The sequence below is a fragment of the Delphinus delphis genome, chromosome 3 (assembly GCF_949987515.2).
Source record: "Delphinus delphis chromosome 3, mDelDel1.2, whole genome shotgun sequence".
NCBI lineage: Eukaryota > Metazoa > Chordata > Mammalia > Artiodactyla > Delphinidae > Delphinus > Delphinus delphis.
In genome coordinates, this window is record NC_082685.1 from 3030992 (window position 1) to 3152887 (window position 121896).

Genomic DNA, 121896 nt, shown 5'->3' on the forward strand with positions numbered 1-121896 from the left:
CTGCCCAGCACTAAGTGTCGCCCTATCCAGCCCTGCGCCAGGTTCTACTTCCCACTTCTAAGTCCAGCGCTTCAGCTTCCCCTTTTCCACTTTGCAGTCTCCAGCAGACCTGAACCTCTAACAGCTTTTTCTTAGGAGTCCAGCAAAACCGTCCTTCCACTGAAGCAGCCCCTGCTGCGGCTCTTTCGTTGTCGGCACCCGCCGGGAGGCGCGGGACCCGTTCGGTGTCCCCGCAGGCGCAGAGAGACGGGCCCGCGCAGACGCCCTCCCGCGCGCACCCCGAGGCCTCCGCTTGCGTCATCTCGGCAGAGCGGCCCTCGGCCCCGGGGGAGGTTTTCACAATCGCGCAGCCGGCAGCGCCAGCAGCCATTTGCTGCGCAGTGTCAACAGGCCCCGCGGTCGCCTCCATTTTGCTCGGCTCCCATCCGGGGCGCCCGACCCGCGGGCGGCGGCATCTTGGCTCAGGGCCCGCGCGAGAGCACCCCCGGGGCCGTGGTCTAAGACCTCACGATCCGTGGCGAGCGCGGCTCACCTGGACCCCCGGCCCCGGCCACCCTCGAACCAGCCGTCCTATAGGGGAGAGGCGGGCCGGCAGCCACGCCGAGAAGGGCCCCGGGCGCCGTCTACGTGGCGCGGCCCGGCTCCGCGCATCCTCGGGGCTGAAAAGTGACCGCGAGGGCGGCCGCGTCCCGGGGCCACGTCGGGGTGCGGGATAGGGGGAAGGGCCGCTCCGCTGAGCGCTCACAACCTCCGCGCCCGCAAAGCGCAGATTCCCGCGACCCGCCGGCCCGACCACCCCCCAAACCCGATCCCGGAACCTGGCACCCCCAGACCGGACTGTGGACTCCTGTGCCCCCAAACCCAACCAGGTTCCCTGGCGACCCCCAATCCAACCGGAAATCCTCGTGTCTCTCCCCCAATCCGACCAAGTAGCCTGCGGGCCCCTCAATCCAATCAGAGACCCCCTTTGCCCCCACCCGCCCCGCCCCCACCCCGCCGAGAACCCGCCCCCGGCGCGACTGTTGCCTCGACAAAGGGGCGGACCTCGCGCTCCCGGGACTTCCGTGGCGCCCCGCGGCCAGGCCCCTGCGGGCCTGCGCGGCGGCGCTTCTGGAAGCTTCGGGCGGGGGCGGGGCGCTCACCTCTCGCTGCTGCGGCCTCCGCGGCTGTGCAGGCTAAGGAGCGGCATGGTGCGGGTGGCGTGGACGGTGGCGCTGGGTTTATCCCCCTCCTTCTCTCTGGCGAAGCAGTGGCTGTTCAGGATCCGCTGCAGGGAGGATTTCACCATCCGGCCGCTGGGGTCCGAAACCAGGAAAACCTCCGCTGCGCCTCTCCGCGCCCCCGCCGCTGCTCGCCGTTCGCAAAATGGCGCCTCCGCCTCCGCCCGCCTTTATACGCACAGCGCCCAGGCCACGCCCCCCCACGCCGCGGGAACGCGGCCGCACGAGGGAGTGGGGCCATCAGGAAGCCGAGGCGCGCCCGCCCCTCTCGGCGTCTGATTGGCAGACGGCGAGGGACATGGGGTGGGGCCGCGCCTCGGACTGAGCAGGACGCGTCGGGTCCCGCCCCCTCCGGCTCCCCGTCGTAGCTCTGCGGGCGCGCGGGAGGGGGCGGGGCCGGCGTGGCGTCGGGAACGCGCGCCGCGGGCCGCGCCGCGCCTCGCCCCGCTCCGCCCCGCCCCTCCCCGCAGCCGGGCCTGGGGGCCGAGGCGTGTCGCTGTGCCCGCTTTTGGGGGACTCGCGGTGGCTACGTCTACGCGGTGATCCCTGTCGCCCTCCCCAAGGTCCCCTCCCTCTAAAGGACTCCCTATCCTGGGCGGCTCTGGGCGACAAAGGTCCCGGGTATTTGGAGAGAAGGGTCCAAGCTCCCACACCGCCCCATCGAACACAACTATTTTCAGTAATAACTTCATAATGATCGATCCTAATAATGGTTTTTCTGGATTCGGTCTTTCACGTGTTAAAACAATTTGCAGTTTACTTTCGATGTCAAAGATATTATTCAAATTCAGTAAAATATTTCGCATCACATTTGGACTTAAGCAAAAATGCTTTTCCTTGGAGATAAACTCACAAAGATATTTCACGTGTGAACTAAAATTTGCCCCAAGCAAAATATTGTTCTCGCAGGTCCCACTTTGTTTCATGTTTTTACGTTTTAAGCACAGAGTCTCTGAAGAGTTACATGGAATGAAGTAACTCCTACTTGTTTCTTTGTCTTTACAATCCTTGCCTGTCCTTTTTATCTCATTTTTATTTCCAAGCTACTGTGTCCATTGGGGTTAGAGGCACAAACTTTCTGCAAAAGGACCTTGAATTATTACAAAACTGATAGAAATTTACTCTCCAAAGCATGTGGCGAAGTCCCTGTGTGTCTCCAAATACCCTTCCACGTGGAATGCAGAATTTATTGTTTACGTATACAGCATTTATAAGTAATACAAACATCTAATTTACAGCTTCCGTATGTACATTATTAAAACTCAACAGAGACTGTAAGAATTGCAAATGTTAGGCCGACCAAAGAAATTTCCCAGAGAAAGAATAGTTAATGAATGACATTGCTTAGAATTGCCGCTCATGGTGAAAACCAAAAGCAGATGAATTTGTGGTTAACTTTCTAATTGTTTTCAATGTTTCTTTTACTGCCAGGGCTCACTCCCACCGACCCACTTAGGGTGCCACTTAAGTGTCCTCACTATTTGTGGGGCTAGTATGCTTTTTTTTTTTTAACTTTTTGGCCACACCGCATGGCATGTGGGGTCTTAGTTCCCCAACCAGGGATGGAAACTGCACCCCCTGCAGTGGAAGCGCAGAGTCTTAACCACTGGACCACCAGGGAAGTCCCTGGTGTACCATTATTTAGGCTCTGTTTTCTTGAGGCTGGAAGAGCCTATGGGTTTCGAAATCTGGGTCTTTGCCTCATGGTAACTCTCCGGTGTGTTACAGACGGGCAATTCTGGGCTAAGAGTCCAGGATCTGGAACAGCCCATGGCTGGCCACTGGTCACCGGGTCGAGCCATGTTTACCCCCCATGACTGAGGCCAGGGAGTGACAGGGCTCCCAGGTGACTGTCAGCACAGTGGGCTCAAGCAGCCACGCAGACCCTGGTCCAGGGAGATGTCTCCAAGAATGCCTCGCATGCCAGGTCGGTCTCTGGGGGATGACATTTAGGCCACGTCCAGGTCTCTGCAGTCCACGAGAGCCAGCAGGAAACTCCAGACCCAGGACTTGGGGTGGGAGGTTCCTTCTTCATCAGCAGGCCGTGCGCCCTTGCTGGCCAAAGCACACTTTAATTTGGAATCACTGTGGGTGGAAAGGGGAAAAGTATGTAACCTCTTGGTAAAAAAACAAACTGCAGCAGCTGGGGGAAAAAAATGGGTGGAGAAGAAAATGGGTGCCCATGAGGTCGGGGTGAGACGTGTCTGGAAAAGTCACCGTGGGGTCTCTAGGTGTTGGAGGGCCCCCAGCTCTGGGCGGGGATGTGGGGAGCAGTGTCACGTCTTCCTCGTGGGGAGGGTGGGCTCCGGTTCTAGGGACAGCTCCCTCTGCCTGCTGTTGGGGAGGTGAGAGTGACCTGGTACAGGATGACACACGATGGGGACCGTGTTCCTCTGCTCTATCCCTGTGTGTGCATGTTGGGGGCACCAAAGCACCTGCCACTAAGATTGTAAACTCTGAACAAGACCAAACTCTCCTTCCAGGTTTCATCTGGCACCAAAAACCTTGTTCGCTGTCAGATCTCGGTTGTGAGCCTGCAGTCAGGGTTGGTTGTTTTTGTGGGGTTTTTCTGTGTTTGTTTTTTTTTTGCCATGCCACGTGGCGTGCAGGATCGAACCCGTGCCGCCTGCTTTGGAAGCGCAGAGTCTTAACCACTGGACCGCCAGGGAAGTCCTAGGGTTGGGTTCTCGAGGCAGAAATGAATGCCCACTCTCCACATTCGGGGCCATCCCGGGTGCCGTGGGGTGTGGAACAGCCTCCCTGGCCCCCACCCCCTCGATGCCAGGAGCCCCCTCCCAGTGTAACAACCACAGAAGTCCCCAGACATCATCCAGTCTCCCCCCTCAGTGTCACCTTCTCCTACTTTCTCCCACTGATCTGGGGGCACCTGCACATGCTGGGAAGGGGGAACCTACACACTGAGCAGAACACAGTGGGGAAGGCTCAGGGTGGGCATGGGTGCCCAAGGCAGCCACCCTGGCTGGGCTTGCTGGGGACGGAGAGAGAAATCAGATGAGGTGACAGGGGTGATGTGGTAGGGAAGGATTGGGAGTTTGGGATTAGCAGATGTAAACTATTATATAGAGAATGGGTGAACAACAAGGTCCTACTGTATAGCACAGGGAACTATATTCAATATCCTGTGATAAACCTTAATGGAAAAGAATATGAAAAAGAATGTATATATGTGTAACTGAATTGCTTTGCTGTAAGCAGAAATTGACACTACATTGTAAATCAGCTATACTTCAATAAAAAATAAATATATAAATAAAAAATAAAAGGCCAAAAAAAAAAAAAAAGAAAGCAATCAGACAAAGGGGCGGTGCCTCACTGGGAGCAGGGAGTCTGTGAGAGGCGAGGGCCCCAGACTGCAGGGAGGGAGAGGGGGACATCAGGGAGGGCTTCCTGGAGGAGGTGAGAGCTGAGCTGCTGGAAAGGGATAACAGAAGACATGGGACAGGCACGTCAAGGATGGAGGGCCCATGCCCGGTGTCCTGCTAAAATCAGTATGGCGAGGCGGGAGGATGCCACGGATCTCACTCTGATTTTTAGAAAGATTCATGGAGTGTAGTCGGCTGAGTAACAGCCCCCAAACACCTCCCCATCCTAGTCCTGGGAACTGTGAATGTGCCACCTCACCTGGCAAAGGGACTTTGCAGATGGGGTTAAGTTAAGGCCCCTGAGATGGGGGTGACCCTGGATTCCCTGGGAGGGCCCAGCATCATCACAAGGTCCCCATAACGGGGAGGCGAGAGGGTCAGAGGCTGAGACAGAGACTGGAGATGCTGCACTGCTGGCTGTGAGGATGCAGGAGGGGCCGGGAGCCAGGGATGCAGCGCCTCTAGAAGCTGGAAAAGGCGGGAACCGCTGCTGCCCTGGAGGCTCCGGAAGGACCAGCCCGGCCCACGCCTGGATTTAGCCCCATGAGGCCCGAGTTGGACTTCCAACCTCCAGGACTGTGAGTGGATAAATCTGTGTTGTTTAAGTCACTACACTGATGATGATTTGTTACAGCCGCCCCAGGGAGCTCATACACGGAGTGAGGGCAACATTCAGCATCTTCATGGGCCGTTGGTGACATTCGGCACATTTGACAAAACCCACCTTACAGTGCAGTTGGGACGTGTACATTTCCCTCGAGTGAATTTCATCCAAACATTAAAGACACATTAAAGACACAAACATTTGTCAAATGATTTTTTTTTTTTTTTTGGCCACGCAGCTTATGGGGTCTTAGTTCCCCACCAGAGACTGAACCCACGCCCCCTGCAGTGGAAGCGTGGAACCCTAACCACTGGAGTGCCAGGAAAGTCCCTATTAAAGACACAAACATTTATGGATCCCCAGTAAACGGTGCGCCCGCTAAAGGGGTTTGATGCCTGCAGTAGACTTTGAAATGAAATTTTAAAAGTAAGGTGGGTAAACAAAGACAGGACAAAGCGAGCACAGCAAAAGATGACTTGTAGAATCTAGGCGGCGGCAATGTGGGCCTTCACTGTAGATTTCCCTCGACCTTTCTGTCCGTTTGAAAATTTTCGTCATCAATTGCTAAAAAGTAAACATAAAAGGGGCTAAAGTCCTTTCACCGCCTTCAGCATCCTTTTCAAGCCTGGCCCTCTCTCCTAACCTTATTCTCCAAACAGAAAGTCAAGAGGCCGGAGGCAGCCAGAAGAGGGAAGTAAACAAAAAACGACCACTTTTCCTACAGTGAGAACCGGGCCAAAGGACAACAGCCTCAAATGGCCGGATTTGGCCACAAATCCGCACACACGTCTGTTGCCGAGTGATAAAGTACAGGACACCCTAACATGCTCCTGGCGTTTTGACAGCCCCGTAAAAACACCATGACCAAGGACTAGAGGGGGTGACGGGAGAAAGGAGCAGGCTTATCTCAAACTCTGGGCTACTTTTTATGTTGTTCATGTATATATTTTTTGAAGTATAATTAATTTATAATGTGTTAGTTTCAAGTATATAGCAAAGTGATTCAGTTATACATATGTATTTATATTCTTTTTCAGATTCTTTTCCATTATAGGTAATTACAAGGTACTGAGTAGAGTTCCCTATGCTGTACAGTAGGTCCTTGCTGTGTACTTTGGAGTTTCTGCTTTTGTGGTCATTACACAAAGGCTGTGTTGACTCTCTTGGTGTATACATATTTGTGGCATTCTAGATAACTTTCTTAGGATCAATTCCTAGAAGTGAAATCTCTAGGTCAAAGAAATAGCTATTACCTAAGAGCTTCTAGAAATGTTACAAGAATTTACTTTCCCACAGGCAGCAGAGGTGAAGGCCTGTTTTGCCATGGTCTCACCAAAAGGAAGTATTATCATAAAAAAAATGTTTTGGAACTCTTTTTGCCTTAATGTGCGTGTTAATGGTCACTTGTGGGGTTGGAGAGTTTCCACGTGGTGAGATTTTTTTCTGCTGTGTTTCTGTTAGTCAGGAAGGCTGGGTACTGGGGTCTGCTGCAGGAACAAAAGCCCCCAGCTCACTGGCTTAAAGCACGAGGGGCTCGCCACAGTGAGACGCCACCTCACACCCAGTAAGGTGGCTATTATCAAAAAGATGGAAAACGACAAGTGTTGGCAAGGATGTGGAGAAATTGGAACCCTTGTGCATGGCTGCTCCGAAGGATATAAAATGGTGCAACTGCTGTGTAAAAGTCTGGAGGGTCCTCGAAAGGTTAAACATAGAATCACCATATGACCCAGCAATTCCACTCCTGCGTGCATCCCCAAAAGAACTGAAAGCAGGGTCTTTTTTTTTTTGTCCATACTGCAGCATGTGTGATCTTAGTTCCTCAACCAGGAATCGAACCCATGCCCCCTGCAGTAGAAGCATGGAGTCTTAACCACTGGACCACCCTTGAAGACCCAGCAGGGTCTTGAAGAGATATTTTCACACCCGTGTTCAGAACAGCTTGAGTCACACCAGCCAAAAAGGTGCAAACACCCCAAATGTCCATTTGACAGATGATGGATAAACACGATGTGGTCCATCCACAGGCTGGAATATTACGCAACCTTAGAAAGGAAGGACACCTGCTACATCATGGATGAACCTCAAGGACATGATGCTCGGTGAGAGAACCAGACACAGAAGGACAAATACCGTCTGATTCCACTCACAGGGGGTCCCCAGAGGAGTCACATTCACAGAGACAGGAAGTAGATGGTGGGGGCCAGGGGCTGGGGGAGGGGTGGGGAGTCAGGGTTTCATGGGAACAGAATTTCAGTTTGGGAAGATGAGAAAATTCTAGATATGGATGGTGGGGATGGTTGCCCGACAGTGTGAATGTGCTCAATGTCACTGAGCTGTGCGCTTAAAGATGGTTCAGATGGGGCTTCCCTGGTGGCGCAGTGGTTGGGAGTCTGCCTGCCGATACAGGGGACGCGGGTTTGTGCCCTGGTCCGGGAGGATCCCACATGCCGCGGAGCGGCTGGGCCCGTGAGCCATGGCCGCTGAGCCTGCGCGTCCGGAGCTTGTGCTCCGCAATGGGAGAGGCCACAACAGTGAGAGGCCTGCGTATAGCAAAAAAAAAAAAAAAAAAAAAAAGATGGTTCAGATGGTGAATTTGTTATGTGTTATTTTACCACAATAAAAAAAAAAAAGCACCCCACACTCACAATCCAGGGGTATTTCTTCCTCTTGCCCGGTGGCCTTCTGGGGCCCACATGGGGTGCTGCTTCCCAGAGTGGCCCGGGCACCCTACCCTCTTGGACTTCACTGTGGCCCTGGAAGGAATCACGCCAGCAGCTCAATACCCCAGCCTGGACGTGATCCCACCAATGGGTACAATGGTAAATTTCTTCTGCGAGCCTAAAATTATTTCAAAATAAGAAGTTAAAAACGAAGCCACTCTCTATGTCTGTGGATCTGCCTATTCTGGACGTTTCCCATCAATGGAATCACACACTGTGCGTCCTTCTGCGTCTGGCTTCTCTCACTGAGCATCGTGTTCTCAGGGTCCGTCCACGTTGGAGCGAGGGTCAGGGCTTCTCTCCTGTTCATGGCTGAGTGATGCTCCCATGTGTGGAGGGACACGTGTGTTTATCCACTCATGAATCTGTCAAAGAACATTTGACTCATTCGCACCTTTTTGCTTTTGTGAAACATGCTGCCATGGACGTGCGTGTAGAAATATCAATTCCAGTCCCCACTTTCTCCTCCTTTGGGTGTATACGTAGGAGTGGAATTGCTGTCATATGGTGATTCTATGTTTAGCTTTTTGAGGAACTGCCAAACCGTAATATACTCTTAAGAGGAAAAGAAAAAATGTAGGTTCCAAAACAAGATGTTCAGACCTTCACTAATGATGCCAGTCTTGTAAAAATAAATATGTAAATAATATTGAAACACAAGGTTACAAAAACATCTGAGGAGAGAACCCTCGATTATTAAACAGCGTCTGTTTTTGGATGGGAGCAGGCTGGTGTTTTAAAAACTGTCCTCTTTGAACTTGGGTACATTTCTAATGTTCAGGTTTTGCCTGCGTCATAAGGCAGAGAGTAAGAGCTGTTTCTGAGCGAGGTGGGAGGGGGCAGGAAGCCTTCGGCCTCGGCCCCGAAGGTGGGCAGGTGCGTCTGGCCTCCGGGTGTCTCCGGGGGTGGGGAGGGCAGTGAGGTTATGTGTTCAGGATTTTTACTGGTGGAGACTCATTGAAGAAATCCACTTCCCTTTCTTCTCAGGGGTCCCAAAGTGGCCCACGCTTTCCAGCTGCAAACACCTGGCTGCAGGTCTTAGGACCCCTTAGGATGCCCCTTTGAAGGCTGAGGTCCCCCCAGAGGAGGGGAGCTGGGTTTCTCTGCCCCACCAAACGGGGGTGCGTGTGTGAATATTCAGGGTGTTTGAGTTTCCTGCAGCTGCTGTAACAGGTGACTGCATACTGGCGGGCTTCAGTCAACAATCATTTGTTCTCGAATGTTCAGGAGGCCAGAGTCTGAACCCAGGTGTGGCAGGGCCTAGCTCCCTCCAGAGGCTCCAGGGGAGGGTCCTTCCTGCCCCCTCCAGCTTCTGGGGCTCCAGGTGTCCTTTGGATTCTGGACACATCACCCCAATCTGTCTCCGTCTTCGCATGGATATTCTGTTTCTAAATCTCCCTCTTCTGATGAGGACACAGTCATACTGGATTAGGGCCCCCAACATTCCAGTATGACCTCATTTAACTAATTACCTCTACAATGACTCTATCTTGGTCCATTCGAGCTGCTGCAACAGAATTCCTGGGACTTCTCTGGTGGTCCAGTGGGTAAGACTCTGCACTGCCAATGCAGGGAGCTCGAGTTCAAGCCCTGGTGGGGGAACTACATCCCGCATGCATGCTGCAGCTAAGAGCCGGCACAGCCAAAATATAAAGAAATAATAAAATAAATTAAACAAACAAAAAAAGAGAATTCCTCAGACGGAGTGGCTTATAAGCAGAAGTGTGCTTCTCACAGTTCTGGAGGCTGGAAGCCCAAGATCAAGACACCGGCAGATTTTGTGTCCCGGTTCAAAGCTGACACCTCCTCTTCGCTGTGTCCTCACATGGCGTAAGGGGCAAGGGTGTTCTCTGGGGTCCCTTTCATAAGGGCACTGATCCCATTCACGAGGGCTCTGCCCTCCTGACCTAGCGTCCTCCTGAAGGCCCCACCTCCTCATATCATCACAAGTAGAGGGCGTTAGGATTCAACATATGAATCTGGAGGCGGGGGAACACAAACATTCACCCTATAGCAGACCCCGTTCCCAAATGGGTTTGGGGTTAGGACTTGAACGTATCTTTTGGAAGGAGTGTAACTAGTCCATAACTGGGGCGGGGGAACACCAGGGAGCTGGGGACCAGGTGATGTGGGGTGAGAGCACTCCCAGTCTGAATGAAGGCGGGTTTCCCACAGCAACGCAAAGAGACAGGCATGACAGGTACCTTTCTCCCGGCAAACGACATGGATCTGGACGTGGGACAGTTGGTTGGGACTCAAACTGGGGCCTCGGAATCCAGAGGCAGCCCTCTCAGCCCCTCCTGCAGACCTGTTTTCATGGGTAACTACCCTGACGGCCCATGTGTGCTAAAAGTGTTTGGACTAACTAACAAGGCTTTGTCCTGATGGTATTTTATATTGTATCATGCTTTGTTTGTTTTTTTTTCGGTACGCGGGCCTCTCACTGTTGTGGCCTCTCCCGTTGCAGAGCACAGGCTCCGGACGCGCAGGCTCAGCGGCCATGGCTCACGGGCCCAGCCGCTCCGCGGTACGTGGGATCTTCCCGGACCGGGGCACGAACCCGCATCCCCTGCATCGGCAGGCGGACTCTCAACCACTGGACCAACAGGGAAGCCCCTATCATGTTTTCTGACAGTTTAAATTAAACTGGGTCTCCCCCAGCACTGCTGACATTGCGGCCGGGTCGCCCTCTGTCGGGGTCCATCCTGAGCGCCGTGGGGTGTGGAGCGGCCTCCCTAGTCCTGCCCGTTTGATGCCAGGAGCCCCCACTAAGTGATGACAACCAAAGATGTGGCCCGGTGTCCCCTGCAGGCAGCATCGCCGCCAGTTGAGAACCACAGACCTACCATCACAGACATCACGTCGTTTTACAAATTTCAAAATATATAGCTCAGGGGCTTCCCTGGTGGTGCAGTGGTTGAGAGTCCGCCTGCCGATGCAGGGGACACGGGTTCGTGCTCCGGTCCGGGAAGATCCCACATGCCGCAGAGTGGCTGGGCCCGTGAGCCATGGCCACTGAGCCTGTGCGTCCGGAGCCTGTGCTCCGCAACGGGAGGGGCCACAATAGTGAGAGGCCCGCGTACCGAAAAAAAAAAAAAAAATATATATATATATATATATATACACATACATATAGCTCAGGGAGAGTATTCCAAAGTTCCTCGGTGCTTTCGAGATAAGCCTGTGACTTGTAACTCTGCCAGTGCACGTTAGCTACTTCGTCAGGGTGAGGTTTGTACAGGCAGCCCTTGTGGAAGGGGGTTAAATTATTTTCGGTCACTTTGTATGCCATTTTGGTAACGACCAATGGATGTTTTAGTAATGATCAGGTGAAGTGGTATTTTAAGATTCTACAGAAGCTCACAGGGCCGGTACTGTTCATTTGACCATAGGAAATGGAATCCATCGATAAGTAACTCTTGGGTTGTCTTCACACATTTCAATATTACTAACTGTATGCTTTTTAAGGGTGAAGAGTACAGTATGTAAATTATATCTCATAAAGTGGGTATAAAAAAAGAAAGCAGGGTTTCACCCATGTTCACAGCAGTGTATTCACAATGGACAAAGGTAGAATGAACCCAAGTGTCCATTGATGGATGATGGATAAACACAATGCGGTCCATCCCTATCGTGGAATATTACTCAGCCTTAAAAAGGAAGGAGATTCTGACACCTGCTACAACAGGGATGCACCTTGAGGACATCATGCTCAGTGAGAGAAGCCAGACACAAAAGGCCCCGTACAGTGTGAACCCACTCACAGGAGATCCCTAGGGAGTCAGATCCACAGAGACAGGAAGTAGATGGTGGGGGCCGGGGGCTGGGGGAGGGGGAAGGGGAATCAGTGTTTCATGGGGACAGAGTTTCAGTTTGGGAAGATGAGAAAGTTCTGGAGATGATGGTGGGGACGGTTGCCCGACAATGTGAGGGTACTTAATGCCACCGAGCTGTGCGCTTACAAATGGTTGAAATGAGCGATTTGGTGTTACGTGTATCTTACCGCAATAAAAAACTGGATATGGTGGCGAGTGACTGCTGTGTTGCAGAGCAGAAATTTAGAGAAACGTTGAATGGGGGCGGGGTGAGGTGGAGTGAGGAGTGGCCTGCACACCGTGGTTATGCCCGTGACTCTGTCGGGGACTCAGGCAGCTCAGTATTGGAGCCTCAGTTTTCTCATCTGTTTTGAGACGAAAACTAAACAAAAGTCCTTGATTCATGGGGTTGAACTAGGATTAATATAGAATCTCTCACCTGGGGGCGATCCCCCTCCCCAGGGGACACTGGGCCACGTCTGGGACATCTGTGGTTGTCACGACTGGGGGGAGGGCTAAGAAGCTGTAGGAGTGATCATCTCTTTCCCGGAATCCAGCTTCTTAAGTCGGATTCACCTTTGCAGGCCCAATGTCAGCCGTGATGAAATAGAGAAACTGTGCCCTAGAAAATGCAAGGTAACCTATAGTGACGCAAAGCAGATCAGGGGTTGCTTGGGGACAAGGGGTGAGGAGGGAAGGAAGGAGGGATCACAGAAGGGCATGAGGAAACTTTTGAGGATAGTGGGGTGTTCACTACCTTGACTGTGCTGATAGTTTCACAGGGTATACTAATGTCAAAGGTTACCGGATTCTGTAATGTACGTATGTGCCTTTTACTGTGTCAGTTATACCTCAAGAAAGCTGTTATTTTTTTTTTTAATGAAGCCCCCCCAGACTTCCCTCGTGGAGCAGTGGTTAAGACTCCGAGCTCCCAATGCAGGGGGCCTGGGTTCGATCCCTGGTCAGGGAACTAGATCTCACATGCACGCCGCAACTAAGAGTTCATATGCCATAACTAAGGAGCCCACCTGTCGCAGCTAAGGCCCGGCTCAACCAAATAAATAAATAAATATTTTTAAAAATAAATAAATTAAAAAAATGAAATGAAACCTTGTGATATCTGCTCCCTTTCCTGCTGAATTTTTCTCCATAAACTTTAGTATCTTCTAACACCATATTTTTTAAAAATAAATTTATTTATTTATCTTTTTATTTTTGGCTCTGTTGGGTCTTTGTTGCTGTGCATGGGCTCCCTCTAGTTGCGGCGAGAGGGGGCTACTCTTCGTTGTGGTGGCTTCTCGTTGTGGAGCACGGCTCTAGGCACAGGGACTTCAGTAGTTGTGGCATGCCGGCTCAGTAGTTGTGGCTCGCAGGCTCAGTAGCTGTGGTGCACTGGCTTAATTGCTCCGCGGCATGTAGGATCTTCCCGGACCAGGGATCAGATCCGTGTCCCCTGCATTGGCAGGCAGATTCCTAACCCCTGCGCCATGAGGGAAGTCCCTAGCACCATATTTTTGACCACTAGGCTTATAATCAGTGTCCACCACTTCTCCCACCCTGAACTCAAATTCTATGATCTATGGATCTTTGTCTTTTTGTTTGCTGTATGGATAGGTGCTTAATAAATGTTTATTAAGATGATGAAGACTGGGGACTTCCCTGGTGGTCCAGTGGTTAAGACTCCGTGTTCCCAGTGCAGGGGGCCTGGGTTTGATCCCTGTTCAGGGAACTAGATCTTTTATGCCACAGCTAAAAAATACCCCGCATGTCGGAAAAAAAAGAAAAAAGAAGAATATGAAGACTAAAGCAGGATTTTGACAAGAGCCTATTTTTACATTACTGAGAACTGGTGGGCTGCATGCAAACTACAGGACAGCCAGCAGAGGGCAGCGGTAGTCAGGCTCAGAGAAGGGATGGCTCTTCTCTGAAATGATCTAGGCCTGGAGCCCTGAGCATGGGGATCTGGCCAGAAGTTTGGACATGTATGATCAGTCCCTTTTCTAGCCCTGAATCAGTTCCCTCATCCCAAAATGACCCATCCATCCATCTATCCACCCACCCACCAATTTGTCTATCCATCAATCCATCCATCCATCCATCCATCCACCCATCCACCCACCCACCCACCCATTTATTCATTCATTCAGTAACAGTATACTGAGTGTCTATTGTGTGCTGACTTTGGCAGTGAGCAGAGGTGGAAAACAAAGTCATAGCCGAGAGAAGTTTTTGGGGAAATGGTCCAGAGAGATGTCAGGACCAAGTGAAGGGTTAGAATGAACTTGTGGTTCTTGGTATGATGTGGGGACAGAGAGGAGGCGAGTGTGGTTGGAACAGAGTGAGCAAGGAAGGGAGTGAAGGAGGGTGAGTTTGGCAAGGTCATCAAGGCCCAGATCAGGCATCACCTTATGGGAGAATTTATTGAGTGCCTATGGTATACTGCACACATGTTCTTCTATTTTGATCCTCGAGACAATGGGTGGGGGTTATCGCCATTTGCTCTTTTTTTTTTTTTTAATTGAAGTATAGTTGATTTACAATGTTGTGCCAGTCTCTGCTGTACAGCAAAGGGACTCAGTGATACACATATATGTGTGTGAGTATATATATACATCCTCCTTTTCATATTCCTTTCCATTATGGTTTATCCCAGGAGATTGGATATAGTTCCCTGTGCTCTACAGTAGGACCTTGTTGTTTATCCATTCTAAATGTAATGGTTTGCATCTGCTAATCCCAAACTCCTAATTCATCCCTCCCCCACCCCCTTCCCTCTTGGCAACCACAAGTCTGCTCTCTATGTCTGTGAGTCTGTTTCTGTGTTGTAGATAGGTTCATTTGAGCCATATTTTAGATTCCACATATAAGCGATATCATATGATATTTGTCTTCGTCTTTCTGACTTACTTTACTTAGTATGATAGTCTCTAGTTGCATCCACGTTGCTGCAAGTGTCATTATTTCGTTCTTTTTCATGACTGAGTAGTATTTCATTGTATATATGTACCACATCTTCTTTATCCATTCATCTGTCCATGGACATTTAGGTTGTTTCCACGTTTTGGCTATTGTAAATAGTGTTGCTATGAACATAGGAGTACATGTATCTTTTTAATTATAGTGATGTCAGGATACATGCCCAGGAATGGGATTGCTGGATCATACAGTAATTCTCTTTTTAGTTTTCTGAGGAATCCATTTGCTCTTGACAGCCAGAGGCTCAGAGAATTGAGGTCAGTTAACCAAAACCCCACAGCTATTATTAAGTTGCCGGATTTGAAGCGAGGTCTCGTGTTCGCCTGTGCTCCCAGCTACCTTTGGACCCCACCCATCACCCTTAACAGACTCTCTCATCTGCACTTGGCTTCACTGCTCTGACGCTCTCTTGGTCCAACATGGTGGACACCTGGTGTATCAGTCAGCAAGTGTTGTGATAATGTCATGTAACAAACTACACCAAAGCTCAGTGGCTTAGATCATGGTCACCCATGGTCAGCCAGGCTTCAGTAGGTCTAACCTTGGCTCAGCTGGTCTTGATTCCAAAGTTTAAATTGACCCAAGTATGTTCCATGCAAGGTGAGCTGGCAAATGTTTAACCACGGGCTCCTTAGCAGGGGTGGGGTGGTGGGGGCATTGATTTGTCACCTTTGCCAATTTCTGCTGTGTAAATACTCTCACTGATTTCAAGCTACCATTGTGACATCACCGAGTGCAGAATTAGGAAGAAAGATGGAGGGGTGGGCCGTTACACACTGTCTCAGTCTGTTTGAGCTGCTGTCACAGAACATCACAGCAGACTTTTATTTCTCATAGTTCTGGAGGCTGGAAGTCCAAGATCAGGGTGTCGGCAGATTTGGCATCTGGTGAGAGCCCGATTCCTGGCTCCTAGGTGGCCATCTCCTGGCTGTGTCCTCACATGGTGGAAGGGGTGTGGGAGCTCATTGGGGTCTCTTTTACAAGGCACTCATCCCATTCATAGGGGCTCCACCTTTATGACCTCCTCCCAATAGCCCACCTCCTAATATCACCTCCTGAGTCCTCTGTCCTCTTGTGTTTCTCTTTTACTTGCACACTGCTGCCCACTCACATTTCTGACACCAGATACATGGTTTTATTTCCCCCAGAGCAAGCAATTCTCTGTGACATCAGCTGGGAGTCCTACCATTCAACTAAATTCTGACACGCTCTACCTGAAGATGGCATCAGACCCCACAGGTTAAAGGCTCGGTCCCACAAGACTGCCCCTCCCCACAGATGCCAACCTCAAGTCCAGGTTGTCACCTGTGCTTCTGACCAACTGGCTAGAGATCGGAGGTCCCATGACCCCCTCCTTGGGTTCGATTAATTTGTTAGAGCAGCTCACAGAACTCAGGGAAACTGTTTCCTTACTGCTTATTGATTTATTATAAAGGGTGTGATAAAGGATACAGATGAGACTCCAAATGAAAAGATGCATAGGGCAAGGTAGGTGGGAAGGGGCACAGCGCTTCCATGCTCTCTCTCCAAGCCTCTCCCCATGTTCACCGACCAAGAATCTCCCTGAGCCCCATAGTTTAGAGATTTTTATGGAGGCTTCATCATATAGGCATGATCTCCATCATTAACTCCATCTCTGGCCCTTCTCCCCTCCCTGGAGGGTGGCAGTGAAGCTGAAAGTTCCAAGTTTCTAATCATGGCCTGGTCTTTCTGGTGACCCGTCCTGGCCAGGAACCCACCCAGAGCTATCTCATTACACCAAAAAACATTCCAATCAACCAGAAAATTAAAAGAGATTTAGGAGCTTTGGCCACCAGAAACCAGGGGCCAGAGACCTATATATATATTTTTATTGTTTCACAAATATTATTATTATTATTATTATTATTATCTTGGCTGCATTGGGTCTTTGTTGCTGCGCGTGGGCTTTCTCTAGTTGTGAGAGTGGGGGCTACTCTCTGTTGCGGTGCACAGGCCTCTCATCGCGGTGGCTTCTCTTATTGTGGCATGCAGGCCCTAGAGCGCACGGGCTTCAGTAGCTGTGGCACATGGGCTCAGTAGTTGTGGCTCGCGGGCTCTAGAGCACAGGCTCAGTAGCTGTGGCTCGTGGGCTCTAAAGAGCAGGCTCAGTAGTTGCGGCGCACGGGCTCAGTTGCTCCATGGCATGTGGGATTTTCCCGGAACAGGGATGGAACCCGTGTTCCCTGCATTGGCAGGTGAATTCTTCACCCCTGCGCCACCAGGGAAATCCCATAAATATTATTTATATACCATGAAATTTACACTTCTAAATGTACAAATCAGTGGTTTTTAGTACATTCACAAAGTTGTGCAACCACCACTCCATCTAATTCTAGAATAGTTTCATCACCGAAAAACAAAAACAAAATCTGTGTCCATCGTCGCTCCCCACCCCCTTCTCCAGCCTCTGCAATCAGGAATCCATTTTCTGTCTCGGTAGATTTGCATGCTCTGGACACTTCCCATCAATGGAATCACACCCTGTGTGTCCTTCTGTGTCTGGCTTCTCTCACTGAGCATCATGGTCTCAGGGTCCATCCACGCTGTAGCGAGTGTCAGGGCTTCACCCATTTTCATGGCTGAGTGATGTTCCCGTGTATGGAGGGACCACATTTTGTTTATCCATTTATCCGTTGATGAATATTTGGGTTGTTTCCACTTTTTGGCAATTTGGAATAACGCTGCTGTGAACATTCATATACAGGTTTTTGTGTAGACACATATTTTATTTCCCTTGGGCATATACACAGGAGTGGAATTGGTGAGTCATATGATAACTCTGTTCAACCTTTTAAGGAATTTCCAGACTGTTTTCCAAAGCAGCTGCACCATTTTACATCCTCATCAGCAATGTATAAGTGTTCCAATTTCTGCACCTCCTCTACAACACTTGATATTATCTGTCTTTTTGATTCTAGCCATCCTAGTGGATATGAAGTGATACCTCATTGTGATTTTGATTTGCATTTCCCTGGTGGCTAATGACATTAAGCAACTTCTAGGAGCACATTGACTATTTGTATATCTGCTTTAGAGAAATGTCTATTCAGCTACTTTGCCTTTTTTTTTTTTTTTTTTTTTGCGGTACGTGGGCCTCTCACTGTTGTGGCCTCTCCCGTTGCGGAGCACAGGCTCCGGACACGCAGGCTCAGCGGCCATGGCTCACGGGCCCAGCCGCTCAGCGGCATGTGGGATCTTCCCGGACCGGGGCACGAACCCGTGTCCCCTGCATCGGCAGGCGGACTCTCAACCACTGCGCCACCAGGGAAGCCCCAAGTTTGCCTATTTTTTTTTACTGAGTTTTGAAAATTTTTTGAATTGTAAGAGTTCTTTACGTAGTCTAGATAGAAGTCCCTTTTCAGATATCTAGATGCAAATATTTTCTCCTATTCTGTGGGTTGTCCTTTCATTTTCTCAGTGGTGTGCCAGGAAGCACAAAAGGCTTTCCTTCTGATGATGTGACATTTATCTAAATGGTGTACATTCTTGGAAGTTCGCTGGTGGCCTAGTGGTTACAAGTTGGAGTTTTCACTGCTGTGGCCCAGGTTCAATCGCTGGCCAGGGAACTGAGATCCCACAAGCTTCATGGAGCAGGCAAAAAAAAAAAAAAAGATGTACATTCTTGTGCATGTTTTTTGGTGGACAAGTGCTCTCATTTCTCTTAGCTGTGTATGCGGGAATGGAATCACTGGGTCATGGGGTAAGTGATTGCTAGATTTAGTCATTGATACCAAACAGTTTTCCAAAGCATTGTACAAATTTACAATCCCAGCAGCAATGGGTGGGAGTTCTGGTGCTATCTATTCTCGCCAACTCCTGGTTTTGTCAAAAAGTTTGTTCAATTAATACATGCCCATAAGGCGATAGTTCTGGTGCCCATATGGCAGGTGAGGAAGCTTGCCCGGGTCACTGAGAAGGTCAATGGCAGAGGAACAGCCACCTGGCTCAGAGACAGAAGACACCTCTGCTTCTGCCTGTGAAAGGTGGAGTCCCAAGGGTTGCGTCTGGCTGGTGTCTGGGTGAGCGATTAGGCACCTCCAGCCCCCAGACACACCAGTTAGGCTGCCTCAGGCCCCTGGTGGCCAGGGAGGAGATCCCAGCAAAGTGCCCATCGTCTTGCATCACCTGCGGTACCAGGCACCAGTTCCGCCGGGAGGGCTGGTAACTCCTGTCACGGCTTCGGTGTGAGCTGGGCTGCCAGGGAGTTGGTTCAGGAGCCTCGAGGGGTCATAGCCAAGGCTCCACCAGGAGCTCAACTCAACAATGTGATCCCGGGCCTTGGTTTCATCAACTGTAAAGTGGGGTTATTGTATTCCCTGCTTGCCTAATTTCATGGGAAGAAGGAAAGGCAGCGCTGACAGGAAAATGAAAAGAAGGAAGGGTAAAGCTGTTAATTATATGGACGCTAATAATGACAACAGGACTCTCCTAGTGGTCCAGTGGTTAAGACTCTGCATTTCCACTGCAGGGGGCAGGGGTCTGAACCTTGGTCGGGGAACTAAGATTCCGCAAGCCGTATGGTGCGGCCAAATAATAATAATAATAATAACAATGGGCAGATTTATTGAGCACTTAGTATAAGCTTTGCCTATGGTGCCTCAATTAATTCCCTTTATGAAGTTCATATAAAAATCTGAGGCTTAAAAATAGATAACTAGGGCTTCCCTGGTGGCGCAGTGGTTGAGAGTCCGCCTGCCGATGCAGGGGACACGGGTTCGTGCCCCGGTCTGGGAAGATCCCACATGCCACGGAGCGGCTAGGCCTGTGAGCCATGGTCGCTGAAGCCTGCGCGTCCGGAGCCTGTGCTCCGCAACGGGAGAGGCCACAACAGTGAGAGGCCCGCGTACCGCAAAAAAAAAAAAAAAAAAAAAAAGTAACTAGGGCTTCCCTAGTGGTGCAGTGGCTGGGAGTCCGCCTGCCAATGCAGGGGACAAGAGTTCGAGCCCTGGGCTGGGAGGATCCCGTGTGCCGCGGAGCTGCTGAGCCCGTGCGCCACAACTACTGAGGCCTTCGCGCCTAGAGCCCGTGCTCCACAATGAGAGAGGCCACCGCAATGAGAAGCCCGCGCACCGCAATGAAGACCCAATACAGCCAAAAATAAAAACAAATAAATTTATTTAAAAAAATAGATAACTAACGAGAAACTGCTGTATAACACAGGGAACTCTACTTCACTTTGCTGTACAGTAGAAACTAACACAACATTGTAAAATAACTATACCCCAATTAAAAAAAAAATCTGAGGCTGAGGACCCTCCAAAACACAGCCACCAGGGATCAGAAGCAGGATTTGAACCCACTTCTATTTCTCCCTTCACTGTTCCTACAGAGGAAGGCTCTCATTGGTCCAGTATGTCACCGCCCAATGCCCCTATTGGCTAGAGCTCCAGGCTACCTGATAGGCTGCTTCTCCAAACATATGGCTGGAAGCTTTGGGAGATCCAATCCCTGTCAAGGAACTATGGTCACGTGACAGGGTCATGTGATAACAAATAACAAACCCAGGCCTCAGGAATTGCCCGGGACCATTTTTCCAAAAAGGCTGCCCGTATATTTCTGGGTTGGAATGCCACCTAAAATACAGAACTGCCCAGTTAAATTTGAATTTCAGATAAATAGTGAATTTTGTTTAGTATAACCATGTCCCATTCAATATTTGGGCCATATACTACAAAAATTATGGTTTATCTGAAATTCAACTCTAACTGGAAATCCTGTATATTTATTTGCTAAATCTGGCAATCCTGGTTCTGGAAACTCTCTACTGCAGGCGGTTCAGAGGGAGGGAAGGGGAAAGGGACTAAGTATCTGGATTGTTGATCCTGTCTCTCCCTCCTCCCACCCACATTGCAGCCTCACCTTTCCCCAAGACCCTTCCTTTCTTTCCTCCCGCGAAGAGGACAGTTGAAATATGTCTCATTTCTCTCTCCTTTTCCATTCTCACAACATCCACGGAAGTTCACTGGAACAAATTTACTGACCCCATTATGCTAATGAAACAACTGTGTCTCAGAACGATTGAATGTCTTGTGGAACATTACACAGAAAAAAAATGAGTCTGAAGACCTGGACTTAGCAAGGGCTAATCCCCACTTCCTTCTCTGTGTTGCAGAAATGGCCCTTCGCCACCCCCATCCCCTTCACTGGTAAAGCCCATCTGATAAAGACCTCCCGGGACACAATTTTGGTCTCTGAAAGTTAGGCTTAATAACTCGATGCAGCAAGAGTAGAAAAAGTACGGGTTATCTCCCCAAACAAAAAAGCAAAAAGACAGAGACATATTATAGGATTTGGGGGAGATATAGAGTTTAGGTAATATTTACATAAAGTGGAGTTTGTTAGGCTCAAATCTAGGCAGAGCTATGAGTAAAGAGTTTGGCATTAAGCTTGGGCTGATGGGAATTCCCTGACAGTCCAGTGGTTAGGACTCTGAAATTTCACTGCCAATGGCCCGGGTTCAATCCCCAGTCAGTGAACTAAGATCCCACAAGCTGCACAGTGTGGCCAGAAAAAAAATATATATATATATACATATATAGATAGATAGATAGATAGATAGATATAGATATGGCTGAGATGAGGATGCAGGGTCCTGTTTCCTTGGAAACTACCAAATCGAATGTTTTGTCTAGACAACCTTTACTTGAAGCTCCACACCTGGGCTGGAAAACCAGGCTGCTTCTCTGGGTCAAAGTGACCTACAGGGTTCACACCCTCCAGGCAAGAGCAAGATGTTGGATTCTCACTAACGGGACTCAAAACAGCAATGGCAGTCTATAATTTTAGAGTACAGTGTGGTCCAGCACTATATCCTCAATGTGATTAACAAAAGCCATTTATACAGACTCACATCACATATCCCTGCCCCATCACATGGAACACTGAAAAGTTCATGACACCCAGCACCCAGATCTTGGTTTCTAATACCATTCTCCAATAAAAGGAACCAGAGCTTTGTGGAGAAATGGCTGATTCTAAGCTGGGGCAGGAAATATAGAAGATGAGCCTGGAGCATCTTGTGCTACAGAAAATGTTAAGAAATCTACCGCAGTTGGGACTTCCCTGGTGGCATAGTGGTTAAGACTCCAAGCTCCCAATGCAGGGGGACCAGTTTCATCCCTGGTCAGGGAACTAGATCCCACATGCTACAACTAAGAGTTTGCATGCCACAACGAAGGACCCTGCCTGCCACAACTAAGACCCAGTGCAACCAAATAAATAAATAAAATCAATATGAATATATAAATAAATAAGACTCTGTGCTCCCAATGCAGGGGGCCGGGGTTCAGTCCCTGGTCAGGGAACTAGATCCTGCATGCCGCAACTAAGAGCCCACATGCCAAAGCTAAGACCCGGTGCAGCCAAAAAAACACAAAAAACAAAAAAACACTACCACAGTGATGGGAGTACATTGTAGAAACACAGAAACCAAATGAAGGAGTTCCCAATGCCCAAAGCTAGAACAACTTTTGCTGCAAGATAAAGCAATGCTGGATTATAACCCCCAAATTAACATAAATATCCATGACTCCATACTGTTATAAGTAAATGATTAAATGAATAGGAGATTAGACAGACCTCCCAGGCAGCAGAATTCAAAATAATTTACGTAAATAGTCATCGAGGAAAGGGAGCATAATTCCCCACTTCTTAGGTATGGGCTGTGCTCTATTTACAATAGCCAAGACATGGAGACAACCTAAACGTCCACTGACAGATGAATGGATAAAGAAGATGTGGTGTATATGCAATGGAATACTACTCAGCCATCAAAAAGAGTGAAATAATGCCATTTGCAGCTACATGGGTGGACCTAGAGATTATCACACGAAGTGAAGTAAGTCAGAAAGAGAAAGACAAATACCATATGATATCACTTATATGTGGAATCTAAAGTATGGCACAAATGAACCTATCTATGAAACAGAAACAGGCTCACAGACATAGAGAACAGACTTGTGGTTACCAAGGCGGGGGTGGGGGTGAGGAAGGGAAGGATCGGAAGTTTGGGGTTAGCAGATGTAAACTATTATATAGAGAATGGATAAACAGCAAGAATGGATAAACTGAATTCCCATCAGAATGGATAAACTGAATCACTTTGTTGTACAGTAGAAGTTAACACAACATTGTAAATCGACTATACTTCAATAAAATAAACTTCTAAAATTTATTTATTTAATTAATTAATTTTTTTTTTTTTGGCTGCATTGGGTCTTCGTTACTGCGCGAGGGCTTTCTCTCGTTGCAGCGAGCAGGGGCTACTCTTTCATTGTGATGTACATGCTTCCCTTTGTGGTGGCTTCCCTTGTTGCGGAGCATAGGCTCTAGGCATGTAGGCTTCAGTAGTTGTGGCACACGGGCTTAGCTGCTCCGCGGCATGTGGGATCCTCCCAGACCAGGGATCAAACCCATGTCCCCCGCACTGACGGGAGGATTCTTTACCACTGCACCACTAGGAAAGTCCCAATAAAATAAATTTTTTTTAAAAAGTCTGTGCTGTGCGTTTTGACTTCTTTCAAAAGAGTGTGGGCTGGAAAGACTGTAGGGAAGAGTAAATTTACGGTGGAGAAAACTGACAAACACACCTCAGCCAGGTGATCAAGACCAGCACCCACAGGGATAAGTCATGTGGATGGCACAGACCCTTGATACGACATGATGAGAAGTGCCCTTCACCTCTGCAGTGTCTTCCTTCCTGAAAACCCATCACCACAGCCTAATCATCAGAAAAACACCAGACAAGCTGCATTTGAGGGATATTCCAGAAAATTTCCAACTAGCACTCCTCAAAACTGTCAAGGTCATCAAAAGCAAGAATTTCTGAGAAACTGTGTTAGCCAAGAGGCACTTAAGAGAATGGACGTGACATCTAAGTGTCATGTGGTACCCTGGATGGGATCCTGGAACAGAAAAAGGACACAGAATTGGCAAATCCATAGAGACAGAGAATAGAACATGGAATGGTGGGGGCCAGGGGCTGGGGGAAGGCTGGGGAATCAGTGTTTCATGGGGGCAGAGTTTCAGTTTTGGAAGATGAGAAAGTTCTGGAGATGATGGTGGGGATGGTTGCACAACAATGTGAGTGTGCTTAATGCAATTGAATTGTCACTTTAAAATGATTAAAATGGTAAATTTTATGTTATGTGTATTTTACCAAATTTAAAATTTTTAAATTTTATTTAATTAATTTATTTTTGGCTGTACCATGTGGCAAACGGGATCTTAGTTCCCTGACCAGGCGTCGAACCCGTGCCCCCTACAGTGGAAGCCCAGAGTCTTAACCACTGGACCGCCAGGGAAGTCCCTACCATAATTTTTTTTAAAAATCACATCTGGAGATTCCAGGGGTCCTATGTGGCTGACCAGATGGCTTCTGGAGGCTGCCATGAGGTCAAAATAGCAGAACAGAATTTGTTTTTTGTTTATTTTCCCTTTGTTTTTAATCAGCATGCTGAAACCAACTGGTATAATTTAAAGCCCAAACCTGGACACTTGACCTTGCCTAATTCCTAAGAGACATGTCAGTAAAGGGAGCGCTTCCTTCAGTTACAGACCTCCCTTACTGCACATCCATTGAGAGTCTCTAAGTGCAAAAATATTTAGAGGTTCCAGGAAAGATCCAAGATATGGGCTGCCCTAGAACTTGAGGATGACCCCCAGCTTGAGACCAAGTAAGGATCTGGAAATAAGAAGGCCTGGGGTGTAGTTAGCCAGACAAAGCAGGAGCTAGAACTTCAGAGACCCTCAACTCCCTCTAGAGACAAACTAGGGGTGGGGGGGCATTTCAGTACCACGGAGAGCGCCAAGCTGCCCAGAAAGAGACAAGAGCCCAGATCCTGCTGAAGTGGGGAGGACGCAGCAGCCTGGACTAAGGGGGCAGAGGAGATGCAACCTCAGACCCCAGGGACTTTATGGGGAACGTGGAGTGCCCTAAAATAGCTCCGCCTACTTCACTTAGTGAAAGACCGGGTTTCCACTTTTCTAAACCCTGCATTCAGCCCTCCACTGCCTTCCTCCTGTCCACAGGCACTTGGGGCCCTGACAATCACAGCTCTGGTGAATAGCCTGGGCTCTGGAGTTAGACCACCCAGACCAACCACTGACTAGTCCCTTGTGACCCAAGCAAGTCACTGAACCCATGGGATGTTTTATAAAATATGGTAGGCAGGGCTTCCCTGGTGGCGCAGTGGTTGGGAGTCTGCCTGCCGATGCAGGGGACACGGGTTCGTGCCCCGGTCCGGGAAGATCCCACATGCCGCGGAGCGGTTAGGCCCGTGAGCCATGGCCGCTGAGCCTGTGCGCCCGGAGCCTGTGCTCCGCAACGGGAGAGGCCACAACAGTGAGAGGCCCAGTTACCGCAAAAAAAAAAAAAAAAAAAAAAAAAATATGGTAAGCAGGTAAAAGGGTCTCCCCACAAAAGAGGTCCACATCCTAGTCCCCAGAAGCTGTGAATATGTTAGGATACAAAGGAATTACATAAACAACAAGGTCCTACTGTATAGCACAGGGAACTATATTCAATATCCTGTGTCAAATCATAACAGAAAAGAATATGAAAAAGAATGTATATACTTTACTGTACAAGAGAAATTTTTTTTTTCTTTTTTTTTTTGCGGTACATGGGCCTCTCACTGTTGCAGCCTCTTCCGTTGCGGAGCACAGGCTCCAGATGCGCGGGCTCAGCGGCCATGGCTCACGGGCCCAGCCGCTTCGGGGCATGTGGAATCTTCCCGGACCGGAGCACGAACCCGTGTCCCCTGCATCGGCAGGCAGACTCTCAACCACTGCGCCACCAGGGAAGCCCTAGGAGAAATTTTTAAAAATATTTATGTATATATATATGTATGTATGTATGTGTTCATTTGTTTGCTTTGGCTGTGCCGTGTCCTAACTGTGGCATGTGGGATCTTCAGTGCAACACGCGAGATCTCTTAGTTGCAGCATGTTGGAGCTAGTTCCCTGACCAGGGATTGAACCTGGCCCCCTGCATTGGGAGCACGGAGTTTTACCACCGGACCACCAGGGAAGTCCCTGTACAGCAGAAATTAACCCAACATTGTAAATCAACTATGCTTCAGGGACTTCCCTGGTGGCACAGTGGTTAAGAATCCACCTGCCAATGCAGGGGACATGGGTTCGAGCCCTGGTCCGGGAAGATCCCACATACCGCGGAGCAACTAAGCCCGTGTGCCACAACTACTGAGCCTGCACTCTAGAGCCCGCGAGCCCCAACTACTGAAGCCCGCGTGCCTAGAGCCCGTGGTTCACAACAAGAGAAGCCACCGCAATGAGAAGCCCACGCACCGCAACGAAGAGTAGCCCCCTCTCGCTGTAACTAGAGAAAGCCCGCGTGCAGCAATGAAGACCCAACGCAGCCAAAAATAAATTAAAAATAAAAATCAACTATACTTCAATAAAATTTAAAAAAAAAGAATTAAGGTTATAGGTGGAATTCACATTGTGATTTAGCTGACCTTGTTGAGAGACCAACTGGGGATTTTATCTTAAACGGGGAGTTTATCCTGGTTTATGCTGGTAGACACAAGGTAATCCCAAGCATCTTGAAAAATGGGAAAAGGCCAGAGGGATGACAGCATAAGGACTCAGCCTGATGTTTCTGACCTTGAACATGGAGGAAAGGGCCACGAGCCAAGGGTTGCAGGCAGTTCCCAATAGCTGAAAAGAGGAAGGGAACGGATCCCCCCCAGACCCTTTAGAGAGGAATGCAGCCCTGATGACACCTCGATTTTAGCTCAGTGTACTAGTCAATGTTCTCCAGGGAAACAATATATGTATGATAATGAATTTGTGTTGTTTTAAGCCACTAACTTTGTGGTCCTTTGTTACAGCAGCTGTAGGAAACAGATATGAAAAGAATGTCTCCCACGGGGGTCCTTGAAGGATCGAGTGAGGATTGTGTGTAAAGTGCGTGGTGCAGCCCAGGCACGCAGTAGTCGCTCAGTAATTGGAGGTGTTTTCGTTGCCTAAGTCCCCAGTAGCAGGGAACTCAGAGACTCTGGGCTCCGGAGAGGTCGGCAGGCTGGACTTTGGCCCAGCAGAGCCAATGTGATTCTTCTGTTCTCTGCAGCCCTTGCTGTCCCTCTGTTGCAGGAAGGGGGACCCCTTCCGGGCCCCAAGAGTGGGCTCTTGCCTAAGACTCAGCAGTGAATTGTCCGAGGAGACACGTGTGCTGGCAAAGCAAGAGACCTTATTGGGAAGGGGTGCCCAGGCAGAGAGCAGCAGGGTAAGGGAGGCCAGGAGAACTGCTCTGCTACAGGGCTCACAGTCTCGGGTTTTATGATAATGGGGTTAATTTCCGGGTTATCTCTGGCCAATCATTCTTTTTTTAAAAAAAATATTTATTTATTTATTTTGACTGCTGGGGGTCTTAGTTGCAGCGTGCGGGATCTTTAGTTTTGGCGTGCGGGATCTAGTTCCCTGAATAGGGATCAAACCCGGGCCCCCTGCATTGGGATCAGAGAGTCTTAACCACCAGTCCAGTCGGGAAGTCCCTCTGGGCAATCATTATGACTCAGGGTCCTTCCTGGTGGCGCGTGCATCACTCAGAGGAGATGGATTCCAGCGGGAAGGATTCTGGGAGTTGGTAGGACATGGACTGGTGTCTCCTCTCTCCTTTCGATCTTTCCCAAGTTCTTCCAGTTGGTGGTAGCCTGTTAGTTCCACGTCCCTACCAGGACCTCCTGTTGTAAGATAACTCATGCAAGTGGTTACTATCGTGTCTGGCCGGGACGGGTGGTTTTGGTCCATGGTTCCCTTAACGCCTCCAGAGACTTTATTTATTTGTTTGTTTGTTTGTTTTGGCTGCACCGCATGGTATGTGTGATCTTAGCTCCCTGACCAGGGATCGAAACCGCGCCCGCTTGCAGTGGAAGTGCGGAGTCTTAACCGCTGGACTGCCAGGGAAGTCCACCTCTGGAGACTTTAAAGTAGGCCTGGAAGAGCTGGCAGCTCCGTCATTTCACTTCGGAGGGACATTTGGCAGTTCGGCAGCTGACCCCAAGGGGAGGGTGCTCTGATGCATGACGTCAGGGGCTGGCAAACTTCCTGTAAAGGACCAGGGAGTAAATGTTGTTGGCTTTGCAGACCAGGTGGTCTCTGTCTGATGGTGCAACTGTGCTGTTGCAGCAGAAAAGTGGTCACAGACAGTGTGTAAACAAATGGGTGTTCTGATAAAACTTTATTTACAAAAACCAGAGGTGGTCAGGATGAAGACGCTGTCTTTAATCAATCCTCCTTAGGGGAGAAAGCATGGGCCCTTAAAGCCTCTCCAAATGGCCTCAAGAGGTCTGGAAACTTCCATCCTTGTTGTCCTCCAGGAACGTCAGGATATACTGCACTGAAGTCTGGTTTGCCTCCTGGAGAACCAAGATCAGAGATGAGCCAGCCCAGCTGAAGCCCTCTAGAGCAACCAGCCTGCCGCCCACCGGCTAAATGAGCACATATATATGAGTGACCCCTGGCAAGACCAGCAGGGGAACGGCTCAGCTAGGCCCAGTCCAAATTGCTGATTTACACACTAATTATTAGGACAATTTTTTACAATAGCCAGTACCATGGGGTTTTTTTAGAGTCCATATATATGCGTTAGCACATGGCATTTGTTTTTCTCTTTCTGACTTACTTCACTCTGCATGACCGACTCTAGGTCCATCCACCTCACTACAAATGACTCAATTTCATTTCTTTTTATGGCTGAGTAATATTCCATTGTATATATGAGCCGCATCTTCTTTATCCATTCCTCTGTCGATGGACACTTAGGTTGCTTCCATCTCCTTGCTATTGTAAATAGTGCTGCAATGAACATTGTGGTACATGACTCTTTTTGAATTATGGTTTTCTCAGGGTATATGCCTGGGCTGGCTCATCTCTGATCTTGGTCCTCCAGGAGGCAAACCAGACTTCAGTGCAGTATATCCTGACGTTCCTGTAAGAGGACAAGGATGGCTGTTTCTCTGCAGTTTTCCCCAGCTTTGGGTGGTGGCTACTGCTGGGCTCCGGCTTTCCATCGGCGGAGGGCAAGGCGGCGTGGACAGCGGCCCCGGCACCCCGCGCCCCGCCACCCGCAGCCGCGCGCCCGCCCGCCCGCCACGCCCCGAGCTCTCCGCTCTTCGCCTCAGTGCCCGGCCGCCGCCACCGCGGCCCAGAGAGCGGCCCAGATGCAGGCCATCAAGTGTGTGGTGGTGGGAGACGGAGCTGTAGGTAAAACTTGCCTCCTGATCAGTTATACGACCAATGCCTTTCCTGGAGAGTATATCCCCACTGTCTTTGACAACTATTCTGCCAATGTTATGGTGGATGGAAAACCGGTGAATCTGGGCTTGTGGGATACATCTGGACAAGAAGATTATGACCGATTACGTCCCCTATCCTATCCGCAAACGGATGTATTCTTGATTTGCTTTTCTCTTGTGAGTCCTGCATCATTTGAAAATGTTCGTGCAGAGTGGTACCCTGAAGTGCGACACCACTGTCCCAACACTCCTATCATCCTGGTGGGGACGAAACTTGATCTGAGGGATGATAAAGACACGATTGAGAAACTGAAGGAGAAGAAGCTGACACCCATCACCTACCCGCGGGGCTTGGCCATGGCCAAGGAGATCGGTGCCGTCAAATACCTGGAGTGCTCCGGCGCTCACGCAGCGAGGTCTTAAGACGGTGTTTGATGAAGCTATCCAGGCGGTTCTCTGCCCGCCCCCCCGTCAAGAAGAGGAAGAGAAAATGCCTGCTGTTGTGAATGTCCGGGCCCCTCCCGCCTGTCCCAGTCCCCCAGGACCCTTTGTACGCTTTGCTCAAACGGTGGAGCCTTCGCACTCAATGCCAAGTTTTTGTTACAGATTAGTTTTTCCATAAAACCGTTTTGAACCAATCAGTAATTTCTAGGTTTTGTTTGTTTAAAGTGTAAGAGTTCAAACTTTCACATCCTATTAAAGTTTAGCCCTAAGATGACGAGCTTCCTTAAAGCCTTATTTCTCAAAGCCCCTATTCTTGCTCAGATTAAGAGTTGCCAAAATACCTTGTGAACTAAGTTGCATTGTTGGGCTAAGAACACTAAGCACTAAACTGTTCAAAGACCTTTGTCTGGAAGAGACTAGCTTCTGAGGCAGGAGATGCAGACGCTCGCTAATGAGTTTCAGACGCGAAGAGCAGTACAGCCTCCTTCCTGAAACGTTGCCATTTAACGCATCCTGATTTACCAGCCCACGTTCACTACCTAACACTGTACTGTACGTCATAATGAACGAGTGTAACAGCTCAGCTCTTTGGATCCATCTTTTTGATTTCGTAGTGAGATTTTTAAAACAAATTAGTGTATTAGCTTTGGTGAGATTTTGAACAGAGTTTTTACTCCCGTGTTCCCTCCGATGAAGCATTCTGCTCTGGCCGCGGGTGCACTGGGTGGAGTGTGTGGAACACTTGTGATCAGAGGATGAAGACAGTATTTTAACAAAATATGGAGATTAATTTACACTACATTGTATACGTAATAATTAAACTATTAAAAGTGTCACGGGTACACGTTTTAAAAGGTTAATTTCTGTCAAATGCAGTAGATGATGAAGAAAGGCCGGTATTATCAGTGTTTTCTTAAGCTTTTCCTTTTCCTTAAACGTGCCCATCCCTCCTGAAATTGGGCATTTAATCCATCTTTGACCTCATCATTCTCATAGTTGCTAACTTAGTAAGTGCTTTTCTTATAGAACCCCTTCTTAATGAGCAATATGCCTCCTTGTATTATAAAATCGTTCTGAATATGCATTAGAAATTTTTTTTTGTAGATTAGTAAAAGTGCATTCCTGTTTTCATGTTACCTTATCCAAAGCTATAAGTGCTTTCCTTGGTTTTCTAGTAACTAGGTGTAAAAATTCTATGTTGCAGCTTTACAGTTTTTAAAATACTTAGATATTCTTAAACTGTAAACCCTGGCAGATCACCGACACTGCACCTGGACTAATAACACTGACCGCCTCTTGCCTCACAGCGTGCACACGCTTCCTGTCCTTGCCCTAACGATGTTCCTTGGGGTCTGTGAGGTTCTGTCAACCCCGTGCTCGTGCTAACGAAGTTCTGTACAACTTACCCGCTGGCAAGAATATGAGCTTGGACCTTTCAACCACTAGAACAAAATTTTTTAAAGTGACAGTTGCAGAATTGTGGAGTGTTTTTACATTGATCTTTTGCTAATGCGATTAGCAGTATGTTTTGCATGTATGACTTAATAAATCCTTGAATCATGATTGGCAAAAAAAAAAAGAGGACAAGGATGGAAGTTTCCAGACCTCTTGAGGCCATTTGGAGAGGCTTTGAGGGCCCATGCTTTCTCCCCTAAGGAAGATTGATTAAAGACAGGGTCTAGAGTTCTCAAAACATACACCCCTGCCCACTGACCCCAGGCTTGATGTTAAAAAAAAATTTTATTGGAGTAGAGTTGCTTTACAATGTTGTGTTAGTTTCTGCTACAGAGAACAGAAAACCATGGCAGAAAACCACAAAAAAAGATGAGAAGACAACTCTCAGAATGGGAGAAAATATTTGCAAAGGAAGCAACTGACAAAGGATTAATCTCCAAAATATGCAAGCAGCTCATGCAGCTCAATATCAAAAAAACAAACAAACCAATCCAAAAATGGGCAGAAGACCTAAATAGACGTTTCTCCAAAGAAGATACACAGATGGCCAACAAACACATGAAAAGATGCTCAACATCACTGATCATTAGAGCAATGCAAATCAAGACTACAGTGAGGTATCACCTCATACTGGTTAGAATGAAAGAGAAAAACAAATATAGTGTATTAATGCATATATGTGGAATCTGAAAAAATTGGTATAGACGATCTTATTTACAAAGCAGAAATAGAGACACTGATATAGAGAACAAAAATATGGACACCAAGGGGGAAGAGCAGGGTGGGATGAATTGGGAGATTGAGATGGACATATATACACGATTGATACTATGTATAAAATAGATAACTAATGAGAACCTACTGGAGAGCACAGGGAACTCTACTCGGTGCTCTGTGGTGACCTAAATGGGAAGGAAATCCAAAAAAGAGAGGGAGGATATATGTCTGTGTATAACTGATTCACTTTGCTGTGTAGCAGAAACTAACACAACATTGTAAAGCAACTATGTTCCAATAAATTTTTTTTGAAAAATTGCTGATCTACAGGGCAAGGAGCGTATTACATGGTGGATGTTCTAAGTTGTGTGCTGGTTTGTATGCAGCAGCAGATAACTTCTCTGCATCATCAAGCCTGGGGTCAGTGGGGCAGGGGTGTATGTTGTGAGCACTCCAGCGGGAGACCCTGTAAACACACATGGCAGAGCGTGGGGATGTGCACGGTCCTCTTGTTGGGAGAGACTCGGATATCTGGGAATAGCAATCTACTCTTCCCTTCCAGGTACCGTGCGTGGTGTGTTTCTTGTGAGCCAGAAAGAGCCCATCATACGCAAGCACACTGTATATACGTGTGTGTGTGCAAACATGCGTTTCTTCTGCACACCCCTCAGCACCTTGCTTTGTTCGTAGAACGTATGGTGTCCATTTTTCTCCATGAGGACATCTGTCCAAAGTTACATCTGCTGGATGACCTTCACCTTGACATACAGATTTCTCATCCTCCTTCCCTGCTGAGACAGATGCATCCGTGCTCCCAGTCTTGCCAAGAATGAGCTCACTGACCCCAGGACAAAGGAAAGGAGGCATCGGGAAGGCATCAAGAGGACGCTGAGGGGGGTCCAGATTTCTGGGGCAGAAGCTTTGCCTGCAAAGCTGCTTATTAGGATTGTATTTGCTACCACTGTTTCTCTTTTAACTGTGATAAAATACACATAAACATAAAATGTACCATCTTAACCATTTTTAAGTGCACAGCTCACTGGTATGAAGTACATTCCCATTGTTGGGCAGCCATCGCCACCATCCATCTCCAGAACTTTCCCATCTCCCCAAACTGAAACTCTGTCCCCATGAAACACTGACTCTCTCTCCCCCTCCCCCAGCCCCTGGCCCCCACCCTCTACTTCCTGTCTCTGTGGATCTGACTCTCTAGGACCTCGTGTGAGTGCAATCAGACGGTATTTATCCTTTTGTGCTTGCCTTATTTCACTGAGCATCATGTCCTCAGGGTTCATCCATGTTGTAACGAGTGTCAGAATTTCCTTCCTTTGTAAGGCTAAATAATATTCCGTTGTATGGGGGGACCACATTTTGTTTGCCCACTCATCTGTTGATGGAAATTTGAGGTGTTTCTGCTTTTTGCATATTGTGAATGGTGCTGCTATGAACATGGGTGTACAAATATCTGTTGGAGTCCCTGTTTTCCATTCTTTTGGCTCTCTGCCTAGGAATAGAATTTAGTGAATCACATGGCAATTCTATGTTTAACTTTGTGAGGACCCACCAAACTGTTTTCCACAGTGGCTGCACCATTTTACACTTCCATCATCGCAGACCTAGTTTTATTTTATTCTTTTCTTTCATTTTTATTTGAGGTATGAGATACATACAAAAAGGACACAGAGGGGCTTCCCTGGTGGCGCAGTGGTTGAGAGTCTGCCTGCCAACGCAGGGGACGCAGGTTCGTGCCCCGGTCTGGGAGGATCCCACATACCGCAGAGCGGCTGGGCCCGTGAGCCGTGGCCGCTGAGCCTGCGCATCCGGAGCCTGTGCTCCGCAACAGTGAGAGGCCCGCGTACCGCAAAAAAAAAAAAAAAAAAAAAAGGACACATTACCAAGTGACCAGTTTAATAAATTTCTATCTATCTATAATCTAACTATCCATTATTTAGGCTGTGCCAGGTCTTAGTTGTGGCACGGCGGGATCTAGATCCAACCTGGGCCCCCTGCATTGGGAGCACGGAGTCTTAACCACTGGACCACCAGGGAAGTCCCTCACCCGTTGTCTTCTGAAAGGACATTTACATTATTTCCAGTTGTTGGCTACTGTGAATAGAACCACCATGGACATTCTGGTGCACGTCCTTTAGAAGGGAGTAGACATGTTCCTCTTGGGTGTGCCCTTTGGAGGGGAACTGCTGAGACCTAGAGTAGTAATGTCAGCTCTGGTGGATCACGCTGGACAGTTTTCCAAAGTGGCTGCTCCAATCTGCACTCCCACCAGGAAGATACGGGTGTTCCAGTGGCTCCCACCTGAACCAGCACTCCGCGTTGTCTGTGTCTTTAATTTTGGCCCCTTGAGGAAGAGGAATGTCCACCTGAGGGTTAAAAGACAATACTGGGGACTTCCTTGATGGTGCAGTGGTTAAGAATCCGCCTGCCAATGCAGGGGACACGGGTTCGAGCTCTGGGCCGGGAAGATCCCACATGCCGTGGAGCACCTAAGCTCGCGCCACAACTACTGAGCCTGCACTCTAGAGCCCGCAAGCCACAACTACCGAGCCTGCGAGCCACAACTACTGAAGACCGCATGCCTAGAGCCCGTGCTCCGGAACAAGAGAAGCCACTGCAATGAGAAGCCCACACACCACAACAAAGAGTAGCCCCCGCTCGCCGCAACTAGAGAAAGCCTGCGCGCAGCAACGAAGACCAAACGCAGAAAAAAAAAAAAAAAAAAAAAAAAGACGATACTGGCCAGGTGATCAAGGGTAAATTCGTTTGTCATAAGTCCCACTGATGGTGTGTATCCTTGATGTGACCTGAGGAGAACGGCATTTTTATCTCTGTCTGGATCTTCCACCCCAAACCCCGTAACTCCAGACCAACCATAAGAAAAACATCAGAATACAAACAGATAAACAAATTGAGGGACAAAATACCTGACCAGTCCTCCTCAAAACTTTCAAGGTATCAAAACCCAGGGATGTCTTAGAAATGTCACAGCCCAGAGGAGACTGGGACAGAAAAAGGACCTTAGGGGAAAACTAGGGAAATTCTAATAAAGTGTGGACTTTAGTTAATCGTAATGTATCCACCTTGGTTCCTTAGTTGGATAAACATGTCGTACTAATGTGTTGGAAATAAGGGTACTGGGTCGGGGTCCACTGGCATTCTGTACACTCTGTACAGATCTTTGCAACATTTTTGTAACTCTAAGCTATTCTAAAATTAAGCAAGTGCTAAACAGAGATAAGAATGTTATTTCCTTGATTTGAACATGCCTGAGTTTCTTTTCATGGTCACATTTTTGCTATCTGGATGTGTCTTGGAATTAGTGGCAAAGGAGAGTTGCCAGCCCCTGAGAAGATGCGGCTGGTTTGCAGGTGGCTTGCTCTGGAGCTGAAGACCATGGTAGGAAGTCTGCAGCCTCGGGCTGCACTTAGAACCATGGGAGGGGATGGGCCAGCTCAGTTAGGGATGGAACCTATAAATAAAACTCTTTTTCTTTTCCATTATGGCTAATCACAGGATATTGAATATAGTTCCCTGTGCTAGACAGTAGGACCTTGTAGTTTATCCATCCTATATTTAATAGTTTGCATCTGCTAACCCCAAACTCCCAAACCAACCCTCCCTCACTCTTTCTGCCCCTTGGCAACCACAAGTCTGTTCTCTATGTCTGTGAGTCTGTTTTTGTTTCGTAGACAAGTTCATTTGTGTCGTATTTTAGATTTCACATATAAGTGAGATTATATGATCTTTGTCTTTCTCTGTCTGACTTACTTCACTTAGTATGATAATCTCTAGGTCCATCACTTTGCTGCAAATAGCATTATTTCCTTCTTTTTATGGCTGAGTAATATTCCATTGTATATATGTACCACATCTTCTTCATCCATTCATCCATCAGTGGACATTTAGGTAGCTTCCATGTCTTGGCTATTGTAAACAGTGCTGCAATGAACATTGGGGTGCATGTATCTTTTCTTTCTTTTTTTTTTTTTTGTCACACGGCATGTGGGATCTTAGTTCCCCGACCAGAGATGGAACCCATGCCCCCTGCACTGGAAGCACGGAGTCTTAACCACTGGACCACCAGGGAAATCCCAGGGGTGCATGCATTTTTTCGAATTAGAGTTTTCTCCAGATCTATGCCCAGGAGTGGAATTGCAGGACCCTATGGCAGCTCTATCTGTTCTCTGCACGTCTCATATCAACAACCTGCATTCCAATCCTTGCTCTCAACGTCATCCTCGGGGAATCCAACCTGCGACAGGGACCTTGACAAGAAGAAATGGCTCAGGGAAAAGCTACCTGCACAGGGAAGAGATAGAGGCCATCGCCCCTGGGGTGAGGCGGGGAGGGTGGGCACAGAGATTTGTCATTTCACCCCCGATACTCATCTCAGCCTTCCTGGCTGCCCCACTCTAGGTCACCTCGGGATACAGAGGTGGCCCGGATACAGTCCCTGCCTGTACAGGAATCTGGGGGCACCAGCTGGTCTGAATAATGTTAGTACAGAGTCTCCCCCGCGGCACTGGGGTTACTCGGGACGGGTCATCCTCTGCTGGGGGTCCCTCCTGGGCACTGTGTGGGGTTCAGGAGCATCCCTGGCCCCACCCATTTGATTCCAGGGGCCCCTCCCTCCCAAGTGTGAAAACCACAGATTTTCCCCAGACATCACCGAAGAACTGGGTGAGGTGGGGGCAGGATGGCCCTGGGCGAGGACAGCTGTGTTGAAGCAACCAGCCTGTCCCAGGGCAAGGTCTGCCCCAATCCTGTCAGCGCCTGCATTTAGAACTGCCCCTTCCCTCTCCCACCTCCCCTGCCCTTCAGTGGTCTCCGAGACATCATCCCCATGTAACAAATCACACCTTCTCAGTTTACTGTCCCCAGCACCTAGAAGAGTGTCTGCTGTGTAGTAGGTGCTTCATAAATACTTGCTGAATAAAGGAGTTGAATAAAGGGATGAGTGGATGAATGAATGGAGGTTACCATGGAAGGAGGGGGGAGATGCCCTTTCTGGCTCTCGGGGGTTGGGATATCAAGTGAAAGATCCGTCCTAAATAGGCTGACCAGCCTTCTGGGGTTCCCCGGAAATGAGGGTTTCCCCACAGTTCCAGCGCTCAAACCTGAGCGGTCCTGGGCAAACTGGGGGCGGGTGTTGGTCACCCTGTGTAAACACAGTAACAATTCCCACTGCAATAGCAATGGCCGAGGACCTCTACGGTCTTATTGACCAGGCCCAGTTCTTTACCTGGCGGGGAAGGGTGGGCCGGGATTGGAATTCTGGTGATCCAGGGTGGGTGAGGGCACACCCCGGGCTTGTGTAGGGGAGTCCAGGAAGGTTCTGGAGGAAGTGACAGTGACACAGGAGGGAGGGAGGAGTCTAAGGAAGAACGTCCCACAGCACAATTTGTGCCAATGGCCCTGGGGCCAAGGTCACACCTGACCACAGCTTGCTTTTTTTTTTTAATTTACTTTTTTCCCACATGGATATGCAATTGTCCTGATGCCATTTATTGAAAACTCCTTAATTTCCCCACTTTCTGTCATATCAAGTTCTCATCTATCTGTTTCTGGACCTTTATTCTCTACCATAGAGCTATACGTCCCATCCTTGCACCACTAGGGCTGTTTCATCACTATAACTTTATTTTTTATTCATTTATTTCTTTGGCCGTGCCAGGCAGCATGTGGGATCTTATTTCCCTGACCAGGGATCGAACCCTCACCCCTTGCAGTGGAAGCTCGGAGTCTTAATCACTGGACCTCCAGGGAAGTCCCCAGGGCTTGCTTTCACATCCACCGAACGGTGGCGGTGGGCATGGGGAGAAGCGAGCCATCCTATGTAGAAATGCAGGGTGGAGGGCAGGACAGCTGGAGCGGGAGGGGAAGAGGCGGAGGAGGGAGGGAGGGATGGCGGGCGGGCGAGAGACAGAGTTTCCGGAGACAATAGCTCTGGCGTGTCCTAGGGCATGAAAGCTGAAAATAGCTCCTAGTGCCGGGAGCCTTGGAGCCGGAGCCTGGGAGCCAGGGTGACTGGCTCTCCTCCCTGGTGTGTGTGCGTGTGTGTGTGTGTGTGGGGGTGCTCTGGACTTCTCAGGCTGGGAATGGGGTGCACGGAGCAGGAACGGAGCAGGGACCCTTCTCTCTGGGACCTCGCGGGCCATCCTCAGCTCAGAAAGCTGAGCCACTCCTGGCCCTACGAGTGGGGGGCTTATCCTCCCTGTCCCCTGGATCACACCCCCTCACACACAACTTCCCCGTGTGTGCTCCCAGCAACCAAGAGAATCTGTTTTTAAAAGATTTGGGGGAGGGGGGTGAACATACAAACAAGAGCAGAATGGATACTTTTTCAGAATGGGAATGGCTCTGTGTAAGCCCATCCCCAGGGTAACCAGAGTCCTGACCTCTAACACCCTTGACGAGTCAGCCTTGGTCTGGGCTTGCAGACCCACGGAAGCTTCCTCATCCCCTTCTTCAGACCCGGTCTCTCCCTCGGCGTCTTCGTGAGAGGCACCCGGGGAAGTGGGACTGCTAGGCTGTACTGCTGCTAGAACTCCACCTGGGCTCCACCAGGCTCCAGCCCCCCGCCCTGTGCACCTCTCTGACCCTGAGGCACCTCAACTGGTAGGAGCGGCATCACCTTCCCTCCCGGGACTTGTGACACTTAAGGGAGACACAGAAAGGACAAGCGTTTGGCTCCCTGGCTGGCAAAGAGCAGGTGCTCAATTGTCATAAGTGTCCGTATCAGTGAGGGTTCTCCAGACAAACAGAATCCATAGGGGATGTGTGTATATACACACACACGTACATATGTACACGCATACAAAAATATACAGCTGTGTATATATGCAGTACGCATACAGACATATACACATATAATATATACAATACGCAAATACATGTATACACACATATATGTAATGCATAGTTTGTATATATACAGTATGTATACACACATATACACATAATATATACAACAGACATACATGTACACTATACATACACACATATAATAAAATGCATAGTTGTATATATACAGTACGTACACATACATATAACATATACAATATACACACCTAGGTATATATATATCATATATATATACATACATACAAAGATATATTAGGTGTGTATATATACAGTATACATATATATACTATACACACACATATAATAAATGCAATACATGCACATACATACATAGACACACATATACACCTACATATAAAAGCATATAGCATAAAAATATATATGTGCTGTATATATAAATACACAGTATATATACATACATATATCATATATATAAAATATATACACATACACATATACAATGTATATACACACATACACACCTATACGTAAATATGCGCATGTATATACATATAAATACATACGCAAGTGGGTATATATACAGTATATACATATATACATATAATGCCTATACAACATATACACATACAGGTATACAACATATATACACACCTATACACTGTATACATACATACATACAGTGTACATATACTGTATATATACACACCCAAATATAAATATATGGGTGTGTATATATACAGCATGTTCACATGTATAATACATATACTATACATACACATACATACATACATACAATATATACACACAAACATATAGGTTTCTATGTATACTATATATAGTACTTACACATATACTACATACGCACGCACATATAAACATATGTGTATATACATATAAACGTGTATGTACATACCTTATATTCAATATATATGCATGCGTACACACACATATATAATATGTATACACACATATACAAATTAATAGGCTTGTATATATTCAGTATTTTTACATATATAGTTTTGTTTTAAGGAGTTGACTTATGTGACCGTGAGGCAGGCAAGTCAGGGCAGGAGTCTGGGCTGGAGACACAGGGAAGAGCTGATGTCTGAAGGCCATTGGAGGAACAGTTCCCTCTTTCTACGGAAACTCATTCTTCTCTCGTCCTTCAACTGATTGACGAGGCCCACCCACGCCGTGGCATTGACAATCTCCTTTACGCAAAGTGGACCGATTTCAGGTCCTTCCAGGTCAGGATACCTTCCTGACCATATCTGGGATGTTTGTGGTTGCCGGGGCCCCGCGCAGTGCGCACATGAAATTAACCATCCCCGTAGCGTTGATGACACTTTACTTTCTCCCCCGAGCATTGTCACTACTATTCCAATTAAAATGGGAGCGCCAAGAGGGCAGGGCATTTCCTTTTTTGCCAGTACTGAGCGTCCAGGGTCTGGTGCCTAGCATAGGCTAAATAAACGGCATTCTTGGGAACAGAAGCAGGGATTCCGGCTGTCACATTTAATGAGGAATTACAGTCATTAATGACGGGAGGGGGGGGGGGGTGGTCACGGTACGCCAAGAGGTGGACTCGAACCCGCCACCGCAGGCCCCGAGGGGTCTCCCCGGGTCCCCACGTCGGGCCGGTGGGGTAGGCCGGGGGCAGCCGAGGACGTGCGTGCGTGCGTTCGTGCGTGCGTGAGAGCGGGCGAGCCCACGGGGCGGGGCTGAGGGGGGGCGCGCGCGGAGCGGCGGGCGGGGCAGCGGGAGCGCGCCGCCTCTTCGCGCCGGGCCCCCCCGCGCGCGCGCCGCGAGTGGTTCAGCCCGGCCCCCGGCTCATTGTGCTCGCCTCACGCCGGCCCAAGATGGCGGCGGCGCTGGAGGCTCCGGGCCTGTGACCACAAAGAGGGAGCCGGGGGCCGGACGGGAGCGCGGCGGCGGCGGCTGAGGCCCAGGCCAGGCCCCCTCCCCTCAGCCTCCCGCCCGCCCGCCCGCCCGCCCTCCTCCGCCCGCCCGCCTGCCTGCCCCGCCCCCGCCGGCGGCGCCCCGCCCCTCCCCCAACCGCCCGACTAGCATGGTGCGGCGGCCGCGCGCGCAGACATGGGGGAGAAGCTGGAGCTGAGGCTCAAGTCGCCCGTGGGGGCTGAGCCCGCCGTCTACCCGTGGCCGCTGCCGGTCTACGTGAGTGCCGCCCGTCCCCTCCCCCCGGACCCCCGCCCCTCTTCCCCCACGGCGAGCGCTGGGCCCACCGAGAAACGGAGCGACTCGAGTCCCCAGACCCTCTTTGGACCCTCCTTCCCGCCCCGCCGTGGTTCTCCGCGGCCGTTTCCAGCCTCCGCGCGCAGGGTGGGCAGAGGGGAGCCGGGGCCGGCCGGGGGCGCAGACTCGGCCGCGGGGACCCCGCGCTTCCGAGGGGCGCCCCAGCCGGGCTGCCGTTGGCTCTGCCGGGCTGGGGTCCCCGGTACCCCCGGGCCTGGACTGCCGGCGGGCTTGCCTGTCCGTACTTTATGATCTGACATGTAGGGTTTCTTCTTCCTGGTAGTTAATTCTTGGCGCTGTCAACGTGCTTAGCTTTTTTATTTTTGAGGACACCCTTTTCTCCCTCTTTCCAGTTTTTTGTGTTTTTGTTTTGTTTTAGTTAGGCATTTTGTCCCTCTGATCTTGAGTGGCAGGACTGGCTGGACCTTTGGAAAGGAGGCATTCTGTTCCCTGATCTTGAGTGGGTGGGCTGGCAGGACCCTTGGAACGGAGGCGTTCTGTGCCCTGATCATGAGTGGGTGGGCTGGCAGGACCCTTGGAGAGGAGGCGTTCTGTCACCTAATTTGAGTGGGAGGGCTGGCAGGACCCTTGGAGAGGAGGCGTTCTGTCACCTAATTTGGGTGGACTGGCCGGACCCTTGGAGAGGAGGCATTCTGTCCCCTGATTTTGAGTGGCCTTTGGAAAATGACAGGGCAAACGGAAATTTACCCAGGCGTCCCGGTGGTTCCAGAAATGTAGGGTGCCCAGCCGGGTGGGCGCCCGGCCTCTCGTCCCCGGTGGCGGCGTGGTGCGCGTGTTCGTGTCCCAGGGTCCACGCTTGGGCCCTGCAGCCCGCCTTCGGGAGGGAAAGCGCAGCGGGCGCCGTGGGCCGGCGCCTTTGGGGCGCTCTTTCGCGCGCTCGGCTTGCGGGGGACCGGCCTCCAGGGACCCGGCGGGGAAGCCCGCGCGCCCCGCCCCTCGCGCGGGCTCCGTGTGTGTCAGTTTGTGGAAACTGTGTCGCGGCCGGGGGCGGGGTCGGGACGCTGGGACCGCCCGGGAGCCGATGTTGGCTCCGGGCCGCGGTTCTCCCCGGTTCTCCGAGGTCCGAGGGTTTCCAGCCCGCCACTGCGCACCGGCGCTTTCTATTTTTGCTCTTCCTGCGCCCGGAGGCGCGGCTGAGCCCGGGCTCTGGCTTTTCCGGTTGGGTAGCTCCGGGTGGCCCGGTGGGCGGCCTGAGCAGTGGGCAGGGCGGGGAGACATCCCAGGGCACGGAAACTGAAAGTGGGGAGAACCTTCAGAACTCCAGCTGATCCACTTGCCTCACCTCCCCCGCCCCTCTTACTGCACTTGTCATGTACCGGTTGGCTGGCCGGCGCATTTTTCAAAATGTAATATAATTCGTTTATCCTTAGTAGCCGTGAAGCATAGTTCACTTGTAGTGCACAGTTCTAGGAGTTTTGACAGATGATCGCCGTCAGGCGGCAGAGCAATCCCGTCATCCCATTTGCTGCCCTTTGGCGCCAGCGCGCCTCTAGCCTCTTGGCCACTAATCTCCTCTCTGTCCCTAAGGTTTTGGCTTTTCCAGAAAGTCAGATAAACGGAACAACAGTATGTAGCTTTTTGATTCTGGCTGCTTTGGCTCAGCAAAACCTATCAGAGATTCATCCCTGTTTTTTTTTTTTAATATTTATTTATTTAGTTATTTACTTGGCTGTGGTGGGTCTTAGTTGCGGCACATGGGATCTTCATTGCCGCGTGCAGGATCTTTTAGTTGCGGCGTGCGGGATCTAGTTCCCTGAGCAGGGACGGACCCCAGGCCCCCTGCATTGGGAGCGCGGAGTCTTAGCCACTGGACCACCAGGGAAGTCCGTCATCCCTGTTGTTGTGGGTATGAGAAGTCACCCCTTTTTCTTCCTGTGTTGTATTCCATTTTCCGTTTGTCCATTCGCCTACGGGTGGCAGGACTTGTGGGATATTTCCAGTTTTGAGGGGATCAGGAATAAAGCTGCTGTAAACATCCCAGGGCAGGTTTCCATGTGAACTTGGGTTTTTACGTCACTTGAGAAAATACTCAGGAGTGGGACTGGGGACTGTGCTAAGTGTATGTTTAACAACGCTTCTGCATCTTAGAAATTGGTATTTTTGAGTATTGGAAGAATTTAGAAATCCACTGTGACCCAGCACCCAGGCACTTGAAACAAAGATGAAAGTTCATCTGGAGATGGTCACGTTGTCCCCATCTCTGTCTTTTATTCGAGGCAGAGCAAGGCCACAGATTTGTAACCCTTGTAAGAAAGGCCTCATGTGTCCAGGCCCTGGCAGGACCTGGCTTTCTAGCGGTGGGCGGTTCTGAAGTGGAGAGCGTCTTTCCCTTGCTGGCCGGACCTCGCTTGGCAGGGTGCGGGGTGTGCTGCCTGCCTGGCCGGGCGCTCCTCCTGCTGGTCAGCAGCCGTTCCTGGTGTGTCTGTCCCACTACCAGGCAAGCAGTCAGGGGCCCTAGTGAAGGGCTCAGCGAGCCGCAGCCTTCCTAAAGCTTTGCGGGTAACGTCTGCTACCCTCCCATTTCCCCGCTGAGGAATTTTGCTTTCTCATGGGAAGTGAGGGGGCGGTACTTTATAAGAGTTCGTATTTTGTGATGACTCGATGCTGAGTACATTAAGAAAATGGGCTCCTTCTAGAAGCTTAACTTTTCAGAAGGTCAGATTACTCATGTGACCGCACGTTTGAAATGACTGAGCTTGTTTGTTCATTGATTCATTCATTCTGCAAGCACCTCCTGGATATTTACACTCAGTGTTCCAGGGGGCGCGGAGGACAGTAGACAGTATTCTTATTCTCAAGAAACTTATGAACGAAGGACGGTAGGTGATCTATAAACACAGAAGGTCACCTGAGGTGTAGTGCCCCGTATATGGGACCAGCTGAGGTCCCAGAGGGTGGGGCTGCCAGGTTTGCCCTGGGGGAGGTGTGGGTGGCTTCTCTGAGGAGGGGGCACCTGCAGGAGGAAGTGCAAACAGCCACAGCCGTCCGCACGCGGAAGTGTCCAGCCTCCAAAATGGGCTTTTGCGCAATTGACAAATGGGAGGGCGGGGTGCAGGGGGTGCAGGGCGAGTTTTGTTCCTTCTGTGACTGAGAGTTCCCAGATATCCACTTGTAGCTCACGGCAGCATTTCTAAAGCAGCATGGCCCTTCTTTTGGTGGGAAAACCGGGTCTCAGCTCAGGAGGGAGCAGGTGGTATCTTCGGCTGCCTGATGGCTGGGCAGGAGCCTGCGAGGGTGTGCAGTGGTCCTTCCCCTCCGTGACTCACTGAGGCTGTGGGGGTGGAGCGGCCCCAGCGTGACTGTCCCCGCCTGCTTCTGGCTTCCTCCTCAGAGCCCACAAGTCTCTGATGAATGCCCGCTGAGCAGTCATGCCCTTCACTCGACTGTGAGTAGTAGCTGAAGTGGGTGGCCGAGTGAGCCATCCCTCCCTGTGACTCAGAAAATATTTTCTGATCTGACCTCTGCTGGTATGAGTCCTGCCTGATCTGAGCTCAGGTGGAAGGCAGGTTAACCCTTTAACGACTTTCTGTGGGTGAAGTAGCCTCTTTAAAGAGGAAGGGATCACCTGAAAAGCCTGATATTCCATACGTACGTGACTGTTAGCTTTTGAACTTTTGTACCTTAACGTCCAAATGCTGCCTGTGTACTCTGTTCCTGGTGGGAGGAGCCAGAGGTGGCTGGCCCTTTGGATATTCACTAGGCAGGAGGTGGCGGGAACTGCAGGGGACCTGCCCCCAGTCTACCTCTAGGAACTGCATCCTTTTTTCCTTAATTAAACTTTTTTATTTTGAGATTATTGTAGATTCTTGCACAGCCGTCAGAAATAAGACGGAGACATCCCACGTTCTCTTTACTCAGTTTCTCCTGATGGTGGCATCTTACAAAGCTACGCACCGATGTAATGATTTTGTTGGCATTGGTACAGTCAAGATACAGAGTGTTTGGTGTCCCTTTTGAATTCGGTGACCTGTAGGGTGCGACTGGCTGTGTCTGCGCGTCCCTGGGTCCCGGCCCGGCGCTCGTCTCCCAGGAAACCCCTCTCCTGCCTCTTTCTTTCTGCCGTGTCCTCCTCTCGTGGTCCTGGCGCTCTGCCCCAGTGCATGCGCCTTCTCTCCCTGGCTGTGGGATGACAGTCCTGTTTCCTTCCTCCCACTCAGGGCGCTGCCTGGAGGCCTCTTTGGCATCTTCTCTGTCCCTTCAAGCTGTCCCTGCCGTTCCCACCAGCCGGGTCTCCTGCTGCGCCCATGGCGTTGAGCGGTCCCAAGGGTGTTCACAGAGGACGTGCCGTGCTCCGCAGCTCACACGTGGCTCTGTAGTGCCTCCCTCACCGCCTGCCTTTGTCGTTCCTTCCCAGACTCTCTCTCCCCACCCATGGGCGCTGTCGCGGTGCCTGGCCCGGGGCTCTGTTCCTTGGCGCCCCTGTGTCGGACCGGGCCCTCTTCCTGTCCAGGGCGCCTGGCAGGGCTGCCGAGTCACAGGTTCCCATGAGCTGCAGTTGGGAGGTCGGAGGCTGTGTGCTTCACTGAGTATTGACCTTGGATGACGATGTCTCCTCATCTCTGAGGGGCTTCCGTTTAAATCCCCTCAGTTAGTCATGGGGTGCGCGGCCAATGCCAGGAAAGCGCGTTAGACTCACACCAGGTGCACGGGCAGCCGGTGTGTGAGAGAGGTTACCTCTGAGAATGCTTCTCCCTTAAAAACCTGATGCGTCTTTTCCCGGGTAGGGAAGGGGTTTTGCAGGCTGTGTGCTGGGGGCCAGGGGGCCGCCACGGGGTGGTGCCCACAGGGATGGTGGGAGTCGTGAGGCTCGGGGCGGGGAGCTCTCGGGAAGGATTTGCACGTCGCATGGTGGTGGTGGCTCACATTTCCCGTGGTCTGCAGGTGGCTCCCTGGCGTCTGCTCTGTGCTCACCCTGCAGGCTGAGTGAGGCTCCCACCGGGGAGCAGGTGCTGGGGCCACAGGACACGCTGGGCCCACACCTGGTCTGGGACAGACACCAGGTGAAGGGGCGGGACAAGGGGAAGAGGAGCCGTGCTGGGTCTTGTGGGTTTTGTGTCTTTTTAAATAACAGCTTTGTCAAGATAGCATTCACACACCACCCATGTGAAGTGTACAATTTAGTGGTTTCTACTATATTCACAGAGCGGTGCAACCATCACTTCTAATTCCAGAACGTTCCATCAGCGCAAAGGGCCCGCAGTCCCCTGGCCCAGCCCCTGACACTAGGAACCCATTCTCTGTGTCTGTGGATCTGCCTGTTCTGGACGGCTCCCATCAGTGGAATCACACACTGTGTGTCCTTCTGTGTCTGGCTTCTCTCAACTGAGCATCGTGTTCTCAGGGTCCGTCCACGTTGTTGTGTCAGGGCTTCACCCCTTTGCGTGGCTGAGTGATGCTCCCGTGTGTGTGGACCAGGTTGTGGGGTCTCGAAGCCCCTGGAGAGGCGTTCGTTTGGCTTGGTCCTGGGGTGGGGCGATGACGGTTGCACTGATACGGTGCTAACAGGACCCCTTGCTGGAGTGGGAGACAGTTGAAGGCTGGGGGTGCAGCTCGCCTTGGCCTTTGAGACCGCGGGGTGGAGGCCATGCTGCTGCTTGTCGCTTGGGGAGCTCCAGGTGAGTCCTTCTCCAGCTGTGCCCCCTCGGTCCCTGGGCTTTCCCTCCCTTCCCGTCACGGCCTCGGCCTCAGGCCGGACTGCTCTGTGGCAGTAAAGCATTTTCTTTGGTGAGGGCAAGAAAAGTTCTGGTGGTGAACTTTTGGTTGTTGTGTTCCCCCGTCCCACCGGAGTCACTGCACGACGGCCCCTCCATGCGGACCCCCGGCATCAGGCGCTAAGCACTTGCAGGCGCTCCTTGTGTGGGTGGGTGACCTGGGCTGTTACAGGTGGGCTAGTTTGGATTGAAGCAACTGAAATGGTCTTGTCACCCCTGGAGCCACCGTGGCACCCCGTCCTCCTATGGACACACCCATGCCTGTCCTGCAGAAGGACGGCTGCCCGGACAGCAGGGCGTCCCAGCCGGTCCTGGCTCTGCGCAGACTAGCTTCCGTGAGCTGCGGACCCAGGCGTGGAGCTCAGGGTCAGGTCTGGAAACGCTCCTGCAGGTGTGGCGGTAGGTGAGGGGGCACAGGAGCCACGCACATGCCCTACTGGGAGCCACGTGACGAGTCAAAAGGGGGAGGCGAGGTACGTTTTCATAGCGTTGTACATAACGGAGTATAGCCCAAATACTACGTTTTCAATGTGTCGTTTAAAAAATTAGTAAAGGGCAGTTTTACTTCGTGTGTGTGTGCTTGCACGTGCTGTCTTAGAAATCTGCGTGCATCTTGTGCTCACAGCACACGTCACTGGAGTGGGCCAGCGCGCACCATTGCCCCTTGTCCAGGTGGCCAGGGGCCGCTGTGGGCACAGTGAGGCTCTAGACCCCTCTCCCTCGTGAGGGCTCCTTCCTTGGACCCTGGTCATCGGGACCCCAGTGTGCACAGCGGGTCCCACCCGCCCGGGTCAGGGCCACGGGCCCACCGTGTCCTGCACCGTGTCCGTGGCCCGGGAGCCACGAGCCTGCTCCCTCTTCTCTCTTCCTCCTCCAGCTGGACTTTGGCCTCATGGGGTCCCGGCAGCCCCTTCCTGTTTTCCCATGTTGACTGTTCTTGCAGTGCCAGTCTCGCGGGCAGGGTTTCGAGACGCGGCTCGGTCCCGAGACCAGCCTGGTTTGTCGCCTGGCCCTGCGGGGAGAGGACCGGGTGGACGGTGGGAGGAGAGCCTCCTTCCTGGCTCTCTCCTTTGCATCGCTTTACCGGGCGGTTCCCATCCTTGGCCTGGCTTGTCCTCAGGTACGGTCCTGGGGCCAGGCAGCACCCCCTTGCTGGGGGCCTGCGGACATCCAGGGCTGACTGTGGACGAGACCCGTGTGATGCTGCACAGCCAATCTCTCTGCCACCCCTGCCCCTGTGTGAAATGCACTCATTTTCGATTGAAAACCTGTTTGCTTCTTGAATACTCAGGCCCACCGCAGGCGCTGGCCCTCTGCCTCCCCCTTCACGCCCTGCTCCCTCTCCTTGGCAAGTGGGTGCTCCCCAGCGGGGCTGCAGGCTGAGAGGTGAGGCTGAGCTCCTTCACTGGGCCTCGGGGCCCTCTGCTCACCCACCTGGCTTTCCTCCCAGACTGAGAGCCTTCTGTGGATTTTCCACTCCTCCAGCCAGACCTCTGCTCTCAAAGCCCTGCCACTGAGAGAGGCAGACAGACAGCCGGCAGAACTCCCGCCGTGTTCCATCTCCCGTGCCTTTGACTCCTCCCGCTGTGCTTCTCCACTTTGGGAAGCAGTGCGTGCATCACATCCTGGCCGCTCTGTCCCACTTGCCTTGGCCTCCACCCCAGGTCTCCAGAGGTGTGCAGAGCCTCGGGGAAGAAGGCAGCGACCCCCAGCCCGCAGGCAGTGCCCCCTGCAGCCTGCTGGGGAGTGGGGACCGCGGGCAGAGTCCCAGGGTGCTCCCCCTCGGCACCTCCTGGGCACTTCTGCCCCCAGCAGACGGTGATACAGAGTGTGGTCCCTGCTTGCTTCAGGCCGGTGGTTCTCTGAGCAGGGCCCCTGGGCCAGCAGCTTCCCCACCAGCTGGAACTGGTTAGGAATGCGGGTTCCTGGGGCCCAGACCTGCTGACTCTGAAACTTTGCGGGTGGGCCCCAGAGCTCCACTCTGACCAGGGATTCTGATGCTCGTCCCGGTGTGATGCCCCTGCCTCGGAGGCCCCCTGGGTCCCGGCGTCTTCCTGCTGCAAGTGGGAAGAGGAGGACGGAGTCCACGTCTTGTCTCCTCCCTAGTCTCTGCCCCCTGCCTCTCGCCGGGTCCTCGAGGGACGATGTTTCCAGATGTCGTGCCCCTGTCACCGTGAACCAGCCTGTGTGCTCAGGGGTGGGCTGTGCCCTGGCAGCGAGCACCCAGGAGGCCTCCTGTCCAGGCTCCTCACGCCGGGTGCAGGGCCTGCGGGGACGAGCAGGGGCAGAACCAGACCTGCGGGCGTCCGGGTGGAGTTCCTGTTCCCACACCTGTCTTCACGGTCAAGGAGGAGGCAGGGGCCTGCCGAGTGGGACAGCCAGACTCCCCAGCCCCATGGGCGGCCCCCGCCCTCCCCTGAGCTGGGCAGGGGAGGGGAGCGGACGGGACGGGCTTGGTGGCGGCTCAGGCCTGATGACAGCCCCCGGCTTGCGCACAGCGTGCTTTTTCAGGCGGGAACGGCTGTGCTTATTGCGGCTGCTTTCCCAGGACCCCGCAGTGAGGCTGCGGCTCTGTGCTGAGCAGCATTTCGCTAAGCCTCTGCGCGGCTTCCTGCGGAGGCTCTGAGGCTGTCAGTGAGAAGAGCCTGGGTTAGTCACTGACTCAGCAGGCAGCCAGCAGCGGGCCGGGGCTGTGGCTGGGACAGGGAGGCCGGGCGTCCCGTGCAGCAAGACCAGGGCTGGCCTCAAACTCCGGAGTTCCAGGGTTCCCCTGGGGAAGGAGGTGTGGGCGCTCCTAAGCGCGGGCTTCCTCAGGGCTGTTCTCAGTTGGACCTTTCTGGGTCGGCTTCTGGCGTCAATCTGTTCTGAAGGCCTGTGAAGCAGAAGAAGAGGCCACAGCCGAGAAGCTGTGAGAGCTTCTGAATCATCGATGGTGATCAGGGCATCTTAAATCATACGACTCAGGACGGTCGCTGGAAGCTGGCCAGTCCCTAAAGCAGCATCCTCAGATAGTAGGAGGCACATCATAAACTGTTTCCTTCCTTTTGTTCTGGTTTGAAAGTTGAAAGCTTGGGAAAGCTTGAGTTCATCTCATCACAGATGAGACCACGTTCCAGGCCCCCGTCTTCCCAGGTCTGCGTGATTCGGTCTGAGACGTAGTGGCTCAGCCAGGGCTGCGGCCCGCGTGCCGTGAGGGCCCCTGCCGCCCCTGCAGGAGGAGCGTCTCTGGGGCGCGTCCAGCCTCCTGGGGGGCGCTGAGGGAGGGAGCGCAGTCCGAGCCGGCACGGGGCTGCCACGCGGCGCACGCTCAGGCACATGCGCATGCTCACGGGGTCCTTTCAGAGCGCACGCCCTGTTTTGTAACTCCACAGTGGTGACTGGAATCAGACTCTCCTGGCTGCTGCCACGTCCTCCTGTGGCTCTAAGACTTGTTCTTACGGGCCGTGCTCGCAGGGTAGTGTATCGGCCTAAACGCAGACGTGAATTTAGCAGCTTGAGACGACGCACACTGATGACCTCCCGTGGTTTCTGAGGGCAGGGATTCAGAGCAGGCGGGCCAGGGGATTCCGGCCGAGGGTCCCTCAGGAGGCTGCAGTAGGGGCTTTAGCCGGGGCTGCCCCATCTGAAGGCTGGACCGGGCGGGATGCCTGGCTTCCAGGAGGCCCCTCCCGTGGCTCCTCTGCACGTGGGCCCCGCAGGGCTGCTGAGGCTCCTCAGTGCACGGGGGCCGGCTCCCCTCAGGAGGAGTGTGACGTGGGAGAGCGTTGGTGGAAAGTTCTAGACCCTCCTCCTCATCCTGTGACTACCTCAGCGCCTTGTACACTGTGCTGTGTGCGTTTGTCTCTGAGCAGACCCTGCAGGACAGCGTGGCGTCTTCTCTGCTTTCAGTGGGTCCAGGAGCCCAGGGAGTTCAGGGCTGCCAGGACTGTCTTTGTGGACTCACTGAATGTTGGGGACCAGGAACAGAGTCTGTCGGCCGTGTGAGTGTCTGAGATGCTCAGTGTCTTCCTACTGAGGCGGAGGTGCTTCTAACGATACCGTGCATTTCCTCCTGTAGGTTTTGTTGTGGTTTTTTGTTTGTTTGTTTTTGGCACACCGTGCAGCATGTGGGATCTTAGTTCTATGACCAGGGATTGAACCTGGGCCCTCGGCAGTGAAAGCACAGAGTCGTAACCACTGGACCGCCAGGGAAGTCCCTGTTGTTCTTGTTGTTGATAGCTGTTTTGAGATGTAATTCCCACAGTCTTCACCTCATCCACCTAAAGCATGCTGTTCCCTGCTTTGTAGTGTATTCATTGAGTGCAGTCGTCACTACTACCAATTTTAGAACATTCCATCACCCCGAGAGGAAACCCCGTCCCCATTAGTATCCCTCCCACCCCCCTCTACAGCCCCTGACAACCAGGAACCCACTCTCTGTCTCTGTGGATCTGCCTGTTCTGGACATTTCCCATCAATGGAATCACACCCTGTGTGTCCTCCTCTGTCTGGCTTTTCTCACTGAGCATCGTGTTCTCAGGGTCTGTCCACGTTGTAGCGAGGGTCAGTGCTTCACACTTTTTCATGGATGGATAATATTTCAGTGTGTGGAGGGACACATTTGTTTATTTGTTCATCTGTTGATGGACATTTGGGTGGTTTCCACCTTTTGGCGGTTGTGAATCACGCCTCTGTGAACATTAATGTTCAGGGGTTTTTTTGTGTGTGGTTTTTTTTTTTTGGTCGTGTTGGGTCTTCGTTGCTATGCATGGGCTTTCTCTAGTTGTGGTGAGTGGGGGCTACTCTTTCTTGCAGTGCGCGGGCTTCTCATTGCAGTGGCTTCTCTTGTTGCGGAGCACAGGCTCTAGGCATGCAGGCTTCAGTAGTTGCAGCATGCAGGCTCAGTAGTTGTGGTGCACGGGCTTCGTTGCTCCGCGGCATGTAGGATCTTACCAGACTAGGGCTCGAACCTGTGTCCCCTGCATTGGCAGCTGGATTCTTAACCACTGTGCCACCAGCCACCAGGGAAACCCAATGTTCAGCGTTTTGTGTGGACAAATATTCTCATTTCTCTTGGGCAGACACCAGGAGAGGAATTGCTGGGTCATTTGCTAACTGTTTAACCTTTGAGGAGCTGCCAGACTGTTTTCCAAACCCTGCTGTCCTCACTGTTTCCTGCCGTTTGCCAGGAGGCCTTGGGGCTGATCAGTGGTTCTTCCCAAGGGTTTCTGGGTCAGCAGTGGTGCTGATGCTGCGGGTTGCTTCCCCCGTCTCGGGAACCACTGGTCTGCAGGGCTGTCCTGTGCTGGACTGCACGTGCTCCATCTCCCGCCCCCTGCCTTGTCTAAGTAATATGAGTTCAATGGATATTTACTGCTCCGTCCTTGGTAAGTTGGAGGATGTTATTAAGAACGATAGAAGATTGGTTTTTTCCTTTGCCTTAAAAAATAAGACTCTGGGCAAAAGGTCACATATCGTAATTCTATTTACAAAGGTCCAGAACTGGCAAATCCACAGAAACAGAGAGTGGGTTAGTGTTATCAGGGGCTGGGGAGGGGATTGGGGTACGTCTGCTAATGGGGTGATGGGATGTTCTGGAACTAGATAGAGGTGATGGTTGCACAGCTCTGAATGTATTAAAACCCACTGAACTGTATACTTGAAGTGGAGGCCCATTCTGTGTGAATTATATCTCAGTAGGGCTGCTGTTGCAAACATGAGGCTTAGGACACAAAGGGTGTTTCCGGAGTTGTTTGACCTGTTAGGAACACTGCGCCGTGGGGGGCCCTGTCCTGGGACCTTACGGGCATCCGTGCCCTGACCTGCAGGGACTCTGCCCGCGTTGCCATCCTCCTCTGTGAATCGTGGAAATGGTGGCCTGGGCTGAGAGGGGCAGTCGCTGTCCCGGGGCAGGGCTGGCAGCTCTGGGCCTGACCATCTCACCTCCGGCTTCAGCCCATGCTCTTCGCAGCCCCTCCTCTCGCTGTGCATCCTTTCGAGACCCCTCCTCACCACGATAGAAACCTTCACTGGCGGGGCAAAGGTGCAGTCTAGAGTTACAGACCGTCCACACGATGCGTCGTCCTCACTTGGTTTCTGCGCGGTCTTGGGTTAGCTGGCCGCCAAGACCCCGGCGAAAGGCCAGAGCGACCCCCGATGTGCTCCTCGGGAAAAGCGGCGAGGCCAGCCCGCTGGGCGCAGTGGGGCCAGGAGAGCGCCGCTGTGGCCGGGAGGGAGGACCGCTGCTTGCCCGCTCCCGGTGGTTGCACGACTGGTGTTTCCCCATTTTACAGATGGAAACCGAGGCCTGCAGCGGTTCAGGGATTCAGAGCCAGGCCTGTGGCTTCCAGGCTGCAGGAGCACCCGGGGGAAGTCCTGGGGAAGGAGGGTCGGGGGCTTAGACTCCGTCCCGGTCCCTTCCCCGCAGCCCACTGGGCGGCAGGGCGCTGCAGGAACAGGCGCTCCCGAAGCCAGCGTGTCCCACGTGACAGGACATGGCCCCAGCGCTGTGGGTAGGGCTCTCTGGTAGGTCCCACGGGTCGGGAAATGAGGCGGGGAGTCCTGGGGGCTGCAGCACCCGCCTCCTCTGGTCGCCACCATCACCGGAGGGTGGAGGGACGGCTCTAAACCCTGTCCCATTGTCTTTCAGGACAAACACCACGATGCTGCTCATGAAATCATCGAGACCATCCGGTGAGTGTGGCACCTGCTGGGGCTGGGCCTCAGGGGCGGGGCCTCGGGGTGGGCCAGTCCTGAGTTCCCAGCAGCCCCCCAGCTGTGCGCTCCCCCATTCCTCCATGCTGATCTGTGTCAGCATCGTCAGCATCGAGGCGGCTTGGGAAGCGGGGCTGTGGGGTCAGGGGTCAAGTCCTCTGAGTGTGACCCAGGACAGGTCTTGGTGCTTCGTGAGCTGGCTTCCTGTGGAAGGGGCTGGAAATCCTGAGTGGCCAGCTTCCCGAGGGACCCCCCCTCCCCTCTCGCCTCATCACCTTGCTTTACTCTTCTCCCGTGGGGTTTGGTGTGACCTTTGGGTTTGGGCTGCTCTTCCCTCTGTGAGCCTGCCCCGTGCTGTGCAGAGGAGGCCGGGTGCCCAGGAGGCTGACCCGGACGAGATCTGGGAGGGGGGCCGCCGGCTGTGTTTCTAGTGGGCTGTCTCCTCACGTGGGACCTGAGGGTCTGCGACGGCCTCCAGAGTGCCCTCAGGGGCCCACGCGCGGAATCCTGCGACCGCTCTTGGCTTTAGATGTTCCACGTGTGTGACCGTGGCCCTGGCATCTCGCTGCATTGTTCCTTAAAATCCTTAGCTGTGTAGCCACTGCCTGGGCCACACGCCATTATATCCACTTGAACCTGGGGCGGACGGGCTGGCAGTGCCCCAAGGAGGAGTCAGGATTGGGGTCTGGGCTGTGACATGAGGCCCCGTCCTGCCCCTGGTGGCTGAGTGACCTCAGACTCCCTGAGATTGTTTTCTCTGCTCTCGGGTCTGAGCAGGGCCTCCTGCAGGATTGTCTGGAAGACTGAGTGAAATCATGGGTGTGAGTCTTGCAGGGTGGGCCTGTCCAGGGGTGATGCTGAGAATTTGGGATCTACTTTTTTTGTTGTTAATGGTGTAATATATCATAAAAATAATGGTTTATTTTTAAAGAAGACTGCTGGTTAGGAAGTGGGGCTGTGTGATTAGGCAGGGGGCACTGAGTCGGCCGGCCTGGGTTCTCACCCGCTCCCCGGAGCCGGAGCCGAGTGAGCTCCGGGGGCGGGTCAGCCTCCCTACCTGCTTCCTTTCTGCAGGGAGGGGGTGTCTCCCTGCAGTGCGGGGCGTCAGGACTGGGTTTGCAGCTGTCCAGCCGGGCCTGGTCCTCGTCTCACAGGCGACTTCACCTCCTTCCCTCGTGTCCCCGAAGGCGGGTTCTGTTCACTGGCAAAGACAGTGGTTACCTATTTTGTTTTTCCTCTTATTTTACTTTTTATCCTGGAGGATTTACGACATGCCTAGAGGTAGGCAGTGGGTGTTATGAGCCACCCAGCCCAGCACTCGCCGACTCTCGGCTGCTTTTGTTTCACCTGTGCTTCCATTCACTTTCTTCTTTTCCATGTTAGGGTTTATTATGACACAGTCGAGGTGTGGTTGAAGTGCAGGAGACTGCACGTGTGGAAAGTGTACAGTGGCCGACGTGGATGCGTGGGTGTCCCCATGTACCAGTGTACAGAGTCACCCCTGCGTTTCCTTGTGCCCTCTCTCGGCCACCTCTCCCTCCCTTCTGTCCCAGGCAGCCCAACCTGCTTTCTGCCGCTGTGGATTACTTTGCATTTTCTAGAATTTTACATTTTTTAAAAATGTAACAATAGTTTTTCCTTTTTATTCGTGAGGAGTGCATCATTGCAGGATGGACCACAGTTCTCTCATTCGTTTACCAGATGACAGACATGTTTGGGTGGATCTCGATTTTCGGCAATTGTAAATGAAGCTGTTGTAAACATCCCGCGGGTTTTTGTGTGGACACATCCGTGTATTTACACATCCGCGTAAATACCCGGGAGTGGGATTGCTGGGTTGTGCTTGAAGACAGGCTGCCAAGGTGCTTTCCAAAGGGGCCGCCCCACCTGGCGCTGCAGGCAGCGGTGCAGGACCGCTCCCGTGGCTCCCGTTGTTGGCAGGTGATGTTCACTGGGTTGTTCTTGCTGGTCCTGTTCGAGTCGTGGGGTGGTATCATTGCGGTTTTAATGAGAGTTTTCCTAATAATTGATGATGTTCATCATCTTTTGCCTCGTTTTAAAAACTGGTTGTTTTTTAATTATTGAATTTTGAGCATTCTTTATCATTGTGATTTATCCTTATCAGGTATGTTTTCTTCTGGTCTGTGGCTTGTCTCTTCATGCTCATGACATTGTCTTTTAAAGAGCAGATATCTTAAATTTTGATAGAAGTCCAGTTTATCACCTTTTTTTTTTTCTTTATAGTTTGTGGGTTTTTTGCATGCTAAGACGTGTTTGCCTAACTCAAGGTCACAAAGGTTTTCTCCTGTGTTTTCTGGAAGTTTTATAGTTTGGGTTTTACATTTATATCTTTTCATCCATTTTGAATAAATTTTTACATGTGGTGCAAAGTATGGGCTCAAGTTTATTGTTTTGCATGCCAGACGTCCAGTAGTTCCAGCAGCATTTGTTGATGAAACTGTCCTTTCTCTGTGGAATTTCCTTGTCACCCTTATGAAAGATCAGTTGACAGTGTACCAGGTGGTTTATTTCTAGACTCTGTTCTGTGCCGCTGATTCATGGCTCTCTCCTTCGGGCAGTACAAAACCTTGGTTACCACAGCTTTATGGTAAGCTTTGGAATCAGACAGAGTCAGTCCTCCATCTTTGTTCTTCTTTTGAAATGTTGCTTTGTTTATTCCATCTCCTTTGCATTTCCATGTAAATATTAGAATCAGCTTGTTGATTTTTGCACAGTTTAGTTAGGAATTGAATCTGTAGGTCATCTTGGAGAGATTTACCATCACTGTTGAGTCTTCCAATCCATGAACATGGTATACCTTTGCACTTACTTAAGCCTTTCAGCACTTCTCTTGGCAGCTCTGGCATTGCAGTGTTGAGGTCTTGGACAACCTTTTGTTAGGTTTATTCCTAGCTCACTCATGCCTTTGGCACTACCATAAGTGGGATTGTGTGTTAAATTTTATGTTCTATTTGCCTTCTGGTAGTGGGTAAAAATACTGTTGATTTTTGTGTATTAACCATGACCTTGTGCTTAATTCATCAATCCTAGTGGTAGTTTTATAGATTTCCTGGGACTTGCTGTGGAAATAATTGTATCACCTGTAAGTGGGGACAGCGTTACTTCTTCCTTTACAGGCTTCATGATTTCATTTCTTTTTCTGGAGCTTAGTGAATTGCCTGGGACCTTCAAGACTGTTTTGCAATGAAGTGGTGAAATCTGGTATTCTTGCCTTTTCCCTGATCCTGGTGGGAAAGGTTTAGTCTTCCACCACTGAGGTGATGTTAGCCGTAGGTTCTTCACAGATGCCCATTATGAGTTTGAGGAATTCTCTACTATTCCTGGTGTTATTTTCCCTAGGTGTGACAGTGGCATCCACTTATGTTTTAAAAAAAAAGAAGCCATAACTTTTACAGTTAAATACTGAAATATTTATGGATGAAAACGTCACGTGTGGTCTGCTTCCAAATAGTATGGAATGGGTGCAGAAAAAGCATTTGACAAAACAGTGTTCCTGATAAGAGCTCTGAGTACAGCAAGAGGCACATGGCATCTACATGTCTTGCCACGATGACATTAACTTGGATCATGTGGTTGAGGTGGTATCTTCCAGATTTCTCCGGTGTAAAGTTACTGTTTTCCCCTTTTTAATTAATAAAAATCGTGGGGGAAATATTGGGTTGGCCAAAAGGTTCATTCGGGTTTCTGAACAAACCTTTTGGCCAGCCCAATACTGGGAGGCTGTGCAGATATCCTGTTTCTTCTTGGACTTTTGCTTCTGATTTTAGCATCCAGAGGTGGGTCTCACCTGCAAGGACTAGTTACTGGGGCATTTGAAAGATACTTTTTTTTCTTTTTTGGCCGTGCTGCGTGGCATGCGGGATCGTAGTCTGAACCCATGCCCACTGCAGGGGAAGCGCAGAGTCTTAACCACTGGACCGCCAGGGTAGTCCCAAAAGGTGCTTTTCTGTTTCCGTCATTCTCCCTCCATTTATTAATTGGAACTCTTCTGTGAGGAAGGGCTGTTCCTCCGCAGGCATTGACTTCATTCTGTGGGTCATACCCCGCTGCTGCATTACTTGTTTTGCTCCTCAGACTGTTCCTGTGCTGGCCTGGGGGGCTCTTTGGGTTTGTGCCCAGTCCCTTTGACTTGGCCTCGCCCACTCTGAGCACATCCTCACTTTCTGGAGCCGCCAGATGCTCCAGAGTCATCTTGAATTTGCTGTGTCCCAGCCCAAGAGTCGGCCACTGCTCCAGAGAGCTCTGGTTTTTCCCCTGGAGAAGAGTTTGTGCTGTTTTTTGTTTTTGTTTTTTAATTTTTATTTTTGGCTGTGCTAGGTCTTCGTTGCTGCGTGCAGGCATTCTCTAGTTGCGGCGAGTGAGGGCCACTCTTCGTTGCGGTGCACGGACTTCTCGTTGCAGTGGCTTGTCTTGTTGTGGAGCACGGGCTCTAGGTGTGTGGGCTTCAGTAGTTGTGGCTCACGGGCTTAGTTGCTCCGCGGCATGTGGGATCTTCCTGGCCCAGGGCTTGAACCTGTGTCCCATACATTGGCAGGCGGATTCTTAAGCGCTGCGCCACCAGGGAAGCGCTGTGCTGGTTTTTGAGAATGGGTTGCTTGTCTTCTTACTGAGCTATAGAAATTCTTAACATGTTCTGACTGAGTGCCTAGTGAGGTAGTGTATTGTGCATAGTGTGGCTGATGGCAGCTTGAACGGCATCTTGAGGAGTGGAAGTTTTTAACTTACCGATTTATTCTTTGATGGTGGGTCATCTGGGTCATATCCAGGAAATCTTTGCCTGCAGAGTCATGCAGTTATTCTCCTGTTTTCTTCAGGAAGCTCTGTGGTTTTAGCTTTTACATCCAGGTTTAAGATCGATTGTGAATTAATCTTTGTTTATGTCTGATGAGGGTTTGTGTTTATGGGGGTCAAGATTTTTTTTTTCCATTCACTATTCGATCCTTCTAGTCTCATTTGTTGAAAAGATGTTCCTTTCCCCATCAAATTGCCTTGGTGCTTTTGTCAAAAATCAGCTGTTAAAATTTAGTCTGTCTGTGGATTCCATGTCCTGTACCACTGATCTGTTTGTTCACCTCTCTGCCAATACCACACTCTTGGTTACTGTAGCTTTACGTTAAGTCTCAAATTAAGGCAGTGTGAATCTTGCAACAGTGCTGTTAGTTTTGAAGACTATTTTGGCTGTTCTGGATTCTCTGCCTTTTTTATGTCAATTTGAGAATCACCTTGTCTGTTACTCAGAAGAAAGCCTACTGGACTTTTTTATAGGAATTATTTTGCAGTTCAGTTTGAGGAGGAGATTTAACAATATTTAGTCTTGTATTCCATGAGCATTGTTTGTTTGTTTCTATATTTACTATTATGTTGTCTTTAATTTTTCTCAGTGATGTTTTGTTGTTTTCAATGTAGAGGTCTTGCAAATTTTTCATTAAGATAATCCCTAAGGATTTACATTTCAATGTTGTTTTTTTGTTTTTGTTTGTTTTTTACATTTATTTATTTATTTTTGGCTTCGTTGGGTCTACATTGCTGCACGCAGGCTATCGCTAGTTGTGGCGAGCAGGGGCTTACTCTTCACTGCGGCGCGGGGGCTTCTCATTTGCGGTGGCTTCTCGCGGAGCACGGGCTCTAGGTGCACGGGCTTCAGTAGTTGTGGCTCGCAGACTCAGTAGTTGCGGAATGCAGGCTGTAGGGCACGTGAGCTTCAGTAGTTGTGGTGCACAGGCTTAGTTGCTCCGTAGCATGTGGGATCTTCAGTAGTTGCGGCGCACGGGCTTAGTTGCTCCGCGGCATGTGGGATCTTCCCGGACCAGGGCTCGAACCTGTGTCCCCTGCATTGGCAGGCGGATTCTTAACCACTGGGCCACCAGGGAAGTCCACGTTTTAATGTTATTTTTAGTAACATATAAAATTGTTCCCTTGGGCTTCTCTGGTGGCACAGTGGTTAAGAATCCGCCTGCCAATGCAGGGGACACAGGTTCGAGCCCTGGTCCGGGAAGATCCCACATGCCGCGGAGCAACTAAGCCCGTGCGCCGCAACTACCGAGGCTGCGCTCTAGAGCCCGCGAGCCACAACTGCGGAGCCTGCCTGCCACAACTACTGAAGCCCACGCGCCTAGAGCCCATGCTGCACAACAAGAGAAGCCACCGCAATGAGAAGCCCGTGCACCGCAACAAAGAGTAGCCCCCGCTCGCTGCAACTAGGAGAAAGCCTGCGTGCAGCAACAAAGACCCAACACAGCCAAAAATAAATAAATAAATTTATTTTAAAAAAAGAAAAATTGTTCCTTTTTAAAATTCTTTCTTGCTGGCATTTATAAATATAGTTGACCTTTGTCCTGTGACCTTGCTGAATTCACATGAGTTCTGGTAGGTCCTGTGTAAATTCCTTAGGATGGTCTGTGTATTGAGTCATGTGTATGTGAGTAGGGACAGTTTTGCGTCTTCCTTCCTGGCCTTTATTCTGTGCATTCCTTTTTCCTGCCTGTGGTGCTGTCCAGGACCTGTGGTAGAAGGCTGAAGGTCCCTGCCCATCCCATCCTTGGGGAGCGCAGGATCGCACCGCCAGCTTGGTGCTGGCTGCGGGGGCCCTTGCCTTCTGTGCTAGGGGCCTCCCAAGGGAAAGCAGGTGTGCTGGACAAGAGCTCGCCAGCGGTGAAGGCGCTCACCCTGAAGGCCCAGGTGGAGAGGCTCTGATGACCATGGGGGCAGTGACTCCAGGGGCCCTTGGGTCTGAGGGAGCCGGGGGCTGGGGGGGATGACACACGGAAGCCAGCACTGCTCAGCTGCTGTGGTGACTGTGAGCTTGGGCGGGTCTCGCAGGGAGGGGAGCCAGACCCCTGAGGTGGGAGCACCGGCCACCAGTGGCTAGGGCCGGTGCGTGTGTTTGGAGGGGCCTGGGGTCTGTACGATGGAGAAAAGTACCTGCTGCTGGGTGAGGCAGTCTCGCTGGATGACACAGGGACCCGGGCGGGCACAAGAGAGCCAGCTCTCCTTCCTCTCCAGATCTGTGGTCTCCTTGTGCCCCTCCTGGCAGAGCCCCAGGCACCAGCGGGCTTGTTGCTGAGAGATAGTAGCTCCACCACGACCCCATGCCCTTCATCAGGCGGAGGGTGGCTCTTTCCATTTCTGTTTTCCTGGAAGTTTTTATGTGAATAGGAATTGAATTTCGTCGTGTGCGTTTTCTGCATCTGTTGAGGCGATCGTATGACTTTTTTTCTCTTTTATTCTCTTAATGAGGTAAATTACAGTGACTAGTTTGTTTTTGTCTTTGTTTTTGTTTTGGCCGTGCCACACGACACGTGAGATCTTAGTTTCTCAACCCGGGATCGAACCCATGCCCCCTGCAGTGTAAGCGCGGAGTCTTAACCACTGGACTGCCCGGGAAGTCCCTACAGTGACTAGTTTTAGAATGTTAAACAACTTTTCATTCCTGGGAGAAACTCTACTTGAATAAGATGTATTGCTGACTTCAGTTTACTAATATTTCTAAAGGATTTTTGTGTCTGTGTTTGTGAGGGATACGGGTCTGTAGATTTCCTTCCTCGTGATGACTTTATCTTTACAAGGCTTTGTCTTTCTCTGGTTTTGCTGTCAGGGTAACGTTGGCCTCATAAAGCTGAAAAGGATTAGTGTTACTTCTCCAGTGATTCATAGAATTCACCAGCGAAGCTACCTGGGCTTGGAGTTTCTTTGTGGGAGGTATTTGATTAGGAAGTAACGTTCTCTAATACGTATAGGGCTATTCATATGTTCTGTTTCTTCTTCTGTCAGTTTTGGTAATTTGTGTCTTTCAGGGAATTTGTTCATTTCTCCCAAGTTGTTGAGTTTATTGACATGCCATTTTTCATAATATCCCTTAATTTCCTTTTATTCTCTGTAAGTTCTGTAGTGATGACTCTTCTTTCACAACTTTTCTCAAGATTGTATCAGGATCCAATCAGGGTTACACCTTGGGATTGGTGGATATATTTTTGTCTTTCAGTCTGCAGGTTCCCCCTCCATCTCTTTTTTTCCCTTGCACTGTTTTTTTGTTTTTTGGGATCTTAGTTCCCCAACCAGGCATTGAACCCAGGCCCTTGGAAGTGAAAGCTCTGAGTGCTAACCACTGCCCTGGCCCACCAGGGAATTCCCTCAGTGTGTTTGTTGAAGAAGCCCCGTTGTTTGTCTTGGAATTAGTTAATTCTTCAAATAATAGTTCCCTTTCATTTCTGGTCGATACGTTGCTTTTCAGACTCCCTGATTTGAGCTGATTTGATTTCCTAGACCCTGTAACACATTAAGTCCATTTAGCTCCCAATGGACAACATTGTTGGAACTTGAAGCAACGTAATACTTGTGTAATTCATAAGGACAGCATCATTGTAATGATGGCATTGTAAAGTTCACAGCCTTTGTGTTTTTTTGTTTTTTTTTTTGTTTTTGCGGTACGCGGGCCTCTCACTGCTGTGGCCTCTCCCGTTGCAGAGCACAGGCTCCGGACGGGCAGGCCCAGCGGCCATGGCTCACGGGCCCAGCCGCTCCGCGGCATGTGGGATCTTCCCAGACAGGGTCACGAACCCGTGTGCCCTGCATCGGCAGGCGGACTCTCAACCACTGCGCCACCAGAGAAGCCCCACAGCCTTTGTTTTGAAGTAACACCTCCCTTCACTCTTTCACATTTTGAGTTGGGTAACGAGGATGTTTTGTTTTTGTATTTGTAGAGTAAACAGTGTTTAAGAACAGTGTTGAGAGTAAAAAATAGAGCACTAATACTAGTTTTCTTTGTGTTTCAGGTGGGTCTGTGAAGAAATCCCAGATCTCAAGCTCGCTATGGAGAATTATGTTTTAATCGACTACGACACCAAAAGGTAAGCCAGGTTCTGCCTGGACTGCGTCTCCACTTGGGACGGGCTCAGCGTGTGTGGACACAGCCTATAATTAGATCTTCCTCGATGCTGCAGGCTGATGGGAAAGTTCCTTTTAGAGTTTCCTTTCAGAGCCAGCATTGAGTTATTTTGGTAGGAAATGTTTATCCAATATTGGCAGAGGCTGTCAGAGTGAGGACATAATTGGACACTGCACGTTGCAGCAACTGGGATTGGTGTGTGTGTGAAACTACCCCAAGTTAGGAGTCACTCTTCACGGCAGGCAGCTGCCAGCGCCGGCGGCCTGGCCTGGGGAGCCTTGGTCCCTGCCCAGCTCTGGTCAAGGTCTCACTTGGCTTTGGCCACGTCTAGCAGTTTCCTACAGCCACATCCTGGGTCTCCAAGGAGAGTCCTCTGGGTGGGGAAGGGCGAGGCCGTGTCTGGAATGCCTGCCTGGAATTTTTTTTGTTTTTCTTTGAGAAACGCTCCTGCCTGTCTCTGTCCTTGGCAGGCTCGAGGTGGCACGCAGGCTCGGGCTTAAGTAGCTGCTTATGGCAGAGAACGCGGCCCCGAGGCGCCCTCGAGCCCCGCACAGGCCCTGCTGCCAGGCCTGCTCACGTGGGCTCACTTCTGTGTTTGGAGGACTTGTGGTCCTGGCCGGCCTTCCCAGCCTCAGTCAGCCCCTGGTCCCACCCCCTTGCCTCCCCCTCCTCCCCGTTCAGTCATCAGCACTTGCTGTTGTGACAAGAGGCCACCCGTGCTGGCCCCTGGTCCAGAGCAGCCAGACCCCCGCAGCATCGGCACAGGTGGCCGCACGGCCTTGGGCGGCCAGCGCATCCATGGGTCCTGACCCCTGATGAGGACGCCTCCTGCCCCTGGGGTGAGGGCGCCTGTGGCCGCTGACCTTGAATGATGGTCTCGAGGTCTGTGCAACTCACATCTCGTGATGGTTGAGTGCCGTGGGCCTGGCCTAGAGCAGCTGGGGTGCTTAAAGGCGCTTTTGGTGCAAGGTGCTTGCAGGTGGGGGTTTGGTGTTCTTCCCTCCGTGTTCAGCCAGTTGAGGAAAGACTGGAAGGACGTGGGGCTGGGAGAGGGCAGGGGGCCATCTGACGGTGCCCACCCCAGGGACCCGTGTGACCTCAGGGTCTGTGACAGCAGGGCCGGCGCAGAGAGCCGAGCTCCTCTGTCTGGTGGATCCCGGCAGGGATCAGGGTGCCCAGGTTCCCCTGAGCTTCCGTGTTGCTCATCCTCCCAGAAAAGGTCTCTTCCAGGGTGTAGCCAGAGGCTTTGAAGGAGGTGTAGAAGTCAGAACACAAGGAAGTGAGGTTGTGAACTAGTGCATTGTTTTCTCCCTGAGGCCCGCGTAGGAAGACAGGAGCTGGAGATGGACTGGCCATCGCGTCCACCCTTCCATTTCGAAGAGTGGGTGCCTGGGGCCAGGGACGGGCGTGTCACTCACAGACACTGCACTCGGGTGGCTGCTGGGCCGTGCTCCCTGAGACCCCGCGGCCCAGTGCTGGGCTGGACCCCTCGCGCCTGTGCACGTGGTTAGCTCCCCTGGAATGTGGGTTTCCTGCCTTGTTGCGGCGTGTCAGCCTGCTCCCAGCGTGTTGGAACCGCGTATCCCTCGCTGTGTGTCTGTGTGTGAGTTTCACAGGCTTCAGCCGCGCCTGCTCTTTCCTGCTCGAGATCTCTGGCTTTTCAGCTGCAGCTGCCATTCTAGGAAACCGAACTTGCCGTATGGTTACAGGTCCCAGTTGAATTCTTTTCCTTCTATTAGGAAGGAAGGAAGGCGCACTTCAATTCCCAGAGCCCTTCCAGGGCCGGGGTCGTGGGCCGGGGGGTCTCGAAGATGCAGGTGGGGAGGGGCTGCGGGGGGTGCTCCCTGCACCCCCGTATGCGTCCTTGGGTTCCCCGGGGTCCTGGCATCTCACTGGGGAGCAGCCGTCTTGCTGCCCTGCCTGTAGGGGGCGTTGGACGAGCCCTCGAGTGACAGCCCCTCCCCTGTGCAGCGCAGGCACCAGGCACAGCCCCTCACTGCAGGCGTCGGGCAGGTCATCCTCCGCGGGGCCATCCCAGGCAGCCCCCGCCCCATCTCTCAACGCCAGTGGTGACAACCACAAATGGCCCCACATACCGCTCCGGGGGTACCCCTGGGTTAGGGGGTTCCATTGAAAATTCATTCCCTTGGTGTTTGGGAGAACCTAGTCTTGTTAAAAACTCCCGACAACTCCCTCGTTAAGTATCTAACACAGGCTGCTTATATCTGTGAAAGTGTCAGAAACTTAAACAGGTGTAGTAAACAGAAGTGCTGTCGGCGTGAGGGGGGAGGTGCTGACCCTACTCTCTGCAGAGCCGGGGTGTCGGCCGTCGTCCCCTTCCACCCGACCAGCAGAGTGGGAGCCCTTTCTGCCTGAGCGTGGCCCTCAGCACCCCGGCTGTCCCCCCACCCACTCAAGTTAGGCCAAGGGGTAAACATGGAGGCCCCCCCACCCCCGGCTAGGACAGGGAAGGGGCGGCCCAGCCGTGGGGCGGTGGGACTTCATTGCATCCACGGGTTGGGGGTGAGGCGGCCTTGGTCCCGCCCGCCTCTCTCTGCTGTGGTAGCCCTTTCCCTACCCAAGGCCTGCAGGGCACCGCTGCCCGAGGCTTTGACCCGTGAGCCGACCCCTCCGCCCTGGTCTCGAGACCCCACGATGCCGCGCTGGTCTCGAGGCCCCATGATGCCCCTGGGACCTCTGCCCCCTCCCACGAGGCCCGGTGGCTTGTTCCGAGCTCGGCAGTGGCCAGCGGCTATCACCTGCCTCTTTCAGCTTCGAAAGCATGCAGAGGCTCTGTGACAAGTACAACCGGGCCATCGACAGCATCCACCAGCTGGTATGTGGCCTTCACCCGCCCCTCGGGCCCGCCTCCTCCTCCAGGTCCACGCTGTGCTTCAGGACCCTGTTGCCTGTCGAGTCTCCTGGGTGCTTCAACCCGGCCCCTGAGGCCCTGGGAGTGCAGAGCCTGCAGCACCCCAGGGCGTTGGACCCTGTAGTGGGTAGGAGGTGGGGAACCGCAGCCGCTGTGACGCAGACGGTTGGGACTGAGCGGCCTCATTACTTCCAAAGGGGTCCCGGGCCCTGGTGCGCCCCCCGGGGGCCATGGCAGGCGGGCGGGTGACAGGGAGCCTCCCTGGGGCTTCTCCGTCCTTCACCCACCCCTCGGGCACTCTGGGCGCTGGGACAGACCAGCTAGGAGAGGGGAGCTATGCTGGGGTGCTCACACTGCTTGGGTCCAGGGGTGCACACGTGTGCACACGTATCCCTGCACGGGTACATGCATGCATGCAGGTTCATACTACACACATCCACACACAGGCTCACACACACGCTCCCGCACACATGCGTCACCATTGGGGGCAGCGGCACGGCTGGCAGGGCGGGGCCCAGGTGGACCAACTGGCGCCCCCTGTGCCGCAGTGGAAGGGCACCACGCAGCCCATGAAGCTGAACACGCGGCCGTCCACGGGGCTCCTGCGCCACATCCTGCAGCAGGTCTACAACCACTCGGTGACCGACCCCGAGAAACTCAACAACTATGAGCCCTTCTCCCCGGAGGTGTACGGGGAGACTTCCTTCGACCTGGTCGCCCAGATGATCGACGAGATCAAGATGACCGAAGACGACCTGTTTGTGGACCTGGGTAGCGGTGAGTGTGGGCCACGCCCATGTGCCCGCCGGGAGGGGTCCGGGGCAAGTGCTAGGCAGTGGGGGGGGCCCTGACTCTGCAGTCCTGAGTCAGCACACCCCTCTCCCCACCCGGCAGGCCGCAAACCAAGCCCGCCTTTCCGGTGCCCAGAAAGCTGCCCCTTCACTCCTGCTAAGCCAGCCTGAGAAGGTCCATGGGCTCCGCCCAGCCGCCAGCGCTGAGCTGCGGCTCTGCTTCTCACCCCCCCCCCCCACCCCCAGCCTGCTCCTGCTGAGAGGAGAGCCCTGCTCCCTGTGCCCCCAGGCCTCGTGGCCGCACTCCCTCCTGCTCCCTCCCGGGCCTGGGGCTGCTGCTGGCTCTTGGCCCACAGGTGGCCCCAGGGACCACCGAGGCAGACCAGCCCCCACCTTGCTGGCGGTCCCTCCCCTCTTCCCGCACTCACCAGCCCAAGCGGCCCCTCTGCTTGCTCACGGGGTGTCCTTCTGCACAGACTCGAGACTCCTGGGGGTAGGGCCTGGCAGGCACACACGTGGCACATCGTGCTGCCTGAGTAAGCATTGGGCTGACTGGTTCCTGGTGGGACCCATGAGGTCACGGGCTGATGGGGGGCTGTCCGGCATGTTGTTGGGCGGCTCCATCAGGAACCCCCAGCACAGTCTGCTGGGGCATTTCTGCCATCCCATGTGACCTGCTCACAGACCCGAAAGTCCCGTCTCAGCCGGGCAGGGGCCCTGCAGATGGGGACGAAGATGGCTTCTTACGTGGTGTCATCATCGGTTTAAGTCCTTTTTAAGTGTATGATTCATATTTTGATAAGAATGCACATACTTCAAAGGTCATTTCTCTAAAAGCCTGTAAAACTCCCCTAGTGTCAAAAGGCTTATGATTTCTGAGAAGCGCTAGCCTCCTCAGGCCGAGCTCTCCACGCCTTCCCCCTGTCCCCTGGGAGGGACCGCTCGTCCTCTCCCCTGTTTACCCCGTGTTTCTGAATACAGGTTTGTTTTCATCATTGGAGTACATTCTATTCAAAATGGGAAGTCAAGGGGCTCCTGACACTTTATTTAAAGTGCAACTGATCTAAGTTCAAGGAGAGACCATTTAAAAAGCTTCCTTTTGTCGTGAAGGCTAAATGCCTGCAGACTCTGCCTGCGTCCTGCTGGTGTGTGTGTGCGGTGCGGGGCTCTCCCGCCCCCTCTCTGAGCCCGCTTCAGACTCGGCTGAGGATGCGAACTGGCCATGTAGTGGAACAGTGGTGTGTCCAGGGCGGGCGGGAGCCTTCCCGAGGGGTTCCTGAGTTCCACATAGCTGGGTCTGTGTCTGGACAGTTAATGCCATGTGGGGCCGTGGACCAAGGACGGATTCTGGTTGAGGGGCTGTGGAGTGTTGTCCTTGGATGATGAAGTGAAACCCAGATGGCTGTCCCCTGGTGGCGGCTCAGCCCACGGCCTGGGGCATTTGAACACATTCTGTGACCTCGGAGAGCGCTCGGGCACCTTCGCTGAGAGCCCGTGGCCTCTGCCTGGTGACCTTGTGGCCATCGCCCCAGTGGCTGGGGTGTGGCCTCTGTCACAGTGCACATCTGACACCTGCTGCTGTCTCTCTCTCTCTCTTTCTCTCTCTCTGAAGGAGTGGGCCAGGTTGTGCTGCAGGTCGCTGCGGCTACCAACTGCAAACATCACTATGGTGTCGAGAAAGCTGACATCCCGGCCAAGTACGCGGAGGTGAGCGCTTCTGGGCTCCGGGCATGGTTGCATCTGTTGCTTTTCTTTCTAACCTTGGTTTGTGGTGGCCTGTGGGGCAAGGGCGTGGCCTGTACCGGGGGTCAAGGGGAGGGGAGTTCCCCCAGCACCGTGGGGTCAGCTGGCATCACCCTTGTGCCGGCGTCTGCCTGGGGGGCGGCAGGGTCTGGGGAGAGCACACGTCTGAGCGGTGTCATCCCCACAGGAACGTGTTTAGAGTTGTGGTTCGCACGCCCGCTGACTCGGGTTCCCTGTGGTTGGGAGCCTTTGCCAGGAACCCTGGAGCGGGCGGGCGAGGGGAGGAAGGGGGATTGGGGAGCCGTGGGTGCCATCCCGGCTGCCTGGTTCCTGATGGGCTGTCTGGTTTGGCTCCCTTGCAGACCATGGACCGAGAGTTCAGGAAGTGGATGAAATGGTATGGAAAAAAGCATGCAGAATACACAGTGAGTGCCACCGCTCCATGCCCCGTGGCTGCTGGTGCAGTGCCTGCCCTGAGCCTCCGCCCCCGGGGGCGGGGGCAGCTACCCCACCCGGAGCCCCCTCCCCACCGCTTTCCACCCTCTGCCGGACACTCTCATCCTCCCTCCTGGGGGCCCTTGCAGGCGCTCAGAGAACAGAGGTGGCCCACGTGGTGTTTCTCTTCCTCAGCCCCCCAGGCACTGTCAAGGCCTCAGAGCACCGGCTCTTTCAGAGGCAGCGCCCCTCCCGGGTTGGCACGTGGGGGCGGCAGGGGGCGGGCGAGGCGGCCTCTGCCCCGTCCGCGGGCCGGCTGAGGGCATCTTTCTCCTGCTTGCCCCCCGCAGCAGCGTGGGGCCCAGCGGATGAGTCCCCCGGCTGTCCCGGTGCCGCCTGCCCCTCTGCCCCTCACTCAGCATCGCTCAGCCCGGCCTTTCGACGCCGAGGTTCCTCGGGTCTCGCTCCTGGATCCTGGACGCTCTGGCCTCTCTCTCTGCTCCTCCTACCCAGGGTGTCCGCGTCCGCATCCTCGGCTCGAGTGCGTTTCTGTGCTCAAGGCTTCATCAGTCTTTCTGCCAGGTTTCGGTTGCCTGTGGACGCACGGCCGCCATGCAGCCACCATCCCCTGGGCCGCTGCTGGGGCATCGCAGGGGGCGGGGTCCGCAACCGGATCTTCACCACACCCACCACTTCCCATCTCACGCCCCCCAGGTCACTTAGACCCCAGCTGGCTGCGACGTGGTCCTGACGCCCCCTCCTGGAGTTCCTCGCCGTGCTCGCTGCTCTCCCTGCGCCGTCCTGTGGGCAGGGTTGTGGGGCCAGAGTCGGCATCCCTGTCGCCTCAGGGACCCAGAGTGGGTCACGTAATTGTAGGTGGGAGGCGGATGGGGGCGCAGGAAAGGGGGCTCCAGGCTCTTAGAACAGCCTAGCCATTTCTCCTTTCATGGGTCGTGCCCTCGGTGTCGTGTTTAAAAAAGCCAAGCCTCAGCTCACCTAGATTTACCCTCACGGTATGGTATAGGAGTTCTGTGGCTGTGCGTTTTGCCTGTAGGTTTGTGGTTTCTTTCTGGTTACTTCTTGCGGAGGGCGTGAGGTCTGCGTCTACATTCATTTCTCCGTGTGCAGACATCCAGCTGCCCCGCCCTGTCTGCTGCAGGGCTGCCTCTCTCTGTTGAGCCGTCTTTGTTGATTCGTCCGAGGCCAGCGGCCGCTCCGCTCCGTCCCACGCTCTCCCCGTGTGCTCTCTCAGTGGCACTGCAGTGTCTTGACAGCTGTGTCTTCGTGAGAGTCAGTCCTGAACCGCGTGGCATCGGGCCTCCAGCCTCGTTCTCCTCCTTCAGTGATGTGCTGGCCACTCTGGGGGGTTTGGACTTGACTTCTGTCTGCGCTGTGCTGACATACATCCATGCCCTCATCCTGCAACCTTCCTGTAGTTACTGTGTTAGTTCCAGGGTTGTCGTCGTTTTCGTTGACTCTCTTGGATTTTCTACATAGACGATACCATCACTTTTGTTCAAAAGTGCCTTTGAACAAAGGCACTTTTATGTCTTCTTTCCCAGTCGGTACCCTTTCCTTTTCTTGTCTTATTGCATTAGCCGGGGCTTTTACTGTGGTGTTGAGGAGCAGGGATGAGAGGGCACATCCTTTTCTTGCCCCTGACCTCAGCAGGAAAGCCTCGAGCTTCTCACCATGGGTGTGATGTTAGCTTTGGGATTTTTCTGTGGACGTTCTTTCTAAAGTTGACGCGGTTCACCTCTGTTCTTATTTTAGTTCCGGAAATCTTTATTGTGAATGGGTACTGGGTTTTGTTAAAGCTGCTTTTGCATTGTGTGATTTTCCTCTTTGGCCTGTTGAGGGGACAGAGTACAAAGGCTGATGTACTTCCATGCCCGGGGCAAGTCCCGCCTGGCCCTGGGGTATAGCTCCTATTTTGTTGAGGGTATTTGCAGCCAAGAGGGATGCTGGTCTGTAGTTTTCCTTTCTCGTGATGCCTGGCTTTGGTATCAGGGTGGTGTGGCCTCGTGGTGTGAGCTCGGCTGTGCCCTCTCTGCCTCTGCTCTGCTGTTCTTGGACCAGGACTTGCACATCTACAGGCTGGGCCCAGCTCCCCTCCCCTTCTTCCTGGTGGGATTTCTTGCACGATTCTCTCCCCTCAGTGAAAAGCGAGGGGTGTATCCTCTGGCCTCCTGTGTCCCTCCTGCATCTGAAGTCCTCTGGTGTTCGTTGCTCAGGCTAACGGCAGTCAGTCCAGTTGGTTTCTGTTTCCAGGAAACTTCTTCCTGCCCAGTCCCTAGATCCACTGGCATGCTGCTAAGAGTTCCTGGATGGTTTACCATTTTCCTAAGACCTTATGACCTCCTAAAACATAGGTTTTTAAATTTAACAAGTGCCTCCTGCTTCTGGTGAGAGGGCCAAGCAGTTCAATCCCCTAGCGTAGAAGTCTGCATCGACACAGGCCCCAGGGGTGCCCCGATGGATCCGCGAGCAGCCCTCGCTGCTTTATACGGAGTGTGGTTCTAGCTGTTAGTACAATCCCCGCGACTGGAGGGAGAGGCGGGGGTGAGGCTGGTGGGCTGCCCGCCCCGGCGGGTCACCTCTCCTCCCTTCCTCCCCTCGTCACCTTTGGGCGGCAGCGCCTGGCCTGGTGGGTGTTTGGGGGTCAGTGGCACGTCAGCTGGCTCATTGGCGGGGCTCCGTGTGTGTAAACCTTCTCGCTCTTTGGCCTCGTGAGGTCCAGGGCGCTTGTCAGTTGCCCTTGCTCTGTGGCCTCGCGAGGTGGCTGTGAGCAGAACTCGGCTCAGAGGACTCTTGGTCGTGGCCTTGGCGGCCGTGTCCGGAGCGGCAGCCAGCTGTGCCTCTGGCGTCCACGTGGCCCTGCTCCAGGAGGGTGTGGCGACAGCCCCTGCCCAACGCCTGGATTTGACAGGAGCTTGCCGGCTGGGTCTGGAAAGGTGCCCTCACTGCGGCTCTCTGTGGCTGGGAGCAGGTGCCCTGGTTGGCGGGCAGGTTCCTGCCCCTGTCACTTAGTAACTGAGGGGAACAAAGCCAGCAGGAGCCTCCGAGCCCAGTGTGTTTCCTGGCGTCTGAGCCGCCTCTTCAGTCCCTGCCCGGCCCTGGAGCCCACAGCTCTCCTCCCGTCGGAGGCCCTGGGCCCTCCCTACGCCCGGCTTCTGCCTGTGTCTGTCACACCTCTGGGCGCCCCCTCTGCCTGGCGACAGCCGGGTGACCCCGTGCTGTCGGCCCCTGGCAGTGGGCCTGGCGCACAGGTTTCCCTTGCCTGGGGCGGTGGCGGCCTCACAGAAGTGCCATGTGGGGAGGTGTCCCCGGCCAGGTCCCCAGGCAGGCAGTGGCAGCCCCTGTGCCTTTGCGGGCTGGGGTCCGTTCTCTCTTATGCCCGTGTGCGTTTCTCCACACTGGAGGTCTTGGTTATCTTGGGGCCAGTCATGGGTCCTTGGTGGGGGTGACATCTTCCTGGCACGGTTAACTCGGGCACACTGGCCCCAGCAACACAGAGCCGACTCGGCCAGTCTGTGTCAAGAGGCGAATGGCGGCGGGGCCGGGACACTGGCCGTTTTCTTGCCTTGAACATGAGGCCACAACAGAGCAGTGGTGCTGTGGCTTGGATGGGTGAGCCCCCATGGAGAGAGAAGCCACATCAGGACGAGCCTGCGGGACCCCAGGACGCAGCAGACGTCGTCCTCACATTGTGGTTTATTCAGAGACAGGATGGAGCAAAACCAGCAGAGGGAAGAGGCGTAGGGTGGGTCCAGGGGACCAGGCGCAAGCTTCCAGACTCTATAGGAGGCGCTTCACTCCCCCAAACGAGACGTGACAGCACGAGCGAGGTGCACACCCCAGGGAGGCTCACAAGACCCAGTGCCCGGGGGCTGTGGTCTGCTCTCTTGGCCACAGAGACCCAGCCCAGGGTTCTCACTGGGGGCCGGTCAGCCGAGACCCCAGACTCCGGGAGGAGAGCAGGTGCCCGTGTGGACCCCGTGTTTTCCCAGAGAGTGTGCGGACAGGGAGCCCCCGAGGTCGGGTTCCAGACACCGAGCGCCCTTCCCAGGACACGGCCTCAGGCCTGCAGCTTGAGCATTTTCCTGTGCGGCATCGTAAGGACTTTGGACTTGGGTCAGTGCCCCGAGCCTGCCGGGCTGTGCGCAGGGAACCGTGGCAGCCTCACAAGGGGAGAGGACCCAGCGAGCAGACGCGGACGTCTGGGACGTAGACCTCCCACAGCACCCGGGTGTTTTAGGACGGCCATCTCCCTTCTGCCCTGCGGGGCTCGGCCCCTCATGCCCCTGGGTGACTCCTGTGTGCTGGAGGGCGCCGGATGTGGCAGCTGCTCTGCCTGGGCGCCGTGGCACTCACAGGCTCCTACGCTTGGGGTCTTCCCTCCTGCCCGTCCCCAGACAGACTCAGGGGCCAGCCCTGCTGGGCGGCGCTGCCCCATCGCTGCCTGGAGGGCCTCCGGTCACCTGGTGGCTTGTGGGGTGCAGATGGGGGCCGCCAGCAGCCACCTCCACCCTCCCCCAGAGACGCTCTGTCTGTGGGGCCGCCTGTCCTGGATGTTTCCCATCAATGGAATCACACACCGTGTGTCCTTCTGTGTCTGGCTTCTCTCACTGAGCATCGTGTTCTCAGGGTCCGTCCACGTTGCAGCGAGTGTCGGGTCTTCACCCCTTTTTATAGCTGGGTGATGCTCCCATGTGTGGAGGGACCACAGGGTGTTTATCTGTTCACGTTCATGATGGACACGTGGGTTCCCACCTTTGCTGCTGCGGACGGGTGTGCAGGTTTTCCTGTGGAGGTCTGTTTTCATTTCTCTGGGGTGGACACCCAGGAGTGGGATGATAGCCTTTTTTTGAAGAATTATAAAGCCAGATTTCTTGGTTTGTTAAATGGTACAGTTCTGGGCAGTTAGGTTAATAAGGTCTGAGTTGTCTCAGGCAGACTTTGGCCTTGAGGCACAATGAGATTAGTCGGCTAACAAAGATAGTGGTCAGAGCAGTGCTGAGGGCGTAAGGACAGCCCTGCTGCCCAGGAGACAGGCGAGGTGGTGCAGGAGAGCTGAGCCCTTGCGGCGTGTGCTCTGTCCAGCACGGCCGCCTCGGGGCGCCCCCTGCTGGCCCTGCATGGGCATGGCGTGGTCTCGGCCTCCCCGCCGTCCCCTTGTGGGAGCCTGGCCCCAATGCCACCGCCCCGCTGCGGCCTCCCCACTCAGGGCCTCTGCTCATTCCATCTCTTCTTCGGGGGGCAGGCAGGGGTGGGGTGCAGAGGCGAGCGAGACCCCTGAGTGATGGGCTATCCCTCTTTTCTCCTTTCAGCTGGAGAGAGGAGATTTCCTCTCGGAGGAGTGGAGAGAGCGGATCGCCAACACGAGGTACGGCCGGGCCAGAGTGAGGCTGCGAGGGCCGCGGGGGCCTGCTGGGCAAGGCAGGATGGCACGGGGTGGCACAGCTCCCCATCCCCACCCCCCACCCCGGGTCGCTCCCCCTCCCCGGGGGTCATCCCAGCAGGCAGGGGCTGGAGAGTGCAGGGAGGGCCCGGAGAGTGCGGGGAGGGCCCGGGCTCAGTGCAGGTTCCTGCTCTCGGGCCTCCCCGGGATGGACGGTAGCACCGTGGCAAGCAGTCTCCAGGCCGACACCGCCGCGTGTCCTGAGCTTGCCGGCAGCTCTGCCTCCATGGCTCCTTCCCTTGTCCTGCCCAGGCCTGGGGCCGGGGAGCGGGCTGGACCCCGCGCTTGCGCACCTGGCGGCAGCAGTGGCAGCACCTGTGGAGCGCGAGGTGCTCGTGTGGCTCAGTGGGGGTGGCCGGGCCTTGGTGACTGCGGGGCGGGCGTGTCACTCTCTCAGCTCTCTGGCGGGGCTCGGGTCACACCATTTCCCTTCGACCTCGTGGTCTGGCCTCCCCCCCTTCTTTCTGCATGTGCTCGCTGCATGGCTCCCCGAGGCCCCACCACTGGGTTCCGTGCGGGCAGGTAGGGAGCAGGCGTCCCTCGTTCACAAAGGCCTGTCCTCGTCTCGCTCTCCTGTGAGAATGTCTCACCTGATTTGGGCACGCCGTCCCCCTTTTCTTGAGGGGACTGTGCTGACCCCGTGGGTGTCCCCATCAGATCAGATGGGGTCGGGGGACTCTGGAGCAGCTGCTGTGGGGGCCTCTCCCATGGGGGGCATCCAGCAGCTGTGGCCTGGCAAGGAAGAGCTCGCCCAGAGCACCGCGAGGCCCCAAGGCCGGGCTCTGCCAGGGCCCCCAGACGGTTGTCCCAGACGGCGAGCGCCCTAGGCGCTTTGCTTCCTGTTGGAGGCGTCCCCGCCCTGATGAGCTCCTCTGCGCTCAGGGGTCTTCATCCTGGCTTCTGCGGGCCTCAGGGAGCTTCCTTGTTTCTTCTCGGGTGACTCTAGTTCGGGCAGCCCAGGGTCTGTCCTGGCTTACCCCCTCTACCCACCTTGGCCACCTTGAGGCCCTGGCGTGCAGCCTCCCCAGGCTCCGTCCCAGAGCAGGGACCCCTCCAGGCCGGCCCCACTCCCTGTCGGAGCCTCCCCAGCTCGCCGCTCTCATCAGGGCTCTGCCCATCGGCCCCAACCTGAACCGCGCCGCACCTGGGTTTCTTTCCAAGCAGTCGGCAGCGAGAGAGCTTGGCTTACACCTTCAGTGCTTCTCCTACTGCCCGTGGCCATCCTCACCCCGGTCAGATCTTCCGTTACTGTCCTAGTCCCGAGATTCCAGTCAAGTGGCGTGGAATGGCAGACAGCATGCTGCTGCCCATCACGTGCAGATGGGGAAGGGATCCCTGGTGGGGGTCCTCCGTGGGGGCAGGAGCCGGCGGGCAGAGGAGGGGACAGGTTGGGGGCCTGTGCAGGCAGCAGCCTCCCACCACCCGGTGGGCGTCTTCAGGCAGTGCTTCTTCGGGCCATCGGGTGCCAGAGAACGTTTGAGAAATGGGAGAGGATGGGCCAGGCCCTGCCTCGGAAGAACTTGGCGCTGGGCCCCCGGGTGGTAGTGCAGCTTGATGGGTCTGTGCTGCTTTCCTGCCCGGGTGTTCTCGCACCTCTCTGCCCAGGTGGCGCTCGAGCTGCCCGCTTTCCAACCCCGGGGCACCGGAGGGGCAGGCGGGGCAGCCCGTTGCCCTGGGCCTGTGTCCGTGCACGCCTTCCCAAGGAAGCCAGGGGGCTGCTTGTCGCGGTGTCTGTGTTCACGGCACCCAGGGTGGCAGTCACAGCCTCTGGGCCCTGACACCCGTCCCCAGGCTGGGCGGAGGTGGTGCGGGCAGAGGCGGTAGGCGGCGTAGGCGCGGCGGCTCTGTGTGTGTGTGCAAGTAGAACCTCCTTTCACTCAACTGGAATATTATTTTGCAGTGTTATATTTGTGAATAACTTTGCCTTTGGTCCTGAGGTGGATCACCAGCTGAAGGAGCGGTTCGCAAACATGAAGGAAGGTAACGGACTCCCCCCCACCCCCCACCCCCACCCCGTGCATCCCGCGTCTGCGCCTGCTCGGGGCTCTGCAGCTGTGGCCCTGATCGCAGGTGGTGGGGTCCGGACTGCCGTTGGGATCGGCCCTGGTGGGAAGGCCTCAGGCAGCGGGTCCCGTCCATGGTGGTTCTCACCGTCACCTAGGTTGTGGGAGGGTGCCTCACAGCTCAGCGTGTGTGGTGGAATAGACCCGACGCCTCCCCCGCTCAGGCCCCAGCTTGCAGCTGCCGGAAAGACTGGGGCGGGGGCCAGATTAGCAGGGGAGCTGCAGGCTGTCTGGTTCGTTCGGTTGTGGAGACAGGGAGTGACTTCTTAGTTCAAGGACGTCCTGCCTTCTAAAGGATTCTTCACGGTGTATGGGAAACTGAAACTTGATTGGGTGTCCCCACGCGATCTGGAACCCTAACTTGGGGGCGCTGAGGGCACGGGGGTTCCCCTGGCCAGCCCCTGCGGCCTTTGCTGGTCGGGTCTTTCCCGTACTTGGACCCGGGCTGCCTGGCTAGCGCCGCTCCCGCTGCTTCCCCTTCCCCCTCACACTCGGTCCCCAGGCCAGCCGAGACCCGGACGCCGGAGGGGACCTCACCCTTCTTGTGTCCAAGTAGGAGGGGCGTGTTCTCCCGTGCTTATGAAAGCGTTTAGACTCACAGGTTACCTTGGGCGACGGGAGCTCCTGGTGTCTGAGCAGACTCTCCTCTCCTCAGGAATGCGGGCAGGGGTTGTTAGGTCTTCTTGTGTCCCGAGCTCCTCCCTCTGGCGTGGTGAGCCTGAGCAGGGTGGTCCCCAAGTGAGATCACTCCAGGCCACTGAAGGTGCAGGGAGGGAGCTGCGTCGAGGTCTTGGCTTAGCCACCAGAGTGGGTTGCGCCTGCCCAGGCCCAGCAGCACACATGAGGTGTCCCTCAGCTGTGCTTGGGGCATCCTCGTGCACATGGAGCATCAGACCGATGCAGACACCTGGGTGGGAGCCTTCTACACGGCTGGGAGCTGACCAGTTTCTTTGAACCTAGTTTGTGTTCTCGTGCCCGCCCCTGGGTCCCGTGGTGAGTTGCGCTTAGGCTCAGAGTGGGAGAGCAGGTCCGGTGTGTTCCAGGAAGAGGAGACGGAGGAGTGGCTGCTTCTTCAGGCCGTCCTCCCCAGTCCGCCTTCCTCAGAAAGCTGGGCACTTTCTGTCCCAGCACCATCGATGGTCCTGACAAGCAGGGCAGCAGTGGGGGACCCATGCAGGGCCCACATTTCCCCTTGTCCTGTGCCCTCGCGCCTGCTTCTCACCTGCTGCTTTGTTTCTTCCCCGTGGGGAGGCCGGTAGCTTCCCATGTGTGGTGAACACTCAGGATGACGGCGGCTCCATCTGTGCCCTGTGACGCGCTCTGCTCCAGGAGCGTGGTGGTCATCCCACCGCTGGTGGAGTCGCGGGCTTCTTCCCCTGGACGTCCAGTCGCACACGGCCGGGCTCTGGTCCTCGGCCGGGGGCTGTCGCCACCCGTGTGAGAACTCCAGCCTCGGGTGCCCATCCTTCTCGGGGTCCTCCTGGCAGGGCGGGACCAGTCTCCCGGGCCCCCCGTGGGCTATGACCTCAGCGTGAGGTCGGATATGCTGCCCCACATGCCCACGGCCCCGCTGGGCTCTGCCCGCTCCCTTTCCTGGGGCCTGGCCGGGGATGCAGCCCTGACAGTGTGTCCCCATGCTTCTCCAGTCGTGACATGAGATGGCAGGAGTCACCTGTCCTGCAGGGAGGTCTCCAGAAAGCGTCTTCATCCTTGGGCTCATGAGGGTGGCTTCTCCGGCCGCTGCTGCTGCCCCGATTCCCACGTCAGGTCTTCCCTGACGTGCCGCAGGAGCCCCGGCAGGGCAGATGTGCTGCGCTCTGTCCTGCCCGCCCCCCCACTGCTCCCTGTCCCCGCAGCTGCGGGGAGGCCCCCGTGCCATCCTGATCTCTGTGGCCGGGAGACAGAAACGGGGTGTGTCCCCCAAGTTTTGTTATGAAACATTTCAAGCAAACAGGAGAGGGGAAAGGATCACCCAGCATGGACGCAGAGAGTTTCCAGCTGCCCTCAGCACCGCCGGCTGCGTGTGTGTTTGCGTGTGTGCATGTGCAGGTGAGCATGAGCCTGAGCGTGTGGCAGGGTCACTCCTGATGGTTTTGTGGGAACGAGCGCCCTGCCCGGGCCCCTCTCCTGAGCACTCGGCGCCCATCCCCGCGCCCCACCCAGGAGAGGAGCGTGGATTCCTGCTCTGCCAGCTGCCACAGGCACCTCTTGGGCTGTGCAGTCCCGACTCTCTAGCCTTAGGGCCTCGGGTCGTGGCCCCTCCATCTTTGTGGACGCGGCCCGCTGGGCATCGGGCCTCATTGTCCCGTGGGATGTCGCCCGTTCTTCACTCATCCCTCGTGGTCATCTTGACCTTGCCCTCTGTACCCCGTGTCCCACCTGAGTGCCTGGGTGTTGCACGCAGCCGGCTCGGGGCCCCTGGTGACATGCCCACAGAAGTCCCCTCAGGTTACCTGTTGTCCCGGAAGCCTTGCAGGGGACACATTCCTAATTTGAGCGTCCTCCCTTCGACACTCTTCAGGTGCGCCCAGGGGACCCCCTCAGCCTCTGGCTGCTGTGACTTTGCTGTCACAACCAGCCGACTGCCCAAACTCGCCCCTGGCCAGCCCGGGACCTGGCATCACCGCCTCCTCGGGGTGGGGGGCGCCCAGAGGCCAGGCTGGGGCTCGGGGAGCCGTGAGCGCATGCGCGAGCAGAGGGCTCATCCTGACTGCTTCAGTTTACTCACCACGCGTTTTCTTTGACTTCTATATTTGGTTCTGTATTTCCTACGCTGGAACGTTCTGGTGTATTACGTTTCCTGACAGTGTTTCATACAGGATGGGGGAAGCGTCTGTAACCTGAGGGTGACATCATCAATCATGGTGATCTCACTGCAGGAGGCTGCGAGTCCTTGTGGTTCTTTTCCCTACAATGACTGCACACGTGCCGGGAGTTAATTGGAAAAACTTTCTGTGCAGCTGTTCCCGACCTGACCCTTCCGCATTCTGTCTGTGTGGGGTTAGGGCCCGGTTCTGCCTTAGGTTCTGTCTGTTCCTGTGGATTAGGACCCAGTTCTCCCTCAGGTTCTGTTTGTGTGGAGTCTGGGCCCGTTCTCTCTGAGGTCCTGTTTCCCTGGAGTCGGGCCTCGTCCTGCCTCAGGTTCTGTCTGTGTGTGTGGATCAAGACCTGGTTCTCCCTCAGGTTCTGTTGGTTCTGTGTTAGGGCCTGGTCCAGCCTTAGGTTCTGTCTGTGTGTCCGGACCCGGTTCTCCCTCAGGTTCTGTCTGTCTCTGGGGTCAGGGCTGGTTCTGGTCCAGGCCTGGTGTGGGTGTGGCGCATCTAGACAGCGCAGAAGTTGTAGAGGGGGTGCCCAGTGGGCCCCACGACGAGACCCAGGGGACTGTGAGGCCCTGAGCACGTTTTGCAGGAAAGCAAATCGTGAGATGGGTCGGAGCCGCTTTCTTTGCTTTTAGCTGTGAGGTTAGCTCAGGACTCCCAGTCCCTCGGCTTTTCTGTGTTCAGAGGGCTGGTTTCTCTGGATGCTTTTGCATCCTGGTGCTCTAAGCTTCACCAGGCTCTTGCTCGTGTCGCGCACTGGTGTCCCCACGGCCAGCACTGATCCCTCTCTGTGTTTTAGGTGGCAGAATCGTGTCCTCGAAGCCCTTTGCACCTCTGAACTTCAGAATAAACAGTAGAAACTTGAGTGGTAAGAGCTCTCGTGTTGCCGAGTTCTTAACACATGTAATTATGAGCACCTGCCGTGGGTTAAAGCGGGGTCACCCGCCAGCAGTGGTGACGGCGGGGGGCGTCCCGGGTGCTGTAGGATGTGGAGCGGTGGCCGCACTCACTCCATGAGGGAGGCCCCCAGTTGTGACAACCCCAGACATCCCCAGACATGGCCCTGGGCAGGACTGTGGTGCCGGGACCCAAGGGAGCAGTGACAAGGACAAGCAGCGGTGTGTGCGAGCCCGCGGGGTGGCAGGACCCTCAGGCGCTGGGCATCCTTGCGGCTGCTTGGTTGCCACATTGGCCCCCACGGGCCTTTGGAGCCCGCCCTGTGGGCTTATCGCCCTTGTCCTTGGCCAGGTGCCTGGGTGTGGGGAGGGCCGTGGGCACCTCCCCAGCTGGCAGTTGGGACACGCCTGGGACCTGAGCCCCGCCATACCCCTCCCCCTGGTGCCCTGGCAACCCCTGACCCCTGCGCCCTTTTGTGCGCAGACATCGGCACCATCATGCGCGTCGTGGAGCTGTCGCCTCTAAAAGGCTCGGTGTCGTGGACGGGGAAGCCGGTGTCTTATTACCTGCACACCATCGACCGCACCATAGTGAGTGGCACCCCTTCCTCCCCGACCCGCCTCTCAGCGCTCACCGCGCCCGTCACTGCCTGACGTCGGTGGGTCTGGGGTGTGGCTCTTGTCCTGACAGGGTTTTCCATTGCTAATGAGACGTTTTCTTTTCCTTTTCCATTTTTAGCTTGAAAACTATTTTTCTAGTCTGAAAAATCCAAAACTCAGGGTAAGTTTGTGTATTTGTCCTTGATCTCTAAGCTGACCAGGGCCCGAGGCATCCCGAGTAGCCGGGCGTGGGCCTGGGCGCTGGGGCCCCCTGGCTGCGGCGGCCACGTCTTGAGCAGCTGCACCCTGGCCACGTTTCTTGAGAGATTTGGGGGGAGATAGGTTGGAGTTACAGCCTTTCAAAATGTCCCACGGCCTCGTGCTCATCACTTTGTCTCTGAACCTCGTGGGACGTCTGTCCCAGTGACTTTCTCTTTGGAGGCTCAGATAAGCACGTGAGCCTTGAAGGAGCCCCCCGCCCAGGCCCTTCCTGCCGTACTAGGGCCTCTGGGTCAGGGCATGGTGATGGCCACCCCCACCTGGAGACAGAGGACGGCCTTGAGGGTGGCCCTGTCCTCCCTCCTGTTGCCGTGGGTGTCCCGCAGCCCTCGCCTGTGGACAGCGTGCCCCTCGGTGGGGAAGTGGTTGTGGGGACCTTGGGACCACCCGCCGCGGGGGTGGCCAGGCCAGGCCGTCCGGGGGCCCACTGGGTTCCCAGCAGAGACTGGGTGTGGGGTGTGTGTACCTCGCTTTCCCCCAGGGCCAGGGCTGCAGGGCCCCTGCAGGCAGGAGGGTCTCCGCGGTGCCCACGGTTCAGAGGACGAGCCCCCCACTTACTCCCCAGGAGGAACAAGAGGCAGCTCGGCGCCGGCAGCAGCGGGAGAACAAGAGCAACACGACCACCCCCACCAAGGTGCCCGAGAGCAAGACGGCCATGCCCGCCGACACCCCCATGGTGAGCGCCCCGCCCCCGGCCAGATGGGGCGGCCCCGGTCTCAGAGGAGGGAGCCAGGCTGCCCCCGGGAGCCCACATCGCCGGCTGGTCCCTCATGTGGTCTTCCGCTAGGACTCTGGTGCTGAGGAAGAGAAAGCCGGGGCGACCACTGTCAAGAAGCCATCTCCCTCCAAGGCCCGGAAGAAGAAGCTGAACAAGAAGGGCCGGAAGATGGCCGGCCGGAAGCGCGGACGTCCCAAGAAGATGAGCACCGCCAACCCCGAGCGCAAGCCCAAGAAGACCCAGAGCGCACTGGACCTGCTGCACGCCCAGACTGTGTCGCGGGCGGCGTCACCCTCGCCGCAGGGTGAGTGCCTCCTCGCCCCCGCCCCGCTGTGCTCTGGGGTCCCGGGGAGCCTCACTGCTGTCCCTTTTCCTGCTGGCCCGGGCAGAAGCCACTGCGACAGCGTCTGTGCTGAGTACTCGGAGATGGGGGTGGGGGGGCTCCAGCTCCAGAGCCTCCCGAGGGCTCTCCAGGGGTCCCGTGCAGAAGCCCCGCTCAGGCAGGGCGAAGTGCCGTGGTTTGGGGTCTGGTGGCGGCTTGGCTGGGCAGCTGGGGCATCGCACAGGGCCTGGCGTCTAGAGAGCGTGACCCGCTGTCTCCCCGCAGGCGCCCCCTACCAGCTACCTCCCAGCACGCAGCGACGCCCCCCTGAGCAGCTGCTGCTGGCGCCCGCCCCGCCTGCCCTACACCGGCTGCTAGGTGAGCCGCCCCAGGGGGGCGCGGGGGGAGGCCGGGCGGACGGAGTGGCTTGTTCGCAGACCCCCTGGGAAACCCACGCTGCATGGCCAAGCGCACCACCCCCAGGGCTCAGGCTCAGTCCTGCCAGGGCACGCCTGGGCTTCGGGGTCAGCGGGGCCCGTGCGGCAGTCTGAGGCTGCAGTCCTGCCCCAGGGGAAGTGAGGCCACATCTGGGGGCATCATCACAACTGGAGGGGTGGCTCCTGGCGTCAAGAAGGTGGAGGCCAGGGATGCTGTTCCACCACCCACGGTGCCCAGGGTGCCCCGCAGAGAAGGACCCAGCCCCGTGTCTGCAGTGTCAGGGAGACCTGTCCGGGATGAGCCCGGTGCCCCGAGGGAGCAGGGCCCTGTCCTGCCGAGTCGAGCTCGTGCTCACGTGGCTGGGCTGCCTTGAGATGCCTCGTCCCTTCAGAAAGTGGATGAAGGAAACTCCTGTACAATTTTCTCAATTCAACATTGGTAGCATATGTTTACCGAGAAGACCAGCAGACTGGCTGACCACAACCCATGTGTCCTTGGGGAGAACGAAAACGCGGGCTGGGGATGGCAGGAGCTGTGAGGGTCCCCACGTGGGCACGAGCCCCACGTGGCGGCAGGACATGCTGAGGCAGTGTGGGGACACGGGCCCCGGCACGACAATGGCACCATGCGACCCCAGCACCGCTCGGGCCCTGGGGAACCTGCGCGTCGTTCCCGAACTCCACCCACCCCCGCCTCGAGCCTCAGCTGGAGGGTTTCTGAGTTAAAACCTTGTCTTGGCTCCCCTCGTAGAATCCTTCAAGATTCAGTACCTACAGTTCCTGGCGTACACAAAGACCCCTCAGTACAAGGCCAACCTGCAGCAGCTGCTGGACCAGGAGAAGGTGAGCCGCACGTGGTGCTGCCAGACCCAGCTGCCCTTACCTACGGGGTCCGATGGCCCCGGGGCCGCGGCTGGCCGGGCCCTGCTGCCCCGTTTGAGGCGTCCTCGTCTGGGGACAGTGTGCCCTGCAGCCTCGGTGGCGGAGCTGGGGTGGGGGGCTGTGAGGTGCGGCCGCCCTCATGCGGGCCTGGTGCGGGCACCCCAGCTTTCCTGAGGGCGGGAAGCGTCAGGCTCTGTGGCTCCTGGTAATGTGGTGCTACGTTCCGGGGTGAGGCCCGGATGGGGGTCTGGCCAACCTCCTCACGGGTGCGTGTCTGCCACCGTGTCCGCCAGGCGGGGTGCCAGTCGGGCGGGGTGCCCGTCCCGGGGGCCTCACGCTCATGGCCCTGCCCCGCAGGAGAAGAACGCCCGGTTGCTGGGCGCCGTGCAGCAGCTGTTCGGCCACTGCCAAGCTCAGAAGGAGGAGATCAAGAGGCTTTTCCAGCAGAAACTGGATGAGGTAGGCGCCCTGCCCTGGCCACCCTGAGGCCACGCAGACGGCCCTGGTGCGGGATGGAGGGCAGGCAGGCCCAGGGCCCAGCCGGACGTCTGGCCAAGATCCAGAGGGACTGGTGCCCTCCTGGTGCTCTTCACCTTGAGTCTCCCTGATGGAGAGGCCCGGAGGTGGTCAGAGGGAGGCTTCCTGCCTCGCGATGCCCCTGGCCCCCGTGAGAGCCCCCCTTTGCCGTCGTTTGTCCTCAGCTGGGAGTGAAGGCGCTGACCTACAACGACCTGATCCAAGCGCAGAAGGAGATCTCAGCTCACAACCAGCAGCTGAGAGAGCAGACGGAGCAGCTGGAGAAGGGCAACCGGGAGCTGAGGAGCCAGAGCCTGCGGCTGGTGCGCTGGCGGGACTGGCGGTCTGCCCGAGGCGGGGCCCCCCAGGCCGGGCCGGGTCTCGGGATGGAGAGATGACCGAGGGCAGCCCCCGAGTCTGCGGCAGTGGGTCCTGGCAGCCCCCCGCCCCCCGTCCCCGTCCTCCCTCAGGATCCTCGCGGGGCGTCCAGGGGCCTCCGACGCCTCACGGCTGCCCACCCATCCCCACAGCTCAAGGCACGGTGCGAGGAGCTGAAGCTGGACTGGTCCACGCTGTCCCTTGAGGGCCTGCTGAAGGAGAAGCAGGCCCTGAAGAGCCAGATCTCGGAGAAGCAGAGGCACTGCCTGGAGCTGCAGGTAGGAAGCCTGTCGGAGGCGGGGGGGGGGCTCCGGGCTTCAGCTGGGGCGCTGGGACCAGCGTCCTAGGCCCAGTCCCCGCCGCACCGCCCGGGCTTGCGAGCGCCTTGTTTCTGAGGCCGCCGGTGGCGGCCCTCGCTTGCACCATGAGAGCGGCTCATACTGACGAGGTGAGCAGAGGATGGTGCAGGAAGGAAGGACGGACAGATCAGCACGCAGGTGCGGGCTTTCCGGAAGCCCGTCTGCAGGCCGAGGCCTCCCACCACTTTGCGTCTCCCCAGCGAGGTTTCGTGATTTACGTGAAGCTTTCGCTGTTGCCCGGCCCTGGGGGCTCTTTCAGGGATGGGTTACTGCAGAATGGCACTGCAGTGAATTCCTCTGCACCGGAGGCTGCTCTGGAGGCTACGTCCCTAAAGACACGCGTCCCCCAAGTAGCCGTTGGAGCGGCTGTAGGTCACGGGATACGGTGTTGCGCTGCCTCCTGTGGTGGCCCGGCCCTGCTGCCAGCCTGTGTGCAGGAGTCTCAGGAGGCTGCGCGCCGGGCCCTCACGCCCCTGTGTCACCGAGAGGCGGCCCGAAGCTGTGGGCCCTTGATTCATTGTGGGGAGAGCCAAACGATGCCTCAGGCCCCAGCCCCCGGGGCCGATACCTTACCCTCGCAGTCACAGTGACAGCCACGGAGCCTGGGCCCCTCGCTTCCTCAGGCCGGCGCGTCTGCCCGTCACACTAGCCGGCCCATGTCCCTCTAGCCGGCCCACGTCCCTGTCGCTCTTGCACGACCATCCCTGCCAGTGAGGTGCTGGGCATGGGGCCTCTCAGGCCTGACGCCTCCTCTTGTCCCCCAGATCAGCATTGTGGAGCTGGAGAAGAGCCAGCGGCAGCAGGAGCTCCTGCAGCTGAAGTCCTGCGTGCCGCCCGACGACGCCCTGTCCCTGCACCTGCGCGGGAAGGGTGGTCTGGGCCGAGAGCCGGAGGCCGAGCCCGGCCGGCCACACCTGGAGCTGGACTGTGCCAGGTTCTCCCTGCCCCACTTGAGCAACATGAGCCCAGAGCTGTCCATGAACGGCCACGCGGCCGGCTATGAGCTCTGCGGCGCGCTGAGCCGGCCCTCGCCCAAGCAGAACACCCCCCAGTACCTGGCCTCCCCCCTGGACCAGGAGGTCGTGCCCTGCACCCCGAACCACAGTGGCCGGCCGAGGCTCGAGAAGTTGTCCGGCCTGGCCCTGCCCGACTACACCAGGCTCTCCCCGGCCAAGCTGGTGCTGCGGCGCCACCTGAGCCAGGACCACACAGCCAACAGCAGGGCGACCGCCAGCGAGCTGCACTCACGGTGAGCTCGTGGTGGGGGGCCTTCTGAGCGGGGGATCGTCAGTTTGGAAGAGAATCTCGGGGGTTGTTAGGCCCAGGCGGCCAGCTCTGAACGCAAAATTGTGGCTCTGAGGGCTCCCCAGAAAATGACCGAGGACACGTCTCGTTTCCAGAGCTGAGCATGCCAAGGAGAACGGCCTCCCGTACCAGAGCCCCGGCATCGCCAACGGCATCAAACTGAGCCCACAGGACCCTCGGCCCTCGTCCCCTGCGGCCTTGCAGATGACGGGAGAGAAGGGCAGTGAGAAGGTGAGGCCACCGCTCTTGTGAAAGTGCCCACGCGTGGGGTGGAGTAGGGCTGAGAGGGAAGGTGGGAGGCTGCCTGGCCGCGCCCTAACCCTGGGGTGAGGCTGGAAGAGTGGGATTGTCTCTGGGGAAAGGAGAGGCCAGGTTGAGCAACAGGGGAAGGGAAAAGCCTGTTGCACTCCTGTGATGGGGTGTGTGCTGGGGTGATGGGTGGGGGCCCTGGCAGGTCGGGAGGATCGCTTTGGGGTGGGGGTGACTTGTCACTGGTTGGAGGGCTGCTGTGTCCCTCGGGGCGGTGCTCAAGGCCCAGTTTCCTGGTCAGCGGGAGCAGGCTGGCCCGGTGGTGTGTCTGCAGGGTTTGAAGGAGCGCACCTACGCCAGCAGTGGGGAGGCCATCACCAGCCTGCCCGTCAGCATCCCGCTCAGCACCGTGCAGCCTAGCAAGCTGCCAGTCAGCATCCCTCTGGCCAGCGTGGTGCTGCCCAGCCGCGCCGAGAAGGTGGTGAGTGAGGCCCTCGGCCTGGAAGCCTGGCGTCCCCAGGCACCGTGTGTAGGCGCCAGGAGAGCCGGTGCTCTTGTTCTTTCCCCTCGAGGCCCAGAGCCTTCTTGTTCAATTGCACGTGGTTAAGTTTGGAGCTTACCGTGATGCCCGAGAAAAACAGAATGTCTGATGTCCACATTTAATTCCAGTAACATTTTGCCACTTTTACTTTAGATCCTTTTAGTAAAAGGTGACGTGTGCAAACGGAGAGGGACTAAAACTTCCAGATTCTGTAGAAACTTCTCCCTTTCCTTCTAGTTCACATGTGCATTCAGCGTCACACGCATGGACTTGGAAATGACACTCTCCTGTGGAGTGGGCTGTTCGTGTTTATGGAGATGTCACTCACACACAACTCACCCACCTAAGGTGTTCGGTGCTGTGGGTTTTAGTACATTCACCAGTCGTGCAGCCATCTCTAGTTCCAGAACATTCCATACCCCCAAAAGGAAGCCCATCCCCACCAGCAGTCACCCCCATCCCCTCCCCAGCCCCTGACAACCAGGAGCCTACTGTCTGTCTCTGTGGATCTGCCTGCTCTGAATATTTCCTGTCAGTGGAATCACAGACGGTGTGTCCTTCTGTGTCTGGCTTCTCTCACTGAGCATCGTGTTCTCAGGGTCCATCCACGTGGTAGCGAGTGTCAGGGCTTCTCTCCTTTTCGTGGCTGAGAGATGTTCCACCATACAGACGGACCACATTGTGTGCATCCGTCACCTGTTGGTGGTCATCTGGGGTGTTTCCACTTCGGGGCTGTTGTGAATTGTGCTGCTGAGGACATGCGTGTGCGGGTTTTGTGTGGGTACTTGCTGTTGTCTGGCTCCATGTAGGAGTGGAGTTGCTGGGTCAGATCATAACGGCTGCCCTCACTGCTCTCCCTGCCCATTTATCCCTGGCCCAATGCTTGCCTGTTAGCCAGGGCCATCCCTTAGAACCGAGGTCAGACACCTGTGCCTCACCTCGTGAGAACCTTCCCGTGGCTGCCCACCAGGCTCACACCCTGAGCGGCCACTTGCCCTTCCGTGCTCGTGGCCTCGGGCCCTTGGCACGTCCTGTGGCGTATGGCCGGATCAGCTGAGAACCTGCATTTTCTCTCCGCAGAGAAGCACCCCCAGCCCCGTGCCGCAGGCCCGAGAGTCCTCGTCCACACTGGAGAAGCAGATGGGTGCTGGCACCCACGGCTCCGGGTGCAACGCTGCTGGGAGCAGAAGCCTCGCCCTGGCCCCCGCAGGTTAGGGCTCCCTCCCGTGCGAGGACCCAGAGGTGCTGGGTGGGCTCAGCATGTCAGCTGCACAGCGTGGCCCGGGGCTCGGGGGCTCCGAGCTGGGCTGTCCCGCTCTGCTCATCTCAGCTGGCTGTGTTCGGCCTGGGCCCATGCCAGTCCTCTGGGCGATGGCGTCCTCATCCAACCGCGTTCCAGCCGGTTCTGCTCCTCCTCAGAGAGCTTCGAGTGAGGCTTCCGGGCGGGGCCCTGCGACCTAGAGGGTGCCTGTCACCACTGCCCAGCCATGGATCCCATCGGGGGCAGCGGGCATGTGTGGTCAGGTTGCTTGCCTGTGTCCACATGGCCTGATCTATGCCTGTTCTTCTGGGGATAAAGAGCACAGTGAGGAGGCTGCTGTTGGGACAGGCGTCCCGCCTCTGGCGCTGCTGCTCTCGCGTGGGGAGGGCGTCACCGCTGGTGGTGCCCGGGGTCCACCGGCTTGTGCGTGAGCTCCAGGGCCCAACCAACCCAGGCTCAGAAGTGGGAAGAGCACACAAGTGACGGCCCAGGGGTCCCCACTTGTCCTCACCTGAACCTGGTTCCGTGGTGCCGTCTCAAGGTGCTGGGCACTGAGCATGCGGAGAGCTGAGCTTCCTTGCGCTCTGCCGGGTTCGGCCAGGTGGGCATCCTTTCCCGGACGAGCTCCCCTGAGAAAGCGTGTCCTTCCTACAGGCTTTGCCTACGCCGGCTCAGTGGCCATCAGTGGGGCCCTGGCAGGCAGCCCGGCACCACTCGTCTCTGGAGCCGAGCCCCCCGCCCTGGACGAGTCCTCCAGCTCCGGAAGCCTCTTTGCCACTGTGGGGTCCCGCAGCTCCACCCCTCAGCACCCCCCCCTGCTGGCGCAGCCCCGCAACTGCGGCTCGGCCTCGCCCGCCCCCCAGCTCTGCGCCAGTCCCCGGCTCGGCGCCCAGGGCCCGCTCCCCGACACCAGCAAAGGAGACCTGCCCTCTGAGGCCGGCTTCTCGGATCCCGAGAGTGAAGCCAAGAGAAGGATCGTCTTCACCATCTCGGCCGGCTCTAGCAGCGCCAAGCAGTCACCTTCCAGCAAGCACAGCCCTCTGTCCTCGGGCGCCCGCGGTGACGGCGGCCAGAGCCACGGGCAGGACAGCCGCAAGAGGGGCAGGAGGAAGCGGGCAGCGGCGGGGACCCCCGGCTTCAGCTCGGGCGTGTCCCCCAAGCGCCGGGCCCTGCCGTCCGTCGCCGGCCTCTTCACCCAGTCTTCAGGGTCCCCCCTGAACCTCAACTCCATGGTGAGGCTGGGAGTGGCGTTGGGGGCGGTAGGTCCAGGGCGCTCCAGGGGCCTGCTGACGGGCTTGTGCGTCTGACCCCTCAGGTCAGCAACATCAACCAGCCCTTGGAAATCACGGCCATCTCGTCCCCCGAGAGCTCCCTGAAGAGCTCGCCTGTCCCTTACCAGGACAACGACCAGCCGCCCGTGCTCAAGAAGGAGAAGCCCCTGAGCCAGACCAACGGGGCCCACTATTCCCCGCTGACCTCGGATGAGGAGCAGGGCTCTGAGGACGAGCCCAGCAGTGCCAGGCGAGTGGGGCCGACGGGGCAGGTCCCTGTGGCCAGGACGCGGGGCAGGCAGCTTCCCACCTGCTGCTGGGTGGTGGGCACAGGGTCCCGACCTCACTTGGGGCACTTCCTGGAGCAGACAGGCCCCTTCCTGGATCGTTCACTTTAACTGTGTAAGAAACAGCCCGTGAAGGGCCCAGGGCATCTGAGAGCCTCTCGCCACGTGCGTGTGGGGCAGGGCTGACCCCTGAGTCTGTAGCTCCCGGGGCGGCGGCGCGAGGCGGGTGTTTCTTGGTGGCAGAGAGAAGGGGAGGGCGGCCGCCACAGCGCAGAGCCAAGAGGCAGGCGTGCAGGCTCCCATCAGTGCCTGGTGTCCACTCAGCTGACGGTGAAGAGTGCTTTCTTCCTGGTTTTTTTTTTTCAATAACAGCTTTATTAGGTATAATTCATATACCACACTGCGCGCTTGAAACGTGCGACCCAGTGGTCTTTGACGTATTCGTGGGGTTGTGCAGCCATCACCACTGTCAGTTTTAGAACATTTTCATCACCACAGAAAGAACCCCTGTACCCTTAAACACTTGACTCCCCAGCCCCTCCCCCAGTCCCTGGCCCCCACAATCTACTTCCTGTCTCTGTGGATCTGACTCCTCTAGGGACCCCGTGAGTGGGATCAGGCAGCGTGTGTCCTGTGTCTGGTTTATTTCACTGAGCATCCTGTCCTCAGGTTCATCCGTGGTGTAGCAGGTGTCAGAACCTCCTTCCTTTCTGTGTGTATATATCACGTTTTGTTTATCCACCGTGTGTCCGTGGACGCTTGGGTTGCTTCGTTTTCAGCTGTTGTGAATCGTGCTGCTATGAACGTCCCTGTACTACATGTGTTTTTACTTGAAAATGTGTTTGCAATTTACCCAGTACTCAGGCGTGGAATTGCTGGATCTCATGTGGCGAGTCTGGGTTTAACGTTTTGAGGAACCACCAGACTTTTCCACGGCAGCTGCCCCATCTCACATTGCTGCCAAGCATGCACAAGGGTGCCAGTTTCTCCACATCCTCACCGGCACTTGTTATTTTCTGGGTTTGTTTTTAGTACGGTAGCTATTTCTGTGAGGGTGTGGTGGTGTCGCCATGGTTTTGACCTCATCTCCCTCGCAGTCGACGACACTCAGCATCATCTGTTCCTCAGACAGATGTCTGTTCAGGTCCCGGCCCCACTCTTGAGTCGGGTTGTCTTGTGCTGCTGTTGTTATGTCATGAGAGTTCTTTAGACGTCTACGTACCGGATCCCTTGTCAGGTACGGGATCTGCAGCTGTGTTCTCCCGTCCTGTGGGTGGTGTGTTCACTCCATTGCTGGTGTCCTTTGAGGCATAAGAGTGTTCAGTGTTGACAAGATCCCGTGTGTTGTGTATCTGTGTTTTCTTTATTATTATTTTTCTTTAAAATTAATTTATTTTTGGCTGCGTTGGGTCTCTGTTGCTGCGTGAGGGCTTTCTCTAGTTGCGGCGAGCGGGGGCTACTCTTCGTTGAGGTGCAAGGGCTTCTCATTGCAGTGGCTTCTCCTGTTGCGGAGCAGGGTCCCTAGGCGCGCGGGCTTCAGTAGTTGTGACATGCAGGCTCACTAGTTGTGGCGCACGGGCTTAGCTGTTCCACGGCCTGTGGGATCTTCCCAGACCAGGCTCGAACCCGTGTCCCCTGCATCAGCAGGCGGATTCTTACCCACTGCGCCACCATGGAAGTCCCTTTCTTTAATTTTATTTAATTCTTAATTTATTTATTTTGGTCGCTCTGGGTCTTAGTTGTGGCATGTTTAGTTGCGGCATGTGGGATCTTTAGTTGCGGCATGCAGACTTTTAGTTGCGGCATGCATGTGGGATCGAGTTCCCCCACCAGGGATCGAACCCGGGCCCCCTGCACTAGGGGCACGGAGTCTTACCCGCTGGACCGCCGGGGGACGTCCCTGTGTTTTCTTCAGTTGCCTGTGTTTTCAGTGTCTTGTTGACTTACCCTTCCACATACGAAAAGTACATTATACAAGTTCTGGATTCTTTGGCGAGTTCTGTGTCTCTGGAGGTCATAGTTCTTCGGGACGGTCCACAAAAATCCTGACACATGAAGCACACACTGCTCTGTACTTCGGTACAGCTATGGGTACAGCTTGCTGGGGAGTTAACGTGCTAGGTGCTGCGCATCTGCCTCTGTGGACGACGCGGTCTCCTAGAGCTTGAGAGCACGTTAAGCATGGAGACAGTTCTGTCTGGGACTCGCGGCTGTCTTTGCGTGTTGGGAAACGGCATCCCTGCTCCTCCGCCGGGGCCTGGCTCTCACCACAGCCGTCATCGTGCCGGCACAGGTGCCACCGCACGGGCATGGGGGCGCCCGGGGGCCCTGACAGCGGGTCATGCATTGCCGGCTTACTGACCCCGCTGGGCAATTCGGTGTAAACGTATAGCGCTCTGGTGTGCCCGTGGATTGCAAACATTTATCATCTCTTTTTTTTTCCTAATAGAATTGAGAGAAAAATTGCAACCATCTCCTTAGAAAGCAAATCTCCTCCGAAAACCTTGGAAAATGGTGAGTTTGGTGCTCCCGATGCCTGAGTCCTTGGTGCCCGGCCTCTGAGGAGCCACACGGGGCTTCCAGAGTGGTCCCTGGGTGGTGTGGGTGCCGCCCGGCCTCCTGGCCCCTTTCCCTGTGGACATGGCGGGCGCTCTGGGTGCTGCCTGGGTAGATGGGGCACATGTGGTGCTCTGTGCTGACACGCCGGCCCTCCCGCACAAGCAGCCCTGCTCCCTGAGTTTCTCCCACGGCCCCACCCTCGCCAGGTCTGCCCCGTCCTCCGCCATGGGGGCTTGTCTTGGGGGCAGGGGTCATTCCGAGCCGGCGGTGGTCTGGTCCCCGTAGCTTCCGCTCTGCCCCACCCAGCCCAGGCCTCATAGCCGCTGCCTCTCCTGGCAGGGGGCGGCCTGGCGGGAAGGAAGGTGCCAGCCAGCGAGCCGGTCAACAGCAGCAAGTGGAAGTCCACCTTCTCGCCCATCTCCGACCTCGGCCTGGCCAAGGCAGCTGACAGCCCGCTGCAGGCCGCCTCCGCTCTGAGCCACAACTCCCTGTTCGCTTTCCGGCCCGGCCTGGAGGAACCTGGCGCGGCTGATGCCAAGCTGGCTGCCCACCCCAGGAAGAGCTTCCCAGGCGCGCTGCCAGGGGCAGGCGGGCTGAGCCCCAGCAGCCATCCCGCCAGCAGCTTCGCCCTGGGCGGGGGCCTGGCGGCCGACCTCAGTTTACACAGCTTCAGCGATGGTGCTTCTCTCTCCCACAAGGCCCCCGAGGCGGCCGGCCTGGGCACCCCCCTGAGCTTTCCCGGCCCGCGGGGCAAGGAGGGTGGCGCCGCAGACCCCGGCCCCTTCGTGAACAAGAGACAGCTGGACGGACTGGCCCCGAAGGGCGAGGGGGGCCCACCTGTGTGCGGGCCCGCGGACAAGGCCTCAGCGACGCACGGCAAGGCGGGCAAGGGCCGTGACCGCGAGCCCGACGTCAAGAACGGCCACAACCTCTTCATGGCCGCTGCTGCTGCTGCCGCCGCCGCCGCTGCCACCCCCCCCGGGGGCCTCCTCAGCGGCCCGGGCCTTGCCCCGGCGGCGTCCTCGGCAGGGGGCACGGCCCCGTCCGCCCAGACCCACCGCCCCTTCCTGGGCGCCTTCGCCCCCGGCCCGCAGTTCGCACTGGGCCCCATGTCCCTGCAGGCCAACCTGGGTCCGTCTGTGCTGCAGTCCCTGTTCAGCTCCGTGCCCGCCGCCGGCCTGGTGCACGTCTCAACCGCCGCCACCAGACTGACCAACTCGCACGCCATGGGCAGCTTCTCCTCCGGGGTGGCCGGCGGTGCAGTCGGAGGTAGGCAGCGCCCTCTGGCCGTGCGGGACCCGCTGGGGGATGGGCCGCGGGCCGCATGCTCTCACCGGCGCCCTCCGGGACCGCTGGGTTTAACCACCGCTGTTTGCAGGTTCCCTTCCAGGGCCCCCTGAGGGGGGAGAGGCTGTGCCCGCGTATCCCCTTGGGTCCACTTTGCACCCGTCACCTCGTTCCTTTTCGCGAAACGCAGACGTGACTGTCGTGTGGGCAGAGCGCTCAGGCGTGAGTCGGCCTGTGCCACGCTCTCTGGTCTGACGGCGTCCCTCTCGCTCTCAGGGGAGCTGGCGCCAGACGGAGCTCTCTCCTTCCTCCCCGCGGAGGTCACCTGTCAGGCCTGACGCAGCCCGGGCTCTGGGCAGCCTTGGGGCCGGCGCTGGGGAAGAGCCAAGGGCCGCGGCGCCCGCCAAATGCACCGTGGCGCGTGCGGGGTGGAGAGGAGCGCAGGGAGCCACAGCCGGCCCCTCACCGGGCACGGGCGCCGGGGCTGGGCTGGGGAGGGGAGGGGAGGGGAGCCGTCCTGCAGGTTATCCCAGCGCCTGCGCTCCCGCTGCCTGCGCTTCACCCTCACCTGTGCCGCTCGCACGCGGAGCTGGAGCTGCAGCCGCCGTCGGCTTCCCCTTCTCCGCGCGCCTTCCTTGGCTTGGCTGGTGATGCCCGCCTGTTGAAGCTGGGTTTTTCTCTCCTGTTTGCAGGTGCCTTTAACCACGCGGTGCCTCCCGCCTCCGCTCATCCGTTTGGAGCCAGTTTCGGCAGTGGGGCTGCATGTCGCAGCGCCACGCTGAGCCTAACCCCGCTGCAGGCGGTGGCCAGCACCCCGGCCTCTTCCTTTCAGGCCCCGCCCCCTGCGGAGCCGAGGCCGCCCCCGCCCCCTCCGCACCTGGGCCGGCCCCCTCCGGGGCCGCCCGCCCTCCACGCCCCGCCCCCTCCTAACGCCGCCTTGCCTCCGCCCCCCGCGCTGCTCCCGGCTAACTCTGAGCCCGTGCTCCTGCAGAACCTCGCGTCCCTCCCAGCTAACCAAGCTTTCTTACCTGCCTCCTCTGCTGCCTCTGTGCCGCCTGCTAACGCCTCTCTGTCCATCAAGCTCGCCTCACTTCCGCACAAGGTGTCCCGCCCCTCCTTCACGGTGCACCACCCGCCCCTGCCCGGGCTGGCCCTCGCCCAGGCCGCGCCCGTGATCCCGCAGGCCAGCTCCACGGGGCCGCCCGCCGTGTGGGTTTCCCTTGGCATGCCACCTCCGTATGCCGCGCGCCTTGCGGGGGTTAAGCCGCGATAAAGACCTTGCTTAGCTAGCAGTTCGTATTCTGTAAGGTAAGGCTAGAGCTCGACCAGGCGGCCCATACGAGAACCTGAACTGACCTTCCTTTGCAGAAAACAGGCGGGCCCGCGGGGCTCCGTGGAGGGGCCCGGGGGCCAAGGTTGCTCTCCTGCGGCCGGGAGGTGCGAAGGCGAAGAGCCAGGGAGGCAAGGGAACCCGGGCGGCGAGAGCAGAGAGAGGGAGGGTGTGGCTGGCCCCGCCCCCTCCGCCGCTGCCGGTGGACCCTCCCCCCAGGTCGCCCAGGGAGGGGGCCAGGAGGAGTCAGTCAGTCAGGGTTGGCGTCCTGGCCGGGTGGAGCCTAGCTGGAGCTTGCCGCCGCCCTAGGCTTGGCGTCTGCAGCAGCCTGGGACCTGGGCAGCCCCGGCGTGGGGTCATGGGGGCAGCTCAGGATCCCAGCTTTGCCTTTGTGTGCGCTCTTGGGCCTCTCAGCCCGTTTCCATAAACGCGCCTTATGAGGGTTTGGGGAGAGCTCAACGCGTTTAAGGCACCTGGTACACGGCAGGCCTTCTGGACGTGGGGGTCGCGTTTGTTGGGCTCCTTAGCTAGAGGGCCTGCCTGCAGGGGCCGATGGGCAGCAGGGTGAGTGTGGCGCCAGCCCCACAGGCAGGAACGCCGGGCCGGTGGCGGGGCTCTGTAGCTGTGGCCGAGGCCCGGCTCCTCCGGCCTCCGAGGCGCACGGGCTGCCTTTCAGACCGTCCGTGTGGGGGTCAGCGGAGACAAGCGTAGGAAGGGCCCGCTTTCGGGAGCTGGAGGGGGCAGGCGTCTGCGAGGCCTCCAGGGAGGGTCCTGGGCCCCGGTGCAGCTGGCCTGGCCACTGCTGGTGCCATGTCCACATCCCCTTGGGGCCAGGACTGGAGCGGGGGTCCTGCCTGCCGTCCTTGGCTGTCTGTCGTGTTTTTAAGTGGAAACAGATGGGAGGCCGCTGGAGTCTGACGGCCTCCTGGTTAGGGTGCAGGTCAGTGGACAGCCCTACCCGAGGCCTGGGGATGGGCTGTGCCTCGGTTGTTGGAAAAGCGCAGAAGGTAGGGCGGCTCAGCCTGCAGTGGCCTCGCGCCGTCAGAGGAGCTTGGAGAGGGCAGACGTGCACTGGGAGGTCGGGGACCAGGCCCACAGTGGACGCTGCCTGCCTGCCGTCCTGGCCGCGCCGGCCTCACTCCTGGGGCATGCAGGCTTGTCCTGGAGCGCTGCCCGGCGTGGGGACCGGGGAGGGTCTCCTGGGGAGGAGGGGAGGCCAGGACCCAGCCAGCGACCCACACGCACTGGAAGGGCCTGGGGACAGGACCTCCTGCCTCTGACAGGGCCCAGAGGCTTGGCTCAGGGTGCTGCCACCACCTCGTCTGCCGTCTGTCGTCCGTCCGTCCGTTCGTAGGTGGCTCTGGCGCCCTGGCCTGGGGGTGCGACGGGCTCGTCTGGGCGCGAGGCTAACGCTATGCTGCCTTTCCTCCCGCGCCGTGTCCGCAGGTAACTAGGATTTCTACCTCAACCGCGAGACTATGCAAGGATGGGGCGGGCTGGCGGCGCGGGGCCCCCCGCAGGACGGCGAGGACGGATGGAGGCCAGAGGACAGGCTCTACTGTGAATCAGCGCCGCGCACAGCTGCGGAGACGGCGCGCTGGGGCCTGGCTCCAGCCTGTACTGTCGATAGTCTTAGATAAAGTATTTATCGTTTTTTAAAAAGTATAAACAATTTTGACTTATTTTATTTCACCGAAGTCGTGAAGGCAACCTATCGAGAGATGTAGATACTATATTATATGAGAGAATATATGTAAAGACATCGCCGAAGGACCGGCCCACCGCGGAGACGCTGGCAGCCGGCCCGGTGCTATCTCGTCGCCAGGCTCGCGCCTCCACGTGCTCTTGGTGCTGACTCTCGAGGTTGACCACGCCAACGCCAGGTCCTAGCGCCTGGCGTGTTCATTCCCGCCGCTCTTCCCATACCAAAGGCGGCGTCTCCGGTGGAGGCCCGCCCCGCCCCGCCATCACTGTGAACGGCCTCGGCTCAGCCCTCGGGATGGCGCCTTTGGCATCGGAACGGCAGTCCTGCGCGGCAAGGCTGCGGTGGCGGAGCCTCGAGGAGGGGACCCGTTCTCAGTGGTGCTTGTGAGGAGGGTCTGGTACCCGACTCTGCTGCCTGCCTGGCTGGCTCACTCGTGTGACAGGTGCATTTACTTTTGTACGTCTCTGCTCGCCCTGGGCTCACGCCGCAGCCCCACCCCCCCCCGCAGGGTCGGCTCCTGTGGTGGCCGGGGACGCAGGCGGGTTAGTTGTGGGTGCCTGCTTTGTCTACAAGGGAGTCACGCTGACAGGTGACAGTATTTTATAGAGAGATGATGAAAATTTATAAATTTCATAGACGGACTTCATTTATTTTTAGACTGTATGACGAATACACAGTAAACTAAAGAGAAAAGGAGGAAAGGAAAGTGAGGGGAAACCCTCCCGCCTGTTCAAGTGCACAGCGGCACTGGCCCAGGGCCCTCCTGCCCACCCTGCTGAGGTGACACCTGCTTCACCCGAGCGGCCACGGTGGTGCTTGGGAAGGGATGCGCTTGGGGTGGCCGGGCAGGAGGGCTGCTCCCTGAGGCTCCGAGGTGGCCGGTAGGGTTCTCGGTCCCTCGAGCACAGCACCTGTGACTGGTCCTGGGTCCCTGGGTGGGGCAATGTTGTCTGTGTGCCTCCCGAGAAGCTCTCGGTCCCCCGAAAGGGCCAACATCGGCCAAAGGTGGGCGCCCCGGCGAGGGCTGAGCGTGGGCAGTCGGAGCCCCATCCTCAGGTGTTTGCCACCCAGGCGGCACCCGTCAAGGAGCGCGGGAGGGTGGGCCTCTGTGTGGTGGCCTAACGTGAGCCTTCCCCGGCCTGGCCGACTCCACATACCCTTCAGAGGTGGACGCCACGGGTCCTCTGCCTGCCCTTGAGTGGGGTCGGTGTGGTGGCCGAGGCCCGGCCCCGCTTCCTGACCCCCGGGACGCAGGCCACAAGGGTCAGAGCGGGCCAGTGCGCTGCCTGCAGCCACCTCTACACTGTGTGGGGCAGCAATCAGGCTAGAGACGGAGCCTTCCTCCTGTGACCGCCCGCCCTGCCCCCCTTCCCCCCAGGTCGGTGCTCCCAGTGCACGACGGTGCTGTCCTGACCCCCGGCCCCCGGCCTCTCCAAGAGGCTCCCCTCCCCGTGTCAGGAACACAGGGCTCCCGAGAAAGCTACGGCGCTGCCAGCGGAGCCCCCATCTGAACAAAGGACACTGTACACAAACACTGCGTCACTTCGGGAGGACCACCGCGCCGCGTCTGTCCTCTGCACGCACGCGCAGGCACCAGGGGACGGACGACCCGCGCAGGGCCTGCCCCACAGCGGGGCCCAGCTCGGCCTCTCCACACCCACCCTCCGGTCCCAGCCTGAGCGCCGCTGCTGACGCCAGCCACGGGAGTAGGGCGCCGGCTGGCGTGCGTGGGGAGCGGCCCTGCGGGAGCCCCACCGCTGCTGCCGACGCGGGTGCTCCAGGTCTGACGGCTGCTGTCGCTTTGCTCAGGAAAACCTAACAACTAGGACAGCCTCCAGTCAGGGGATGCGTTCTCTGTTCAGCTATGAATTGTGACCTATTTAAGAACCAGCCCCCACCCCCCCTGCCCTTATTTATCCTGCCAGCCGGCCGGTCTACAGTTAGGACTGTTTGTTCTCATTTACACATCCATCCACGCTGGCTCTCGCATCCCTGCCTTGGTTTGTAACGGAGACGGGCTTTGCTTTCTTGTTCTGGTAGCTTATGTTTCAGTTGGGGCGCTGGCTCCACCCCCTCTTCCCAAGGGAACCCCACTGCACTGCGTTTCCACCTGTAGACGCTGTAATAAAATACCTGTTTTCACTTGAACCTGGTCTGGTGGCAGTGTTTCTTCCCGACCGTGACATGGCAAGGTCCTGGAGCGCAAAGAGGGTCCCGGGCCGTGATAGCCATCCCCAGTTGGGGAGGACGGTCACTCCCAGCGGAAGCCCCACCTGCTCCGGAAGGCAGGCCCTGTGACCACAGCAGACAGTGAGCTCCACCTCAGGGAGGCCCAGCCCCTCCTTCAGGGCCAACACCTAACTAGGTCAGGCCCACCCAGGGTGGGCCTCCTCCTTGACTAACTGAAACCGACTGCTTGGGTACTTTTCACACCACCAACAAAACCCTTCCCGAAGTCCCGCCTGCACTCGGAGGGAGGCCTGTGAGCCCCAGAGGCCCTGTGGGCTGGGCCCCAGCCTCCCCACCTTTCCTGGCTCTGGGTTCTAGGCCTCCTCTCCTCTGTTCCTACTGGGCACTTAAACCTTGAACCTGGGCAGGGCTTCACTTCCCTCAGGACCCCGCTGTGACTCTGCGGGACCGGCAGCCTGCGGAGGACAGAGGTCCCTCTCTGCATTCACTGCACCGCCGTCCCGTGTGAAAAAGAGGTACCTTTATTTGAACAGAACAAACTGGCCACCCGAAAGGCGCACCTTCCAGCTCTGCCCAGAGGCGTCCGGGCCGGGGCCTGCCCCTTCAGCAGGAGAATTCACAGCAGCCCCAGCATGGGCCCACGCCCTTCACAGCATCACCTAATGTTGTACATTCAGCCTGCACGGGGCAGGAGAGTTGCACCAGCCTCAGGCACCTGCCAGGCCTGGATGGACGCACCCAAGGGGCTGGGCACAGCTCCTGGGAGGGGACACCTGTCCCCTGGCAGCAGCATGTGGCACTGAGGTGCCACAGTCCAGTGGGTCCCAGTGCATCCAGAAGGGGCTTGCTGGATTGTTTCTTCAAAAAGGCAGCCCCTGCGGATCCTGGGGCTTTTAAAATCTGTAAACCAAGACACCTCCCACGACAAATCCAGGCTTGGCCAAGAAACCGGGGACCCAGGGAGGGTTCATCCAGCCCCCAGCAGGAAAGCTGAGGAGCCCCACACCCAGACTCATGCCTTCAGGCCGCTCAGCTGGAACCTGGCCTCCTCTGATATGCCGAACTGCTCCAGGGGATCCTGTGTGGGTGGACGATGGTGGGGGGGGGGGGACGGCATGAGCCTAGGCCCAGAAGACCCCCAACTCCCACCCCTGCACCCACGCGCACCTTGCCAGTCATCTTCTGGATCTCATTCCGGTAGAAGATGAGGCTCCTCCGCATGAACTCGTAACTAGGGAGGAGGGTGGTGTGAGTCCACAGGGCCTGCCCCACCCCTGCCCCAGGCCCCCAAGGCGGCCGCACCCCACCTGGCTCGACGCACCCCACCTGGCTCGACGCAGAGCAGCCATCCACTCCTGACACTGCTCCTCACTGCAACACTCAAAGTGATACTTTCTCTCTGGGTCCTCTAGAAAGCCTGCGGAAGGAGTAGCCCCCATCTGTCCCCGCTCGCTCCCACCTCCCCCCCACCCAGCCCTCAACTTCCTCTTGCCATTGTCCACGACTGTCCCCTTTCCAGCCCCGGCCCGCCTGGGCCCACTGCTTCCCACCAGCTGGGCGTCGGTTGAACTGTGTCCCCCAAAAGATGTATGTTCGAGTTTTAAAAAACATGAGACATTTCCCAGGACTATGAATCTATCCGGATGTGGAATCACTGCAGGTCTAAGTAGTTACAAGCAGTTGAGCTGAAGTCACGCTGCACTAGGGTGAGCCTCTAATCCAACAGGACTGGTGTTCTTAAGAAAATGAAACCTGGACACTACCACACAAGGGAGAAGATCCCATGAAAAGGAAGGCAGAGATGGAGTGAAAACGGTCGCCAGCGACCCCCCAGAAGCCAGGAGAGAGATCATGGGGGCAGATTCTCCTTCAGAAGGAACCAGCCATGCCAACACTCTTGATGTCACACTTCTTGCCCCCCAAAACTGGGAGAAGTAATTTTCTGCTGTTTAAGCCCCCTAGTCTGTGGCACTCTTGCAGCCTCCCCAGAAGACTAGTTAGTAGCTCCGTCTTCGCCTGCAGACCCCACCCTCTCAAGACGACCCAGGAGAATCCTCCCAGTCCCCCAGCACAGGGCCCTGATCCCAGGAGAAATGAAACAATTACAGCGAAGCATCCACCCCGAGAGGGCAGCGCTCCCCAGCAAGACAAGGGCGGCCTCTGGGGTAGTGCGCTCGGCCTGGGTCCCCACCCAGAGGAGCCAGCGCGAGTGGGGCTGCCCGGGACACTGGACTCAGCCTCTGGGGACTCAGGCGGGGCCGCGCCGGGGTGGAGCGGGGCGGGACGGGGTCAAGTAGCCTCGCCCCAGGCCGCACTCACTGATGGAGAAGCCGCTGGGCTCTTCCTGAGTGATTCTGCAGTGCTCCAGCAGCAGGGCTCCGACGGGCTAGGGGCAGACAGGGGCATGGGGGCGGGCACCGGGAACCTGCCCCCGCCCCGCCCCCGACTCCACACCCCGCCCCCCAACTGCGGCCGCCCCCCCCAACTCCGGACCCCGACCCCGACCCCGACCCCAACCCCAAACCCCGACCCCGCCCTCCCCGCCGCCTTACCTCCGCCTCGTCCGTCCGGAAGTAGAAGAGGAAGTTGACCACCAGCTTCACCAGCCGCCGTTTCACCACTGCGGGAACAAGGCGGGCTCGCGCGCGTTCCGCGGCTGCCCACCCCCGCCCCCCGGCCGCCCTGCCGCCCGGCCGCTCCGGCGCCTCGGGCCGCTCACCGCTGCCCTTCTTGGGGCCCCGCATGCCCAGCTCAGCTGCCATCTCGGCCGGCTGCCGGGACAGCGCCTGCAGCTCCTTCTCGTTATAGCGCATGGCGCCGCTGGGACCCAGAACGCGGAGCGCTGGGCCGCGCCCTCCGGGCCGCCGTCCTCACTCGCGCCGCTGCCGGCGCCAAAAGAGTCCCACGGCGTCGTCCCGGAAGCGCGGCCGGAGCTACCACGCCTGCGCGCTCCCGGGCCGCTCAGCCTGTCCTACACCGGCGAGTGGCAGAAGCGTCCCGGGGGCCGCCGGGGCCGAGAAGAGCCCTCGTGGGGCGCACAGAGCAGTAGGCAAGATGGACGGTTGTCACGTAACCAAGCAACAAGGTGGACCCGGGGTGGAAACGATAAAGCACCCCCACGACCTATAGCGCCCAGTACTCAAGGGAACAGGCGGACGGGAGTGGGAGACGAGAAGCAACTCTCTATCCCGCGAGAACTGGCTCCGCGCGAGTTTGGCCGACGATAAGGACAGTGAGAGCCGGTGCGCACGCGCGCTTCGGCTTCCGGCCTGCACTCCTGCTGCCCGCAGTCCTCCAGCCTCCGAAGCGTCTAGCCCGCGCCGCTGGGCGGGCCGGGCATGCGCACACGGAAGAACCCCGCCCCGCTTGCCCTCGGAAGTGCTTCCTTAGCCCGCGGCGCGCTTGTGCAGAACGAAGTCGGCGCGGCGGCAGAGGTGGTGGCCGAACAGGCGACGGCGGTGCGGCCGCGGGTGAGAGTTAAGAGCCGCGCGGGGCTAGGGCGGCGACCGCGAGGGGCTCCCTGGAGGGGAGTAGGCGAGGAGCGCCTCGGCAGGGGCGCGGGCTGGGGGCGGGCGCCGGCTCCGCGCCCGCGCCCGGCGCTGGGCAGGCCCGACCCCCACACCCTCGCCCGCTAGGAGCTCCGGCTGCAAAGGCCCATTGGGTCGGGTCGGGTCGTGGTCCGGGGCGCCTTCCCTGCGCCCGAGGACTCGTCCGTTGGCTTGCTGGCTCTGTGGTCCGGGACTCACCTGGATAGGGGTGACGGCGGCCCCAGTTCCAGGCCCACCGAGTGGAAAGGAAGGTCCGGAGGCGGAGCGCCCGGCACCGCGCCCGAGGCCACCAGAGCCCGTTAGCTGGGCCCGTTTCGCAAGCGAAGACCCGAGGTTAAGTGACTTCCCCGCCTGTCAGTCTAGGTTTCTTATACCATTCTTCTTCCTGCCCCCCAAAGCTCATTAACTTCTTCATCTTTCCTATTCGCCTGATTTTCTTTGCTTGTTGTTAAACCTTTGTACTCAAAGCGTTTTCACCTCACACGCCTAGCGGTTGTATTTTCCTACAGGTTGAAACAAATGGATGTCTTTTTTCCTTTCCCCCGTGGAAACTTCCCTCTCAAAGCTGTCATCCTCCTGCTCCGGTCGGGACTGGAGCCCCACCTTGCAGCTGAGTAGCTGTCCTAGAACCTGTTGTCCGGGCTCCCCTGGGCTGGCTTGTTTTCAGTGTGACCATCTACTCTCCTTTCTTTCTTCCATCAGAGCTCATCAGGTAGCTTTTGAAGAAGTCGACTCATTTTTTTTTTTTTTTTTTTTTTTTGCGATACGCGGGCCTCTCGCTGTTGTGGCCTCTCCCGTTGCGGAGCGGACGCGCAGGCTCAGCGGCCATGGCTCACGGGCCCAGCCGCTCCGCGGCATGTGGGATCTTCCCGGACCGGGGCACGAACCCGCGTCCCCTGCATCGGCAGGCGGACTCTCAACCACTGCGCCACCAGGGAAGCCCTCGACTCATTTTTTTATATTGAGCTCTCGGTTAGCTGAAAACGGCTTTATTTATCCTCACAGGCAGAAGGGTGGGTGTAAAGTTCCAGATCAAAAGCCCCCGGTGGGAGCTGTGAAAGCATTGCCCGTCTTAGGAGTTCCCTGCTGTCCTGAAGGGTCTCGTCCCGTTCTGGTTTCCGACCTCTTGTTTCTGATTTTCTTTCTGTCTAGTAGAAACTTTAGGTTTTCATTAGTGCTGTGAAATTTAATGGTTTCTTCGTTTGAGAGTGGTTTTTTTTGGTTTTGTCTGAAAATTAGGTTCTTTCAGTTCTGGGGTATTTTCTTTTATTTCATAGGTTATTCCTTTGATGATATTCTCCACGTTTGTTCTTTTTAATTGTTATTTTATGTGGGTCTATAGTTGATTTACGACATCGTGTTAGTTTCAGGCGTACAGTAAAGTGATTTATACACATACATGTGTCCGCTCTTTTTCAGGTTCTTTTCACATATAGGTCATTGCAGAGCATTGAGCACAGTTCCCTGTGTTATGCAGGAGGTCCGTATTGATTATCTTTTTTTTGAATAAAGTTATTTATTTTATTTATTTTTGGATTTGTCAGGTCTTTGTTGCTGCGCACGGGCTTTCTCTACTTGCGGCGAGCAGGGGCTACTCTTCGTTGCGGTGCGCGGGCTTCTTGTCGTGGCAGCTTCTGTTGTTGCGGAGCACGGGCTCTAGGTGCGCAGGCTTCAGTAGTTGTGGCGTACGGGCTTAGCTGCTCCGCAGCATGTGGGATATTCCTGGTCCAGGGCTCGAACCCGTGTCCCCTGCATTGGCAGGTGGATTCTTAACCACTGCGCCACCAGGGAAGCCCTGGTTATCTATTTTAAATATAGTAGTGTGCCCACGTTTCGTTCTGTTTTCAGTTCGTGATTTCTAGATTCTTGCTTTGCCTGTTATTATTTTGCTATTATTGTTGTTATTGTTGTTCATTTTCCTGTTCTCCATTATGAAAGCCTTCTTTAACTCTTACATTCAAGCGCTCGTATTCATTGTTTTGTCAGGTTCATCACGTATTTACTTTTAAAGGTTTATTTTTTTTTTTAACTTTATTTGTTTATTTATTTAGGCTGCACTGGGTCTTAGTTGTGGCATGCGGACTCTTAGTTGCAGCATGTGGGATCTAGTTCCCCGACCAGGGATGGAACCCAGGCCCCCTGCATTGGGAGCGTGGAGTCTTACCCACTGGACCACCAGGGAAGTCTCAGGGTTCGTCTGGTTTTAATTCACCATGCTCACCTTTGGCATCTATTCTAGTTTCACGATGTGGTAACGTCTCCTGTCATCCGGGAGGACGTTAACACCTTCTATTGATGTTTCCACCAGGTTTCTTTTTTCTCTGATACACACGTTTCTTTGCGTCTGTTTATGTTAAGTTACCAGTCTGCATGGAGAGTAGTGCTTCTCATCTAGCGAGCTCAGTGGGCCTGGCAGAGTGCTGGGGTTTGGGGAGTGTGGGGGGCCCCCAACTGTCAGTGTCTGAGAATACTGTCTCTGGTGCTCTCTTCCCAGAAAAGACTCCTGATCTCCCCTGGGCTGGGAGCACCAGCTGGGTCTCCTGCCTGCTGGACACAGACCAGGGGAAGGGGTGTTGCCTGCTGCTTAACGGGTGGGTTTTTTGTTGTTTTTTTTTTTTTTTTTTTTTTTTTTTTTGGCTGCATCAGGTCTTCGTTGCTGCGCGGGCTTTCTTTAGTTGCGGCGAGCGGGGGCTACTCTTCGTTGTGGCGCGTGGGCTTCTCATTGCGGTGGCTTCTCCTGTTGTGGAGCAGGGGCTCTGGGTACGCGGGCTTCAGTAGTTGTGGCTCGCGGGCTCTAGAACGCAGGCTCAGTAGTTGTGGTGCATGGGTTTAGTTGCTCTGTGGCATGTGGGATCTTCCCAGACCAGGGCTCGAACCCATGTCCCCTGCATTGGCCGGCGGATTCTTAACCACTGCGCCACCGGGGAAGCCCTAGCAGATGGGTTTTGATGGACCTGCCCCCTTTTCTCTCTGGCCTCATCTCAGTCTCTGATAGCTACTGGCACTCACTGTAACGTGGTGAGTGATTAAGTACTTGCTTGCGTTTGGGTTTCCTGAGCCAGTCGGATCCTCTCCACAGGTGCTCTCACGACACCTGTGGCCCGTACTCCCGGCTAGGACAAGAGCTTGTTCTGGCTGCTTGAGGAGAAACTGGGCTCCCCCCAAACTGACTGGAACTCTTGGCTCTGGTAGTGTTTTGCCTTTACCAGTTGGCGGCTCTGGGTGGACTTGGCGTGAAATAAAAAGTCTAGTCCTGGGATTCTGCAGCCTCACCACGTGTGAGGTTTTTGTAAACTCATCAGGTCACACTGCCGGTCGGTGGCACAGCTGGCTGGTGCCTGGACTGTTAGTTTCCTGTGGTCGGTGCAGCAAACCACCACCGACTTAGTGGCTTAAACGACCTAAGTTCATGATGCAGCTCTGGAGGTCAGGAGTTCATTGTGAGTCTCACTGAGCTTTATTTCTTCTGGAGCCTCCAGGGGAGCATCGGTTCCACCTTTTCCAGCTTCTAGAGGCGCCGCATCCCTGGCTCGCGGCCCGTCCTCCATCCTCACAGCCGGCAGCGCAGCATCTCCCGTCTCTCTCTGCCTCTGACCCCCCTGCCTCCCTCCTATAAGGACCCTGTGATGACACTAGGCCCCTTGGGGAATCCAGGGTCCTCCCCTTCTCAGGGGCCGTAACTTAACCCCACCTGCAAGGTCTCCTCTGCCCCGTGAGGTGACACGTCCAGGAACCCTTGAGATTGAGATGGGGCCATCTTTGGCAGGGGTCATAGTCACTCCTGGGCCCCATCCCTGTGAATTTACCCCAACAGAGACAAGATGCCAGGGGCCTGGGGCCAACATTGACCAGTGGGAAAGGGAGTGTAAGATGAGAGAGGTTCCTGGAGGTTGGGTCTGAGCTGAGCCTGAAGGAGGGTGGGAAACAGTGGCTGGGCTGGAAGAGACATCAAGGGCTCGGGAGAGCCTTCCTCAGCCGCGAACGAGCCGTGAACATCTTGTGCGTTAGGCAGTGGCGGGGGGATAGGTTGGTAGATGTGTTCCTTGTTTCCAGCAAATGTACAGCTGAGCCGGAGAAGCAGAATTTAGGCTGAGAGAAATAAGTGTAAGACAATCAGAAAGGGAATTCAGAGGAGGGAGTGAACAGCATGGGCTTGGGTGGTCTGGGGAGGCTTCTTGGAGGAGGTGAGACTAATTAGTGAGACCTTGGTCTCATTTTGCCCTTTGCCATTTCGGGTCCTTGGGCCTTTGCACTCCTCAGGCTGGGGGGACTTCCTCAGTCCACCCACCAGGTCACCTGGAGATGCCCTGTTTCTCCTTCTTCCTCATTTCCATGTGCCTGGCCCATAGTGGACCCTCGGCCACTGGAAGAGACTTGGTAAAGCGTGGGCATGAGGCTGAGAGCTGCGAGAGCTCTGGGGGATGAGGCTGAACCAGGAGGGCGAGGCCTCCCGCGCAGCCTCACAGCCGCCCCTTGGCCTCCACAGGTTTCCTCTCTGGTCTGGTAGAGCCCCAAGGTCCTCACCATGGACTTCCAGCATCGCCCCGGAGGCAAGACCGGGAGTGGGGGCGTGGCCTCCTCCTCTGAGAGCAACCGGGACCGTAGGGAGCGCCTCCGGCAGCTGGCCCTGGAAACCATCGACATCAACAAGGTACACGTGCCCTCCCGCCGCCTGTGCCCACCCTGCACCAGGGAGCTTCACCTGGAGTGGCAGCTCTCAGTGTCCACCAGAGGCCGGCTGCTGTTCGTAGCCCCACGTTTGAAGGGTCTGTTAGCACAGGAAGCTATACTTAGCCAGAGGTGTGGGGAGTCGCCAGTGGTGGGGGCCCTGATGGCACCACGGGCAGCGAAAGACAGCAGCTTATCCGTACAGAGCTGTAGGGAGACAGGCCTCTGCCTCGGCCCTGGGGATACGTATGTGGGTCCCCCTGGGCGCTGTGGGGTGTGCAGCAGCATCCCTGCCCTGCCCCCGCGCCAGATGCCAGGAGCTCCCCAGTCACAGTGGCCACAGATGTCCCCATATGTCGCTCAGTATCCCTTGGGGGGCGGAATCACCTCCGGTGAGACCCCAGGGATAGGGATTCCACTGACCCCAGGAGACTGGGTTCCATGACCACCTGACCTCTGTGGTCCTGGGATGCTGTACACATTTCAGTCCACACCTGAGTGGGAGGGAGAGGAGGTGATACAGATGATGGGGGCCCCCCTGGTTTACACCAGCTGAGCATCGGGGATTTATCCTGGTGTCCAGCGTGAGCAGGGAGCAGACTCAAGGTTTTCGCGAATAACTGACTAAGGGTTTCTCAGCTTGGAGGTGCGGCCCGGTCATTCCCTGGGGCGTGGGGGCCATCACGGGCGCTGTTGGGTGTGGAGCAGCACCCTCACCTCCACACTTGATGCCAGGAGCCCCCAACTCGTGACAACGACTGACGTCCCCAGACATTGCCCAGTGGACCCTGGAGGCAGAGTTGCCCTCGATGTGCCCCTTGGTGTTCAGTGTATAGGTCCTCTTAGACTTTGAAACGCTCTGAGGTGTGTCGAGCCCGCACCGTGTGCCGGACGCTCCCAAAGCCCCTCAGAGGCCTGGCCTGGGAGGTCAGTTCTGTTACTCTTCCCATTTTCCAGATGAGGAAACAGAGTTGAGGGTGGGATTGTCATCGCCAATGACGACACGGTCTCTGGGCGGTGGAGTTGGGACCTGAACCCCTGCTGTCTGCTCTGCGCCTCTTGAGTGGTCACCAGTTGGCCCTGGAGCCCCTGCCCCACTCACGGGATGTGCAGAGACGGGGTCTCCTAGGGCCTCGGGTTGGCCCGCTTGCTTCTCTGCCCGCGTCAGGCTGTGCTGCGGCACGAGGAGGGCTGGCCTGGTCGGCGCCATGGAGATGCGTGAGCAGCGGTGCTGTTTCGGCTCTGCCTCCTGGACCCCGGGCTGCCGAGGACGTGGGGCCGGGGCTCCCGGAGGACCCTTCCCCGAGCTTGCTGCAGGGGCGTGTGGTCAGCCCCAGCCCCACCCAGTGGGCTCTGCGGTGCTGCCTGGGGGGCTCCTGCTTGTCCTCTGCGCCCCCTCCCCCGCCGCGAGCGTTTGCCCTGAAGAGAGTGGTGTTCTCTCAGCGCCCGTGCGGGGTCCCCAGGGCCCCTCCCACCGCATAACAAGCGTGCTTCCTCCGCAGGACCCCTACTTCATGAAGAACCATCTGGGCTCCTACGAGTGCAAGCTGTGCCTGACGCTGCACAACAACGAGGTGTGGCCCCGCCCCTGCCCCACCCCCCACCCCGCCCCACCTGTGCTGCTGTGGACTTGGCGAGTTCTTCAGTACCGGTGGCACCGTTGCCACAGATGTGTATCTGGGAACGTGGGGACACCCTGGGACGTTCCACGTCAGGGCCGGGGTCGTGAAGTCTAGCCGGTGTGGCTCTAGTTTGCGCCTTTGAAGCAGGCGAGAGTCTGATGCTCCCTGACGCTGGGCCCCTCTCCTGGCACGAGTAGGTCCCTTTGTCCCTTTTCTCGTGTGGAGGACGTGCTTTGTTTCTGGTGGTTGCCAGCCCCGGTCGGCAGCACTGAATTGAACAGCCCGATATGGGAGGGTCTCCCCGCGGCATTGGGGCTGCTCATCCTCCGGGGAGGACCGTCCTGGGCATGCTGTCCCCGGGGGTCAGAAACCGCCCCCACCACCGGCCCCCGTTGAGAACCACTGATTCGCGTGTCTCATCCCTGGGGCATCGTGGAGATGGAATCACGGGACATGATCACTCCTGGGTTTCCCCACCACTTCCAAGCAGTGTCCACAGCCCACACTGCACCCCAGCAGCTGCAAGACTGCCCGCGTCGCACCCTCCGGAGGCCCGCCTCACCCCCGGCTTTTGGGGGTCTCGTTCCCCTGTGTGCAGACCCACTAGCGCTCGTCTACTCAGCAGCGATCGGGTGCCTATCGGCACCTCCCCGCTCGCTTTGTCCTGAGCTGTGCATCCCTCTCCCGTTCTAGGGGAGTTACCTCGCGCACACCCAAGGGAAAAAGCATCAGACCAACTTGTGAGTACCTCGCGCCCCTTCCCATGCCCGGCGCTCACCCCCACCAGAGCTGTCACCTCACTTGACCCCCGTCCCCCCTGACCTCGAAGCTCCAAGGTTGGCTGGGGCAGGGCGGGGGGGTGGCACTCCTGGCACCTGGGCCTATGGCCTTGGCGGCCTGTATGGAGGGGCCTCAGCCCCATGTCCGTCCCACCTGCAGGGCCCGGCGAGCAGCCAAGGAGGCCAAGGAGGCCCCCGCCCAGCCGGCGCCAGAGAAGGTCAAGGTGGAGGTGAAGAAGTTCGTGAAGATCGGCCGCCCGGGCTACAAAGGTAAGGATGCTCTGTGGCCTTGGCGGGCAGCCCCACACCCATCCACACCCACACCCACACCCACACCCACACCCACACCATCCGCCTCTGGGGAGTGGCTTCCTGTCAGAGGGCTTTCTTCCCTGGGGGCTGGGACCGCCTTCCCACCGTGAACTTTCACACACATGCCGGAGGAGGAGCAGTGTCGTTATTCTTTACGCTCCTAGCAAAGGTGGGTGAGCTTGTGGGACGTGAGCGCGAGCCCTGGTGTGGCTCTCTCCTCTGACCACGGAACTGGGTGCTGGCTCTTCTTCACCTGAGGAGAAAGGAAGGGGAGGGGGAGGGTCTGTGCGTGCAGCAGCGCCTGTGTCACCTGGTTCGGAAAGCCAGTCAGGCGGCCCAGCTGGAGCACAGGGGATACAGGAGACCGTGTGCCAGGGGCGGGGGGGGGGGGGGGGAAGGCAGGCCACCTGGTAGGCGTCCTGCTAAGGTGGGGACATCCTGCGTGTGGGTGGCGTTTCGGGGCGTGGCGTGCAAAGGCCCTGGAGTGGGCCTGCTTGGTGAGCCAGGACAGGGATGGCACTGTTTCCCTGGGGAGGCCACCACAGGCTTTCTGGCCAGTCCAGGCCATCTGGCGTCTTCCTGGGTGTAGCGGGGAGACACTGAGCACCCGTGTGGAAAGCAGCCCAAAGCCGCAGAGCTCTGGCAGTGGGCACCCTCTCCCAGAAGTGGGGGCACAGTCTTGACCCTCACACTCGATGCTCCCCAGGTGGGGGGGCAGGCAGTGGGGAGGTCTCCCTCCCACCCCCACCCCCACCCGTGTGATCTGGGGCAGATGGCACCCGGGGTGCAGCCCTCCCAGCCCTGGATGGTGCCCGTCCAGCTGCGGATGGCTCTTGTGCTTCCCCAGCCAGGTGACCACCCCCAGGCCTGCTCTCCCGTTTGTGGGTAGTGTTAGGCCAGCCCCAGGGCCCCTTAGCTGGTCCTGACACCTCCTGTGTTGCAGTGACCAAGCAGAGGGACACGGAGATGGGTCAGCAGAGCCTCCTCTTCCAGGTGAGCAAAGGCTAGGGACCCAGTTCTGAGGGAAGGGGCTCCCTGAGAGGCGGTGCTGCCACCTGGCCGTGTCCCCACAGATCGACTACCCCGAGATTGCCGAGGGCATCATGCCCCGCCACCGCTTCATGTCCGCCTACGAGCAGAGGATCGAGCCTCCGGACCGGCGCTGGCAGTACCTGCTCATGGCCGCCGAGCCCTACGAGACCATTGCCTTCAAGGTAGCGCACTGGACCCCCGAGAGGTGGGGAGCCAGCCGAGGAGTTTGCTCCGTCCGGGCAGCTGGCCTCCAGCCCACTCCAGGATGCCCCTTCCTGCCAGGGCCAGGGGTATCCCTCTGGGCCCTTGCCTCTTGAGAGGGTGGCAAAGGACAAGGCAGCGCGAGGGCCGGGGGCTGGGCATCGAGGTGGGTGTCCGCCCAGAAGCAGAGACCCCTTACATGGCCCCAGCAGTAAGGTGTCCCTGCTGCTGGCTGTTCATGGATTCCATGACCGGATCTGGTCCCCAGATGGACGTTAATGGCATAGCGTAGATCACGGCTTTCTCGGGCTTGCAGGTTTGCTGAGTGGTGGAGCAAGGACATCAGTCGACTCTGTTACCCCTAAGCTAGACCCTGTCCCCTCACAGAAGGGCCTCCTCAGCTAGGCCATCTCGTGGTCCTGAAGGCCCGTCTCTGCCCCCTGCTCCACCCCACGCAGGTGCCAAGCAGGGAGATTGACAAGGCTGAAGGCAAGTTTTGGACTCACTGGAACCGGGAAACTAAGCAGGTGAGTCACTGCAGGTCCAGGCAGTTGCCGAACCTTCTCCCAGCCCGAGGCCCAGGGGCCACGCTCAGCCTCTCCTTTCTGTCCAGTTTTTCCTCCAGTTCCACTTTAAGATGGAGAAGCCACCGGCCCCGCCGAGCCTCCCTGCAGGGCCTCCTGGGGTGAAGCGGCCCCCACCCCCGCTGATGAATGGTTTGCCCCCTCGGCCACCACTGCCCGAGTCATTGCCCCCGCCCCCGCCAGGAGGCCTGCCCCTGCCCCCCATGCCGCCCAGTGGGCCTGCGTCCTCGGGGCCTCCGGGCCCTCCTCAGCTGCCCCCACCGGCTCCCGGTGTCCACCCCCCTGCACCAGTGGTCCACCCCCCAGCATCTGGAGTGCACCCCCCAGCTCCTGGGGTCCACCCACCGGCACCAGTGGTCCACCCACCAGCATCTGGGGTCCACCCCCCTGCTCCGGGGGTCCATCCCCCAGCCCCAGGGGTCCACCCTCCAGCACCAGGGGTCCACCCTCCAGCCCCCGGGGTCCATCCTCCCCCATCTGCTGGGGTTCACCCCCAGGCCCCAGGGGTGCACCCACCAGCTCCTGCAGTTCACCCCCAGGCCCCGGGGGTCCATCCTCCAGCTCCCGGGGTCCACCCCCCAGCCCCAGGGATCCACCCCCAGCCTCCTGGGGTCCACCCCCCACCTCCTGGGGTCCACCCATCAGCTCCTGGGGTCCATCCTCCAGCTCCTGGGGTCCATCCCCAGCCTCCTGGAGTTCACCCCTCAAATCCCGGGGTGCATCCCCCAACTCCCATGCCTCCGATGCTGAGGCCCCCGCTGCCCTCCGAAGGCCCTGGGAACATTCCTCCCCCTCCCCCCACCAACTGAAAAGCCACCCCTGTCCCAGCAAGTCTGGCCTTGTTTTCCTGTGTTCCCCCCCGCAGAGTGAAGTTGAGTTTTTTGTACAGGGCTGGGCCGTGTTCCCAGAGCCCATTAAAGAGTCTCTGCTAACCTTGGAGCGCACTGCTGTGTGGGCTGGCCGGCGGGCGGGTGGGCGGGAAGCACCCACTCGCTGTGGGTGAACACGCACGGCTGCCCTCTGCCACCTATGGGGGTGGCTCAGGGTCGGGGCCCCACCAGGATCCCAGGGGGTGGCCGCTGGCAATGCTGTGCCCTGGAGGCTGCTGGGTGAGGACAGACCCTGCTGGCCAGCAGTGGGTCTGGGGTCGCCCTCTGGGAGGAGAGCAGAGCAAAGGCTGCTCGCTCTCCTTGGGGGTCTCTGTGGGCCCCGAAGGCGTGGTGAGCGAGCGTGCAGTGGGTGTGGGGGTTCGCCCCCCACCTACCCAGTGGTCCTGTGGGGCAGGGGCTCTGCACCTCTGCCCTCCTCCAGCACCCTCCACCCCCCCAAATTGTTGATCGTTTGGGCCACACACTCCCTGCTCACATTCCTGCTCCTGGCTCTAAAGGGGAAAACTTGTCAAGGACATTTTGACAAATGGGTCACAGGCCACACTTTGTAGCACTGGTGAGAAGAAGATAGATAGGCAGCTGAGCCGGAACAGAAGGGGCTTTGAGGAGGCTGCCGGCCTGCCCGGGCTCACAGCGGGCACTGGCCCCCAAGGTCACATCCCTGAAGGAGATAGGGGCCGCCTTCTGGCACAAACATTCTTGCTCCCTCATATAAGCTGGGGCAGCCCGGCCCCTCCAAGCTCCCATGATGCAGGGTCCACCTCTCTCTCAGCTGGCCCTGGTGCTGTTGGCAATGGGGGCCCTGCTGGGGGCCAGGACCCTCAGGGGAGAGGTCTCCAGCACCCCGGCCCTGCCCAGGGAGCCAACCCCAGGCGGCGGAGGCGGAGGGCTCATCTTGCACCAAGACTGGGACTGGCCACCCCCTGGCGTCTGGCCACCAGGCAGCCCTCGGGACCCCCTGTGCCTGGTGACCCTGGATGGGGGTGGCAACAGGAGCAGTGCTCCCCTGCGGGTGGTGGGGGCCCTGAGCGGCTACGAGCGGGCGTTCCTAGAGGCTGTGCGGCGCGCCCACTGGGGGCCCCGGGACCTGGCCACCTTTGCAGTCTGCCCCCCGAGAGACGGGCAGCCCGCCCTGCCCCATCTGCAGCAGCTGCAGGCATGGCTTGGGGGGCCCGGGGGGCGGCGGCTGGTGGTCCTGCACTTGGAGGAAGGTACGTGGGGCCCTAACCCAGGGGCCTGGGCGGGGGGCCGGCTCTGGTGCCCCAGGGTGGGAGAACCCTTGGGAAGTGGAGGCTGATGGCCACAGAGGTGGGTGATCTTATCTTTGCCCTGCCTGGGGCAGCAAGTCCTCCTGCAGTGCCTGGGGAGGGTCCCCTCTCCTCCGACCTTGGAGCCACAGGGGGCAGGGCCAGCACAGCCTGAAGGTCCAGCCGAGGAGGGCCCCTCCCCCCACTCCCTGACCAGGCTGCCCAGGGGGCCTGTCCCCAGGGACCGCTGGCCTCAGACACACTACAAGGAAGGGCTTTACCCCAGGACATCCCCAGACCAAGAGACCCCAAGGGCTCCACCCCACTGCCCACAGTGTCTGTCACTCCTCCCAGGCCACCCGTGTCCCAAGGAAGCGCTACACCTGGGGTCCAGGGGCGTCAAGCCTCTCCCTCTAGGTTCCCCGGGGCTCTGGGTGGGGTGGGGGCTCTCCCTCCTGCAGGACTGGGACAGGCTTGGGGGAGGGGCTCAGGCATCCCCTTCCCCACTGTCCTGGCCGCAGTGACGTGGGAGCCGACACCCTCGCTGAGGTTCCAGGAGCCTCCACCTGGAGGAGCCAGCCCCGAAGAGCTGGCGCTGATGGTGCTGTACCCAGGGCCTGGCCCGGAGGTCACCGTCACCGGGGCCGGGCTGCCCGGCGCCCAGGTACCAGGGAGTTGAAGGGGACTGCCCCTGGGCCACCAGGAGCCCTCACTCAGGGCGAGGAAGGGGTTACGGTTTTGTTGATTTTTTTAACTGGGTTTAACAAAAAGGCTGCAAGTGCCCAGGTTGGAATTTTGAAGGGATGCTAAGGGCAGCAGGCAGAGCAGGGCTGGCGCCCTGCGCGCCCACTGCCTGGCTGAGCCCCCATTTCCGCAGAGCCTCTGCCTGAGCCGGGACTCCAGCTACCTGCCCTTGGTTGTGGGACGCCCCGAGGCGGCCTGGCGCGGGCCTGGGCTCGCCCTGACCCTGCGGCGCCGCGGAAACGGTAGGTCTCGCCCAGACAGGGACAGGGATGCTGCGGAGCGTGGTGGGGACGGCTGTCCTCGACCCCCAGACCTCCGGCGCTGAAGCAGCGCCGCGCACGCGCCTCCCGTCGCAGGTGCGCCACTGAGCACCGCCCAGCTGCAGGCGCTGCTGTTCGGCGCCGACTCCCGCTGCTTCACACGGATGACCCCGGCGCTGCTCCTGCTGCCGCCGCGGGGTCCCACGCCGATGCCCGCGCACGGCCAGCTGGACTCGGTGCCCTTCCCGCAGCCCAGGTGCGCGCGGGCCCGGCCCTGGGGGCGCGGGGAGTGGGGGGCGGCGCAGCCTTGCGCCCTCACGATCCCCCACTCTGCCGTCCAGGCCGTCCCCAGAGCCCGAGGAGGCGCCGCCCAGCGCCGATCCCTTCCTGGAGACGCTCACGCGCCTGGTGCGCGCGCTGCGGGGACCCGCGTCCCGAGCCTCGCCGCCGCGTCTGGCCCTGGACCCGGGCTCGCTGACCGGTTTCCCGCAGGGCCAGGTCAACCTGTCGGACCCCGCGGCGCTGGAGCGCCTGCTCGACGGCGAGGAGCCGCTGCTGCTGCTGCTGCCGCCCACGGCAGCCACCCCCGGGGTCCCCGCACCACTGCAGGGTCCGGCGTCCGCGCTGTGGGCCGCGGGCCTAGCGCGCCGGGTAGCCGCCGAGCTTCAGGCGGCGGCCGCGGAACTGCGCGGCCTCCCGGGGCTGCCGCCCGCCACCACCCCGCTGCTGGCACGCCTACTGGCGCTGTGCCCGGGGAACCCGGTCGGCCCCGGCGGTCCGCTGCGCGCGCTGCTGCTGCTGAAAGCGCTGCAGGGCCTGCGCGCCGAGTGGCGCGTGCGGGAGCGGAGCGCGTCGGCACGGGCGCAGCGCAGCGCCGGCGCCGCGGTCACCGACGGGCCGTGCGGGCTGCGCGAGCTGAGCGTGGACCTCCGCGCCGAGCGCTCGGTGCTCATCCCGGAGACGTACCAGGCCAACAACTGCCAGGGCGCGTGCGGCTGGCCGCAATCGGACCGCAACCCGCGGTACGGCAACCACGTGGTGCTCCTGCTGAAGATGCAGGCCCGCGGCGCCGCCCTGGCGCGCCCGCCCTGCTGCGTGCCCACGGCCTACGCCGGCAAGCTCCTCATCAGCCTGTCCGAGGAGCGCATCAGCGCGCACCACGTGCCCAACATGGTGGCCACCGAGTGCGGCTGCCGGTGACCCCGCGCCGTGCTCCGGCCGGCCCATATTTATTCGGACCCCTTCATCGCTCCCAATAAAGACCAGAAAGCACGCGGTTGGGGTGTCCGTGCATGTCTGGGGACAGGCGGAGGCCTCCTTCCCCCATTTCTCCTCTGGCAGGCAGGGCCGCATCCTCCCCGTTGGCACCCACTGCCTCCCTGACCCCGCCCCCGCCCCCCCCCCCCCCACAGCCGCCTAAAGCTCCCCATCCCTGTCACTCAGGCCCCGGGCAGGTTCTGGAGTCCAGGCACAAAGGAGCAGGCGATGAGGGGGACCACAGCGCTCGCTTTATTTGCTGGAACTGCGGGGCGGTCGAGCAGAGGTTCAGGGACCCCCGCGCAGGACCCAGGTCTGGCTCAGTCCCGCCCCTTGCCCGCGTGGTGCTTCTGGCGGCCGGGAGGCCGGTCCTCCTCATCGGGGCGCCGCGGGGAGGCCCAGGCCTGCCTCTTCCTATGCTCGGGGTCTCTGGACTCTCCCGCCCATGCCCGATGGCCCCCTTCGCGCGCCTCCCAGCGTCGGTGTAGGGCCTCCCCGGCAGCCCGCGGCCTCTCCTCTTTCCGGGGTCTCTCCCTCCTTGGCCTCTCCTTCTGTGGCCTCTCCTTCCGGGGCCTCTCCTTTCTCAGCCTCTCCGCCTTCTTCCGCCTCTCCTTGGGCCCTCGGTCGGCAAGCGGCACGCGCTCCTCCTCAGCGGTCTCCTCAGACTCCCCTTTGTCCTTCCCTGCAGCCCCGCTGCTCCTGGGAACCGCGGCCCTTTCCTCTACCTTCGCCGGGGGCTCGAGCGATCCCAGTGGGGGGGCCCAGGCCACGGACTTTGGCTGCAATGTGGACAGTGTGGGGTGGTGGGGTCGGCACAGAGTTCCAAGGCCCAGGCCCCTTCCCCCAGTGAAGGCCCCACTGACAGGTCACTTGAGGAAGTGCTTACCAGGGGTGACGCTGGCTCCTTCAGGGACGAGCTTGGCGGGACCCACGGCTCAGGGACAGGCGCAGGGGCTTCCGCCTCCCCCGCCACGGCCTCTGGGAGGGGACGGGAGGGGATGCGAAACAGCCTGGCCCAGGGGACCGACCACTGCACACCGTCCATCCCCGCCCTTGCCCCCAGAGACCCCTCTCCCTGGGGACATGCAAGGGGGCCCAGCCGGACCCCACCGGGTACGCTGAGGCTGGGCTGGGTCCCTCCGAGCCCTGGGAAGGGGTTCCGAGTCTCCGCTGCTGCGATGACCTTCCCTTCAAACCTCCCTCATTCAGGCTGCAAAAGGATGCTCCCGTTTCTCTGAGGGACGCAGGAGCGCCCGCCCTGGCGCGCAGAGAAAGCAGCACGCTACCGAACGGGGGCGCACACGCCCATCCCGGGCCTACAAGGCCCGGGGTGGGAGTCGTGGGGCAGTGAGGGTCGGTCACCGGTAAAGGGAGATGCACCGAGGTCCTTGCTGGGGGCTGGGGGGGCAGGGCTCCTCTTAAGGTCTATGGGAGGCGGGGGTCAAAGCTGGTCCTGGATAGAGGGAGTCGGGCGCGACCGTCGGGGTGCACAAGGTCAGTCTGTCCCTGAGCAGGAGGTGCACGGGGCGGGGGAACCCCCCCTCACTCACAAGGTCCATACTGGGGGGAAGGGGGCGCGCACGGCCTAGAGTGGGAGCGCACAGACCCGCCCCCTGGGCTGTCCGCGCTTCCGGGAGGGAGTAACCACGTGCTGCGGCGCAGGCTCACCTCGGCACAGCTGGAAGGCGGAGCCCAGCAGCGCCACGAGCGAGGCGAGCACCAGGCACTTGTTGAGCGTCAGGTGTCCCCAGAGCAGCTCCTCGCTCAGGACCGGGGGCGTGGGCGGCGGCTGCGAGGGCGGCGCGGCCTGCGCCTTCTTCCACGCGGGACTCTGGGGACCTGCGGGAGCAAGTGCGGGCTGGGCGCAGGCCGCGTGGGGCTGACCCGCGGCTAAACTCAGCTCTGCCCTGCCCGGCTGTGCGGCCTTGGGCCGAAGAACTAAGCCCTGCGGGATTGGCCGCTTCACTGGGATGCCGAGAATATTCTAGAAGATAATTAGTTGAAGCTTAGTGGCACCTAAGCTGGTGTTATCATGAATTAGCAGAGGCTCCCACAGCCCACTGAGTAACGGCCTGTGACACCCAGACACCCCCCAGTCAGGAGCCCCATGCACGCTATCACCCTGCCCCCCAGATCCAAGGACCCAGCCCAGGACCAATCCCCCACCCCCATGCTGATCCACACCCACCCCACCCCCACCTCACCCCTGCCTCCCGGAAACCCACTTGCTTCTGCTTTCAGCCTCTCCTTACCCGGTCCGGAGGCCACTTTGTCCACAGGCTCCTTTTCTGTTTTCTTGGGCCAAGCATCCACACCGCCTGCGGGGCTGCCCTCAGCTGCCAGCTCCTGAGAATCCTGTGGGGAGTAACATGTCATCCTGGGTGTTTCCCTAAGGGAGACCAAACCCTTCCCATGGGCTGCAGAAATGCACCCTCTTGGCCAACATGTCCCCTACTCTAGGGGCACCCTGGGCTGAAACCCCAGGGCCCTGGCTACTCACACGGGGCCAGCTGCTGGAGTCGGCCAGCCTGGATGTTGCTGTTGGCAGGAAAAGAGGGACAGTCACAGTCGTGGAAACCCCCAGGCTGATCCCACCCTCCGCTCAGTTCTGCTGGGTGAGGGGCAGGTGACTGCTCCCGTTCTGCAGATTAGAAAGCAGACAGACGCAGAGGCAGCCTTGCATGAAGGCGCACAGCACGTCACTGCCAAGCTGGGATTCAAACCCCGACCTGTGTGGCCCAGCACCTGTGTTCTCTGGGTTCTTTACAAACTCCCAACACACTAATGGACACAGGTTGGAAATGGGGGGCATGGTTTAAGTCAGTCCAGTGTGGGAGACCAAGTCCTGGTCCCTGAAGGTGAGCCACCTGGCTCAACAGGAGGATGGGGGCGTGGGCTTCATCCTGTGGTACCCTCTTGGCTACCTTGAGCCCTGTCCTCCCGGGGCCGGCCTGGGCAGGGGTCAGCCAGTGCAGAGAGGTCCTCGTCCACTTGGCAACTGCCCAGGCCTCCATCCAACTCCTCCAAGGCCCTGGTTGTCATGGAGACGTCTGAGAAGCAGCAGGTCCAGAGTCCGGCTTGGGGGGGAGGGGGAGGAGGCAGCCTGCATTTGCTGAGCCCCTGGTATGGGCCTGGGCCTGGGCCTGACCTGGGGAGAAGGGGGCCCCCTACCTCCCCACACCACCTTCCTTGTCCCTCTGCCTGGAGCCACCTTTCCTCGGTAGCTTCACACGCAGGGCACGACCACAGCCCTCCGCCAGGCACTCTCCCTGCCCCCCTCAGGCCTGCCTCAGGACCCCTCCTGACAGGCTGCTGGGCTGCTGGGGCCCAGAGTGGGCTGGGTTCTGGCCATGGTCACACAGAGGTGAGCAAAGAGCCCAAACCGGAACCCTTGGCTCCAGGGTCGGCTCATGTTCTCAGAGACCAGCGACTATTTTTATCCAGTGCCTGAGGCCAGCAGGACAGGCCAATGTGGGGCCCAGCCCCTCCTAGGCCCTTGCCCCCCTGGGGTCTCCCTTTGGACCATCCTCGCCCCCTATTCCTGGCACCCAGCCTCCCCCCAGACACCCTGGGTGTAGGAGCTCAAGCCCCAGCAGCCGGGACCAGCCTGGTTCTGGCCTTGGCAGGCAGGGGCAGGGGTCCCGGGCCTCCAGACCCCAACGCTGGGGTCGCCACCTCTTCTGGCCGTCTCTGCTCCCATAGGGCAGATGAAGAAACTGAGGCTGGAGGTGGAGCCGTGGGCCAGAGGTTGTGCAGAGCTGGAGCCAAACCCGTCTGTTGGCTTCCACAGCCCTGCTCTTTGGGGTCCCCAGTGTCTCTGCTGCCAGCAGAGTGACCCATCCCTGGGGCCAGAGCAGGCCGTGGGGAAGGGGCCCAGTGGGCCAGGGGGTGCCCCTAAGGGTGTGTGTGGGCAGCCACAGGAGTCGGGGACACCCGTGGACCTCAGGGATGCCCTCCCAGATCCCAGGGACCACCATCTCTGCCCAGGCCTCCCTCTGCCCCTCTTACCCCGCTGTTGCCACGCTGGGCCTGGTGGACAGGATGGAGCATGGGGAGGGTGGCCCCAAGACAGACAGCAGCAGGTGGCTGGAGGCCGCGAGGTGGGCCAATCAGCTCCTCAGCCGCTGCGGGGGTGGAAGGAGGGCTGGCCTGAGGTCCCTGCTGGGGCACATCCCCACCTCGGAGCAGGGCCAGGCACTGGCCCCACCCCCATGAGCACAAAGCCACCACCAGGCTGGCCACGGTGACTCTGGGAGCATTGCTTCCTCTCTCAGCCTCAGAAAAGAGGGTCCCTGGGGGTGGGAGCACCCACAAAGCGTGGTCACCTCGCCTTTATGAGCACCTGCTGCGTGCCGGGCTCAGAAGCAGCTAAACATCCACGTCCCTGTGGAGCCGGGGTCCATCAGGGGGGGCTTCAGGGAGGAGGATGACACCATCGAAAAGAAGCCAGGCTCTGCTGGCTGACGCGGGTCAGGCACAGCTCAGAGGCCTTGGTTTCCTCATCTGGAAAGTCGGGTCGTTTCCTCCCAGGGGGGGCTGTGAGGCTCAACTGTGGGCTGTTTTTTTTTTTTTTCTTTTAATTGAAGTATAGTTGATTTACAATGTTGTGTTAGTTTCTGCAGTACAGCAAAGTGACTCAGTTATACGTATATATATTCTTTTTCATGTTCTTTTCCATTGTGGTTTATCACAGAATATTGAATATAGTTCCCTGTGCTTTATAGTAGGACCTTGTTGTTTATCCATCCTATATATAATAGTTAGCATCTGCTAATCCCAAACTCCCAATCCATCCCTCTCCCACCCCCCTTTTCCCTTTGGCAACCACAAGTCTGTTCTCTATGTCTGTGAATCTGTTTTTGTTTCGTAGATAAGTTCATTTGTGTCATATTTTAGATTCCATGTTTAAGTGATATCATATATTTGTCTTTCTCTGACTTACTTCACTTAGTATGATAATCTCTAGTTGTATCTATGTTGCTGCAAATGGCATTATTTCATTCTTTTTTATGGCTGAGTAATATTCTATTGTATATATGTACCACATGTTCTTTATCCATTCCTCTGTCGATGGACATTTAGGTTGTTTCCATGTCTTGGCTATTGTGAATAGTGATGCTAGGAATATAGGGGTTCACGTATCTCTTTGGATTAGAGTTTTGTCTGGATATATGCCCAGGAGCGGGATTGCTGGAACATACGGTAACTCTATTTTTAGTTTTTTGAGGAAACTCCATACCGTTTTCCATAGTGTCTGCACCAATTTACATTCAACTGTGGGCTGCTTTTGTATCATCCCACCTAGTCACCCATCCACACCTTTGTTTAGTCAATCATCACACACACACCACTCAGCCCAGCCGAGCTGTACTGGAAATTACTTTGTCATTTTCTTAAATAACAGCCTTATTGAGATACAGTTCATGTGCAATTCACTCTGTAAAGTGTACAATCCAGTGGTATTTAGTACATTCCCACAGTTGTGCCACAATCATCTCTATCCGGTTCCAGAACATTCCATCACCCCAAAAGAAGCCTGTCCCCATCAGAGTCACCCCCTATCCCCAGCCCCTGGCAACCAGGTATCCACTCTCTCTGTCTGTGGATCTGCCTGTTCTGGACGTTTCCTATCAGTGGAATCACACACTGTGTGTCCTGCGTCTGGCTTCTTTCACTGAGCATCATGTTCTCAGGGTACATGCACGTTGTAGCGAGTGTTGGGGCTTCACCCCTTTTCGTGGCTGAGTGATGCTCCAGCGTGTGGAGGGACCACATTGTGTGTATCCCTTCACTTGCATCTGACAGGGCTGGGATTAGGAGGAGGAGAGGAGGAGATTTGGTCAAGTGCAGGTTCAGATCCTGTCTTCCTGCAAATTTTTTTTTTTTTTTTTTTTTTTTTTTTTTGCGGAGCACAGGCTCTGGACGCGCAGGCTCGGTGGCCATGGCTCACGGGCCCAGCCGCTCCGCGGCATGTGGGATCTTCCCAGTCCGGGGCACAAACCTGTGTCCCCTGCATCGGCAGGCGGACTCCCAACCACTGCGCCACCAGGGAAGCCCTGTGCATTAATTTTTAATTGTGGTAAAATACACATAAATATAAAATTCACCATCTTAACCATTTTTAAGTGCACAGCTCAGTGGCATTAAGTACCTTTACACCGTTGGGCAACCATCCCCACCATCCATCTCCAGAACTTTCTCATCTTCCCAAACTGAAGCTCTGTCCCCATGAAACACTGACTCTCCACCCCTCCCCCAGCCCCTGGCCCCCACCATTCTACTTTCTGTCTCTGAATATGACTAGGGTTAAAACATACTGCTTCACACATCCTGTAAGACCCTTACAAGCTTCCATTTCCATTTCCACCTCCCATTCTGTATATACTATTGCTTTACTTCAAATATGTTGTAAAATAAATCTCATAGCACATTGCTGTTAGTTTTTCTTTAAAAGGGAATTATCATCTGAAGACATTAAGAAATAATTATAGGGCTTCTCTGGTGGCACAGTGGTTAAGAATCCGCCTGCCAATGTAGGGGACACGGGTTCGATCCCTGGTCTGGGAAGATCCCACATGCCGCGGGGCAACTAAGCCCATGCACCACAACTACTGAGCCTGTGCTCTAGAGCCCACAAACCACAACTACTGAGCCCGTGCACCACAACTACTGAGCCCGCGTGCCACAACTACTGAGCCTGAGCTCTAGAGCCCACAAGCCACAATTACTGAAGCCCGTGCGCCTACAGCCCATGTTCCAAAATGAGAAGCCACTGCAATGAGAAGCCCGTGCAGGGAAACAAAGAGTAGCCCCCACTCACCGCAACTAGAGAAAGCCCGCGCAAAGCAATGAAGACCCAACGCAGCCAAAAATAAATAAATAAAAAATAAATTAATTAAAAAAAAACCCTGAATGCAGTAAGGAAGAGACTATTTAAAAAAAAAAAGGAAAAGAAATAATTACATTGGGACTTCCCTGATGGTCCAGTGGATAAGGCTCTGCACTCCCAACGCAGGGGGCCTGGGTTCGATCCCTGGTCAGGGAAATAGAAGAGCCTGCATGCTGCAACTAAGACCTGGCATAGCCAAATTAAAAAACAAAAAAATTGCATTAACCACATTTTGTAAATTTCTTGTGTTCTTCATTCCATTGCATAG

General features: G+C 56.6%; 6 protein-coding genes and 1 pseudogene across 8 annotated transcripts in view; 4 read left to right on the plus strand and 3 right to left on the minus strand.

Annotated features, from left to right (window-relative positions):
- Window positions 1-1366, minus strand: part of OAZ1 (ornithine decarboxylase antizyme 1) — a 3658-nt gene extending 2292 nt beyond the window's left edge. Inside the window, 1 exon segment of the mRNA XM_060007336.1 lies at window positions 1143-1366. Coding sequence (XP_059863319.1) covers window positions 1143-1288 — 146 coding nt within the window. The 5' untranslated portion in view covers window positions 1289-1366.
- A 27423-nt stretch (window positions 1367-28789) lies between these two features.
- On the plus strand, window positions 28790-29637 carry LOC132421718 (ras-related C3 botulinum toxin substrate 1 pseudogene; annotated as a pseudogene).
- Window positions 29638-40499: 10862 nt separating this feature from the next.
- Window positions 40500-95917, plus strand: DOT1L (DOT1 like histone lysine methyltransferase). The gene is made up of 29 exons (XM_060007338.1): window positions 40500-40631; window positions 53070-53113; window positions 61927-62001; window positions 64812-64875; window positions 65460-65688; window positions 67315-67409; window positions 67808-67870; window positions 73211-73266; window positions 75242-75321; window positions 79023-79091; window positions 79604-79710; window positions 79859-79900; window positions 80564-80674; window positions 80786-81020; window positions 81324-81416; window positions 82227-82318; window positions 82715-82816; window positions 83059-83196; window positions 83404-83529; window positions 84375-84859; window positions 85011-85146; window positions 85466-85645; window positions 86786-86915; window positions 87621-88198; window positions 88282-88487; window positions 90974-91038; window positions 91423-92352; window positions 93063-93678; window positions 95147-95917. The coding sequence occupies exons 1-28, from the start codon at window positions 40551-40553 to the stop codon at window positions 93641-93643; spliced, it is 5193 nt and encodes a 1730-aa protein (XP_059863321.1). The 5' UTR covers window positions 40500-40550; the 3' UTR covers window positions 93644-93678; window positions 95147-95917.
- A 1738-nt stretch (window positions 95918-97655) lies between these two features.
- PLEKHJ1 (pleckstrin homology domain containing J1) lies at window positions 97656-100448 on the minus strand. 3 transcript variants are annotated; one of them, XM_060007340.1, is made up of 6 exons: window positions 100315-100448; window positions 100148-100215; window positions 99915-99981; window positions 98922-99012; window positions 98763-98826; window positions 97656-98673 (listed from the first exon to the last, which is right to left on the minus strand). In XM_060007340.1, the coding sequence occupies exons 1-6, from the start codon at window positions 100406-100408 to the stop codon at window positions 98608-98610; spliced, it is 450 nt and encodes a 149-aa protein (XP_059863323.1). In that variant the 5' UTR covers window positions 100409-100448; the 3' UTR covers window positions 97656-98607. The 3 variants fall into 3 exon arrangements, with proteins under 3 accessions (XP_059863323.1, XP_059863324.1, XP_059863325.1); XM_060007341.1 differs by having other exon boundaries at window positions 98917-99012; XM_060007342.1 differs by having other exon boundaries at window positions 98903-99012.
- Window positions 100449-100932: 484 nt separating this feature from the next.
- SF3A2 (splicing factor 3a subunit 2) lies at window positions 100933-111298 on the plus strand. The gene is made up of 9 exons (XM_060007339.1): window positions 100933-101065; window positions 105630-105794; window positions 107314-107385; window positions 108127-108173; window positions 108373-108482; window positions 109468-109517; window positions 109598-109738; window positions 110216-110284; window positions 110371-111298. Exons 2-9 carry the CDS (start codon window positions 105669-105671, stop codon window positions 111148-111150), a joined length of 1395 nt encoding a protein of 464 aa, XP_059863322.1. The 5' UTR covers window positions 100933-101065; window positions 105630-105668; the 3' UTR covers window positions 111151-111298.
- A 160-nt stretch (window positions 111299-111458) lies between these two features.
- On the plus strand, window positions 111459-114749 carry AMH (anti-Mullerian hormone). Its single transcript, XM_060006524.1, has 5 exons — window positions 111459-112442; window positions 113000-113142; window positions 113356-113464; window positions 113579-113738; window positions 113824-114749. The coding sequence occupies exons 1-5, from the start codon at window positions 111977-111979 to the stop codon at window positions 114680-114682; spliced, it is 1737 nt and encodes a 578-aa protein (XP_059862507.1). The 5' UTR covers window positions 111459-111976; the 3' UTR covers window positions 114683-114749.
- Window positions 114750-114991: 242 nt separating this feature from the next.
- On the minus strand, window positions 114992-118801 carry JSRP1 (junctional sarcoplasmic reticulum protein 1). The gene is made up of 7 exons (XM_060006525.1): window positions 118748-118801; window positions 117664-117816; window positions 117240-117277; window positions 116992-117094; window positions 116408-116578; window positions 115626-115717; window positions 114992-115518 (listed from the first exon to the last, which is right to left on the minus strand). Exons 2-7 carry the CDS (start codon window positions 117779-117781, stop codon window positions 115060-115062), a joined length of 981 nt encoding a protein of 326 aa, XP_059862508.1. The 5' UTR covers window positions 117782-117816; window positions 118748-118801; the 3' UTR covers window positions 114992-115059.
- Window positions 118802-121896: the final 3095 nt, after the last annotated feature.

Bases quoted from the DNA above. Each gene is read 5' to 3' on its own strand.
- JSRP1 (XM_060006525.1), bottom strand. From the start codon at position 117,781: ATGACAACCAGGGCCTTGGAGGAGTTGGATGGAGGCCTGGGCAGTTGC. The intron at 117,095-117,239 runs GTGAGTAGCCAG...TACTCCCCACAG, and splicing joins ACTCCAGCAGCTGGCCCCGT to GATTCTCAGGAGCTGGCAGC. The intron at 115,519-115,625 runs GTAAGCACTTCC...TCCACATTGCAG, and splicing joins AGGAGCCAGCGTCACCCCTG to CCAAAGTCCGTGGCCTGGGC.
- AMH (XM_060006524.1), top strand. From the start codon at position 111,977: ATGATGCAGGGTCCACCTCTCTCTCAGCTGGCCCTGGTGCTGTTGGCA. The intron at 112,443-112,999 runs GTACGTGGGGCC...TCCTGGCCGCAG, and splicing joins GGTCCTGCACTTGGAGGAAG to TGACGTGGGAGCCGACACCC. The intron at 113,739-113,823 runs GTGCGCGCGGGC...TCTGCCGTCCAG, and splicing joins GTGCCCTTCCCGCAGCCCAG to GCCGTCCCCAGAGCCCGAGG.
- PLEKHJ1 (XM_060007340.1), bottom strand. From the start codon at position 100,408: ATGCGCTATAACGAGAAGGAGCTGCAGGCGCTGTCCCGGCAGCCGGCC. The intron at 100,216-100,314 runs GTGAGCGGCCCG...TTGTTCCCGCAG, and splicing joins GGGCCCCAAGAAGGGCAGCG to TGGTGAAACGGCGGCTGGTG. The intron at 99,982-100,147 runs GTAAGGCGGCGG...GTCTGCCCCTAG, and splicing joins TCCGGACGGACGAGGCGGAG to CCCGTCGGAGCCCTGCTGCT.
- DOT1L (XM_060007338.1), top strand. From the start codon at position 40,551: ATGGGGGAGAAGCTGGAGCTGAGGCTCAAGTCGCCCGTGGGGGCTGAG. The intron at 80,675-80,785 runs GTGAGCGCCCCG...GTCTTCCGCTAG, and splicing joins TGCCCGCCGACACCCCCATG to GACTCTGGTGCTGAGGAAGA. The intron at 83,530-84,374 runs GTAGGAAGCCTG...CTTGTCCCCCAG, and splicing joins GGCACTGCCTGGAGCTGCAG to ATCAGCATTGTGGAGCTGGA.
- SF3A2 (XM_060007339.1), top strand. From the start codon at position 105,669: ATGGACTTCCAGCATCGCCCCGGAGGCAAGACCGGGAGTGGGGGCGTG. The intron at 105,795-107,313 runs GTACACGTGCCC...CTTCCTCCGCAG, and splicing joins AAACCATCGACATCAACAAG to GACCCCTACTTCATGAAGAA. The intron at 109,739-110,215 runs GTAGCGCACTGG...CACCCCACGCAG, and splicing joins ACGAGACCATTGCCTTCAAG to GTGCCAAGCAGGGAGATTGA.